This window comes from Neopsephotus bourkii, unplaced genomic scaffold, assembly GCF_033783945.1.
Source record: "Neopsephotus bourkii isolate Nb327-2 ecotype Australia unplaced genomic scaffold, CSIRO-AGI_Nbou_v1 NB_1648, whole genome shotgun sequence".
NCBI lineage: Eukaryota > Metazoa > Chordata > Aves > Psittaciformes > Psittacidae > Neopsephotus > Neopsephotus bourkii.
The window spans coordinates 1-122,159 of record NW_026902122.1 but is presented as its reverse complement, the minus strand read 5'-3'; the positions used below and the strand labels follow the sequence as shown (position 1 = coordinate 122,159).

General features: G+C 40.3%; 1 protein-coding gene and 1 pseudogene across 1 annotated transcript; one reads left to right on the top strand and one right to left on the bottom strand.

Annotated features, from left to right (window-relative positions):
• Positions 1 to 5,958: 5,958 nt before the first annotated feature.
• LOC133223716 (T-cell immunomodulatory protein-like) lies at positions 5,959 to 27,971 on the bottom strand. Its single transcript, XM_061374672.1, has 8 exons — positions 27,758 to 27,971; positions 24,008 to 24,080; positions 22,492 to 22,637; positions 21,126 to 21,183; positions 20,468 to 20,542; positions 17,483 to 17,577; positions 8,412 to 8,473; positions 5,959 to 6,091 (listed from the first exon to the last, which is right to left on the bottom strand). The coding sequence occupies exons 1-8, from the start codon at positions 27,969 to 27,971 to the stop codon at positions 5,978 to 5,980; spliced, it is 837 nt and encodes a 278-aa protein (XP_061230656.1). The 3' UTR covers positions 5,959 to 5,977.
• Positions 27,972 to 28,177: 206 nt separating this feature from the next.
• Positions 28,178 to 84,858, top strand: LOC133223715 (phosphorylase b kinase regulatory subunit beta-like; annotated as a pseudogene).
• The last annotated feature ends 37,301 nt before the right edge of the window (positions 84,859 to 122,159 follow it).

Sequence of the window (122,159 nt, the reverse complement as noted above, 5' to 3'; positions counted from 1 at the left end):
GCATAAGCAGGTGGCACATGCACCACTCCTAATTTTAGTACCGGAAAGAAAGCAAAGTAATTCTTAATGTACCAGCCCCTTTGACAAAAATTAACATTAAAAGACATCAACTATTTTATTTTTTTCCTTCCCCCAGGAGATGTTAGCTTTTGTCACCAACATATGAAAGAACTTGGCAAAATAATGGGAAATAGATTTCCCCTCAGAAATAAGACACAGCTTTGGAACTACATTCAAAACTAAGCAGACAAAAATACCTCACTACATCCAAGCCATACTAAACACCTGGAGAGAAAGAAGTAACAGAATTAGTGTTTGTATTTTGGAGGGATTCAAGAACACACCTAAGATTACTTAAGAGTACTGAGTAACACATCATCTAAGGCTGCAACTACAGTCACTGTCAGCCCATCACACAGCACTCGCGGATAACAGAGAGACTCAGCAGCACCTATGAAAACAAATGGTGAGTAAAAGACAAAGAACTCAGGTGAAAATGGCTAAATGCTACCCTCAGAAAGTAAGAGCTGTGTTGTATTTATTCATGAGGACAATGTCAACAGTATGATCAAGACTGATTTTAAAAAGCTACTTTTATTCTTTTATTCTATATAAAATACAGACTGTAACAATCTTTTTGCTAAACTAAGCAAAATTAACGACTGCCTGATCAACCTTCTACATTCTTAGATCGGGTGTTATAGAGGATGATTTATCAATCTCCACTATTGAACTGAACCAATCATACCTGAATGGCAGTTATAACAAGAATTTCCTATAAAAATTAATTAATGGAATGGATAAACTTCACAATATTCTGTGCTAGTTGCTTAAAGGTGTATTTCATGGATCTTCAAAGTAACAAGAAAATAGCAGGTTCGTATGTTCAAAATATGGTTCACATTGTTCTTGTTACTAAAAAAAATTGGTTATTTTAAGAGCATCCCACTGAAATCCTTAAATTTTTTAACAAATATAAAATTTCCCACTGTTTCAAGTGACAACTATTAGAACTCTGTAATTGCAATTATTTACCAGGATTCTATCCAACATTTATGATTTCCTCTAAAGACAGTACAAGCAGATCTTATAAAAAGCCTCTGCTAGCATACTGATAACAACAATGGAGGATTAATCATTTTTGCTATAGCAACCACTGCACTGCAATTACCATAGTGACATGAGAAGAAAAGAAAAAGTAATAATGAAGAGCTCTAACTGTTTGGAGCAATGTGTCAGCCAAATAAGTGCAGAATTCTCTAGTGCCTGCCTCTGCTCACCTTAATTAACTGAAATGCCATTTGTAATAACTATACCATAAAGCATGTCTTATTTATTTTTAAAAGAGCAATACAAATATGTCAATTGTTCCCTGTCCTTTCATCAGGTAATGTGCAAATCATTACTATCATGTAACAGAGGGGAGTGCTACTTAGAATCACAGAATAGCTAGGGTTGGAAAGGACCTTAAGATCATCAAGTTCCAACCCCCCTGCCATGGGCAGGGACACCTCATACTAAACCATATCACCCAAGGCCTCGTCCAACCTGGCCTTGAACACTGCCAGGGATGGAGCATTCACAACCTCCCTGGGCAACCTATTCCAGTGCCTCACCACCCTAACAGGAAAGAATTTCTTCCTTATATCCAATGTAAACTTCCCGTTTAAGTTTTAACCCATTACCCCTTGTCCTACCACTACAGTCCCTAATGAAGAGTCCATCCCCAGCATCCCTATATGCCCCCTTCAGATACTGGAAGGCTGCTACGAGGTCTCCACGCAGCCTTCTCCAGGCTGAACAGCCCCAACTTTCTCAGCCGATCTTCATATGGGAGGTGCTCCAGTCCCCTGATCATTCTTGTGGCCCTCCTCTGGACTTGTTCCAACAGATCCATGTCCTTTTTATGTTGAGGACACCACAACTGCACACAATACTCCAGGTGAGGTCTCACTTGGAGTATTGTGTCCTTATTTTAGAGGTTCCAATTTAGAAAAAGTCTAAGGTCTAGTATTTATTATCATAAATCTATTGATACATACACCTACTTTTGCATATTTTTCCATTAAAATATACACGAACACATACACAGAAACGTAGTAGACCTCACAGATACAGCTGTACACAACTCACAGAGCTATATACAACTCACAGAGCTGTATACAAGCATACACTTGCATTTCTTCTTCATAAGAAAAATTATTTCAGTACTTCAGGAAGACTTGGTGCTAAGATTACTCTAACATCTGTGATGGTTTCTCATGAGTCACCTAATGTCTGCTTTTTTCCAATTCCACTTATCTAAGTAATTTCTACTTGATAGCTCTTGTTCAACCTGCTTAGTTTAAGATAACCTTGCCCCAAATTAATTAGTTGCTTTTGGAGGCTCTCAGTCAGGATCTTATTCAAATCTGCCCCCTTCTTTCAAACGACAGGTAAATACTTAAGGCTGGAAATGGTACTTCAAACAAAACTTTTGGAAGCAGGAAATAATGTTATACAAAGTCAACTCTTGAAACAATACATGGTTTGCTGAGATATAGGTGAGATCAATATATCAGAATCTTGGACTGCAGAAGTACACCACTGTACAAACAGGTGGGTGTAAACGAGAAGACAGCAGCACAGGTGGCAAAACGCTCAAGCTCATATCAGGACCTGACATCATTCCAGAGCCTAATTTGCACAAGGTTTACTAAATGAGAAGTCACAGAGAGTGAAAGCACAGAGAAATACAGAATACTCTGAGAGCTTTAGCAAATGGCAAGGCTGGCACATCAGCAATTAGGTATGGAAAATTCAAGGAAGGAGAAGAAAACAGAGGCAGGCAGCACAGAAGTAAGAATGTAGCAGGCTTGTGAGTGTATATTGAGCTTGTTTCTAGTCACAACAGCTGTATTCCAGAGCCATCAGTGAAAGTGCTTGCAGCATGCACAAAGCAACCTGAGTGGACTCTGTATGCTCTGCTCAGTACATCACACAGTTTGCCAAAACTTACTTAAGTAAAAGGTGGTACAACCTTCTAATGCCTTTTATTTTACATTTTCATTGTGGTATTTCGATGGGTAGTGCAATACAACATCTTTCAGGGTCCATTACAAGTAACCAAGCAGCAAACCATCATACCTTGACTTACTTTGACTTACGGCAATCATTATTTCATCATGTTTGAAATGGAAAACTGAAAAAAGATGTTCAAGTCTGACGAACTATTTCTAGCAAGGCATTTTCTTTAACCTCAGCTCACTACAAACAGAATCTAGACACTAAATACTTTCTGAAGTACCTAAACACATGCAGACATAGCACAGTGGGTAAAAGCAGCTACTCTCATAGCAGTATTCTAATAATGTGAGATTTTGCGTTATTGTTAGACTGGTGCAGAACAAAAAAAAAAAAAAAACACAAAAAAACCATGAGCAGAACTCAAGATCCTTTTTTGCACTCGAAATTTTTTTCCTCCTAACATGCACTATATAGCCACTCTTACACATTACTATTTAACTTTGTTAGGGTCTTTTTGATGGTTGTGGGATGTTATTTAACTTCCTTCAAATTCCATTTCATTGAGAACATGGCACTTAGAATTACATCCCTTCATTACTCATACATATTGTTTTAGTACCATATTTACTTTAATAGTCTCTAAAATTTCATTCAATGAGAAAATAACCTTTTTTTTTGTCCTGATTACTTTAAATTAATGCTGGGAAGATGAAAAAAAAATAAATCGATGCACTACTCTATTTCCTACCCACTGTTAGAAGAAAGATTAAAGTCATGATAGCGTTCCATAAATTTGGAAACAGAGTTATGAGTATTTCCGTAGTTGTCAGAATAAAGTTGTTTCTCTATCAACGCACACACCTACATATATAACAATCTTTTAACTTGCTTAGGAAAATTAATGGGCAGAAAGGCCATTAAAAATTAAAGTCCCCATCCTTTACCCTGGATGAACCCGAGTGATCTTGAATGCAGCTTAAGATGAGAGTGTGTATGCAGCTGTTCAGGAATTGGAAGCAAGACCCTCATACTGCAAGGTAGTCTCTCAGAGATGAAATGGCCGGGATCTTTCAGAACAACCAGGTCCGAAAAGTCAGTTCCTGAAAACCAGCATCTCTTCCCACAGATGATACTGATGGTTCCTTGCCTCTCCATCTGCTTTGTCATATATTCTGTCCCTTTACATTTATTTGCATGCACTTGTTAAGTCCCTGCATGCCTCCCATTGTATTCAACCTTACTAGAAAGATTGCTCCGTAACTGCTTCATGTTAGTGCTTTGCCTATTAATTTGATTGTAATTAGCAGAGCAGAGTATTAAACAGCTGGTGATGGAACTCCAAAATCGCAGAATCCCATAGCTAAACTAGCTATACCAGCTGCTGTCTTTCACAACCTTAGCTGTACCAAAACCACACAGTGCCCCACACTGCTCTAATCACTGTGCATTCAATTTATTCACATTTTCAAAATTTTAACTTTAATATTTGAACAGTTTGACTTCTCTTTGCAAAGATATTCCACAGTTTATTAAAATCCCATTAATTGTCATAAAGTTAAAAAATTATGATATGTCATTCAGGTTCATTAGCTACCTAACAGATAAAATTAGAGTACATGATTGCTTTCCACATTGCCCTTGTAAAAACAAAATAAATCTATTTTCTACTGATTTGTACTTAGCACCTATTAAGACACATTATTCAGAACATCAGCTTGGAAAATGGTTACCAAAACCCCAACACGTTAACACTTTTTTTTATAAACTGCAAAACCTGTATCATCAGAGATTATACACACAAGTGGTTATATCTATAGATCATCAGTAAAAGGTTCTAGAAAACATGTTAAACATTTCACAGAAGAACGTGAAGTGCAGCTTCTACCTTACTTCAGTTATTATAGATCCGTAAACCTATTTGTAGTCAATAGATGAGGATGTAAGGATAATTAACTACCCAGAAGAGGTGCCTCCTAGTTATATGTCAGTGAACTGCTTTGCTAGAACTCTTAAGAATACTTCTAAATGGCAGCATAGAGCAAGAAAACCAGACTCTGCGCCTAATATAGACTCTGGCTTTTGATTTAAACCACTGTAATTTTCTTTAAAACAGATTTTAAACCAACAAGTTTCCCACTTGACAACAGTTAAAGACAGGCTTAGTCTCACAATTAAAAAGTGTATCAAAAAATTAAGTTACTATATTTATACAATAAATTATTTACATTCAGTACTGTTAGCAGAATTGGGCCTGTAGCACTCTTCCTTGAGTTGCAAAATTCTTATTTAAGTGCACAGAAAAGAAAGGGTTTTTTTGACTACAAACACAAAATTTCCAGTTCTCCATAACATGACACACATAAGCCATAACTGACTGAAAATGTACATTCCAGTAGAAAAATACAGGCTTTTGCTAATCCCGACAAAAATAGCTTTATAAATAAATTCAGTTTTTCTTCGGTCCAAAAGCCTTCCAGAATTTTCAATTAAAACCACTGAAGTTTTACCATGTTTCAGCAATATCTACAAGTAGTTTTAAATTAATTTACATGTTGGCAATATTAGTTTGTACAACTGAAGAATTTATGAATATTTATTCAATAACTTCTGAACAAGATTACAGGGAAAAAAAATAGTAACTAACTACATCTGATAAAAGTGACTTTGGCATTGTACCATGGTTCAAAGCAACAGTCCTTATGTGTGGTATTCAAATGTAGACATATGCGATGCAGAATGTACTGCGATAGCAAAGTTGAACTGAGTTTCATTTATTAATAATTATTCCCAGATATTTCAAGATTTACAGACAAACAGATACAACAGTTCAAAGTAAAAAAAAAACCGAAACCAAACAAATAACCCCCCCCAAAAAAAACACCAAACCAAAACCAAACAAACCTTTTAGACCTACATATCTTTATTTGTTCTTTGATTTAGAGTATTTAATCAAAACATGCAAAAGAAACATTCAAGATAGTTTAGAAGAACAGAACTCACCAAAATCTGCAAACACGGACTGTCCAACAACTTTCACACCACTAGGTGTTTTCTGAATTTTTTCAGCTTTAGAGAAGTTCCCATCCTATCAAACAGGACAAAGATGGAAGAAAAACTTAACTGCAGACTAAGGGATAAGATTTGACTTTTGAAGCAAAAGGCAATAAAAAAGTGCTGAAGCAGATAAAGAGACATCTCAGCTATGGAAAAAAATGTGCTATTTGAAATTTGGGACTGAATTTTTGTATTTCTAATCCTTCATGGAAACTTACGGAAATCCAGTAATAGTAATATTCAGATACTAATTGTCCATATATTTTGCTGTACTATGCAGAACAGATCGGGTTATTTCAGCAACACAATCTAAACCATAATTAAGCGATTGTGCATACTAATGTGTATTTATGCATACTGATGTGATTTTATAGATATGGGCACACAAAAACCCCAAAGTTGCACACCTGTTAAAAATAACTTCTGATCCTTCTGATTAGGAAATAACTTGATTTTACATTACGTCTGGTTTAGATCTCATTTTATATGTCTATTATTAAAACCTAGGTCTGCAGAGAACAATATTCCAATACTTCATCACAACAACAAAAGAGGAGTGTTGGCTAGATCCTTGTTTATCATAGACCTGGATCACAACTGAAAGAAAACCATTTAAAATGTTAAGTTTTCATAGACATTTGAGATGATGTAAGGCCCACTTTTCTAGTCATTGCAATCAGCTCATATCAAGTTCTCTGCACACAGGTATACATGAAGCCACTGAGACAAATGACAGTTTTGTGGATTTTGTGTAATTATCCATATTGCTTATTCATGGCATACTCCGTCTGCAGACTTCAGTGCTGCTGAAGATGCAACTCTGGAAACTGTTAGTACATGAATGTTTGACTATTTATCTTTACCTTGACATATGTTTTACAGTAACTCTGATGAGGAGGGGAGAGAAGCTGCAAATCATCTCCAAACAGAAAAGATGACCACGCCCTGTGCTCAGTTGGCCAGAAAAGCGTATGTCATACAGGCAAATATTTTTCAGTTCATTTTATGGTGCATCAGTACAACGAAATACATTGCCTATGTTTGTAGAGCCATTTAACAGCTTTTAATGGATTAATTCATATATTTTAAGACTGATATATATGCACATATGTTTTATATGTATGACATGTTTACTGTGTTGAATGATTCCATAAAATAAAATTCCTTCTTTCTAAACACAGGAAAATCTATGCATGCAAATTTTATCATGTAGGATAATATTTACAATATGTGAGTTTGGAAAATCAAAAAAATTTAAGAAAATTTTGAAAAAAAACTAACCTACAGGAGACAGGTCAAAAGCTTGTGTAATTACTAACATTTAATTCCGTAAGAATGAAATTAATCAAAGTAAAAAACTGTTCATTTTTTAAGTCTATATAAAAGCTAGAAATATAGAATTCATGACCTACTGCTGGAAAAAAAATAATAAAATGTGTCTAGTACAGCTTTCACTACTTTTCATTACTTCTGCCTCTCTTTTTCTTTTCCTCCTTTCCTCCACTTCAGCAGTTCTGTTGTCTGCTCTACAGTGACTCACTGCCATATAATGGATAAATTTTCAGACAAATAAAGCCTAAAAAACTAATTCCTTAACTAATAAGAAACATGTGAAACACCTCCTATTATAACAAACAAGTAAACTTTTAACATACACATGCTATGATTCTTAATTATAGTCCTTTTGGATAACAGATTTAATATAAAGGATACATTTAGTTTCAAATCAACTGATTTCATTAACTGTTAATAACAATGAGGTTCTTCACTAATCCCCTGCCCAAGTCAAGCAATACAAAAGCAGAATCTCCATAAGTAAATGAAAACAACCCATTGACCTATTGCTTCCCAACCCTAAACTGCATTTGTGGTGTTTGGTTAATGTAGAACTTGGGATTTTCTCAACTCTGACTTGCATACATACTGTAACTGTGAACTTCTGTCCACAAAATCTTATCCAAGACATGAAGTCATAGCTCTAAGAAAGCTTAAAAAAAATCAGCTCTTCCAGATAGTAAATAAAAAGAAATCTGATCAGCTGCTTTGTCATAAATTACCACGCTAAGTATCAGTAACCCAGAAGAGCTGATGACACAGCAGGAGTCCAGCTAAGGTGAATGAAGGCAGTCTGATTGAATTACTTAACAGTCACGTTAAAAAAATCTGCAGAGGAGCTTATGCTGGGAAAAACATCTCCAGTGATATTCTGGAGTCTAAATGAAATAGTGCAGTTAGTGCCTCAACATCAGTTCCACTCATTCCTGAAGCAATAAATATCAGGTAACTTTTTTCTTTTTTTTTTTTTTAAGCTTCTCTGTATTTCAACAGAATGATTGAGTTTTCACTCTTACCTTATTTACCCATGTCTCAAACTGAATGTTTTCTGAATTTGGTGACGTAGTAAGGAACAAATCTGTAAGGAAAAAGGTAAGAGAAATAAAACATTTAACATTAGACTACACACGTAAATATTTGATCACTTAATAAAGATATATTTAAAATGTATTACCTATAAGTTATAAATATATTAAACCCCAGTGATATTTAGATGTATATATATTAAGCAAGAAAGATTAAACACAAAAAAACCCACCTATCCCCTCCTCCAAAAAAACTCCAACAAACAAAAACCCCAACAAACAAAAAAACCCCATGCCACAACACCAACTATTTTTATCACCAGATACTATTCTGTATAATCAATATACATTTGGCACTATTCTGTATTTTATAGTTTCTGCACAAATTATGCATTATGAGCTATTAAGTGCTGGATATTATACATGCACACCGAAGAACATTTCTTAATGGTAAAGAGAGACAGACCTCAAAACTAGAAAAAAGTATACATATTTTTTACTTACTAAGAATATGATTTTTTTTACTTACTAAAAAAATAAAATGCTACCAAACATGTTTATAATCTGTGGATGCTGAATTAAGCAACAGATATACTGTTGACAAGAGTAGAAAAGGAGATGGAGAACTATTTCAGGCTTAACCCTAGTTTTGAGACACAGCCATTATGACCTCACTCCAGTACTGGTGAATTACTCGTAACAGTATGGATGGTTACTGTATATCACACACACATACATTTTGTAAAAGCATGTAACAGATTTGCAATGGATTTTTCTTATGCATTTGAAAAAATAAAAAGTTTTTTTTCTATTCTTAGTCTGAAGCACATATTACATCAGGTTTTCTTTGCCTTCCTCATTTAATCTGAATTTGTAGTAAGTGTAGAGAAATATTGAGAAATATGGCTGCACAGGGAATTGAAATAATGCAGGAAGGTAAGAAATAAGAGGTATATAAAAACCCAGATGTTGGGACCAGAATCAAAAGTATCTTTAAAATAAACATTAAACTAAGTTAAAAAAAAAAGGGGCGATGTCACACAATAAAACCAAAGACTACATTTAGCTAGCTGCAGTGTAGGAGGAATAAGTAAGGATACGAAAATGCAAGTCAAACTACAGAGCTAATAGAAATATGGTAACTTAAAACATTTAAACTGTTTACAATGTTCAGTATGTGGAGGTGCTTACAGATTTAACATCTTTGTTCAGCTGCTGTACAAACCAGGCACCTTCATGTGAACATCTGTTCCGCATTTTGAGAGAAAATAGAGCTATGTTTTCAGATTCTTATTAGAACTACAGGAAAATAGCAACAAAACATAACTATATGGAATCTGCTCCATGTTCTCTTCTGATTATTCTTGTTATTTTCCTTCGCTTCTGAGTGTTATAAAAACTGCTACTATTTATAGATGGAGGGTTCATTTCACTAATGACTGATTTGACCTTTCTGTTTAATGTCAGAGGGCTTTATTTCAGAATTACACTCCTCAACATCTACGGTTGTCTTTAGAAGCCACCAGGGTATGAGCAACATTCTTAAGTTACAGCTTGATTTCACATTTACGTGTAGGGAAGTAGGGAAAAAACTACAACTAAGTAGGGAAAAAACCACAACCAACCAACCCTTTTTTTAAAGGCAATCAAAATGCACAAAGTATTACCCGGCTAGGACAGGCAGACATGTACACTCCAAACATGCCTAAACATTTTTTTTTTTAATTAATGTGGCAGAACAGGTGTGTGTGCATGCTTTTTAACCAGAAGTTACTTGTGGATATGAGCTCGCCTGCTTGTATGACTCAGTACACATAAATTACGTGCTGATGCAAAAATCTCTGCATTTTAGTGTGCTGACAGCATGGGAAAGGAAACAATTGTGTCAAAATCATTAAATGTCATAAATCCTAAGGTCAAATAAAAGGTAATCTTCCTCTACCTACATCACAGACTGACCCACCAGTAGGAAAAAAAGTATTTAAAAGCTAGATTAAAAATTTTATTTACAGTTGTTTCAGTTGTATGTATACAATTAATTGTGCAGTAATTTTAATACGCACAATTTTGTGCAAAAAAGTTAGTGTAGTCAGTTTTATTTCTCTACAAGGGATCAGAAAGCCAAACCTGACCAACAGAAGCACAAAACTATTTGGTTTTTTGAGCAGGTAGAAAAACTCTCTACCATATCATATTCAGATTGGTTTGCAAGTTGGCATTAGTACAGTAGTAGAGAAAATTAATATATGTACTGCCTACCTAAATCTATATACGATATAGATAAAGTACCAATGCTAATGAGTTTGCTGTTCACTTGTTATGAATTTTCGGTGCTAGTTACACCAAAACCTACTAGTGAAGGAACCACTCCTTCCAGTAACAACTTCCTCTGAAAAAATTAAACAAAACAAAAAGACTTTATATGTTCCAAACAAGCTAATTTGTGTTTGCAAATTTTTAAATGTGCTTATAATAAATGAGGTTGTGAATTTACCCTGTTTTTCAAATGGGTCTTTCATAATTTAGTAAGTGGTTACTGGAACTATTTAGTAAAGTTGATGATAATTATAGACAATATAGGCACTAAAATCCCTTTCCTTATTAAAAATTACTATAGAAAGAATCCATATGTATTAATTTTAAAACATCACAGGGAAAAAAACTGTATTTATACTGAATAGTTATGCTTCTGAACAGGCAGAGCAGGTGGACATATTCCTCCGGTTTTTAGCACTTCACACATGAGTTTTCTTACAGAAACTCCTGTTTATTTTCAGAATAAAGGCAACGATATTGTTTCAAGCAATAGAAGATGACCATTCAGTGTTAAAGTGTGCTTTCAGAATCCATTTTCACATTCATGCTTTCTCAACAAAATGCTGTTTGAGGCATATCCAATTTACTTCTTACAAATAGTAAGTTATGAATTCCCACAAAAATATCGTATTAGTACCTCCTGGTGTACATATCAGTAAAAATTTTCAAACAGAATAGCTTTTGAGACCCTTCATACTTCTTTTAATTTTAAAATTAAAACTGTCAAGCAGATAACAAGTTGTTTTAGAAAGAAGAAAAGAAACAACAGGTCACAAGTTGTTTTAGAAAGAATGAGGAAAAGTTAAGTTAAAATAGCTATTCCTTTTCCCTAGAAGTCTCTGCTTGTTCTTTAATTTAATTCTCTTTGTAAGGCAAGCAATGAATAACAAAAGTGGTATTGTCAAAGTAGACCAATCTCAGCAGCATGAGCAGATGCAGATAATTTGGCAATTCTGGTTTCATCTCTTGAGCAGGAACTTCCAGTGGTACTGAACACTGTGCAGGACTAAGTGGGAAATACAGGTAACAGGAGATCATGTCACACAGAGCATTTTTTAATTAGAGATAACAAATCTGTAAATTATGAAAATAAAAGCAATAAAAACCAAAGAAAATGTTATAGAGACAGAGTGAGATTCTCTAAAATACATCTTATGTATCTTTCATGATACATTTTTGTCTCCGTTATTTGCTGTAAATTTTCAGGTAAGCTCTCATAATAGAGCTTAGAACAGTTAAGAAATTAAAAAATGTACCTGTTCAAGAAATGAAATACTGCTGTGGCATTACTTAGTATTTGTTCTGGAGGAAAAAAAAAAAAAAAAAAGGTAGGTGGCAAAAGCAGAGAGAGCAATTTGACTTCAAATACATACACACAAAGTTTTAAAATGCCACTCAAGTTTTAAAAGGCCAGCTCATTTGTTTTCAAACATAATGAAAGTGGTTATTTTATTAGAGAATAAATGCAGATCTATTGCATTAAATAAGCTTTAATTATAATATAACATGCAGAGAGTCTACAAGCTTCCATCAAGAGGAAACTCATCAAAAATATAATCAGTGTATGACATCAAGCATTGCCATGTCTTCAAAATTCAGGTTTAAATGGTTACAACAGAAATATCACCCATGATTTGAATGACTGGTAGAGAAGAAAATTATCTACATTTATTTAACTTAGTAAGAATTAAAAAGAAAACACACTGTAAATGTTCTGGTATATTAGGTTTCTAGATTCCCAATGCAAAACACTGTAAGAAAATTAACTATCAGAAATAATTAAAGAGACTAGCAATTAGCTTATAGCAAGCTGTTTCTGATTAATGTTTTTTCCACTTAAGCTTTCCCAAAATCAAATTTATGATTTTTCCTTCATTTTATATAAACAGTTCCTGAGTTATCTGCAATTATACACACCATGTGCTAGTGCTCAACACAAGGCAGGTTGTAAAAGCAGTATTTCCAAAATTTGGAATCATGTAACCAAATAAGACGGATTTAATACATTAGCTATTTTTTTTAGCAAGGATACATTGCCCAATGTACAGTATGATGTTACAGTATGAGAGTCACAGTCCAAGCCAGTTTGTCTCACACATCTTATCTGCAGTGTCATGGCCTGAGTTTTTGTTAGGAGGCTTGTAACTTTGAATGCATACAAATTTATTGTTTGATAATAATTACTTAGGAAAAAAAGATTAAGTACTACAATTTTGGCTTAGAAAGACTGCATTACCCCTAAATGAACATCTGATATTTTAAGGTGTTTGAAATAGAAACAATCAAGTTAACTTATTCAAGTTAACTAATCAGAAAAAAACTTAGATGTAACAAAAATAATTGCTATCTTAAAGTTATATACTGTACTAATACTTAACTCATGCAATGTACATTTTTCAGTTTGAGGACATGATGTTTGTAAGAAAGACCTCTTGAAGAGGTTGCTTTGGAAATGCTCACCTGGAATTTCATGCCCTATAAAATACACCTGCTGTTAATCTGTTCAGACAAGCCTATTATTACTAGCTTAAAGATTGTTTTCTTAAGCTAGCTGTCAAAACCAGCTCATAACACATGTAAGTATTACTATCCTATCAAGAGCCACAACAGTATGTTCTTATTTTTCAGTCTCAGTTCACATACAGAAAGTCACATTGAAGGTAGGCAGGCTGACTACACCATTTCCAGACTTCCTTTCCAACCTCAGCCATTCTGTGAACTAGGTACTCCTCCCTGGAGCAACACGTTTAATATACATGCAGAAAACACTTGAAAATGTTTCATTTACTTCATCTTTACCTGTAAAGCACATATAAACCCTTTGGTAAAAATTTCATACTGAAAATTTTTGCACAGATTAAATAAAATTTCTGGCCTACTCAAAATTATTTACTGATTTAAAAATTTTAAAAGTCAAGATTTCTACATGAGGATGCTTTAAAAAAAAAACAAAAACAGCAGCATCATTATCATCTGAAACAGCCTAGGTTTTATCTCACCAAGAAAGATTAGTATTATCTTTGTTCTGTTTAGTGGATTTCTGCATTAGAAAGTCCTTACACAGTTAGGCTTTCATGAAGCACTGTTAGGGATTAAAAACATCTTTATGAACATGTTCTTATATAATAAAAACGTAACAATTCAACTTTATTTTTATCTGGAGAGAAGCATGCCAGTTAAAAGCTCTCTTTTGAGGGTTTAATACCAGCAGGTTGAAAATGGGTTAGACAATAAACCAGCAAAAAGATTCAGCCCTGAGAGGATTTTTTCTTTTTTGATGTCAAGCACTCTTTAAATCTCCCAAGCTTTTTATAATGATAGAGTTGCCAAAAATAGTCCAGCTAAAATCATGGAATTGGCTGCATCTATTACAGAAAACAAAGAGCTCCAAAACATTGCAGAATATTAGGAAAAGGTCTTAACAAAAAACCAACCCAGAAACCCAGCGACTAAAGATGGCATATTCTGGAGGTTTGATTTTCATCATGTAAGAAAAACAACAAAACAGTGTATCAATTTTAGGTATAACTATATTTTCATATTCATAAATAGTATCATTGCCTGTGAGCAAATACGCTGAATCTTTCAATCAAAACGTACCACAGCAGCATCAAATGGACAACAGGATTTCACCATGCAGACTGTTCCCCTGCATCCACATCAATGCCTGCCTCTTAATTAATATAATTAACCCATTCTTAGTCAAGTTTTGTTCCAACTCAAGAATGGTAGCGCAGGTGAATACCAAGACAAAGAATCCTCTTCTTTTCACTAGTTCTACCTGAACCAACCTGTAAGTAATAGACTCCTCTGAGAAATAACAGTATGATTCACACTCGTCTTTCCTTTTGTAGTTAGGCTGCACTGCCCCAGCTAAGCTGACAAGGAACAAAACTAAACAAAGATGAGGGCATTTAGCAATCTTCTGAAAAGTCTATACAGTCTGCAGAGCAAGACAGAACTAAGCATAGGCATACTAAAGTAATATCAGCACCTTATTTTGGCCCTGTTTGGCAGAGCACATTTAGAATCACAGCACTGCCAGTACTGTATAGATATTTATATACAAAGATGGGGGGTTGTTTTGCTTTGTTTTTTTAATTTACATCAACTGACTCCTTTTATGACTACTGCTATGAGTCACCTGCCCCACTCTGTACAAACACAAATTAAAGGAGACATGGAGAGAACATTAAACGGGTATTTTTTGGGAAAGGCACAATGAAACTCAAGGTACAATTTCATGCTTGGTTAAAGGCAGGCTACAGCTACTGCTACTGAAAGAGAAGTCAACCTTCTCTGTACTTACATTAGCTCTGGCAATCCTGAGGCTGCACAGGAAGCTAGATCAGCTTAGCTCCAGTGAAAATGAATTGCATTCCCTGCCAGCCATGGTTCTTGAGCAGTTACTATAGCTGATTTGAGGGAACTGCCATAAATGTGTGGACAGGACCAGATGACTAGTGGCTTATCTTCTTGAAAGCAGGTAGTTTTGCAATAACTTTTTGGTCATGAAATGTAAGATATCACTGATAAGCTATTATTTTTTAGCAACATGTGCCTTGTGTACAGTTGGTCCAATTTTCATAGGGAGAGCAAAAAAACCCAGCAATCTACCATTTCCATCTTGGAAGAAAAATATTATTTTAAAGAAAATTATTATTATGTTCTCAAGTTTTCTTCTCAGAATGACTTATTTTCATAGAAACTTTTATTCATATCTTGATATACGAATATAGATGGGAATCTATAAAAGCTCCTAGCATTCCCCACACAAAGATTCAGACTTTCTTTTCTGCTTCATAGAGGAACTTCCGTATGTAATTAGCACTCACTGGAACTCTCTGGACATTCTTTAGGCTGTTAGCTGCCATAAAAACCTGTGTACTCTTGCAAAAATTGCTCAATCTGTGATTGATCTTTGGAAGCAAATTTGAGTTCCTATCTTTACCTACCTACGAGTTTAGATTTAAATATATTTATCTTCAAATGCTACTTGGAATGTTCATCTATGCTGCCCATGCCACTAAAATAAAATTCCAAAGTGTTTTTAGAACTAGATGTGTTAGAATTGCTTATAACCTTACACTCATTAGGGTAAGCAGCTGTATATTTAATTTTCCAGTTGGAATTTCCACTTGACAGCTTCATGCAGCAGTGTGCCAGAACTAAATATTAAGGTTTATCTATGAGCTAAAGCAATTAATTTAATCCCCAACATTTATAAGCATCTTAATTAAAATTATGGACTCTTTCCTCTCTTGTTCCCATGCTACTAAATATGACAAAAAAATAAACTCTTTCCAAAATTACCATATATGAATTAACATACATTGCACATCTAGCAGAAGATAAAGCATTTCAGAACTGATTTACTGTGGGGAAAAAAAATGATTAACACAACAATTAAATGTGCTTGGAGGTCTGAACCAGATATTTAAGTGACAAATAGAATCATAGAATAGTTAGGGTTGGAAAGGACCTAAGATCATCAAGTTCCAACCCCCCTGCCATGGGCAGGGACACCTCACACTAAACCGTATCACCCAAGGCCTCGTCCAACCTGGCCTTGAACACTGCCAAGGATGGAGCATTCACAACCTCCCGGGGAAACCCATTCCAGTGCCTCACCACCCTAACAGGAAAGAATTTCCTCCTTATATCCTATCTAAACTTTTTTTTAACCCATTACCCCTTGTCCTATCACTACAGTCCCTAATGAAGAGTCCCTCCCCAGCATCCCTATAGGCCCCCTTCAGATACTGGAAGGCTGCTATGAGGTCTCCACACAGTTTTCTCCAGGCTGAAGAGCCCCAACTTTCTCAGCCGATCTTCATACGGGAGGTGCTCCAGTCCCCTGACCATCCTCGTGGCCCTCCTCTGAACTTGTTCCAACAGTTCCATGTCCTTTTTATGTTGAGGACACCAGAACTGCACACAATACTCTAGGTGAGGTCTCATGAGAGCAGAGTATAGATTCATTGTGTTAATTGAAGGCTAAATTGCATTGTGTATTTCCAAAAAGCCCCCATCCAAAATTAGAATAAAAATACCCAAACAAAAACCAAAGTAAAACCACAACCACCAAAGGAAGAATACAGTTTAACTGCAACAAGAATAGTTGTCTACAGTACTTGTTTTTGAACACTGAATTGTAAATAGCTTATTGGATTGCTTGTATACTAAAAGAAGAATAAAGACTGACATGTTATTTTCTTAGTGATAGAATTAACAACACAAAATAGAATGAAGTCATATTGAGATTTTCAAGAAACAAATTCTAAGTCCAGTCTTAAAAACATTCTTCTGAACAAACTACAAAACTATTTTCAGATTCAAGATGAAGAAAATGCAGACCTGCTTTCAATTCCAATTCCATTGCGAACTAAATTAGTACAGCATGAGGAAGCGGAAAATGCTTTAATGGCAAACACAAAACAATTCAGAGCAGTAACTGGAATACCAGCTCCAATTAAATTACCATCAAGAACTAGAAGATGTTACAGGTTCCTAATTTTGGTAGTTACTGTTTTAAAACCCAGAATTTTCAAACCACCGGTACTAAAATAAAATAATTTAAAATAAGAATTAAAAAATCAGAAGTAGTGAAGTCATATTCATTACAGCATTCCAGAAGTGACTTCTTACAACCATCATAAGATATTAGAAGGAAACTGATATACATTACATTGTATACTTAGTGATAAATATTTTTAAGGAATGTATTTAATGTTTTTAGGACTTACCAGCAGTGAAGTCATTATTTAAATCTATAAACGCATGAGAGTGTGGTATATACATTTTACTTTGAGTTTCCAATGCAGCATGCCATGATAAGTTCCTATAGACAAGAATAAAAAGCAATGCATTTCATCAGTGCTGAGGGATTGCTAATTGTAACAGACTTTTTTTTTTTTTTTAATTTGAAACTTTAAATAAAATTGAACAGAAACCATGTTCTCCTAATACTAAGCTAAAATTCCTACTTAGCTTACAGTATACTAAGTGAGTAGCATAATTGCTTGAAAGGTTCTGAGAAGGATGATTCATAGTTCAGGGGTTTCAGTTAGATTTTATTAATTTTCTAAAGGATTTTTTTTTTGTACAGAGAAAATTGTCACTTCCACAAAACGAAATTTAGTGCCTAGACTTCAACTGTAAATCTTGAGACAGTGATCACTATCCTCCCTAGTTTCCTGAAGCAGTTTTATTACCAGTACTTCTGAAATCAACTTTAGGATTAATAAAGATGAGCAAAAATGGACACAATCACATGCTGTTAGAGCAGCTCATTGCTGCATGTAATTGGACTTTATTTGCAATCACTTAAAAAAAATCAATACAAGAATTAAACTCTCACATTTTGATGACCTGCAGGCTAATTATGCCATTTCCCACATAGGCCATACATTTATTTATAAACATACTTGCCCTGATGGTTTATGCTCTAAAAATGACTGAACTTCTACCAAACCTTCCTATTAGCAGCACATTGGAATATAACAAATTGTCAAAAGTCACAGCGGTTGAATCATCAGATCAGTTACTTTCAGAGTCCTTAGCTAATACACTCAGAAAAATCTCAATACAGAATCATAGAATAGTTATGATTGGAAAGGACCTTGAGATTATCTAGCTCTAACCCCCCCTGCCATGGGCAGGGACACCTCACACTAAACCATGTCACCCAAGACTAAACCATGTCACCCACGAATATGCACTATACAGTAGCAGGACAGTGACAGGACTACAATCTAGAATCCTTTCTTTATTTCAGTGACATTGTATACATATTACTGATGTTCTAATGACTTTCAAAATGAGCTCGTGACTCATTTATGGTAAGAAATGAAAATGCTTCTGATTACCTCCCAGAGATCATAGAACTTAGTCTTGAAAATGCTTAAAAGAATCACTTAAAGAAATAACTAAATATTTTCTATAGGCTTTTCCATGCATTCCATTCTGAAGGTAGCCAAGAAAGTTACATAGCTCTATAAATTTTAAAATGTTTTAGATTAAAAATAGAAACATTCTAAGCAGATGACATAGAACTGTTGTCCAGATAACTGCTTATGCTGTTATCTATAACACTCAAGTCTTATTGAGCTGTAATAACTAACTTGTATCTCAATACTACTGAAAGGATTTCTTCAACAAAACAGAACAAATCTCTCAACTTTTTCCACATCTTCAAAAGTTCATAAAACTTTTCAATATATAATCATTGCAAGGTGTTCAGAAACACCCTTGTCAATTTGAAACCTGGGTTCCATAAGCAATCAATTAAAATAAGAGTAATGGTGATAAAATTCAAGGTGGGATTAAAGATCAAAACCATATTGCCAACACTGCTGTAGTTGCAATTTACACATCTAGATGTTGTTTACCCAATGCCACTTCTGAACCATCTTGATGGGAAGGAAAATAGCCAGCCAGGAACAAGTATAGATTAACGAAACACATTGATGGGTGTGGGGTGGTTAAAGCCTTATTTCAACATTTTTAAAGGGCCATGGAAATACACAGCAGAAAGCCGATACATTGTTGCCACAGAGACAGCACAGTCATCTTACTGATTGCTCCAGTAGTAACAGAATTCTTCTTGAAACAGTACCTAAAGGAAGCCACATAGGAATGCAAAGGTTTCTTAACACACCTTTGCTTTTAAAAGAAGTATTAAGTGTTGACTTTAAGCAAACCCAAAAAAGCTGTGCGGCCAAAGCCTGGATTTCTCCTGAAAGGCATGGAGCTGCAGGTTTCTGTTAAGGCTGCTAAGTAAAATCAAAACAACCTTAATAAGTTCCACTTAAAAGCTGCAAAATAGCAAGCCAGGAGATGCAAACTTCTTCAAACAACCATTTTAAAGGCCCAATCTTCTAAGAAAACAAGCCTAGTACCTAATTTTTCCAGTAACTCACTGGAAATTATCTGTTACCAGTCAAAAGCAAATAGTTCAAAAAGAAAATGTTGAGAGTAGTTTTCATATTCTTCATAAAGCTAAGAACAATGTGTTTATTTTGACATTTGCAATCCGACTCTCATCCTAAAAATTTCTGCTCTTTTGAGTACATTCTTTAACAACTAAGAGAAAAATCCTTAAATCAGGGAAAGAATTCTAGTTCAAGTATCCTCTCTTTAAGGCTTTTTTTCTTTTTGAAAGAACTCCCAACCCACAACACTATTAATCAAGTTCTTGCTTACAAAAGTCCAAGACTGAACATATGCAAAGTTCAGTTTGGCAACAGTCACAGAAGATGTACAAACCCAAATTTTTAGTTGTTAAGAAAAAAAAATTAAGGTCATCTGGTTCAATAATTAAGCTTTCACTAACTCAAGAGTCACACCAATTAGTGTTGTAATTGCTCTCAGAAGCCAAAGCTTTCTCTTCTTTTAATCAGATTACAAACTTTGAAAGCAGTATCAGGAAAACTGAATAGAATGTGAACTGTCCTGCCCTAGGGTCCAGTAGCGTGTTTACCAAATAACTTATAACTTCTTTCCAAAAGACAGATCTGAAGTTCTTCGGCATCTTGCTCAATATTAGAAATACTGCTTCAAAAATTAGATGCAGAGTGCCACAGAATGTTTAAAGATACACATGGAAATGAGAAAAGATTCATGCGTTTGCAGTTCCAGTTAAAACATGAGCTTTATGCCTCTAAGAACAGAAGTAAATGCACAATGTTTAACTTACAAAATTTATGTAAATAAACAAACACTTAGCTTACCCGCCTATCAGTATCTGTGGCTTACTTGAATCACTTGTCACACCAAAGACATCAGGAATCAAGTCTCCATTAAAGCTGAAAACGCAAAACTCTTTCAGTATCACTTTAGCCATTATAGGAGTTGAAATTAACTGTTCTTAAGTTAACTTGAACTTGTTTAGCTTTTTCCCTCCAAGTAATGATGACTTTCAGCTGTGTACCCTTTCCGAATTTTGGCTCTCGTCTGAGGGGCTGGTAGCTGTACGCTTCTTTCAGTACTTTACACTATGCAATACATTTGATTTTCCAGCTGTATTTTCCAACCCCCCTCTTCTGTCCAGCATTTAACAAAGAAGTAAGCGCACTGTGAAAGGGATTATTTGCTCAGTCTGATAAATCAGTAGGGGTTTCGCTTTACAAAACTCAACAAAAACTGAATGGCTATTTTTCTGCATAAAACAGAGTACTAAAATTAAAATCCAGTTACCATTGCCAGGATGATGTTATAGACAAGACTTATAAAGATGGCTTGTGTTTTGTCATCTTCTGTTACACCACTCGACATTACAAATACAATGCTACTCTTAAAGAGCATGTGTTCCTAGTTCCAGCATTAAAACATATTTAAGTTGCTCAGTCACCATTACAAATGCTTTCTAAAAAAGTAGGTCATACTTACTCCATTACTAGAGGCTCATCATGAAAAGTCTTATTTAACATAGTTTTATGGTTAAGATCTGAAAATAGAAAATATTACTTTGATTCAGTTACCACTATCCTATTACATTTGTGTTTTTAACTTAGATGTAATTCTTCTATCAATTCACAACTGCAACCACATAGGCAAATGAAACTGAAATAGTTGGGCTGAAGACAGTCTAAAATTTAACACAAGGCCTCTGTTTAACATTTTTTCACTGTAAAAGCCATACTTAAATCATATACACTGAGTGTCTGAAATAAGAATTAAAGGTAGACTGCCTAAATGGGAAGTGAAGATTTTAAGTCCTATTCAGGTTATAACACCTCTGGGTTCACTTTTACTTGTAATCCAAACTCCTTGCCACATCATCTGTGTTTCCTTCATCTCTCCATGTTTCTCTTCTCTCCAGTTTCCATATTTTAGGACAGTACCCTCTATTGACTTAGCTGTCATACTTCCATTACCCAAGCAGGCACCATATTCCTTCTCAGTAACCTCACTACATACCATTCACTGCCTGAATTTTTTACCTCTGACTCCTTTTCTAAGCACCATATGCTCATTTGTGCCTCTCACAATATTTGATTATCCAGAAGCAAGACAGTAGAAATTAATTCAAATCCTTCACAATCTTCCCAGTGCTACAGATAACTCCTATTTTCTTAATCCTTGAATCAGTGCACTTTCCCAGGGTGCTTTTTCCACCTCCGATTAAAGCCAGAAGCAACAGTATCTAATACCATCACTTGCCTGAGCTGTAAATATTTTATAACACAGTTGTTTATAATAGTTATTACTTAGTTTTTGTGGATTTAAGAGTATCTGCTTTTGCTTTCCATCCTCCTTGACACCCAGAACTCTTCCCAAAACCATTTCCTTGCAAAGTTGACAAAAAACAGATTTCAAGAGTTCACACAGGTCATGACTCTACCCAAAGACAGAATCAGCTATATCTATTTATTTAGGCATGATATTTTTGAAGTTCATGAACTAAACTTTACAGCAGGTTCTCAGCACATTTTAAATCCAAGATAAGAGATAATCTTTCTGAGGCTGACATGCTCTGTGGTGAAGCCACAGGAAGCAGCTCTTCAGTTAGTAGGTCACTGCCAAACTGTAATAGTTTGGATATGCCTTTTGCTCAATAGAGAAAGAATTTGGCTTTGTTTTCTTTCCTTAATTATTGAATACAGTTTAACAGCAAGACAACAGCAAGGTATGAATCCCTATTATAGCTGTTAAAACAACCACTACCCTGCAAAATGAGTTTTAACTTTCTGACAACACTTTGAATTATTAGGAAGTCTATTAATCTTATTAATAAGCAGTTTCAGCAACTCACCTAATGTTTGGTTGTGCCCCCAGAAAATAAACACCGAAAGTTCATCGCTGCCATGATTTTGTGCCCGGGTAGTCAGGAGGACATCCATTTGTGAATCACCATCATAATCTCCAGGAACTACGCTGGTTATGATAACACTGAGAGATCTAGAATTTAAAGCAAACAAAAAGCCCACATGCAAATGACTGAATGGTAATTGAAATTGTATTTGTGCGTTCAAAGGCTTGCTTTTTTATCCCAATTGTTATGAGGTGGTCCAGTACAATCTCAGTTTTCATAAAGGCTGTATCTATTGCAAAAGGAACTTTAAATCAATATTCTGCAGGCTGTCCTCCTCTAAGGAAGGAAGACGTTAGCTCTAAGCTTTGGCTAACAGGCATTCCTCAGCCATATATTGCTTGGTAATGCTGTATAGACTTCAGCAAACCTTCATTTGTTGTAGAACCAGTCTTCAAAAATGTGTTGTGGTTGCATTCCAAGAGCAAGACCATAACACAACGGGAGCCATTTAAACAGCAGGAGTCAGACAGGTAGCAGGATCTTTTTTAAGACAATGTCATCACCTCCTATCTTCTGCCATGTCCTGCCTCTCCTCCCTAAATTTATTTGTTCTTTCTATCTTTTTTTACTTGGTTACCCACTCAGACTGTTTTACACATGCAAACATTGATCATTCTGTTAAGAATTAGAAGCAGATAATTTGTAACTCACTAAACAAATTAGCTCCTTCCAAAATAGGAGGGAATAAATAAAAATATACAGAACTATAGAAGATGAAGCTGAGCTACACGAGCAGTTAAACTATTCATAGACAAAATACTATTACTAAGCATTATTCATAAGCGGTAACATATCCTGTAATATTCTTATGGTTAAACTTATACATATGTACATAAACACACAGACTGTTTCACATTTATTAAAAAACGATGCTTTTTTAAAAGCCGTATCTAAAGGTTAAAAGGGAAACACAGAAATACCAGAACACCATTCTCCCTATCTCTTTCTAAAGCAGATGACATCGCCTTGATTCTATTAGTAACTAGAGCAACTAAAAGAATTTCCCTGAAAACACATCTTGGAACAGAGACTAATACTATCTGACAAAAAGACCTAAACTGTGACATGGAATAATGGTTAGCTTTGCTAGGAAATAAAAGTACCAAAAAAACAGGTCAACTGCAAAAATATTCCAAGATATTGGTATTTTTAATAGTATTTAAAGGACCAAAAAAAGAAAGATAGAAATTCCATAAACTTAATATGAATGACAAACTTGTCTCCACAAATTCTGTCACCTGACCTACAAAATCCAAACAAATCAAGCCAAAAACCTATCAGGAAATTAATTAGGAAACTGGTCAAAGAAATGGAGCTCTAAAGGCAAGTTGAACAACACAGTCAAACAGATAACAGCAGCACAGACAATTCTAGTCATGTTCCCACTGACTGCAGATATGCATGTTCAAGAAAACCAGACACTTCCATTATTTCACCATTGCATATCAATACTTACTTCATTGGTAACCTAACACGGGGCTTGAAGTAGGGCTCCTTTTGGTCAGCCAAGAAGATAACCAACTCATTTCCTGCAAAAGTAAGCAAGACAATGAAAAAAAGAGGCCAACTCTTCTGTTCTTACATAAAAATCTCCACATTTAAAAAAGCTATGCCACAAATAGTCATTTTTTATATTTTATGACAAAAATAGTCATCAAAACCTTTAAAAGACTTCCTATATAACAATTTTCTCCTCATTCAAAAGGAAGCAAAAGGAACACTTCTTCAATACAACCTATAAATCTAACTGCATCTCAAAGGAATGCTATTATCAAGAATACGCATTGGGGCTTAGGGTTAGACCTTCCTCTCTGTTAAGTGTATAGCTTCCTGTAACAACTTAATAAACATTACCTGTGGAAAAGCAACACGCATTGGTTCTACGCAAATCATTAAAAACTAATTCAAATGAACTCTTTTAATATTGCCTCTGACATAAGAGCATCTGATACCCCTTTCCCAACTCAGCTGACAAAAGCGCTTTAAGTAAAACTCACAGAAGTAAATGTCCTGGGTTTAGCAGTAGCAGTCAAGGAAAAGGGGAGGGAGCGAGTGAACGAGCTGTCTGGCTGGGTTTAAATCACGACAGTAACCCAGTTTTCTGCAGCATTTCCTCAACTGGAGGCAAAGACAGAATCATAGAATCAGAATACTTAGGGTTGGAAAGGACCTGAAGATCATCAAGTTCCAACCCCCCTGCCATGGGCAGGGGCACCTCGCTCTAAACCATATCACCCAAGGCCTCATCCAACCTGGCCTTGAACACCACCAGGGATGGAGCATTCACAACTTCCCTGGGCAACCCATTCCAGTGCCTCACCACTCTTACAGTAAAGAATTTCTTCCTTATATCCAATCTAAACTTCCCCTGTTTAAGTTTTAGCTCATTACTCCTTGTCCTATCACTACAAGCCACTATCATTTAATAATTTCAGGAAGATCAAAGTAACAGCCCATCTTTTATACTGCACAAATAATTGTATTTCAGGAAAGGAAAAAAAAAAATTTGAACAACGAAATTATTTTCAGTCAGTAAATCACAATACGTCCGTGCTTGCTTCTGTAAGTAAAACAGTAATTCACAGCTAGAGAAAAAAAACAACAACCCAAAATCAAAAACACAACTTTTTTTTACTCATCCTTTACTGCATTTGTTTTCTGCATTTCCAAGAAACTCACCTGTAGCACCACAAAGTGCACAAACTAGGTTACCTAACCAAAAATGATTCTACACTCTGAACTTGAGCTACCCTAATATAAGAGCATCGAAGACAAGCTTCCTGGCTATGACAAAAAAAAAAAAAAGAAAGAAAAAAAAAGGGATAACTGCCATAAACATATTTGCCAAGGGGAATATGCCAACAAATGAGCAAATGAAAACAAACCCTTTCAAAATGGTTTGGGGCAACTACTGCAGTTCCATCTGGCAAGCTAATAAAACCTGGGTTACGCTACACATTCACAGATTATTGAAAAAGCTGGCACAAAGCAACATGAGGAAGCCTGCTGCTGGTTAAGCTTTTGATGGTAAAGCTATGGTTTGATTACTAAAACTCGTAATTCCGATTCTACACTACAGACTTTCACCTGCCTTTGTACCATCTCTGTAGTAATGATGATGATAAAGCAGCAAATGTGTTTTTACACATACCAGGTTCCAAGTCAATTATACCACTCCAAAATGATTTTTATGGTCACTAAAAACAGATTTATGAAAATGTCAGCTCAGTGCCCATCAGCAGTCAAAACAAACTGACCAGGGGAAATTATTAGATGAACAAAAAACAAAATTACTATGCTGCTACATCAGTTCACAGCGCACACAACCTAGATGCTGTTTGTAGTTCTTGCCCTTTCATCTTAAAAATAACACAGAACAAAGGAAAAAAAGTACACAGAAGGGTATGAAAAAAGGGATCAGTTTCCATGCAAAAAACAATAACATAGATTAAGTCTGAAAATCTGAGTGAGGATACCATAGAGGTTTTTAAAATTCCCCAGTGAAATGCAGAAGCTGAATAAGGGAACAATCTGTCCTGTACTATCAGAAGAGGCATCAAACACAACTGTAAGGTGGTAGGTTGAACAAGCAAACAACAAGAGTTTCTTCACTTATCCCCATTTTGTACATAGACTTGCAAAACAGGGAAGTGTATGTACATTTCTTCGCATACTTTTAGTTTTAAAAATTGATTAAACCCAGGGCTCAATGACAAGTTTGAATTGCTCTTCTAATAAGATACTTCTGGATCCAGATCACCTCTTATGTTGAACTAGTTTATCCTCTCCTACAAAACTCTGGGTGCAAACTGATTTTTCTTTCACCTATCAGAGCATATGGAACATTACTCTCATTCAAGCAAAGTAAGTCAAGATCAGAACAGTAACATAAATACAGCAAAAGGCCCAAAACATCACTGCTAATTCTTTATTAAGGGTTAGGATTATTAGGACTGGGCTTCTTTACCAGCCCATTACTACTCAAGGTCTAGCATTATTCCCAACACTCACTTCTTCAGCACTACTAAAAGAGTCAGCTATCATTTATTCTACTACTTAGAATTTCCTGTTACATTTTGTTTAAAAGGTATTCTGTATGTTCTTCAAGCTACTTTTTGACAAGACTTAAACGATGAAGAATAACGTCATCAAGTAGGTTATGCTGGTGTGCAGAAGCAAAGATGAAACCATGAGCTTTGTTTCTAAAACTTTTAAACACATTTCTATATGTGTTTTCTGAAAGATAAAAAAAAAAATAAATCTCTTATCACTGACATTCATTTTAAATCTAATCTTTTGCTGTGTTTTTGCACAGGAGCATTTTTAAGGAGACATGAATTTGAATATCTCAACTAAATGAATATTCACCCATGCTTTATTAAGCCTACATCAAGACCCATTTCTGAGATTGAAGGAATATAAAAAGGTAAATTTGAGAAGAAATTTCTTATCTTAATGTGTAACTTCAAGTTAGTAAAATAATCCAAAATTAGCATTTGCAGATAACACCGCTAATAAGTGGGATAACACAAATGATAACTGATTAGAAGCTCTGATTTGAAGCTATATCTGAAACTTTAACAGAAATTCCTGGCAGACAACAGCCGTGTAGAACAAATTTATTTAGCCTTCCACTTTGACACAATGCTTAAGGTAGAATAACATGCAATTTATCTTCTTCACAACTGTGAAATGTAGATCTTTTTCCAGAAATACTGTGAAAGGAGAAGACAAAAACTAATTTGTGGCCATTCAGCTCTGTAGGATAAAATCTTCAATTATTTCATTAAAATAAATTCAACTTAAAGAAAAATATTTCTTTCTTTAGATGAAACCGTATTTGAGTATAAACCGAAAACGTCTTTTTCCATACAGGAAATCTCATGCGTAAATCAAATGTCAATTTTAGTCTTGGATCGCTACACTTGCCCCCAGCCACACTGCGGACAGATTAAGCACTGAAGACGTGCTGCACTACAAGGCGAGAAGAACAACAGCCGGACATTTATGGAACCGAGGGTCACTTGCGCTGGAAGGGTTCCGTCAGGGTCTTCGAGCCCCGCTCCTCAGGGGACAGCTCCCGCCGGCAAAGTCCATGTTCACCCAGAACGCATTCGTCAAATAAACAACCGGAGCCTCCCCGCGAGCCCGGCCTTCCCCAGAACGACGCCGGTAACGCCGTCGGCCCCGCTCCCGCCCCACTCACCGCCTCTCAGCACAAACAGGTCCGTCTGCTTGTCTGAGTTAAAGTCGCCGAATGCCGCCAGAGTCCCGTAGGCCTCCGGTCCGAAGAGCTGGGCAGTGACGTTCTGCAGAGCCTCGCTGGGTCCTGCCAGGGCCAGCAACAGAGCTAGGCCCAGCCCAAAGCAGCAACAACAACAACAGCGGCAGCGGCCGCGGCCGCCGCCGGCGCTCGCCATCCTGCAGCACCCAAGCCCAAAGCCCCACTCCCTCCCGCCTCACTTACGGCAGCACGGGGGCGTGCCCGACACAACAGCGGCTCAGTTCCGGGACTGACCCGATGGCTTTGCGACAATAGTGTGACGGCCTCCGCTGGTTTCTTTACGGCTGTCGCCAGTAGGCACGCGGGGGCCGCTGTGTGGATAGGTCTGTGCGAGCGTGAGGCGGGAGCCTCTGTCCCGACGAGAGCTCAGTGGCAGGGGTGGCGGGTCCTCACCGGCATAGCGGCGACGGCGACGGCGGCAGCCCATATGGCTGACGTGAGCTGGAAGATGTTGGAGCTGCGCGCTCGCTCTAAACGTTCAGGTGTGACCTCTTTGCTTGCTTGCGAGGAGCTCCGGGTTCCCTCTTCTCGCCAGCTCCACCGCAGTTCTTCGCGCCCCAGGAGGTTTTGGCCGACTTCGTCCTTGTGGCTGTCGTGCCCGGCGCGGGGCGGGGGCGGTTTCGCGGGGTTGTCCCGGCGCTGCCATCCCCCCTAGGGCAGACGCTCGGACCGGCGGGGCCTCCTGCCGCCATGCCCGAAGGGCGGTCGGGCCTCCCGCGGTGGCGAGCTATAGGTGGCTCGCAGGCCGCTGTACAGGTGGCTAGCTCTTACAGCCGTTTTTCAGCTGTTTCTAAGGTTGCCGAACAGGTGAAGTATTTTAAAATTGCAGCCACGTACACCGAAGTGCCAGGTTTCCATTGGGTAAAGGCACTTATTTTTAACATGGGAATTTTTTGTTCTGAACTTCTGGACTGCGTGGCAGCTATATGCTGGTCTGAATGACAGGATGATGTTTACTGCGTTGTCTTGAATTTCCAAAGTTAAAAAACCTTTATTTTTTTATTTTTTTTTTTAATTAAACACAGCCTTAGTTGAGATTTTATTGTTAATACTCCAATGGAAACAGTTTTCTAAACTATCTCTGTGGTGTTTAGTATGTGCTTGTAAAGCTTAGTCGCGATTGCATTATTTGCAATTAGTTCTATTGTGGTAGTGACTGATCAGACGGTGAAGAAAACCTGGGGCTTTCTGAGGGCACTCATAAAGAGAATTGATTGATTGAAGACTGGTTTAATTCATATGGCTTTAAAGATTCTACTTATGTGTAGTATGAATTTGCAAAATACTGTGATTAAGACTATCCAGTAAATGAGTTATTGCTTTTGGCTAGTTCTGACTGCGTGGTATTGTTATCTGAAAATTGATTTACAAATGTAGTCCACAAAATAAAGTCTGGAACCTTCATGTTGGGTGTATGTGAACTCTGAGGCACAGGGCACCATGCCAACCTATGCAAATTAGACCTTGTGACTGCAGAAGGCATTTGGATGATTTTAAGTCCTTGAGTTTTCTTTTTTGTTAAATGAGTATGAAAAGGTATCCTATAAAAATGACAGGTTGTTATTGTAGTTCACTTTTTCTTCCTGTTTGTAGAGATTTTTGTCACTTAAACAGGAACTGAAGAAGTTTTTTTTTACTCAGGAAATAAAGATTATTTTAGTTGAAATGCTTTTCTGATAAAAGACTTGTTTTAAAATCAAATTTTGTACATAATCTTCCAGGTAACATTCTTGTCTAAAAATGCAAATCATGTTCTTGTTTCTCAAATTTACTCCTGCGTCTAAGTATGCTAAAATTGGTTTAACTTCAGAGCTTTTATACTTAACCTTCTGACACTATCAGAAAGTGGCATTATTGGTATAGTCATTGAAGGTGACTGAAACTCGCCCATAATGTTTTGAATTGGCTGGGATCTGTGCTCCAGAATCACAGTTTACAACCAGAGCGGTTTGGTTTGGTTGTTTTAGTATGATGCTTGGAGTAAGATATAATAAACATGGAATATCGACATGCATGCATGAAATGCATATGTTCATGTTTTGTAGTTGACAGCAAAGTATCTTTTAAAACTCTATCCTGTAGGAGGTAATCTGTATCTTCATGTTTATGTATTACATTTTTGCCAGTAAAATCAAATTTAATTGAGATTATTTTTTTTTTGCTACCTTGAGCAATAAAATACTGTTTCATTTGTTGCTGCTTTGATAATTGTTAGCAGCTCTAAGTATAAGTAGAATTTCAGCTCTCTTTATTATTGCTTAACACTTTTATATGCACTCATTAAATCGGTGTTTTTATTTTATCTTGAAATATATCGAATAGATTTTATTCAGCACCCTTTGACATCAGTGCAAATTTCCTGTTGAATAACAAAGTGACTGTCTCATGTCCATAAAATGGACTTTGTGCAGACTGACTTTGTCATTTTAGTCTGGCAAGTTTTATGGAAGTAAAAGCAAAATAAAACAAATTTTTAGGGTAGAGAGAGAAATGTGAAATGTAATGACACTATCCTATCCCTTTTGTTTTCACTCTGTCATATTAATAACTCCACTAACATTGCTTTAACTTAATGCTGGTTGCCTTTAACATGTACTAAACAGTTCTCAAAATCACTGTAGCTTAGCCTGAGACGTTTGTGATTAGCTGCACCAAATTGAAATGGCCAATTTGGATGATGACAGAACCGTCTCTGCACATGCTTTTTCAAAATTTGGTAAGTGTGCAATTGTGTGTTTCGGTTTTGTTTGTGGCTTTTTAGCTCAACAAAAAAGAATTGTGTTTTGTGTTTCATGCAGTGTTTTGTGCTAGCAGTTTTTAGAAGTGTACAGTAGAACCTAAAAATTTGAGCTCTTTCAGTGGAAATTTCTGAAAACTGGAATCTACTGAGGTTTGAGATCTACAGCTCAGCTCTCATTTTGTTTGTGGTTTTTGTTCTTGTAAGTGTCTCAGTGGAACAGTTTCTGAACTAAAGTTTCTCTTTTTAAAATGATTGTTGTTTGAAAGGTGCACCAAGAATGGTGTTTAGCATTAACTCCTAAAAACCTCCTATATGACTGGTTTGGTGGAAAGAAGTAAAACCTCCAGTAAGTCAGACACTGTTCCAAAGCTTGATTTTTGGAAACCAGGTGGAGGCAAAATAAAGCCTCCTGGTGCAGCTTCTCTTTAAATACAGCACAGGCTAGAATATATGATGTTATCAAGGCTGTTAACTGATTTACCTCTATATATATTGAAAAGAGTTTGACTGGAACAGATGCATCCACATGTGATACTGGCTGATCTGCGGAAAATGACATAGGACTCTTGTTTAGTCTGTGTTGAAACACAGGAGCAGTACAGGTGCTAGGGAGACTAGCCAGGTAAGGGGATTTCAGCTGTCTCTTGCTAGAACTGAGTCACTTTAGCTACCCTGCCCTGCCTGTGGCATTTCTGTTTTGCGTGTCTTAATGATACGGGACATGTGAAGTACTGACATTGTAACAAAAACAATTTACTCTTTCCTAATTGTTTTACTGGTACTTGATGTTTATTATGCAAAATTATCATTTTTAGTAGTTTGAAGAGCTATTGTTTTGAGTTCTCAGAAGTGGCAGTGACTGCCTTGAGTATCCGATACGGTTTCCTGTCTTGCTTGTAGCATTTACAGGCCTTGCTTTGCAGACTTTAGCATTTTGGTGTACTTTGATTATGAGAAGCTTCTGTGCACTGACATGATAGTCAATGTTTTATTTCTGGTGTTCATTAACTTCGATGTGTTGTTGGTTATGGTAAATCCTGAAATCAGTAATTTCTGTTAAGTGTAATGTACTGTAGAGAGAAATCACTTCATATGACTAGTAAAGGACAGAATCAATTGATACATATTTTTTCTTTTTCTGTGAAAGTCTAATTGAATTGTATGCACAGTCTAACACATTTTTCTTGATAAGTGGTAGTTGAAAACTTTTGTACTTTAATACTAGTTAAATGAAACTACTACAAGGTTTTACTCATTTTACCTGTGTTTTTATTATCACTCAACCTAGGTATACTTTGTACCTTGTGTTTACTCCTACTGTTTATTCAGATAGAGGAATACCTTAATACCTCTTTTTTCTTCCCTCAGCCCCTTTCAGGGAGTTTCTTTGTCATGTTTTCACTGAATTGTAGAACAGTTCAGCTTGGAAGCAATCTACTCTAAGCTCTTAGCTCAAAGCAGAGTCAGCTGTGAGATCGTAGTTTCCTCCTGTATGTAGTGATTAAAAATCCCCATCAGCAACAGCACAGTTGGTGCGCATTCGGTTCATGGACTCAGAGTTCACATATTTACATATGTGAGAAATGAACTTTCCTTCTAGTGGAAATGCTTCTGACAAATTATTTTCTGATATCGTCTTGCTCATGGGTTTGGACTTAAAAGCAGAGGTATTTCATGGCAGAAAACTATTAGAATCAATTGTATTATATCTCTCCAGTACTGTGTTAAGTCTGAGCTCAGGAGAGATTGAGAAGTCTAGAGGGAAAGGAAATGTGATGTTGGTAAGATTTGATTTATTCATGTGAAATCATTTCTTAAACTTTGCTGTATGAAGAAATAAAATCCTCTTTAGTCCCAGTGACTTTCTGGGTAATGAAATTAATTGTGGTCTGAAGTCCAGAACTTGTTCATGTCTCCTCTGTTGGCTTGCATCCAGAGCTAGTGTCAGATTTAAAGGGATATGGTCAGTTTGTTCATTTTTTGTTAGGGTTTTTGAGGGTCTGTGCTGATTTAATTATGCAAGTAACCATTTTCTTTTCATTCTAGAAATAAAATTCTTGTCATGTTGTTTCCATTTGTTTGTAAGCAAAATTCAGGGAGGTGTGTATTTGGTTGGTTGGTATTTTTTTATAAATTCTGTGCTTTGAAAAATTCGAATAATCAATTGTTGAAGTACACAAATTGTATCCATTGACTAGGCCCAGTACTCCATTCTGATCCATGTTTTTAATATCTGCAGTTGATGCCATCTTGAAGAATGTGTGGGTGTTCAAAGCTTCCATATATATAAGTATGGGAGAAGTGTTTCAAAATGTTTGCCATAGCTTTTAAATCTAAACATCTAGGCAGTTCGTAGCTAATCTCAAGTGTAACTGAAATAAAAATGAAATGAATGGGAAAGTACTGTAACCTCAAGGTAACATAATACTCTCAGCTCCAGAGGTTGTATGTGCATAAGTATTTACACTGCTAATAGTTTACCTCAAGAGAACTTCCCACTATACTATTTAGTCAGTGCAGTATTTAGAGGCAATTGGGGATTTCATTGGACGTATGGTAAAGATTTTGAGTGTTCTCATATAAGACGTTAAATATATTCATTAGGGACTGTAGTGGTAGGACAAGGGGTAATGGGTTAAAACTTAAACAGGGGAAGCTTAGATTGGGTATAAGGAGGAAATTCTTTCCTGTTAGGGTGGTGAGGCACTGGAATAGGTTGCCCAGGGAGGTTTGTGAATGCTCCATCCCTGGCAGTGTTCAAGGCCAGGCTGGTCGAGGCCTTGGGTAATATGGTTTAGTGTGAGGTGTCCCTGCCCATGGCAGGGGGGTTGGAACTTGATGATCTTAAGGTCCTTTCCAACCCCAACTATTCTATGATTCTATGATTCTATATTAATGCAAGAAGCAACACTTTTGATTTCCTATCTGTATGTTTTCTTCGTGATTTTTTTTTTTTTTGGTTGGTTGGGTTTGGGTTGGGTTTTTTTTGTTTTGGTATTTTTTTTTACAGACTTGCAGGAGTATACTTCTGTAGGGAATTAATGGGCATACTTCATTGTGGAAGGACCATGCACCCTATTTAAATTTTGTGTAGGGTTGTTACCTTGGGAAACAGCTGAAAAAGTAATTGAGTGAACAAAATATTTTTTTATGTTGTTTCCTAGCATATCTACTTACTTATCTACAATAAAACTGCACTGTATAGTTACAATGAAGTCAGATATTTATATAAAATAGTATTTGAAATTGATATCCTAGTTCTGTTTCTCAAGAACGCTTTTCAGGTACAAACTGAGAACTTGAGGGTACTATTAGCATGTTTCATTCTTTCATGTTTAAGTGTTGAGGTCTTGCTGCTGGTTTTTTTGTTGTTGTTGTTGTTGTTTTGTTTTTTTTTCCTCCCAGTTTGAAAACCTATTTTAAATATCTAATTGAAAATGGCTTTCTCTGGCAGGTTTTTATCTTGTTTAAATGAACTTTTAACTAGATGTTGGAAAAGAGCACAGATGGTCTTTTTTTAGCTATCCTAAAAATAGCTTCTGCTGGGTTATGGTCTCACTACAAGAACACATGGAAAGAACAGATAGCTTCATGTTTGTCCTGTCTGTTTCTTGAATTTGTTTGCATTGTAGTACAATGAAATATGATTTACCCAGAATTTTTCCAGCAGGGCATTCTAGACAACCCAGCAAAAAATGAACTATATAGATGCTAATGAGGAATTAATAAAGAGTATGTGGAAGCTTTTGATTTTGAGTATTCTTTTAACCACGTTTTCCTATCTGTAGGGGGAGTAATGTAACAGATACTTTCAAGGCATCAGATTTTTTTGGGGGGGTCAGTTTTCTTGAACCTTGAATTCTTTTCACCTTTATGTTTCAATAACAGTCTACTCTGGTGTTTTAATTTATTTCTTCTAGTAAAGTTTCAAGCATCTAAAAGAATATAATATGTACGTGGTACTTTGGCATTCTCATGCTCTTCATTCTGTTGATTTTTAAAGAGAATATACAAAAGCTGTGATATACTGTTTTTCTTTTCCACTATAGACCAACTTCATTTCTTTTAGCTTTGTTTCTATAGGCAACTCAAATAAATTGGGCTCTCTGTGCTTCCTTCTCTGGTCCTTTCCCTGTGTGCACATGTTATTTGTAACTTAGCCTCTCCCAGTGAGGAAACTAGAAGCTGTGGGTAAGCTCAGATGTGTTGGTAAATGTCACTGGAGAATCCAGGCACAACAGATCCACAGGAGTCTGCTCAAGGAAGGGTGGATTTTTGTTGTGTTTGTTTGTTTGTTTGTTTGTTTGTTTTATTTATTATTTTTAACCACTATAATTGCAAAGCAAAAGTGATACTAATTTGGAGGGCGAGGTTGAGTTCTTGAGAGGCAGGAAACATTTTCCAGTCTCCCCACCACAGGACTTGATTAATAAAGTTTGTGTCACCACTCCACATGCTTTCCTTTCATTTAGATGAGACCTTGTGTATGGACAATCTCCTGTCTAATGCTTGGGTATGTGCTGTGAGTGCGGAAGAGGCAGCTTGAATAGCAGCATGCTGTTGTGCTGCATCCTGCCAGACTGCTTTGTTGGTTGGGCTTCCCTAGCAGTTGATTTCTGAGCTTGTCAGAAGGGCATCATGCAGCCCAGAAAAGGGAAATTCTCATTCTTCCTGTTACCAGATGGCTCTGGGAGATCTTGCCATCCAGAAAACCAAATGAAGCTGAAGTGATTTATGGAAGCAGAGCAATACCTTACTCTTAAATTAGAAGTGTTTTACCCCTGTAATTTTTAAGAAACTGAATAGGTAGCTCAATTCAGCTACCAGGAAAACAGGCTTTTCAGGTGCAAATAGGAAAGCAGTCAATTTGTGGGATATTTAGAAGGAAATATGTAGATTAGATAGCATTGTATTTCTCTGGAATACAGGTAATTTAGGAGCTTTATGTGTTGAATAGGTTATTTAAGCTTTGGTAGTACATAAGAAAAAGATAACCCCTTTTTTGATTCAAGTCATGAAATTAGCTAAGGTTATTGCTAGGGTGGGTACAAATGAGGTTAGGATGGGTCAAATGTTAATGGTGTTGCACGCTTCACCATTTTAGAAGGCAGGTAGGGAAGTCATAGTTAAATTTGGGATACTTTTGGCCCTCTTCCGCTTTTCTACAAATCCTTAGGAATGCTGTATGTAGCATACTTGTAAGAAAATGTTTCTAGAAAATCTTTAATGTTTAATAGGCTGTCTTCAATAATTTATCTATTATCTTTACGTAGCATGTGCTAATTAAACTATGACATTTATGTAGCTAAATATCTACAAGGCATGAGAGAGCCAGATGGAGGTCTTGTTTTTTTTGGACAGGTCTTACAGAATAAATGTGTATAAAAATTATTCTCTGAGATTAGAAATATTGCAACTACTTTTGTTTGAATTTGAATTTGATGAGTTGTGCTTTTATATAACAAACATCAAAAAATCATATTACAGTAATTGTTAGCAGTAGTACAATTATTAAACTAATTCTGGTCTTGATTTTGTTTTCTCTTTTTTAGGTTCAATTTATGAGCCACTTAAAAGTATTAACCTTCCAAAACCAGAGGGGGGAAGTTTGTGGGATAAGTTGGATCATTATTATAGAATTGGTAAGTTAGCAATTGTTCATACCATAAAAGATTTCTAGTGTAAGTGACTACAATATTTACAGCTATGGTTATGACAGTAATTAGCTTTCTCTTAAAATAGTATCTGCAGCATATAATAGGGATTTTTATTTTCTGAGAGGTAAAGTATGACCTCGTGCTCACCAACAGGGAAGGGCTCGTTGGAAATGTGACGCTCCAGGGCAGCCTTGGTTGCAGTGATCACGAGATGGTTGAATTTGAGATCCTCAGGACAGTGAGAAGAGCGTGCAGCAAGCTCACAGCCCTGGACTCCAAGAGAGCAGACTTTGGCCTCTTCAGAAACCTCCTTAGGAAGGTTCCATGTGATATAGCCCTAGAGGGCAGGGGTGGCCAAGACTGTTGGTTGATATTCAAGGATCACCTGCTACAAGCTCAGGAGTGTTGCATCCCAACTAGAAGGAAGTGCAGCAGGAGGGCCAGGAGACCTCCTTGGATGGATAAGGAGCTGCTGAGGAAAATTCAAATGAAAAAAGAGGCTTATAAAAGGTGGAAGCAAGGAGAGGCGGCCTGGGAAGAGTACAGGGATGTTGTCTGGGAAGCTAGGGACCAGATTAGGAAAGCTAAGGCCCAGTTAGAATTAAACTTCACTAGGGATGTGAAAGATAACAGGAAGGGATTCTACAGGTACATAGCAAATAAAAAAAAGACTAGGGAGAACATAGGCCCCCTCAGGAAGCTCTTGGGAGAGCTAGCTACGCTGCATTTGGAGAAGGCTGAGGTTCTGTGTGACTTCTTCACCTCGGTCTTCACTGGCAAAGGCTCTGACCACAGCACCCAAGTCTCTGAAGGCAGACGCGGGGACTGTGAGAATGAAGACCTTGGGCCCACTGTAGGAGAGGATCTGGTTCGAGACCATCTTAAAAATCTGAACGTACACAAGTCCATGGGATCTGATGAAATCCATCTGCAGGTCCTGAAGGAGCTGGCGAATGAAGTTGCTAAGCCACTGGCCATCATATTTGAAAAATCATGGCAGTCAGGTAATGTTCCTGATGACTGGAAAAAGGTAAATATAATCCCCATTTTCAAGAAGGGGAAAACGGATGACCCAGGGAATTACAGCCCAGTCAGTCTCACCTCTGTGCTTGGCAAAATCTTGGAGCAGATTCTCCTGGAAGGCATGCTAAGGCACATGAAAAACAACAAGGTGCCTGGTGACAGCCAGTATGGCTTCACCAAGGGGAAATCCTGTCTGACCAATTCGATGGCCTTCTATGATGGGGCTACAGAACTGATGGACAGGGGTAGAGCAGTTGATGTCATCTGCTTGGACTTGTGTAAAGCGTTCGACACTGTCCCACACAATATGTCTCTAAATTGGAGAGACATCAATTTGATGGATGGACCACTTGGTGGATAAAGAATTGGCTGGATGGCCACACACGAAGAGTTGTGGTCAATGGCTCAGTGTCCAGCTGCAGACCAGTAACGGGTGGAGTTCCTCAGGGATCAGTTTTGGGACCAGTCTTGTTTAACCTTTTGCATCGCTGACATGGACAGTGGGATTGAGTGCGCCCTCAGCAAGTTTGCCGATGACACCAAGCTGTGGTTCAGTTGATATGCTGGAGGGAAGGAATGCCATCCAGAGGCACCTTGCCAGACCTGTGAGGTGGGCTGATGCCAGCCTCATGAAGTTTAACCATGCCAAGTGCAAGGTCTTACACCTGGGTCGGAGTAATCCCAAACACAGCTACAGGTTGGGCAGAGAAGAGATTCAGAGCAGCCCTGTGGAGAAGGACTTGGGGGTGTTGTTCGATGAGAAAATGAACATGAGCCGGCTTCAGTGTGCGCTTGCAGCCCAGAAAGCCAACCGTATCCTGGGCTCCATCAAAAGGAGCGTGACCAGCAGGTCGAAGGAGGTGATCCTGCCCCTCTATTCTGCCCTTGTGAGACCTCACCTGGAGCATTGTGTGCAGTTCTGGTGTCCTCAACAGAAAAAAGACATGGATCTGTTGGAACAAGTCCAGAGGAGGGCCATGAGGATGATCAGGGGACCAGAGCATCTCCCGTATGAAGATAGGCTGAGAAAGTTGGGACTGTTCAGGCAGGAGAAGAGAAGGCTGCGTGGAGACCTCATAGCAGCCTTCCAGTATCTGAAGGGGCCCTATTATTTCCCTTATCACTTGTATTATGGTGGTAGTAGCAGTTGTTTTGTATGGTACCTTAGTAGACTGTTCTTATCTCAACCCATGGGATTTACATTCTTTCAATTTTCCCCATGACACCTGTGTTCAAAATTATCATCTGCATTTTTTGAATAGTAGAGTAACTGCTATTGCACCTGATAATCTTGGATGGGGAGGGGTAAAGGTAATTTGCTGACAGTTTCTGATGCTTGAACTAACCCAATTACGAGTTAGAATTGATATTTACCTGTTAGGTGTCATTATTCCTACTTGAGGATAGTTTCCTAAGTTTCTGCTGTGTATTTGGAAGACACAAAAACTTGAGGGTTGAATTACACTTGCTGAAAATGAAAATGTATACTTGGAAATCCAGTCCAGGTGTAAGACAGAATTTAGAATTATTTTGGATAAAGTGGTAACTTAGTATTGTGGCTTTAGCCAGCTGCAGCTGAGGAAACTTTAAATGGATGGAAGTTTTCTTGTAGTACTTGTAACAGTTGGACAGGTGATTTGGGAGAAGTTAATTTCTGGTACTAATTTCAGTGCCACAATTTTGTTTGTTAGCTAACTTATTTTAAGCAAATTTTGGTTGTTTTCATTATGAGATCATTTTAAGCCAAAAACATAAGACGTTAAAGAAGTGATGGTATATTTTGACTGGGGGGATTGGGGGTTGTGTTGCATTTTTATTTTAAAGGTATTGAGTTAAATAATTGTAGTCAGCCATTCTCCTTACTTACTCCTTTAAAAAAAAAATCATGCAATCATTTGGCCTCAGTTAAAGATGTATTTTTCATAAATGTAGGATTCTTCGGAGTTTAACTGCTAAAATTTTATTTATTATTATTTTTTCATTAAAGGAAAGTTACTGGATTACATTGTAGAGATTCTGTATGGAGTGGATTGTATGAGAACAGAGTCATATAAATAGTTTTGAGTACTGGGGGGCTTTTGGGTGTTTATTTTTATAACAAAGGTCTAATTTGATTGAAAACCCAACATAACAAAAATTTGTGTATGTCCTTCTCCTTACCTTTCTCTGTTGTCTGTTTTATGTTGTGCATGCTCTAACAGATTGTTTACATCTTGATTTATTCCTGAAAATCTGTGTAGAAACTGAAAGAAATATAAGTGTTAATACTGTTTTTGGTTTGGTTATTTTTTCCCCTTTTTCCAGTTAAGTCAACGTTGCTGCTTCATCAAAGCCCAGCCACAGGTCTGTTTCCTACAAAGACGCATGGGGATAACCAAAAGGCAAAAGTACACGACAGTCTTTACTGTGCTGCATGTGCCTGGGCATTAGCCCTTGCTTACAGGTGAATAACTTCTAAACTCACATCTCTCACATTCTTTCTGTTACTCAGTTCCCAGGAATGCTTTTGCAGATGAAGCTTCAACAGGAAAGTTTTGTAAACTCATAATGTTTCCAAATCTCAATAAAAATTTATATGTAGCTACTAGTTAAAAAATGCCACTCTACTTTTGGTAAGTAAACATGTTTTCATATAATTTAATTGGTACCAGTATTCTGAAACAGAGGAAGTAATGCATGCTATTAAAAATAAAGGTTACTGAGGCAAACTGCATTCAAGGATTACTACTTATTTTAAATGTAGTAGAACAGTATGAAGCAGAAGCAGGTTTGTTCCAGGCAGTAACAATCTGAGTACTTGTAGCAGACTGAATCCTTGAATACTGAGAAAAGTGTATTTGGGAAATAATAGTGGCTATCTTCCTCTCTGGCTACAAAGGGTGGGCAGTCTCAGGTGTTAGCTCCTCTTATTTTCTGTTTCTTCCATTTCCACTGTTTACTCCTTTGAGAAGTAGGTTAGGAATTTGTGTGGTGGTGGAGTATGACCTTAAGAGCTATGGGAGATAATTTGTTCATAATGCCCTCTCCTTTAGGTCATATAATTATGGGAATTGCTTTCTGAGATGTAGTATTCCTTGATTCCAATCTTGGCACTCCAGCCACCCAGGAAAACACAGAGGTGATAACTCAAATGCAGTTTTGAGAAAAGATGATGGTGTGCAGATACTGGATAATTTCCTCTTTTTAGCAATCAACTTCTTGTACTGAGGTAGTGATCATATTTTTGGACAAAATTCTAGTATATTTTATAGAAGTAGGGCCAGAAATAATATGAGGAGCTACTGTTGAAATAAAGATAATCTGCTTAGCAGACAGAATTTTGAGTTTCTTTTTTGTCTCCATTTATTGCTTTAGATTCTGTATCTGACACCGCTCTGAAGGAAGTTATTAAAGTTGTCTTCTAGGAAATGTGACGAAATTATGCATTTTGAAATAGAAGATGCAGAGTTACTTCTGGAGATGCTGTGCCTGAAATCTAATAGGTTTCGATAAGCTAGCAAAAAATAAAAGGAAATTTATAGTCGGAATGTGTAATTGCGGCTTTATTTTGTTTTATTGAAATCTTTGCATCTTTCTTGTAATACTTTATTGTTGTTGAAATAAAAGCATTTGAAAACAAAATGGATAAAAGAAGGAAAAATAAAAGCGACAGGGGTGATTATTTTGAATTTTCAGCAGCTCATAGAAGAGACCATGGTATGATGTTACTCAAGTTATTCAGTCTTTCGTTTTGGTTGTGTACTGTTATAAAAGATGATACATGAAATTTGTTGCAGGTTGAAGAGTGGGCAAAGTAGTAAGACAAATAGTTTGTTACTCTCAGTTATGCTCAGAACAGCGCGCGGAACTTCAGATGCTGTGCAGTGAACTTTGGTTGGCAAAGGTTGATGGTTGAAATTAAGTGAATGGCTAAACAAGCAAAAATAAAAGGCTCATGTGGAAGGTTGTATTATCTACTACATGCAGATTACTGTGCTTGATTCATGCCAGTGCTGCTGTTGTGAATAGAGGAAAAATATTGTACCATGAGCTTTCACATGTGCTTCACTGGTCTGATAAAAGTGAGAATAAATCCTCCTGCTTAAAAAAAAAAATCTTAACCTATTAATTTTACATTTTCTGGTTTTATTAGTTATGGGGTTGTTTTTTCACTCGTCATTTCAAACTGAAAGCAAGTACATTTCTTGAATTTATTATTTAAATAGCATGAGTTCTGGATGTATATGTTTTTGAAGTTACCACTGCCTTCCTTATTTTCCGTGTAGTTAGTAGAACCACAGCATAAACTAATAAATGTTAAGTGTAGTGAAAAAGGATATGCTTTGCTTGCAGTATAGTTAGCATCCACTTACCTGTCATCAAATTAGTGACAGCTATAAAGTGGACTGAGAAGTAGCAGAGTGGATATTATGCGGGTTTGCATATTTGTAATCAGAGACATGTTGTTGTAACTTAACAGATGTGTTTTCCCTCTGAAAGGCTCAATCAAAAGTTGAGAACTTGAAAAGACAGAACACATGAATGCAATGGTGAAGGTTACAATACACACAACACAGTTAACAAAATTTGGATTTGGCATTTTTTTAAATATATGTTTAGTAATGTAGTGAGTGATTTATGGTATAAAAATGTTAAGGCATCTTGAAACTTTTCTGGACATTCAGAGTAGTGAACTTTTGAGACTCTTACATGTACAGCTATAGTTTATCAGCATCATAAGGAAAGTGACTGCTTGATTATGAATGGCAGATATTTTGTACAGTTAAAGAGAAGTTGCCTTGGTGTTTTGGATCTCTCAAGGGACACAGAATAGAGGCTTGCAATGTTAAAATATCAGGCCTCTTTTTATTTTTAAATTCTGAAATGTGAATGTGTAAGTTGCAACATAAACTAATTTTTAATTTTATTAAGGAAGGATAGGTAGGGCTGTAAATATGTTGATATGAGTATGGGCACCACTGTGGAACAGTGTTAGCTATATACTTAATAGTCCAAAGCACTAATGTGTCTTCTCACCCTCATCACATTTCCAATTTGTTTTACAAGTTATCTCTCTTGCCCAGGCGTATTGATGACGGCAAGGGAAGGACATATGAACTGGAGCATTCTGCTATTAAGTGTATGAGAGGAATTCTTTACTGCTACATGCATCAGGCTGATAAGGTAATACACTATAGTGTGGACACAAGCTCTTACTTAATTCTAAGGAATTAATTGAACTGAGAAAACTGATTTCTAAATATAGATAAATTTCAAAAGGGAAATGCAGTATTACTGTGTTGTCCAGCTAAGAACAGCTGCTTTGTTATTGTCAGGTTGCAGGACAGAGAAGAAGAGAGAAGCATTTTGCAATGTAAACTACAGGGTATATTTGAAACTTCTTTGGGTTCCTTTTTCAGTTATCTGTCCTGTTTAAACATAAAGCATTTGGGGGGTTTTAATGTCATTTTCATGCTTAAATGGAAAGACGTGGAATCCTTCTGGCTAAGGCGGGATACTGTTTACTTGGTTATTGTACTTGCAGTTGTTATCCACACCTACGTGATAATTTTGATTATATTACTTGGTTACTTTGGCAGCCACTTCTCAGTATTCTTTGAGTTTATGAGGTCTTCCTACAGTGTAGTAATAATCAGTCCCTAGTACCTAACAGACCTAAGTCAAACAGGACTTTATTCTGAGAGACTCTATGTGCTGGCCTCGTGTAGAAGGAAGATATTTTTTAGTAATATTTATTATATATGCCCAAAGCATGACTTGAATAGATGATACTGCTTGTGACAAAAATTTCAGATGTTACATTGTATTGCTAACAAATAAATGAGTTATGACCTAAAATATGTCAAAAGTGTTCATGGACTGGACATGAGAACTCCATAAGATGTTACTCACTTGCTTGCTTCTGGGGCATGTACTTACGTGCCATGTATGATTTGTTGGTACAGAAGAACATGTCATGAAGATATGTTCAATATTGAAAGTTTTGTTAAATGTGGACCAAGTACTTACAATGATGGTTAACTGTTTATTGGAGCACATACCGTAAGTTGAGGAAATATGGAGAAGGATCTTCTTTTGTTACCTTTGGGGTTTTTTTTTGGTTTTTTTTTTTGTGTGTGTGAATTTGATTTCCTTTCTGTGCCCTACGGGCAACTCCTCGAGAGTGCAAATTGTTTACTCACATGGTTTCCTGATGTCACAAAAATTCTATTTCGTGACAAAAAAAGGGAATCAAAACTATTTTAAAACCACTGTAGTTTTTGTTTCACTCCTTTACTGTTAACTTCTTGTATTAATAATTCGCTTACTGCATTCCATCTCTATTGTAAGAAATTCTGTATCATAGAGGCTCGTTCTGAGGTCCAGTAATAGTGTCCATGAATTAAAAAGTCATTTTAATCCGAGTTACTATTCTTCCTATCTGTAATCTTTTTGTTTTCTTTCTAAGCTATCAGCTTTGCCATCTAGTATCTGTAAACATTTCACTGAATATCTGAATGTCACAAACTGTGCTTCCATGTTTTCCAGTATTTTGCCACGTTCTCTTTTATACCAGATTCTTGGCTCTTATAGCTTTTCATTTGTTACATCGCCTGCCTGTGGTGATTTCTGAACACTTTGTACATCCATAGAATCATAGAATCATAGAATCATAGAATAGTTAGGGTTGGAAAGGACCTTAAGATCATCAAGTTCCAGCCCCCCTGCCATGGGAAGGGACACATTGCTCTAAACCATAATTACCCAAGGCCTCATCCAACCTGGCCTTGAACACAGCCAGGGATGAAGCATTCACAACCTCCCTGGACAACCTATTCCAGTGCCTCACCACCCTAACAGGAAAGAATTTCCTCCTTATATCCAATCTAAACTTCCCCTGTTTTAAGTTTTAACCCATTACCCCTTGTCCTACCACTGCAGTCCCTAATGAAGAGTCCATCCCCAGCATCCCTATATGCCCCTTTCAGATACTGGAAGGCTGCTATGAGGTCTCCACACAGCCTTCTCCAGGCTGAAGAACCCCAACTTTCTTAGCCGATCTTCATATGGGAGGTGCTCCAGTCCCCTGATCGTCCTCGTGGCCCTCCTCTGGTCTTATTCCAACAGATCCATGTCCCTTTTATGTTGAGGACACCAGAACTGTACATAATACTCCAAGTGAGGTCTCACAAGAGCAGAATAGAGGGGCAGGATCACCTCCTTCGACCTGCTGGTCACGCTCCTTTTGATGCAGCCCAGCGTACGGTTGGTTTTCTGGGCTGCAAGCGCACACTGAAGCCGGCTCATGTTCATTTTCTCATCAAACAACACCCCCAAGTCCTTCTCCACAGGGCTGCTCTGAATCTCTTCTCTGCCCAACCTGTAGCTGTGTTTGGGATTACTCCGACCCAGGTGTAAGACCTTGCACTTGGCATGGTTAAACTTCATGAGGCTGGCATCAGCCCACCTCACAGGTCTGGCAAGGTGCCTCTGGATGGCATTCCTTCCCTCCAGCATATCAACTGAACCACAGCTTGGTGTCATCGGCAAACTTGCTGAGGGCGCACTCAATCCCACTGTCCATGTCAGCGATGCAAAAGGTTAAACAAGACTGGTCCCAAAACCGATCCCTGAGGAACACCACCCGTTACTGGTCTGCAGCCGGACATTGAGCCATTGACCACAACTCTTCGTTTGCGGCTGGCCGTCCAGCCAGTTCTTTATCCCCCGAGTGGTCCATTCTTCAAATTGATGTCTCTCCAATTTGGAGACAAGAATGTCGTGTGGGACAGTGTCAGACGCTTTACACAAGTCCAGGTAGATGACATCAACTGCTTACCCCTTCCATCAGTTCTTTAGCCCCATCATAGAAGGCCACCAAATCGGTCAGGCAGGATTTCCCCTTGGTGAAGCCATACTGGCTGTCACCAAGCACCTTGTTGTTTTTCATGTGCCTTAGCATGCCTTCCAGGAGAATCTGCTCCAAGATGTTGCCAGGCACAGAGGTGAGACTGACTGGGCTGTAATTTCCCGGGTTATCCATTTTCCCCTTCTTGAAAATGGGGGTTATATTTCCCTTTTTCCAGTCGTTGGGAACTTCACCTGACTGCCATGATTTTTCAAATATGATGGCCAGTGGCTTAGCAACTTCATTTGCCAGCTCCTTCAGGACCCGCGGATGGATTTCATCAGGTCCCATGGACTTGTGTACGTTCAGATTTTTAAGATGGTCTTGAACCAGATCCTCTCCTACAGTGGGCCCAAGGTCTCCATTCTCACAGTCCCTGCGTCTGCCTTCCAGGACTTGGGTGGTGCGGTCAGAGCCTTTGCTAGAGAAGACCGAGGCAAAGAAGTCATTCAGAATCTCAGCCTTCTCCAAATCCTGTGTAACTAGTTCACCCGAGAGTTTCCTGAGGGGGCCTACGTTCTCTCTAATCTGTTTTTTATTTGCTATGTACCATAACCCAGAAGGCTTAAAAATTATTAGTATAATATTAATAGTTTAATTAATATAATAATATTTTTTGTTTTAAAACCTTTGTCACATTGTCAAGTTGTACAACAATAATTAGATTTTACTGATTGTAATTAACAAAAATTACTAAAATTCTTGTTGCTAACATAATTTTTTCACTCTGATAAGAGCTTTAAACTAGGAATGGTGAGGGGGCGAGAGACTGCTGAACAATCAAGTGGTGATGGGGTAGGCAAGCAAAGAGTTTAAGGCAATGTGAACAGAAGGCACACAACATTAACTCAACTGGAATTGTCCCAAGAGCAGATGTGAAAATAAGGAGGCACCTGTGGGACAGCATTATGGAATAGAAAGCTCTTGTACCCTTTCTGGGAAATCAGCATATTTGGGTGCCTCTCAGCAATGCCCTGCAGTAGTGCATGCAGCATGGGGAGTTAAAAGGAGAAATTAGAACTGTGTGTGCAGCTCCAGGGCTGTCATGGGATCACAGCTGTGTGGTAGAATAGCTCAGGTGACTGGAACACTCTGGATGGATAAGGATGGGGCAGGAAGATGAGAGGGGGAGGTGCCCCATATAAGAGAAAGTAGCTGGAATTCATGGTCCTCTGCTAGGGAAAGATGGTGAGCCAGCTGGGAGCTCATGGGTCAGAATTCGGTATGTACATTTCAGACCTGGGAATTCAAAGTAGGAATGATACGCTTTCTACTGAGATTTCAGCACCAGCAAAATAAGGTGGTGTTTGGCCAGAAGAACTAAGTGACTAAGCATCTGTGCCTATCTATTACAGATTAGATAGATGTGTTGAATATTGATATTCTTTATGTATACTTTAAGTATATATTCTGGTAAGTTTCTGTAACTGTTATAAATTTCATATAGTGGTCATAGCAATAAATTTTGAAGTACTTTAGCTACATAATGAATCTGTGGTTACCAAATATACTGAAATTATTGACTCTGATTTATGTTTTGCCTTTAAATTCGCCTTAGGTTCAGCACTTTAAGCAAGACCCCAAACCATCTGGATGTCTTCATTCTGTTTCCAGTGCACACACTGGAGACGAGGTCTTCTCCCATGAGGAGTACGGCCACCTTCATGTAAAATAGGCATGTGCATGTAAGTGAGTTTGGATGATTTTAAATAATGTTACTGTTGACTCCATTCTTTCACAATGCAGCTGTCTCTGTTTAGGTTTGTGTTAAATGTCTTGTACTTGATAAAACTGAAAAACCTTCTGCATCTTTTGGTGAAAAAGACTTTGAAATACAACTCAGTGGTATGTTTTGGTCAGAAGGTACTGAAACAGCTGCGGGATTTGTGGAGGTAGATGGTTGCTTATGAAGTTGCTATTTTTGAGAGCAACAGATGATTGTAAATAAAGAATCCTGGCACAGAAATGTTGAAGAAGTAAAGCAAAAGATTTAGTGTAATCTATTGAATATTATAACTTTTTATTAACTTTTTAAATGCTTTTTATTTTTTCCCTTAAGTCTTAGCAATTTTTATTCATAGTGAAGATTTAATGTATGATTAACAGCTTTGTCTGGTTACAAATAGTTGTTCACTGGTTTGTGTAGTGTTTCCTAGTCAGATTCACTGCATAATTGATTGTCTTAGTGGCTTTCAATTTCCAGAGTGTTGGTTTGCTCTTTTTTGTCTCCTTCTCTTTAACTTCAGACGCTTTTTTGCATTCATGACCTTGTTATTTTACATTCCATAACTCTGCATACTCCTTTTAGTTCAGAAATTGATAGTGAAATTATTCAGAAGTGACAGTAGGTTGATAATTATTTAATTCTATAGTGACATCACTTAAATAGTTTGTACTGTAAATGTACTGAGAAAAACAATTTGTGGGGTTATCCTAAGTTAGCATTTTGAACTTTAATGTAAAATTTCCTGAAAATACACATTTTCTGTCTGAAGGAGGGGACAATAATTTTGGGACCTGGGAGTACTGAGTAATAGTTCAAAGTCTCCTGTGTTTTGTGGCAGCTCAACCGTTCCCATAAATGTGTATGCATATTCCCTGCTTTCATCAGGAAATCTCAAAAAATAGAGCCATTTAAGCTTGGTGGAGACAACGGCAAACAGAGTAACTGAGGCAGTTCAGTTGGGAAGAATGAAATATATTACACAGTTGGCCTGCTGTTATTGCTGTACTTGGTGCTTTCCAAATTGTATGAAGAAATTGGACTCAGTGGTCTTTAAATCTTTTGGAATTTTTAGAATTTGGATTTTGTTCTTAATCTGCTGTGTTTCAGATGGGAATCCAGTTTTTTTTTCTAGATGTTTTCTCTGGATTTCATATGCTGAGATTGTGGTTTTACAGCTCAATGATGCAACTTGTTGTTATAAACTTACTTTTCCTACTGGACAAATTCTCAGTTATACTAGAATTCTGTGGGACAAAAGCAGTTGTCTTTGATTAATAAATCGATATTATGGTGCTCATCTGTACAGCTTCTAAAGGTGATTACTGTTAATAATAAATGCTGCATACAGCTACAAAAGAAACGTTTTCACAAATATAACCGTATTTGAATGTTGTAATTATACTTCTGTGAATTGATAATGCTAAAATTCCAGTTACGGATAAAGTTACTTGCTTTTTAAGGATCACAGAATCATGGAATGGTTAGGGTTGGATCAAATATGCTGTGTACTATTCAATATGCTACTTGCCTTCTTGGTGCTCTACTTGCTAATAAATTGTGAAACAGCTTGTGACTGAAGTGATTGCCTGTGAATCAAAGCAGCATGCCTAAGCACAAACATTTTACTATCATAGTTTCAAATAATTTAAAAAACTATACTGCAGCAGCAGTTTTATAGGACAGTGCCTGTTTGTGGGATTTCTTCCTGTTGATTGTTGCCACATCGTTACACCTACGATACTGGTAGAATGGAATAGTATTTTTGAAGAACCAGAACTGTGTTATAGTGGGTCCATTTCTGTTCATAGGTCGTGCCACATTTACCTTGCTTATGTGACCCCAGTAAACGTAAAGTTAATTATTGTTTCTTTTCTGTCTTTAATTACTTCAGATAAATGCTGTGTCATTATTTCTCCTCTATTTGGTTGAGATGATCTCTTCGGGGCTACAGGTCATCTACAACACAGATGAGGTATGAATAGATTTCTGATGCTAAAATGCATGCTGTATTTTTTTCTGTTTCTTGATTTTAACTGTAAAATAATTGTTCTGGACATACACTGCAGATACTCTCCCCTTTTTAATGGAAGTCAGAGCAGATGAAAGGAGCGAATGGATAGTGAAATAAATTAATAGCTAACAAAGTGTTAGATATGAAAAGAGTGAATGTAAAATGACATTGAAAACTTTTATAGTTCCCTGCTATGTCTGCAAGGTACAAGGTGAAGATTTAAAAGATCTGTTAGGATGGTTAAGTTCTAGTTATGTTTTTTTCATGTTTCTTCTTATTTCAGCCTGTCAGTGAGTGCTTTCTGTCCAGTGGAATTTCAATGTAATAAATAATAGGATTAATTTTCTGGAAAGCTGAAGCACTTTCTTCAAATACATATGAATCTTTGGGTGTGTTAAGAAGTTTCCTTGTATCTTTAATTTAAAATAATGCAATTTTATGTCTTGGTAAGAGATGTTTATAAGATTGTTAATTGTCCTGTAAATAAGATGATAATAGCCTTGGCTCAAGGACTAGTCATGTCAGGACAATCTGCTGTCGTGCTCTAAAATGAGGTATTGCTTTGAGGCAGGAACAGAGTGCAGGATTTTTGTTGTCTGTTTCCTTTCCCCTTCTGCTTCCCCTTCTGCTTCCCCTTCCCCACTGCTGCCACTTCCCCTTCCCCACTGCTGCCACTTCCCCTCTTCCTCTGTCCCCACTGTTTTCTTAATCTGAAGTTGTTTGAGTTTACTGTGGTCTGTTTAGTTGTCACTGCTTTATTGCCTTAAAAAGCTTAAATACACTTAAAGTACTAACATATTTAAAAACTGAGATTTTTCCAGTAGTAGTGTATTTGCATTATATTTTCTAAAATATACATTTTCATTAATGGTTTTTCTTTAGATAATGCCCTGGGTTTAGCTGTAACAGTTACTTTTCTCCTTCTTAGTAGCTCATGCAGTGCTGAGTTTTTGACTTCAGTCTGAGAACAGCGCTGATAACACACTGATGTTTCGAGTTGTTTCTAAGTAATGTTTACCCTGACCAAGGAATTTTCAGTCTCATGCGCAGCCAGTGAGGAGGGGCACAAGAAGCTGAGAGGAAGCAGAGACAGGACACCTGACCCAAAGTAGCCAAAAGGGTATTCCATATCACAGCACATCATGCCCACTATATAAACTGGGGGAGTTACCTGGGAGGCCCACATCACTGCTGGGGTCAGGCTGGGTATCGATTGGCAGGTGATGAGCAATTGTATTGTGCATCACTTGTGTTTATTGTTTTCTTTTCCTTTTCCCCTTTTAGTTTCATATTCTCTCCCCTTGTTATTTCCCTTATCATTATTATTGGTGGTAGTAGTAGTAGTGGTTTTGTATGGTACCTTAGTTACTGGACTGTTGTTATCTCAACCCATGGGGTTTACATTCTTCCAATTCTCCCCATCTCTCCAGAGGCAGGGGCGAAGAAGGAAAGGAGTGAGCTAGCAGCCGCATGGTTCTGAGTTACTGGCTGGGCTTAAACCACGACAGCTAAGGAGAAAACTAAATGATGCAACTTGTCTCCTTTCTCACTTAGTTAGATTATATGATAGGTCTATATTATTTTCCTTGAATTGCCTTTATGTCTGTGAGGAGGCAAATGTATATGATGATATTTTTACTTAGCTTGACTTTTAATTTATATTATCCTCCAGATGTTTGCATGTTATAATAGAATCTGTAGAAAAAGTGCATGTGCATTGACTCTCCAGTCAGTGGATATTCTCTACTTCACTGTCAGGATGTAGTTTTCATTGCAACTTCGGCCTCGAAATCTGTGGACTATGAAGGTTTACATTAAGATTATCTTACCCCAGACCTGTATATTCTGATAGTCTCTGTATAGCTTCAACAGTTCCATATATTCTCAGATCTCATTAGCACCACATAATTATGGTATTTCCAAGTTTTCCTGTGTGTCTAGATAATATGCAAGATTGTGGCATTGGCAGCCCCATGTCTGTGCCAACTTGCTACCCAAGCGTCAAGTTGGATGTTTTTAGTGTCTTTCTTTTTATAGAGAGGGTTTTGAACCAGAGCTAGTGAAGTGGAAGGTACTGGCAGATGGTTGATATTTGGCAGGCTGTCTACATGGGTATGTTTGCACACAGAATTCTTGGTTCCAAATGATGCAGTCATTGTATACCAGGTTCTTTGATGTCAGGCATGGCAGCTGTGAGTGTGTTAACATCTAGTTGCATGTGTTTGCAGTTGGAAATTGAATTTAATCTCATCTTTTCAGCCATAGCAATGAGAATAGTATTTGATTGTGCAAATGAATGAATTTAAGAGCAGTTAGCTATGCATAAAACAGAGTGGCACTAGTATTTGCAGTCATTCATGTTGTCTGTGTATTCTTTATTACACCCTGCTCTATACATGCTTGGTTTCTGGATAAATTAGCTTAACACACAGGATCCATAATTTCTGTAAGTGCTTTATCATTGACTTGGCTATAGTATTTTCATGCCACTGATACGAATAGTTGCCTTCTGCAGATTTTGGTTTGCAACCAGTTATCTGATGCATTTATTTTTTTTTCTGTAAATCTGCTGTTTGGAAGCCCTTAGTTAGTCTCATATCTGTAATTGGCCATTTTTTTTTCTTGTGTTCTGTACGTCATCACTGGTAGAAAGTCATTGGTAAGATTATGTGTTTCTGTGTAGTGGTCCTTGCTTCTTCATTTAGCTGATACATCTGAATTTCAGTTACTGATAGATACAGGAGAAGCCCCACTCTTAATCACTGTGTATTCTAGCTTCATTCAGAAAGAGTTCATGTCAGTGCAAGCAAGTGCTGAATTACAGGGATGAATAATAGTGGGCATCTTTAAAGACTGGAGCTGTTTCCTTGAAAATGCTAGCTGTGAAAAGATTTAGTGTACAGAATATTGCACATGAGCACCGCACAGTGAAATTTTAGCAGAGAGATGTAATAAGTAGAGACAAAAATAAGAACAGAATTACATGTATCACTGATGGATTGCTATTAGCATAAATAGTGTGTCTGAAATAGTAATATTTTAAGTTTTACAGAAAATTTGAGCGAAAAGGACAAAACAGGTAGGCATACAGGTAAATTAAGATTAAAACAAATAACTTCTAGTAAAAATTTTATTTTTATCTCATAGCCCATTAAAAAAAAATCAAGTAACGCTTGACTGGACTAAAGTGGTTTGTCCTCTGTAGATCATAGAATCATAAAACGGTTTGGGTTGCAAAGGACCTTAAGATCATCCAGTTCCACCCCTCTGCCATGGGCAGGGATGCCTTACACTAGACCATGTCACCCAAGGCCCTGTCCAGCCTGGCCTTGAACACTGCCAGTGGTGGAGCATTTACAATGTCTTTGGGCAGCCTGTGCCAGTGCCTCACCACCCTCACAGTAAATAACTTCTTCCTAATATATAACCTTAACTTCCCCTTATTAAGTTTAAGCGCATTACCCCTTGTCCTATCACTACAGTCCCTGATGAAATCCTTCTCCAGCATCCTTGTAGGCCCCCTTCAGATATTGGAAGGCTGCTGTGAGGTCTCCATGCAGATTTTCTTTAGGCTGAGCAGCTCCAACTTTTTTAGTTCGTACGGGAGGTGCTTTATGCCCCATTATCATTCTCATGGTCCTCTTCTGGATGATCTCCAGCAGCTCCATGTTCTTCTTATGTTGAGGGTGCCAGAGCTGCACATAGTGCTCCAAGTGGGGTCTCACAAGAGCAATATGACTGTGTTTATAGCCATTATAATATTCTCTTTTGCCACAGAAGTGTGGATGAACCAGTGTGTTGTGTTTGTGGTTAAATTTCCTGTAAGTTCTGTATAAAAATTAATCATCAGTTTAACCTTTCTACAATGAAGCAACTCCAAATGTCTCTTGCAACAGTGTAAATGCTTTCTTTTCCATAGGTTTCCTTCATTCAGAATCTTGTCTTTTGTGTGGAAAGAGCCTATCGTGTGCCAGATTTTGGTGTCTGGGAAAGAGGAAGTAAATACAACAATGGCAGTCCAGAGCTGCATTCGAGGTATGTGAGCAAATGTAGTTCTTTCAGTCAAAGCAAGAAAATGTGATTTGAACAAAAAGAATTTGTGGGGTGAGTTAAAAATAGTTACTCATTAAAATACCGCTTGAGATAAATTAAAGTTCTCTAAAGACTAAGAGATGTATTTTGGGAAACTGTGAAGCATAATTTCATCATCCTGTGCATGCTGAAATAACTACATAGATGCTTTCCTATTTGAATATTCAAACGCAATAATTATGTGCAGCTGCATGCGTATTATTGTGAAAATGGTATTCAGAACAGTTCAGATTCTTGAGGCGTGTGCAGTAGATTGTATACACAAAAATATTTAAAAATATCTTGGTTTAAGTGTTGAATTACGAGTCTAAATTTTCTCATCTCCTGCCATGCTGGGAGGAATATGCTGAACACTGGAGGATAGCCTTTTCTACAAGTTCTATTCCAGGTTCCTCAGATCCTACGAGTAACTGGGTGCTCTGACTCAGGTCCTGTGAGACATTTAGGAATGTTCTTAACATTTTAACATTAGAGTGGTCCAGTTCAGTTCAGTAGAATTGCTCACACATAGTCTATCTTGAAGGATCAAATCTGTAATCTGACAACTTATTACTATTGTTTTCTTCACACTTTGACTTCTGAGTTTTCATTATTCATAGAATGGCTATAGATTGCATATTGTAGGGTTTTTAAAATATTATTGGTCATCATAATATCACTGGCTTGCAAATAGTACACATGAATTTCTTACAATAGTTAGGGCTGGAAAGGACCTTAAGATCATCTAGTTCCAACCCCCATGCCATGGGCACGGACACCTCACACTAAACCACGTCGCCCAAGGCTCTGTCCACTCATAGCACAGAGGTGAGACTGACTGGTCTGTAATTCCCCGGGTCATCCATTTTCCCCTTCTTGAAAATGGGGGTTATATTTAGCTTCTTTCCAGTCATCGGGAACTTCACCTGAGTGCCATGATTTTTCAAATATGATGGCCAGTGGCTTAGCAACTTCATTTGCCAGCTCCTTCAGGACCCGCGGATGGATTTCATCAGGACCCATGGACTTGTGCACGTTCAGGTTTTTAAGATGGTCTCGAACCAGATCCTCTCCTACAGTGGGCCTAAGGTCTTCATTCTCACAGTCCCTGCATCTGCCTTCCAAGACTTGGGTGGTGTGGTCAGAGCCTTTGCCAGTGAAGACCGAGGCAAAGAAGTCATTCAGAACCTCAGCCTTCTCCAAATCCTGTGTAGCCAGTTCTCCCGATAGCTTCCGGAGGGGGCCTATGTTGTCCCTAGTCTGTTTTTTATTTGCTATGTACCTATAGAATCCCTTCCTGTTATCCTTAACATCCCTAGCCAAGTTTAATTCTAACTGGGCCTTAGCTTTCCTAACCTGGTCCCTAGCTTCCCGGACAACATCCCTGTACTCTTCCCAGGCTGCCTGTCCTTGCTTCCACCTTTTATAAGACTCTTTTTTCATTTGAAGTTTCCTCAGCAGCTCCTTATCCATCCAAGGAGGTCTCCTGGCCCTCCTGCTGCACTTCCTTCTAGTTGGGATGCAACACTCCTGAGCTTGTAGCAGGTGATCCTTGAATATCAACCAACAGTCTTGGGCCCCCCTGCCCTCTAGGGCTATATCCCATGGAACCTTACTAAGCAGGTTCCTGAAGAGGCCGAAGTCTGCTCTCTTGAAGTCCAGGGCAGTGAGCTTGCTGCACGCTCTTCTCACTGTCCTGAGGATCTCAAATTTGACCATCTCGTGATTGCTGTATCCAAGGCTGCCTTGGAGGATCACAGTTCCAACGAGCCCTTCCCTGTTGGTGAGCACAAGGTCAAGCATGGCACCTCTCCTTGTCGGCTCCTGTATTACTTGCAGAAGGAAGTTGTCTTCCACACAATCGAGGAACCTCCTGGATTGCTTGTGCTGGGCCGTACTGTTACTCCAGCAGATGTCAGGATGGGTGAAATCCCCTGTGAGGACAAGGGCCTGTGAGCGTGAGGCTGCTACTGTTTCTCTGTAGAGCACTTCATCCACAGAGTCGTGTAGATCAGGCGGTCTGTAACAGATCCCCACAGTAATGTCTCCCATCGCTGTTTTCCCTTTAACCCTGACCCACAAACTCTCTGTTCACTGATCACCCATCCCCAGATAGAGTTCCTGTCGTGGTTTAACACAACCAAACAGCTTGTTAACTCACTCCCCCCCTTCTTGCCCTCCCCCTACTCTCAGAGGGACGGAGAGGAAAATCAGGAAAAAAAAAAAAAATGCAACTCCCATGGGTTGAGATAAGAACAGTTTAGTAACTAAGGTATAACACAAATCACTACTGCTACCACCAATAATAGTCATCATGCCATCATCATCATGGCTTGACTTCGCGAACGAAGATTTGGGAAGGGCATTTACCCACGCTTACTACAAGCGCGCTGGTGACTAAGAAGGCCAATGTGGGATAGGCAAATCCGGCTACAAAAAGCACAGCAGAAGGTCTCCTTGGGTGGAACAGGTGGGACATGATTCTTCCTGCGTTGTCTTTTCTCCTCGAGACTAGTTCTTCGTGAGCTCTCAAAGGAGTCAGCGGCATTATGTATGGTGTGCCTCCAAGTCTCCCGATTGGAGGCCAAGGTGGACCACTGATGGTAGTCAATATGGCCAAGGCTAAGGTAACAGAAGATGCCCGTTGGCCGCGGCTAGCCAACCAGGTGGAGGGGGAGATGAGCTTTGGTTAGGCCACCTTTTCTAGGCCTCTCTCCATATGGAGCAAGCAGTGCTGTCCTTGAAAAAGGCTGCTTGGTCATTCAGGATGCTGCCGAACAAGACTGTCATCTCCTGGGTCAGACTTGAGCGACCAATGTCCTGAACCGCCTGCATGCAGGGTTGGGTCTGCGACTTCCAGTGCACCTTATCACCTGCCGTTTCGTCCCTCGCCTGTCGCTGCAGGGCTTTGCAAGTGTGGGTAAACCCTTCGGGCCTGCGCAGTGGATTTATTTTAGGTGAGGCACAGCGTGCGCAGGACTGGCCTCACCCTTTACACCTGAGGTTTATCTGCCAGGGCCTAGCAAGCTTGGACGGTGACAGCAAAGTCCTCAGGTCGTAGGTTTAATTAGAGTATCCTTCTCTTAGATGGATGGCCTTACAGGGCTACACGAGCTCCATCTGCCCGGGTTTGAAGTTGGGACCAATAATAGTAATGATAAAGGAAATAACAAGCGAAGAGAATAAAACACCCCATCACCAGGCGACCAATAACTTGCCCCCCCAGCCTGACCAAGCACCGACCGATACCTCCTCCAACCCTACCGTCCACTCTAGCCTTTCCGGCTGACTCCCAATTACCCCCTGGGCATGACGTGCTGTGGTATGGAATACCTCTTTGGTCAGTTTGGGTCAGGTGTCCTGTCTCTGCTTCCTCCCGGCTTCCCTCCTCCCTGGCAGAGCATGAGGCTCACAAAGGCCTTGGCCAAACCAAAACATCATTTTTATCAGCTTTGTTCCCAGCTGAAAGTCAAAACACAGCCCTGCACCAGCTACCAAGAAAGAGAAAAATGACTGCCACTGCTAAACCCAGGACAGTTCCATACTTTCCAGCCTAACCCTAACATAAATAACAACTCCCCCTCCCTGTCTGCCGGGCCTGTCCTTTCTAAAGGGCCTGTATCCTTCCATTCCAACACTCCAATCATAGGAGCCTATAACACCGTCTTTTTGTGGTAGTTATTATATCCCTGTAGATGTGCACACATCTCTTAATTCCTCTTGTTTGTTCTCCATGCTGTGGGCGTTTGTATAGAGGCATCTGACCCGAGGCTCCAAATGAAGCCAACTCATTGGTTGGAGTGACTGGAATACCTCTACATTGCTACATTCCAGTCATTGTTGCTATCAGCTGAATCTGTGTTCTCATTTTAGAATGAAATACTTTTTCCTAGTGCATATACAGGTATGCATTTTAACCTGCAGATACAGTTATGTCATTGCAGCAAAACAGTTAGTGACTATGGACACGATTTAGATGAGGGAATTGAGTGTACTATCAGCAAGTTTGCTGATGACACTAAGCTGGGAGGGGTGGCCGACACGCCAGAAGGCTGTGCTGCCATCCAGAGGGACCTGGACAGGCTGGAGAGTTGGGCGGGGAATAACTTGATGAAATATAACAAGGGAAAGTGTAGAGTCCTGCATCTGGGCAGGAACAACCCCAGGTTCCAGTATAGGCTGGGGAACGACCTGTTAGAGAGCAGTGTAGGGGAGAGGGACCTGGGGGTCCTGGTGGACGACAGGGTGACCATGAGCCGACACTGTGCCCTTGTGGCCAAGAAGGCCAATGGCATCCTGGGGTGTATTAGAAGGGGGGTGGTTAGTAGGTCGAGAGAGGTCCTCCTTCCCCTCTACTCTGCCCTGGTGAGACCTCATCTGGAATATTGTGTCCAGTTCTGGGCCCCTCAGTTTAAAAAGGACAGGGACCTGCTGGAGAGAGTCCAGCGCAGGGCAACTAAGATGATGAAGGGAGTGGAGCATCTCCCTTATGAGGAAAGACTGAGGGAGCTGGGTCTCTATAGTTTGGAGAAGAGGAGATTGAGGGGTGACCTTATTAGTGTATATAAATATATGAAGGGGGAGTGTCACGAGGATGAAGCCAGGCTCTTCTCAGTGGCAAACAATGAAAGGACAAGGGGTAATGGGTACAAATTGGAGCACAAGAGGTTCCACTTAAACCTGAGAAGAAACTTCTTCTCAGTGAGGGTGACGGAACACTGGAACAGGCTGCCCAGGGAGGTTGTGGAATCTCCTTCTTTGGAGACATTCAAAACCCGCCTGGACACGTTCCTGTGTAACCTTATCTAGGTGTTCCTGCTCCGGCAGGGGGATTGGACTAGATGATCTTTTGAGGTCCCTTCCAATCTCTAACATACTGTGATACTGTGACACCTCACACATGTCATAGACCATGTCTATGGTCTGGCAAAATCTTGGATCAGATTATCCTGGAAGCCATGCTAAGGCACATGAAGAACAAGGTGGTTGATGACCGCCAGCATGGCTTCACTAAGGGGAAATCCTGTCTGGCCAATTTGGTGGCTACAGAACTGATGGACAGGGGTAGAGCAGTTGGTGTCATCTACCTGGATTCATGCAAAGCATTTGACACTCTCCCGCATGGTATCAGTTTGATAGATGGAACCCTCTGTGGGTAAAGAACTGACTGGATGGCCTCACGCAAAGACTTGTGGTCAATGGCTCAATGTCCAGGGGGAGGCCAGTAACAAGAGGTGCCCCTGAGGGATCGGTGTTGGGACCAGTCTTGTTTAACATCTTTGTGGCTGACATGGACAGTGGGATTGAGTGCGCCTCAGCAAGTTTGCCGATGACACCACGCTGTGTGATTCAGTTGATACACTGGAGGGAAGGAATGGCATCCAGAGAGACCTTGACATGCTTGTGAGGTGAGCTGATGCCAACCTCATGAAGTTTAACCATGCCAAGTGTGGGTCCTACACCTGGGTGGGAGCAATCCCAGGCACAGCTGCAGGCTGGGCAGAGAAGAGATTCAGAGCAGCCCTGTGGAGAAGGACTTGGGGGTGCTGTTCGATGAGAAAATGAACATGAGCCAGCTTCAGTGTGCGCTTGCAGCCCAGAAAGCCAACCGTATCCTGGGCTGCATCAAAAGGAGCGTGACCAGCAGGTTGAACGAGGTGATCCTGTCCCTCTACTCTGCTCTTGTGAGACCTCACCTGGAGTATTGTATGCAGTTCTGGTGTCCTCAACATAAAAAAGACATGGAACTGTTGGAACAAGTCCAGAGGAGGGCCACAAGGATGATCAGGGGACTGGAGCATCTCCCATATGAAGATAGGCTGAGAAAGTTGGGACTGTTCAGCCTGGAGAAGAGAAGGCTGTGTGGAGACCTCATAGCAGCCTTCCAGTATCTGAAGGGGGCCTATAGGGATGCTGGGGATGGACTCTTCATTAGGGACTGTAGTGACAGGACAAGGGGTAATGGGTTCAAGCTTAAACAGGGGAAGTTTAGATTGGATATAAGGAATAAATTCTTTCCTGTTAGGATGATGAGGCACTGGAACGGTTTGCCTGTGGAAGTTGTGAATGCTGTATCCCTGGCAGTGTTCAAGGCCAGTTTGGACTAGGCCTTGGGTGACATGGTTTAGAGTGAGGTGTCCCTGCCCATGGCAGGGGGATTGGAACTAGATGATCTTAAGGTCCTTTCCAACCCTACTGTTCTATGCTTCTGTGTTACCCAAGGCCCCGTCCCACCTGGCCTTGAGCATTGCCACAGTGGAGTATTTAACCACTTCTTTGGGCAACCTGTGCCAGTGCCTCACCACCCTCACAGTAAAGAACTTCTACCTTATATCTAACACAAACTTCCCCAGTTTAAGTTTAAACCCATTACCCCTTATTCTGTCACTGCAGTCATCTCCAGGGACTACAGTTTCTGATGAAGAGCCCCTCTCTAGCACGCTTGTAGCTCCCCTTCAAATATTGGAAGTCTGCTATGAGGTCTCCACTCAGATTTTTTTCGGGCTGAGCAGCTCCCATTTTTTCAGCCTGTGTTTATATGGGAGGTGCTTTACACCCCTGTATCATCCTCATGGCCCTCCTGGACAATCTCCAACAGTTCCATGTCTTTCTTATCTTGGGGGTACTAGAACTGCACAGTGTACTCCAAGTGGCATCTAATGAGAGCAGAGTTGAGAGGCAGGGTCACCTTCTTCAACCTGCTGGCCATACTCCTTTTGATGCAGCCCAAGACATGGTTGGTTTCTGGGCTGTCAGTGCACACTGAAGCTGGCTCATGTTCAGTTTCTTGTGGACCAGCAACCCTAAGTCCTTCTCCTCAGGGTTGCTCTGGATCATTTCTCTGCCCAACCTGTATCTGTGTCTGGTATTTCCCCAACTTAGGTGTAGGACCTTGCACTTTGCTTTGTTGAACTTCATGAGGTTGGCACTGGCCTGCCTCTCAAGTATATCAGGGTCCCTCTGGATCCCTTCCCTTCCCTCCAGTGTATCAGCTGCACCACTCACCTTAGTGTGGTTGACAGACTTGCTGAGGATACATCAATACCTATTTCCATGTTGCTGACGAAGCTTTTGAACAGGATCTGTCCCTACACTGACCTATGAGGGACACCACTCGTCACGGTCGCCATATGGACGTTGAGCTCTTGACTGCAACTCTGTATGCAGCTTGTGTTTCCTGGTGTTTGCAGCTTTCTGGTTATTCGGTATGTGAATTTCCTCCAGCGGAAACTGAACATTTTTTAAGTAGATGGAAATGGGCATAGTTTTGTCTTAATATAGACTGACAATTACTGGTTGGGTTTTCTAAGAGTGAAGTATTATGAGGTGGACTGAGACAATATGACAGGTCATTGATCTGGCACAAAAGAAAGTCCTACGAAGTAGCCTGTGGTTATCAAAACCAGCTATTGCCCCTATTTATCTTTCCTTGTGTGCTAGTTGATACTCTGCTTCACTGTAGGAAGTCATCAGACAATTTCCCTTGTTACCATAAATCAGAAAAAAAAATCAAAGAGGGCCTCATCCATACAGTTTGTGAATGCTTTCAGGGATGGTGATTCCACCACTTCCCTGAACAGCCTGTTCCAGTAACTGACCACCCTTCTGATGAAGAAATTTTTCCTAATAACTGCGTCTGAACCTCCCATGGCACACTTTGAGGCTGTTTTGTCTTGTCCTAGCACTTCTCACTTGGGAGAAGAGACTGACCCCAACCTCACTACAACCTCCTTTTCAGGTAGACGTAGAGGATGATTAGGTCCCCCTAGAGCTTTCACTTCCCCAGACTAAACACGCCCAGTTTCCGCAGCCATTCCTGATAAGACTTACTCTCAGACCCTTCACCAGCTCTCTTACCCTTCTCTGGACCCACTCCAGCACCTCAACGTCTTTCTTGCAGTGAGGTGTCCAGAGCTGAACACAGTAGTCAGGGTGAAGCCCCAGCAGTGCCCAGTACAGAGGGACGATCACTTCCCTGGCTGTGCTGGCTGTGCTGTTTCTGATACAGGTTAGAATGCTGTTGGCCTTCTTGGCTGCCTGGGCACACTGCAGGCTCATGTTCAGCTCCATCAGTCAGCACCCCCTGGTCCTTTTTCGTGAGCAGCTTTCCAGTCACTCTTCCCCAAGCCTGTAGCATTGCATGGGGTTGTTGTGACCCAAATACAGGACCCAGCACTTTGCCTGATTGAACCTCACACCACTGGCCACTGACAATCGATCCAGCCTGTGCAGATCCCTCTGCAGAGCCTTTCTATTCTTCAGCAAATCAACAAATCCCAGCCAACTTGGTGTCATCTGCAGTTTTACTGAGGATGCACTAGATCCCCTCATCCAAATCATCAAAGAAGATATTACACAACACTGGCCCTAAAACTGAGCCCTGAGGGTCACCGCTAATGACCAGTCTTAAGCTACTTGTGATACCATTTACCACCACTCTTTGGATTTGCTCATCCAGCCAGTTTCGAAGCCAGTGAAGAATCCTATTCAGGGCATGAGCAGCCAGTTTTTCGAGTACAATGCTGTGGGAGACAGTGTCAAATACTTTACTTAAATCCAAATAGACAATGTCTACAGCCTTTACTTATCAACCAGGCTGGTCAGCTTATCATGGAAGATCAGGTTGGTCAAGCAGGACCTGCCCTTCATGAACCCATGCTGGCTGGGCCTGATTGCTCTGTTTTCCCACACATGCTTTATGATCTCACTTAGGATCAACTGCTCCATGACCTTCCTCGGCACTGAGGTCAGGCTGACAGGCCTATAATTCTCAGGGTCTTCCTTCCTGCCCTTTCTGTAGAGAGGTGTCACACTGGCCAACCTCCAATCCCCTTGGACCAGAGAGACCAGAACTGCTTATACATGATGGAGAGTGGCTTAGCAAACTTCTCTGCCAGCTCCTTCAGCACTCTTGGGTGTAACCCATCCAGCCGCATAGACGTACATATGTCTAAGTGAAGCAGGAAGTCTCTAACCATTTATTTCTGAACTATGGGGAGTTCAGTCAGCTCCCTGTGTCTGCCATCCAGCTCAGTGGACCGAATACCCTGAGAATGGCTGGTGTGGCTATTAAAGACTGAGGCAAAAGCACCATTAAGTACCTCAGTCTTTTCCTCATCCTCCATTACTAGGTTTCCCTTAGTACCCAGTAGAGGATCGAGGTTCTCCTTGGCCCTCCTTTTATTGCTAATATATTTGAAAAAGTACTTTTTATTATCTTTTATGGCAGTGGCCAGATTTAGTTTCATTTGTGCCTTTTCCTTTTTAACTTCATATAACATAACAACATCCTTACACATTTAGTGGGATGACTATCCCTTCTTCCACAGGTGATAAACTCTCTTTTCCTGAGTTCAAGGACTGTCTCCCTGTTCAGCCAGGCTGATGGTCTTCCCTGCTGGTTTGATTTTTGGCACATAGGGACCCCTTGCTCCTGCATCTTAAGGATTTAATTCTTGAAGAGTGCCCAGCCTACTTGGACCCTGTTGTTCTTCAATGTTTCCCAAGGAATTCTGACAGCATCCTCAACAAGCCAAAGTTAGACCTCCAGAAGTCTAAGGTGCAGGTTTTGCTCATCTTCTTCCTGACTTCTCCAAGGACTGAAAATTCAGTTATATTGTGTTGCCTGAGATGGCCACCAACCATTGCTTCACCCACCTGTCCTTCTCTGTTTGTGAACAGTGTATCTAGCCATGCACCTCCCCTAGTTTGCTCACTCACTAGTTGGGACGGGAAGTTACTTCCACACCCTCCAAGAACCTTCTGGACTGTTTCTTCTCTGCTGTGTTGTGCTTCCAGCAGACATCTGGTAGGTGGAAGTCCCGCATGAGAACAAGAGCAAGCGATTGTGAAATTTCTTCCAGTTGTTTGAAGAACACTTCATCTGTAGCTTCATCCTGGTTGGGTGGTCTGTAACAGACTTCTACCAGGATATTAGCTTGATCAGCCTCCCTCTTGATCTTCACCCACAAGCATTCAGCCTTCTCACAACACTGAGTTCAATGCAGTCTTCACTCTTCCTGACATACAACGCAGCCCCACCATCTCTTTTTCCTGGCCTGTCCCTTCTAAAGAGCCTGTAGCCATCTACTGTAGCACTCCAATCAGGTGAATCATCCCACCACGTTTTTGTGATGGCAATTATGTCTTGATGCCCTGCTGTACAGTGGCTTCCAGCTCCTCCTTGTTGCCCATGCTGCAGGCATTGGCGCAGGTGCATTTTAGTTACCCTGTGAACCTGGACTCCCAACAGCAGCAGCACAGTACCTGATGGCTTATGTCTAGTGAGCCTGGTGTTACCCCTTCCCCCTTCAAACATAGTCTAAAGCTCTCTCTATAAGCTCTGGTAGCTCCTGGGCTAGAATCCTTTTCCTGCTTTGGAACAGGCATAACCCATCTGCCACCAGCATGCCTGGTGCTGTATAAAACTGACCAGTGGTCAAAACCCCTGAATTCTGGCACTGACAGCAGTCATGGAGCCAGGAATTAATTAAATTTATTTTTCTGATGTAACCATTCCCATTATTTGCAACTGGCAGGAGGGATGACAGCACTGCTTGGGCCCCTGAACCAGTCACCCCAGTTCCCTGAAGTCCTTCTTGCATCCCCTCAGACTTCTTGATTTCCCACCTGGAAGATGAATAAAGGATAGTAGTCACAGGGCTGTACCAGACAAATGAGTTTTCTGTTGATATTTGTCACCTTAGCCTTGGAAGGCAGCAGCAGTGGACTGATGCCAACCTCATGAAGTTTAACCATGCCAAGTGCAAGGTCCTACACCTGGGTGGGAGCAATCCAAGACACAGCTACAGGCTGGGCAGAGAAGAGATTCAGAGCAGCCCTGTGGAGAAGGGACTTGGGGGTGCTGGTCGATGAGAAAATGAACATGAGCCGGCTTCGGTGTGCGCTTGCAGCCCAGAAAGCCAACTGCATCCTGGGCTGCATCAAAAGGAGCGTGACCAGCAGGTTGAACGAGGTGATCCTGTCCCTCTACTCTGCTCTTGTGAGACCTCTCCTGGAGTATCGTGTGCAGTTCTGGTGTCCTCAACATAAAAAGAGATGGATCTGTTGGAACAAGTCCAGAGGAGGGCTACGAGGATGATCAGGGAGCTGGAGCACCTCCCATATGAAGAATGGTGGGGAGGGACTCTTCATTAGGGACTGTAGTGATAGGACAAGGGGTAATGGATTAAAACTTAAACAGGGAAAGTTTAGGTTGGATATAAGGAGGAAATTCTTTCCTGTTAGGGTGGTGAGGCACTGGAATAGTTTGCCCAAGGAGGTTGAATGCTCCATGCCTGGCAGTGTCCTAGGCCAGGTTGGACAGAGCCTTGGGTGGCACGGTTTAGTGTGAGGTGTCCCTGCCAATGGCAGGGGGGTTGGAACTTGATGATCTTAAGGTCCTTTCCAGCTCTACCTATTCTATGACTCTATAGCATACTGCATTGAGTTTCCAAGAAGCAACCTACTGATAATATTTTTAAATGTTGTTGATTCTGTTTGAACAGTATTTCAGCTACAGGAATTTTTCTGAGTGTTTCAGGAAGTGTCAAAAAGTAGACAGATGCACTGTAAAACTACAGAATCTTACTAGGAAATGGGTCTTGCTAAGGAGTAGATGCTGATAACAGGTATTGCAGTAGCTGAAAAGCAGAACATTTTTATTTGCATTTTTCCAAAGCACTACCTCAGGTAAATATCCAATTATTTGTGTTCTAAGGGACTTGTAAGGAAATATCATCGCTATTTGGAACACTTCCTTCAGTCACAAGCAGGGACAAGTGTTTTGTGGGTTTTTTTTGTCCTTATACAGTAATTATTTTTCAGGAATTAATGGAAGAATTCATAGCTTTAATGAATCATATAATTCACAATCAGTAGTAGATAAAGCCATTGGATTCAGGTTTATTTAAATATGTTTGCACATATAAAATGTTTTCAATTTGATGTTGTGTTACATTTTCTGATTAAAATTACCTGTAGCCAGACTATTACAACATATCCTAAATAAAAGCAAAGAACCAGTTAGTTTCAACAGGAAATGATAACCTTTCTTCCCTTCCACTTAAATAAATTTGGTGTTCTGTTTACAGGGCTGCTCTTGGTCTGTTATATTTCTGGATTTTGATGCCCATAACCATAACAGGCAGACTCTGTTCATTGCTACCCCGCGAGTCAAGGTCTCATGTAAGTAATTACTAGAAATTCACCTTAACAGTGTGGAAAAAAAAAACATGGATACAAACATAATCCTTAGTTCTATGATGGCCATTAAGTTCTGCCTAGGACAAGGCATTTGCTTGGGAAGATGTTATATTTTTGCTTCCTAAATGTCACTGTGATGTAGGTGTTTCTCTGAAGTGAAACTAAAATGGCATTTTTTATTTTATGAATTTTTAAGTTAAAGTGGCAGCCTGTTGGTAGCTTTCTAAACAAATTTAAAATGAACCGCAGTAACTTAAGTAGGGGTTGCAGTCTTGGTGATTGTTTTTCTTTTGGTCTAGTTTCCATTATATAGTCACTTCCTGTTTTTTTTAATACCTTAATTTAGCATTAATTTGTTCTTTTGTCTAGAAAATACGCCTTTAAGGCTGGCTTATTATAAATTGCTGAATAAAGAAGATTTCTTCTTATTATAAGCTACTGCTACAAATAAGTATTTCCCCAGTGAGTAAATCTAAGTGACATAGACTAAAAATATCTTACTTAAGTACTCGCATGATAGGTAAATTTGTTCTTCGAAAACCAGTAATTTAAAATGAGTGATAATAAAGAATCATCGAATAGTTCGAGTTGGAAGGCACCTTCAAAGATCATCTGGTCCAACCCCCTCTATGGGCAGGGACACCTTCAACTAGGTCAGATAGCCCAGAGCCACGTTTAGCCTGGCCTTGAATGTCTGGAGGGATAGCATATCTACCACCTCTCTGGACAACCTGTGCCAGTGTTATACCCTCATTTCTTTATCACATCCAGCTCAGATCTCCTCTCGTTTAGTTTAAAACCATCACCCCTCATCACATTATAAGGATGTGTGGTGACTTGTACCCTGCTCTAAGGGGGCATTGACCTGCCTGTCTGGCTCCCCACAACACCCTTGGTCTTTTCCTTTCCTGCCTTGTTAGCTACTGATAGCACCAGGAGTTGTGATTTTTTTTGTTCATTCTGGCGTATAGTGACATTTTTATTCATGAAACAGACTATTAATCTTCAACATTAGTAGTTTACTTGTGTAGAAGAATTACAGCAGAGTTGTGATACTAGATAATTAAAATAAAAGGCACTGTCAACTACTTTTGTAGAGTCTACTGGTCTTTTAGAACTCTTGCTGTTTATTAGTTGCTGAAGACTTGAAATATTTAAAGAGAAGGTGGTTTCATAAATTATTCATGCTATGAAAGCAATCTTTGTGTCCTTATTTTTCCTTTTATGGGTTCTCATCAATAATATTGCCAAAAATGGGTATTTTAAATGGCTGAGTATTTTGGATGTATCAGCAGAAAGGAGTATCAGAACAGTGCATGATATATGAATTAAAATTACTTCTATTTGTATTTCTGTAAGCTTACTTGTACAGGTAATGCACTAGTTAGTAATCTGTGATTTTAATCATGGTAGCTGTACATGGTTCCTGAGAAATGCTGCTCATATTTTTTCTGGAAAACATTCCCGTATCACCTTAATTGTAAATCAAATGGGCTTGTTTGTTACAGCACCTGAAGAACATTCCTGAAAAAGCTTTTCAGAAATGATGGTTTAATCATAATTACTTCTCAGCATTGCACCTTTATAAAATGTGATTATTCTTGAGCATGGAATACCAAAATGTTTGTGTTGCCTCCAGGAATAACCTGGAGGATACTTTGTGTTTCTAAGCCCACAAAGTTCAGGAATGCATTGCCTTACTTGCTACAGATCATCAACTGTAAATCAGGTTAGATTCTGGGTCAGGTGAGATCTCCTTTAAAACATATATCTGAATATTGTGTTTGTCATTTATCCTTATACATCTTTAGTATGTTTTGTACTCTATTTTAATGTATTTGCTCTGCAATTTTGATAATGTTCCAAATGTATATTTCACTAGTAAGTTAAACAGGTTTTGTTTTATGCGTCAAAAAATTGTCAGAGATCTAATTGAATTTGTCATATGCTATTTCTCCCTCTCCTTGTACAGAATTCTGATGCAGCTCTTCTGCCCTGTCTTAGTTTTCCTGCATTTGCTTTGGATGATGAGGTTTTGTTCAGTCGAACACTAGATAAAATTATTAGAAAATTGAAAGGAAAATATGGGTTTAAAAGATTTCTGAGAGACGGGTATGGAACAGCACTGGAGGACAAAACGCGACGTTATTATAAACCAGCAGAAATTAAGGCAAAAGCATATGTGGCCTATGTAAGGACAAATTTTGATTTTCTCAAATGTTTAGTTGGTACTTAAAAAAACAAACAACAACAACAAAAAAAAAAACTCACACCAAAACAAAATCCCCTTCCCCATCATCCCCCCCCAAAAAGAAAAGAAATAGTAAACCAAACCAGACACACCCAACAGTATTTGCAGTTAGAATTGCACAGTGAAGCCTAATTGCTTCAAGTGAATGGAGGTGCATTTTGTAATTTGTCATGTGCAGTTTTGAGAGATTGCTAAGTCAGCAAGTTGGTCGTTAATTGTTTTGTAGTGAATGTGCTTCCATGTGCATTTAGGGTACAGCTGATTTCACATAAATCAGGAAGTTATTTCTTATTTTATTTAATTTCACGGCTGCCTACAGCCTGAGTGTATAGAAAACAATGCTGCTTTTGACCACAATATTTATCAGTAACGGTTATCTAAATGAAAATTTACGTTTCTTTCCTCCCCAGTAGTTTCTGGAAAAGAAAACATAGATTATATAAAAATATATAGATTATATAAAAATTCTGCTTGAGTATGAGGCAGAGGACAGTTAAAGTGCCCATGAATTCAGAAGCTGTAACCTAAATGAGAAGCTGATGTCTTTGAAAAATATTTTGTTGCCTTGTAATTTTTTTTTTGTTTGTATTTTGTTGCTTTGAAATTATTCAATGGGATACTCAAATATATTTCTAAAAAAAAACCAAAAAATTTCCATTCTGAAAGGAACAGAGGGCCCGATATGCAGAGTTGACCCTCATCATAGGGAAGTGTGTAGTCTGCCTGGAGCCCGAATCAGGGATATCACCAGGGCGCTCCCCAACCTGGTGCACCCGACAGACTACTACCCGCTGCTGGTCTTCCAGACAGGTGAGGGGGAAGCTGCTTCCCGCAGTCTGAGGGGGATGAAGAAAGACTACAGGGCCTTGGGGCAGATGGTGAAGGACTCTGGGGCTCAAGTGAGCTTCTCCTCACTCCTTCCATCTTCCATTGATGATGTGGGACGGAATGGGAAAACTCAGTCCATAAACAATTGGCTTCGAGGCTGGTGCTGCAGGCAGGGCTTTGGATTCTTTGATAACAGCTGGTTTTATAGGGCACCAGTCTGGACAGTGGCATGTAGGAAAGGTTTATCACACAGAGGCAAAAGGATGCTGGGGCAAGAATTAGCAGGGCTCATTTGGAGAGCTTTAAACTAGATTCGAAGGGGGATGGGTTTGTAGCTGGGCTTGCCCCAGTGGGACAGCACTCCGGAATTGATGAAGACTGGGAGGCCTCCTCTAATCCTAGGGTGAAATTGGTGTGCTCGGCTCTTTCCCTGAAATGTCTGTACACCAATGCGCGCGCAGCATGGGAAATAAGCAGGAGGAGCTAGAAACCTGTGTTGAGTCAGGAGATTATGAGCCGGTGGCAATTACAGAGACGTGGTGGGACAGCTCACATGACTGGAATGTAGTCATGGAGGGCTATGTCCTTTTCAGGAAAGACAGGCCAGCCAAGCAGGGTGGTGGGGTTGCTCTTTATGCGCGAGAGCAGCTACAATGCGTTGAGTTCTGTCCGGGGACAGATGATGAGCGAGTCGAGAGTCTGTGGGTGAGAATTAAGGGGCAGGCTGGCAGGGGCGATACTGTTGTGGGGGTCTGTTACAGGCCACCGGATCAGGGTGAGGAAGTTGACGAGGCCTTCTACAGGCAGCTGAGAGCGGCCTCACAGTCACAGGCCGTGGTCGTCGTGGGGGATTTTAACTTCCCTGATGTTTGCTGGAAGGACTACTCGGCAACCCAGCCGCAGTCCAGGAGGTTCCTCCAGTGTATGGATGATAACTTCCTCATGCAAATGGTGGATGAGCCAACCAGGAGAGGTGTGCTGCTGGATCTCATCCTCACTAACAAGGAGGGTCTGGTCGAAGCAGTGAAGGTTGAGAGCTGCCTTGGTTGCAGCGACCACGAGATGGTAGAATTCAGGATCTTGTGTGGTAGGGCCAGTAGAATAGCAAGTAGAATTGCAACCCTGGACTTTAGCAGGGCAAACTTTGGCCTCTTCAAGCAATTGCTAGGGGAAATTCCATGGACTAGGCTGCTTGAAGGTAGAGGGGCCCAAGACAGTTGGTTGACGTTGAAGGACTGCTTTTTCCGAGCTCAAGATCAGAGCATCCCAACACGTAGGATGTCAAGGAAGAGGGTGAGGAGACCTGCGTGGCTAAATAGGGAGTTGCTGGGTATACTGAAGTGGAAGAGGAGAGTTTACAGGTCATGGAAGGAAGGGCTGGGCACTTGGGAGGAATATAAGGCTGCTGCTAGAGGATGTAGGAAAGCTGCTAGGATGACTAAGGCCTCCTTGGAATTAAAGCTGGCAAGAGGAGTCAAGGACAGCAGAAAGAGCATTTTCAAATACATGGCAGATAAAACTAACACAAGAGGCAATGTAGGCCCGCTGATGAACGGGATGGGTGCCCTGGTGACAGAAGATACAGAGATGGCAGAGTTACTGAATGCCTTCTTTGTCTCTGTCTACTCTGCCGGAGGCAGTCCTGAAGAGCCCTGTACCGCTGAGACCTCAGATGAAGACAGGTCAACGGAGCGGTCTGCCTTAGTTGATGAGGAATGGGTTAGAGACCAGTTGAGCAATCTGGACACCCATAAATCCATGAGTCCAGATGGGATGCACCCGCGGGTGCTGAGGGAACTGGCTGAGGTCATTGCTAGACCGCTCTCCATCATCTTTACCAAGTCTTGGGAAACGGGAGAGGTGCCTGAGGACTGGAGGAAAGCAAATGTCACTCCCGTCTTCAAAAAGGGCAAGAAGGAGGACCCGGGTAACTATAGACCGGTCAGCCTCACCTCCATTCCTGGGAAAGTGATGGAACACCTTATCCTTGGTGCCATCTTAAGGCATATCAAGGATAAGAGGGTTATGAGGAGCAGTCAACATGGCTTCACCAAGGGGAAGTCGTGCTTGACCAATCTTGTAGCCTTTTATGAGGAAATAACACGGTGGATGGATGATGGTAGAGCGGTGGATGTGGTCTACCTCGACTTCAGCAAAGCGTTTGACACGGTCTCCCACAGTATCCTTGCGGCTAAATTGAGGAAGTGTGGTCTGGATGATCGGGTAGTGAGGTGGACTGTGAACTGGCTGAAGGAGAAAAGCCAGAGAGTTGTAGTCTATGGGGCGGAGTCTAGTTGGAGGCCTGTATCTAGTGGAGTGCCTCAAGGGTCGGTACTGGGACCAGTATTATTTAATATATTCATCAATGATTTAGATGAGGGAATTGAGTGTACTATCAGCAAGTTTGCTGATGACACTAAGCTGGGAGGAGTGGCCGACACGCCAGAAGGCTGTGCTGCCATTCAGCGAGACCTGGACAGGCTGGAGAGTTGGGCGGGGAATAACTTGATGAAATATAACAAGGGAAAGTGTAGAGTCCTGCATCTGGGCAGGAACAACCCCAGGTTCCAGTATAGGTTGGGGAACGACCTGTTACAGAGCAGTGTAGGGGAGAGGGACCTGGGGGTCTTGGTGGACGACAGGGTGACCATGAGCCGACACTGTGCCCTTGTGGCCAAGAAGGCCAATGGCATCCTGGGTTGTATTAGAAGGGGGGTGGTTAGTAGGTCGAGAGAGGTCCTCCTTCCCCTCTACTCTGCCCTGGTGAGACCCCATCTGGAATATTGTGTCCAGTTCTGGGCCCCTCAGTTTAAGAAGGACAGGGACCTGCTGGAGAGAGTCCAGCGCAAGGGCAACTAAGATGATTAAGGGAGTGGAGCATCTCCCTTATGACGAAAGACTGAGGGAGCTGGGTCTCTATAGTTCGGAGAAGAGGAGATTGAGGGGTGACCTTATTAGTGTATATAAATATATAAAGGGGGAGTGTAACGAGGATGGAGCCAGGCTCTTCTCAGTGGCAAACAATGATAGGACAAGGGGCAATGGGTACAAACTGGAACACAAGAGGTTCCACTTAAACTTGAGAAGAAACTTCTTCTCAGTGAGGGTGACAGAACACTGGAACAGGCTGCCCAGGGAAGTTGTGGAGTCTCCTTCTCTGGAGACATTCAAAACCCGCCTGGACACATTCCTGTGTAACCTTATCTAGGTGTTCCTGCTCCGGCAGGGGGATTGGACTAGATGATCTTTTGAGGTCCCTTCCAATCTCTAACATACTGTGATACTGTGAAAAAAAAAAAGAGATTAAATGTCTGATTGATTTTTCTTCTTTTCAGCTTTTTGATGGCATTGAGTGTGAATTCCCTCTGTTTTTTATTTTCATGATAATTGATGGTAAGTATAGCTTTACATTCTTGTTCTTTAAAGGCATTTGAGAGATGAGCCCTTAGTGGAAAGGTACAAAATGATTGTCCTGTCCTGCCAAAATAAATCATAATGCACTGGCACTAAATATCTCAGCGGTGTATTAAGTTACTGAATATCTAGGTAACTCCTGAGAACTGGATTTTGTTACATGTGTAATGGTGGGACAGTGCTTTGGTCAGTAAGGAAGGAAAGTGTCCTGTAAATTATAGTCCCTAATCCCTCGTTTTTTTAAGATCAGCAAAATGTCTTTCATCGTTTACTTTTTTAAAGATTAGCAGAGCGTGGTCAAGTAACTATATATGTACTTGCCTTTTCTCTTGTAAGTCAAACTAATTAGCCCATCAACTTTCCTGGTTTCTCAATGACAGCCTTTCAGGTTTTTTTAGACATGGAGAGTTAAAACAGTTCTGGTACTACAGTACTACAGTAATACCTACTACACTGGTAGTAGGTATTACTGAATTACTGAATTGATTATGCATTTTTTAGTAGTACTAAGCAGTAGTATTATATTAGTATTATGTAATTATATTTGTGTTGTTACTATATAGTAATATTATTATAATAGTATTGTTTTATTTTTCATGGATGATGATTGTTACTGTCCAACTTTTATCTAGATGATTCTTGATATCAAAGCAATTTTATATCACATAAGTGTATCTTATTATCCCCTATAGCATCTGCCAATAAGATTAAATTACAGATATTCAGAATATCGTCAGAAAACTTGAGCATGTTGTGGCTGTGCTCAAGTGTTTTGAAATATTTCAGCAGCATGTCACTTAACAGGCTTTTCTGTGTGCAAACGTTTACTGTGTTTGTTTCTTGTAACAAGTGATTTCATTTCCTATATATATATATATATATATATATATATACACACACTTGGGAATATTTTAAAATGTCATAAACAAAATTTGTGAAGCTTTGGTTTTTAGTAGAGCGTTGAAGACCTACGAAATGAAATCTGTATACAGTAGTCAAATTCCAGTTTTCTATTGCAGTCTGTCTTTTCAATAGAAATATTTGTTGGCTTTTCTTGACATAACAAATGATAATTTCTTGGTAATTGTATGTAACAATATACATATATGTAAAAACCCCACAAAAACGAACAAAATATCTCAAAACTTAAAAATGAACAACAAAGTTATCTAAACATCATATACATAAATGCATCTGTGCATATACAGATAAATATATATCAGACACACCTAAACTTATCTAACAAAAAACATATCTAAACTTTTTTTGTAATAAAGGTGGTCTGGTATATTTGTTCTCAGTGGGTTAGTTTCTTATTTTCTTTTGTCTTGTTTTTGTATTTCAGCATTCACCCACAAGAATTCAAAAAAACTGCTTTTTCCTCTTGGGTTTTTTTGGGGGAGTTTTTTTTCCCCTCGTTGGTATTTCTCTCCAAAGGAAATGATTAGGACTCTCTTGGTAGCAGCTATGCATTTATAGCTGTGGGAATGGATTAAACTAAATCAGTATGACTTTTTTTGATAAGACATATTTCAATAGCATTTTGGAAATTTCAGGTTGAATGTAGAGGATTATGGTAGCATTCTAGGATAAGGTACGGAGGGAAACTTAGCTATTTATAATAATATGGAAGAATATGGTAATTGCAAAGGAAAACTGTGGAAGGAAATGAAAGGTAGAATCATAGAATGGTGTGGGTTGGGATTGCAATGAAGAGGTTTCATCTAACTTGTTCCCCTTTCAGGGTTAATGTTCTATTTTAAAATGTCAGTGTGACTTGTCAGGTTCATCCATGTTTTGCTTGAACAGAAATGCTTTTGGTATTTTTCCTACATCTTTTCATAGAAGAACTTCTGATGAACTGAACACTGATCATGTTCATCAGATTTGTTTTGGAATCACTTAAGTTCTGGTAGAAAAACATTTAAGGTATTGGTACTGCCAAATATAACAGTTTCTTCCCCAAAACATTATCACAAAGACTTGTCTATTCTGTTCAATATATCAAGGTGTGTCAGCTGTTCTGAACCTCTATGATGTGAAGATAAAATAGCTATGTAGCTTATCAGTGTAAACACTCCATCTAAAAGTCTTTGGAGGGAAATTGTTCCATTTACTACTTCAGATCCCTTGTAGAATCATAGAATCAGAATAGTTAGGGTTGGAAAGGACCTTAAGATCAGCAAGTTCCAGCCCCCCTGCCATGGGCAGGAACACCTCACACTAAACCGTATCACCCAAGGCCTTGTCCAACCTGGCCTTGAACACTGCCAGGGATGGAGCATTCACAACCTCCCTGGGCAACCCATTCCAGTGCCTCACCATCCGCACTTCTAGCTAACCTGCACTTTCTCCGCTTCACTTTAAGCCCATCACCCCTTGTCCTATCGCTGCTGTCCCTAATCAAGAGTCCCTCTCCAGCATCCCTGTAGGCCCCCTTCAGATACTGGAAGGCTGCTATGAGGTCTCCATGCAGCCTTCTCTTCTCCTATCTGAACAGCCCCAACTTTCTCAGCCAGTCTTCATATGGGAGGTGCTCCGGTCCCCTAATCATTCTCGTGGCCCTCCTCTGGACTTGTTCCAACAGATCCATGTCCTTTTTATGTTGAGGACACCAGAACTGCGCACAGTACTCCAGGTGAGGTCTCACAAGAGCAGAATAAAGGGGCAGGATCACCTCCTTCGACCTGCTGGTCACTATCCTTTTGATGCAGCCCAGAATGCGGTTGGCTTTCTGGGCTGCAAGCGCACACTGCCAGCTTATGTTCATTTTCATATTCATTTTTGTATTTATTCGTGAGGATTTCTAGGCAGCTCACTTCTAGGTCAGTTTTCATCTCTGTCCTAAAGATTTAGAACCAGCCTGTTCGTCACCACACTGGCACACAAGCTCTGCTTCTTCATTCTGCTATAGTTAAGGAGGTTATTTGCAGCTAGTTGGGCTGGTTGTCTGTGTCCAGTTCCTGAGCCTCTGTAAGTTCACAGCTTTACTACCCCATGTAACTTGCCATCAATTTCAGTTTAAGGTAATAAAGAATGTGATCGACTCATGATCCTTGTGAGATTTAGCTATAGTAGTAAGTGAGGATCTACAGTTTAGTCTTTTAGTTCCCATGAATTACTTAGTGTGCAGGCACTACCCCATTGAAAAATAGACACAAGATTTTTCTTCTCTTATGAACATTAAGCCGATGGAAAAGTTCTTTCTTCCATTAAATCAGTTATTTCTTTCTGTTATTTTTAGGAGTTTTTAGAGGAAATCCTGCACAAGTAAAGGAGTAACAGGATCTTCTGGATCCTTTGCTTCAACATACATGTGAAGGTATTATCTGATAATCATTCTTCTGAAACACTGTAGCTTTTTATGAATCTTAAATTATTAAAATATTGAAATTTCTATTAATGGATACTACAGTCAGAGCAAAGGAGAAATGTTTCCTGATGATAAAAATACTAGCAGTGAAATAACCTCTTTCATGTAGGTACCTTGTATCATAAAGTGTGATAATAAAAGTAATGTTATAGGGGAAAATGCTTTTGATACATGTGAGATTGACATACATATTATGTACATTACATTATACAAATGCTTCTTATAAAATACAAGATTTACACTGTATCCCATTTTTCCTGCCCTCCTTCGCCTGTTCTTAATTATGTACAAAGTTCACTTTGACTTTGCAGGAAAAAGCTAACTACCAACAGTCAGATTGTTTCAGTGTTCCACCTGGATGCAGCTGAGAATTACTCGTGTCATTCATTGTCACTTAAATTCACAAGACTTAAAAATTAGTTTGCTGTGTGCATATGAAATTGTTTCTGGCTCAGAGCAGTGAAAGTGGCAATGTGTTAATTTTGATACAAACGTTCTCTTAAATTGTGCACTCCAGAATTTTGGTGGAACTGCAGACAAGGCTATTGGTGGCCTACAGGCACATCCATCCAAAATTCTGTTAAAATAAAAAAACAGAAACAAGAGAAAGGCCGTAAGTTTGAGTGGGAGGGGAAAAAAAATGTCCTTAGAACAGGACAAGCTTCAATATACCGACGATCCAGTTTTAGATCTCAGCATCTTTAGTCACTTGTTCTTGACATCTGTGCCACAGTTACAGAAGTAGATGCGGGATGTTTTAGTCTGACTTGTTCTTTAAACCTACACTGTCTTGAAGTGAACTCGTTTCTGTGATTTTGTTGCCAAATTTTTATTGCATAGGAAATACGCTGACATTGCTGATAGTTTCTTTTTTCTAATTATTAATGGATGTGTGAATTTCTATGGACACTAAATTAATCTTGTGGTTCCTCTTGTTGAATATCATCATGAGTATCTCATATCAGAATTTCTGGGTGTGTTTTGATACCTCACTCATTTGAATATTCCATCTCTGGGACCTTTCAGTTTTCAATTTTTTTCAGCTTCTTGACAGTTTGGGGTTTTTTTTTTGTCTAATCAAATAGACACTACAACATTCTCTTCATGATATGTTCTTTATCCAGATAAATTCAAAATTTTGCAAAAAGCATATTAATTTGTTTTTGTATTGCATATAATTAGGTCAGTCAATTGTAATTATATTCCAAAATTCGTAAGTCTTGTCCACTTAAAAAATGTTGAAGCAGAGGTTGTTGATCCACAATAATCAGTAATAGCTGTGGTGTAACTCTAGATGCAGGATACACTGCCTTCCAATGAAGAATTTACGCCATTTTGTTTCACGATGCTTCAAAACTAAAATCCTCATTTTAACTTGGTTTTCCGTACATCCAAAAAATTATAAATTTCATGTAATTAAATGGTTGACTACTTTTGGCCAAGATTTTAGCTTTAAAATTTATCTGATACTGAGCTGCTGTTAAGTGTGGGGAAAAACATCCTAACTGTTTCACCGTGATGCATTTTTCATTTGTTTCGGTTATGGTTTGTTACTTGTACTTCAGTTTGCTTTATTGTTTTTCTTCTTGCACGCTACACAGATAGCGTGTGCGTTCTGGAAAGGAATTATGTGGAAATGTTCAGTGAAAAAATAAGTAGTTTATTATTACTCTGGGTTTCCCATGGTGATTAAGGTTTTGCAAGATAACAGTGAGCGGCAGCAGTCACTTCTGTTCAGTCAGATTGTTGCTAGGATACGAATTTTCCTGGTTTTCAATCCACTTTAGCTTTATTATGGAACTACAAACAAATAATGAGAGAAGTGGAATTTATTTGCTTACTTTACTTATTTTAAAACTCCATAGGGTGTCCTGTTGTACCCAAGTATTACGATGTGCCAGCTGGTTTCGTTGAACTGGAGAAGAAGAACCCTGGCAGTCAGAAATGGTTTCCTAGTAACAGTGGATGTGATGGAAAATTTTTCTTGTGGGGACAGGCAGTTTACATCATTGCAAAACTCCTGGGTAAGAGGCTGAGGAAATTCTCTCAGGTTTTAACTCACCCCTAGATGAAGGGTATTTATTTTGTTGATGTTTTTCTTGAATCTGAACAAATATACATTGGCTTGAGTTTCGATTGGACTGTGGGTGGCATGGTTTTGGTACTCTGTTTTGGTGCGTATCTGACAGGCAAAAATTGCTTTTTATTCTTTATGTTAAAAGCACAGTATGCTGCATGCAGCATAGTGTGAAGCTTACTGGAATATTTCAGAATACTTAAATCTTCTAAACATGTTTCTTTTCTGCTGTTTCTTTTCCTGGCTTTCTCTCTTACTTCTTCTTCATGGCAAAATACATTGACACTGGATTAACTGTGTCAGCTGCCCCTGTACAGTGATGTTTGTAGATGACCTGTAGCATTTAATTAAAATATACTGTTTTAAGCAACACACGTTTAAATTTTGAATAACTTGTCCTTGTTACAGTCTCAGGAAAAGTTGATGTTATCTTCAGTCTGTGTTATTTTTACCTTTTGGAAGAAACTAGATGATCAGCATGTGAAAGTGCATTTCAGAGTTGGGCCATTGAAAACTGTTATAATGAATTTCAGTCACAAATGAACTTGTGATCTTTCTTGAGATAATTCAAAGGCTAATGCAAAAGCAGTTGTTAAGCTTAGAAAGTCTTCACAGTTAAGATTTTCCTCTTCTAAGTGTTTCTTTTAGGGAGAAAGATATATTCCTTTATTTTAATGTGGTCAACATTTACCTGGTAATCAGTAGATTGAGTTATAAAATTTTTTTTCTGTGAACACTATGAAGGGAAACAGGCTGTTGGTAGTAAAAATGAGGGACACTGAAGGGGACTTTAAAATGCAAGACTTGACAAGAGGTGTATCTTTAGGTATGGAGCTCTGGTCTGTTTGGTGCTCCACCTGTTTCGTTTCATTGTATTCCTTGCATAATTCCTTTTTTAGTCAACACTGTAAAGTAAATGCAGGGAGTCTCACCTTTAACTGAAAAAAAATTTAACCTTTTAGTATTAGCCAAGTAATCCTCAAATGTGTGTGCATATGTCAAATACTGTAGTAGTTCTGCTAGTATTCCTCTTTACAGTAACATTTGTGTAGTTCTGTGCCTGCAAAAGACTGGTTAAATAACTTGTATTGTTTGCTAAGTGCTGTTTGAGTAACATAACTTTCTTCTGGTTTGTTTCAATTCTTTCCTTTGTTGAACAATGTTGCACGCTTTGTCGTTGCACTAAATCTCTTTTTGAATTATTCTCATTATTAACTGTTTCCTTTATTGTTTAAAAACTTTCCCTCCACTGTATTCACTACCTCTTATTCCTCCCTTCCTTTTTTTCAAAATATTTTTTTTCTTTTGTCTTTGCACATAGGGTCTGGAAGCTTCATCACAGACCTAAATCTGTTTGCCAGTAATTCAGATAAACTTTGAATTACTGGCAAAATTTATCCATACTAATTTATAATTGGTGCATTTAACTTTGCGCTTTTCTGGGTGAAAACCTACCTCAGTGGCAATCTTGTCCTTAGTGAAAGACTTCATGTGTGTTGCTTTGCTTGTTGGTGCTTTCTAATTAAATGGAAGACTGACTTCAAACACTTTGATTTCTGGAGAAGTACTGGTTTCCCATTTAATCATCTATTTCAGAAACTGCTGTTGCCTCCAGGGAAATTATTAATTTGTTTTGCTCAGCCTCCTTACTTTTATTGGAGTACTTCTTGTTGTTGTTGTCCCTCTCTCCCTCCCTCCCTCCCTCTGAGCAGGTTAAAATAATGCAGTTCTAGAGTTGTGGGGGTTTTATTCTTCCATGTAGAAAACCTCTGTGTAGAAAGTGCTAGGTTTCAAAAATACTTAATTGGGTTTTTTTATATTTCTTCTTGAGATATCATATTGAGAGTTGTCTTTGATATCCCTTGTCCCATTCCACGTTGTTGTGAAACTGCTTTGAGATAAAAGGCTAACTGGTTTTCTTCAAAGCTAAACAATTTTTGATGGTAACCATTGAGTTTCATGTTAAAACTCCAGAATAATTCCACGGTTGTGGATTTGAGGGCTTTTTATGTGACTTGCATACTTTGGAGTCTGTTATCTACATATATTCTTTTAGCACATCTCTGTGAAAAAATAAAGGATTGTTTTTATTTACTACAGTATTAAAGTTAGCTGTAGTAAGAATGATGCTTAAGTAATTAGTCCTAAAATTAACATAATTTTTCACAATGTTCTTTTGATATGTAAATTAGTGATCTAAAACAAAGATTATAGCAGCAGAACTGACTATGTAAGATACATTTGTATGCTTCCTTCACAAAAGCTTCAGGGAAGTACATCATTCTGTATTTTTATTATAATTTCCTTTCAGCTGACAAATTAATAAGTCCTAAAGATATTGACCCTATTGGACGTTATGTAGCTCCACAAGATCAGCGGAATGTTAGCATGAGATTTTCAAATCAGGTAAGCATAAGCTTTAAATTAAAACATTTTTACTGAAAAAATGTGACCTTTGTGTTACACATGGTCTTCTAATGTAAAGTGCTAGGAAAATTTTAAATATATGTCTGTCGTAGTTGATGGAAGATCTATTGCTTTTAAAAGGAAGATTATAACTTTGCAGGTTTTGCCTTTAAATTAAGTGGTGCAATCAAAATGATACATAAAATTCAAGTTTAAGTAACTGCTAATAGATAACGTGTGTTTCTTTGGGTTAAGATATGTCAGGGAAGCAAGAATGAGCCTCATTTTTTGTTCTTTCAAATTACCACTTCAATGTATTAATATTTTTTTCATTTAAAGCTCCTAAGAGGTGCAAGGATGAGGTTCTTTTTTGGTGTGCATGGTGTGTAAAGATGCTTCTGATTTTGCCTTAAATGGGCAGTGAGTCTGAGTGCCCAAAGACCGGAAATGCTTGAAACAGTGTAATTCAAGTCTGCAGCAGATAGGTAACAATACAGAAACGTGGTCTATATGTGGGAACTTTTATTAAAAAGGTAAGAACTTTATGTACAGCAACATGTAGCTAAGAGATTTTTTCAGTCATTTATTTCTTGGTATAAGGAATATATATTTGCTCAGTTCATTGTTCAGCATTGTGAATATGTTATTGAAGTGTAAAATACTTACCCTAAGATTTATTCCAAGCATTTATCCTAAGATTTATTCCAAGATCAGAAATGAAGAATGTTTTTCATGTTTGATCCAAATGCTGCTTAAAATGCCTGCTTCAACACTATGTCCTGTCACCAAGGTGTCTCATTCATAATGAGACTTTCATTGTTCACAGTGCTCTCTTCTGCCATGTTATTATGAGGTAATGAAAGCTCAGTGACTTCATTCCTTCCCAGTTTCCTTCTTTGTTCTTACATCAAGGGATGATGAACACTACAGACCGTGAGAGGTGCTGCATTCACATGCCCTTTAAGGAGTGCCAGTAGAAGCCTGTAGCAAATCAGAGCTGTGTGCGTCACATCCAACTTCTTTGTTTTTTTCTTCTTTGATTCTTGAAACCAGTAATTCTTAATACACCACAGATGAACACTTTGAAGAAAATGCTGGCTTGTTTAAAGACACTTCATGACTTAATAGGAATTCTTATAGCAGAAAAGCATTTTTACTTTACTATTATTTTTTTTTACCTTTTTTGTTTTAATACTTTTACTGTTTTGAGGGATACCTGTTATATGATAGGGATTTTTCAGATCTTCAGAGAGAAATAGCCTCTGCCCTGGGAGCTTCCTGGAAGATATTATAAATAATACAATAATCATTTATTTTCTCATAATTTACTCCTTGGTGGCCACATTGTGGGTCAGTAAAGAACTTAGTAAAATGCAGTTACGTGATAAAATTCAGCAATACAATAGGGGCTTTAAAAGCTCAACGGTGTTGAAAGAATAAAAAATAACTTAAGCAGCTTTGTTTTGATGTTTTGCTTCATCTGCAAATGATGAAAAAAAAAAAAGCTTTGTCACTGTTAAAAGGGAGATCAGACTAGATGGTTTGTCACTGTCAAGTGGCTAGGTAGTCCTCACTTTTAAGTGCTCAACAATTGTCTAGAATTATTTCAAAGAGCAGTTGAGCTTTACTCAGACAGCTCGGCTGAGCTGTGGTTGTTAATCTTTACCTTTAAAGACTGCCTTAGCTGCTGAAATTTGCTCAAGCTTTGGCAGAAATTTTCATCTGTGGGACCACTGATATTTTTGTTGTTATCAGAATAGGGGAAAGAGAAAGACAGGGTGATCCTTGAGCGTACTCTGATGGGCAAGACTGAAGTTATATTTGAAAGCTAGAAATCAAGAAAGGATAAGTTTACTTTTCCTTTTTTTTTTTCTTCCTTTAAACCTAAAAATCTTCATAGAAATCTGACTTAGAGCAATTCGGCAATTCCTGTAGTTGTACATTTTCTTTTCTAAGCAAGAGGTGATGAGATGGATTGTCTGTTGTTCAGTAGCTTACAGGTAAATAAATGGAGAAGCTCTGGAATCACTTGAGTCTGCTTACACCTCTCTGATTCCAAGTGATGATACTTCTTTGCTATAGATGGCTGTGCTTTTCTTTGACGTGTAAATGATAAAACTATCCCAAGATACTGCATGTGCTTGTGATGTGGGTGAGAACAAAGAGAGGCATTTTGGAATCAGTGGGAATTCCAGCTAACTGTGGCATCAAGCCTTTGTGCCTGTAGCCTCTGAGCAGCAGTGTGGAACTTGTGTCAAGTGTGATTGGTGTCCCTGTGCTGCTAACCAGGTGGTTGTGGAATTTCACTGGGATTGTTGCTGCTGAAACAGGTGCTGGTCTATCTTGTGTGGTTTTATTATCACGTTAGGATCAGAGCAAAATACTTGTAGATACATATGTTTGTTCCAGTTTTGTCATCATTAAGACAAGATTAAAGAATGAAAGGTAGATGCACAGATATGTCAAGGTGAGGGAGTTGTGCTTTTTCAGCAAAAGACTTGCAGTTAAAGTCAGCAAATTGAAGTTTCAGCTGAAAGTGTTGACCTTGCCTTATTTTAATCCACATTTTAAATTTGTGGAAGCAGTTTGAATGTTTGATGATGCTGTTTTATCTAACTGAGCTAATTTATGCAGGATCAGTACTTAGTATTTGCCTTAAAGTGCTAGAAAAACGACTTAAATATGAAACCACATCTTAATTATGCTTTTGGAAATCAAAAGTAGTTTCTTCTCTTTAATGATGTCTTCTCTTTTTCATGCAGCTAAAGAAATACTTGATTAAGTTGAACAGAAAAGTATTTCCACTTTTAGTAAATTTCATTACTGTAAGGAATAAACAAGAGTGTGTAAGCATTTCAGATGCCTGTATATGAATTTTGTTGAGATGCACTGTTTTAGAAGGTGAGGTACCAAAAAGAAGGCTTTTTATATTTTTATTTGAAGCCTTGTGCTGAGGAAGTATTTCTTGAAGAAATGTATCTTCCATGAAGTCATATTTTCATATTTTGGTTGCATTGGGTATAATCCCTATAAACACTTACCATTGAAAGACATGATTTACTTGGTTTATTTGTGTCTACAATGTAACTACAAAATGTCTCTGATGCCCTCATAATGGCATAGATATATGTAAGCAATGGAAAATACTTTTAATATTCCAACCCTAGTTTTGTAGTTTTGAAGCAGTGGTGGAGAATATACTTCTCTGCTAAATTGTTGGGTTTTGGATCTTTTTTTTAGTATATAGCAAATGCTGCATATCATTATCATTACTGAAAAGGGCAGCATTTTCATGAGTATTATATCTGTTATTTTGATCTGTCTTTCTCTAGACAGCTACTTGTGATCCACCAGGCCTTGGCATGTTACATGACAATGAAAGTAACTTCCTGTGTAACGTTACAATCCTGCTGTTGCACAGAAATTATAGTTAATATCTTTCCAAATACTCTTACAAGTTTAGCTAGTTTTCACACAGATTTTGTGGTGTGCCCATTGTGCTGCACATGCATTTGCGTAGTTACAGTCCATGTTAGAACCACCACTTGCGGGCTGCTATGAACGAGTCATGTCACTGCTCTCTCTGGGTGTGAGAGACTTTGTGCTGGTATCTGAGAAGGACATGCCTCAGTGGAGGTGCAAATACACAGATTTATGTGCAGTTTACACCCTGCGGTTACACCATCCCACTCAGTACGTCATTAATCCAGTGGTAATTAACTTGCAGACCACTCCACAAGTTAGATCACAGGATGTCTGCTGGTCAGTCCAGTCTTGGAGGAGGCACTTGTGGGTTCTGGGGTGTTCTTTGCTTTCTGTCTTATAAACATAGTGCTCTGATTGTGGTAGAGAATTGCTTTGAGTTTGTATAAATGCAACTGGTGGCATGATTTCCTGATTATGAGACAGACCATCTTTTAATGTCACTTGAACTTATGACTTCTTTATTTGTTCTTTTTGTGCATGTACTTCTATCATAAATTTATTTCCTGTGGCAAAAACTTCAAAATTTTTAGTGGAAATGTAGGGCTGATAGACTTTTGAGAAAATGTTATCACAAATTTCTCCTGCAAATCTGTGAGGTGGCAGAGAAGAAATGAACAAGGAGTAACTCAGGCATCTAATTTTTTAGCTGGTGGTACATGCTGCCACTGAAAAGAAAAGTGATTAGCCATTTCCATACTCAGGGAGTCAGTTATTTCTCCCAACATGCTGAATTCATTCCTGTTAGCATGGTTTCCTGATGTAAAATACTAGCTAGTATTCATTTCAAACATGAAGTATGTGTATAACAGACAATGCAAGGAAATGCTGTTATCTCCTGTAAAATGTAATATACCTCTCATATACCTGTAAAGAGAGGTTGTCTGATCAAAATATTTCAGAATAAGGGGTTGAAATAATCAGTTCATTATTTTAAAGTGGGTATTATTGGTTACCCAGGTAGTTGAATTCTTTCACTCTTTCAAAAATGTGTATTGAAACACTGTCATATCAGGCATTTTTCTTAACGTGTCGGGGTGGTGTTTTTTAATTAAAAAAAGCCAAACAGGGAAAGTGATTACCAGAAACCTATTTATGATTAATTCTCCAAAATGCATCTTACAAAGTATTATTGACAGGACCAGTTTCCCATAATTTTGAGATGTACAGGTTTCACTCCCGTGTTGCTCTTCCAGTATGTTCGCATAGCAAGAAAAAACAATGCAGTCTGTCATACTAGTGAATTGTTGAAATAGACATTGTCCCTACTCATGCTATATCTAATTAAATTGATAGCTAGCAATGTTAATAAATACTTTTCATTATTTTCTAGGGTCCTTTAGAAAATGATTTGGTAGTACATGTGGCCTTGATAGCAGAAAGTCAGCGGTGTGTATTTACTTTCATTATGAATGTATGCATTAGGGAAGTGTTCAACAACAGACATCTTAAATTAGCTAAAGGTACTCCTGGAAGCATACAGCTACTTCTGTATCTGCTGCCAAGATAGTTGTTAAAACTATGCCTGTTCTGTGATTTGTCATTAAATCTATTACTTCATTTGTAGCCTACAGGTTTTTCTCAACACCTATGGAATCCAAACTCAGACTCCCCAGCAGGTGGAACCAATTCAGATATGGGCTCAGAAAGAACTTGTCAAAGTAAGAAATCTGTATTTAAAATTATTTCTCTGTCTATACATTTCTTTCATAACAATAGCAATTTATATCAAGCAATTAGGCTTGTATATCCTGAAGCACGTTGCTTACGGTTTTGTGTTACTTCTAACTCTCTTGTAAGACATGCTGACCCTGGTCAGTCATACATGCCTCTTTAGAGTCTCCATGAATCATGGATGTCCAGATTGTCTATATTATCTGAATAGCCTTACGACCTGAGCCACTTTCAACAAATAGGGAATAACTAATAGAATTTTATTAATAGCACAGTAGATGACGTGAATTGTGATGGGGAAATGAGTAAATGAGCAATAGTTAAAGAAATGCAATAAGGCAGTAGGCATAAAACATCAGATACTTTCATAGCGTAGATCCTGTAACAGGCATTTTACAGTCTTCTGTAACTGGTTTTTAGAAGTCCTTTGAGTTGACCATATCCAATAAGTTTGGTGTTTAGACCCTTTCTCAGCACATTTAAAGAACTCTGGTCAGAAATTACTTGGATGAAGGAAGTTTTCAGAATCTCCTTTGTCCTCTGCAAAGGCTGTGGGTTTTCCTTTCTCTATACAGGCAAGTGCCCTCCTACCAGAGTGCTGTACCCCTTCACTAGAAAGACAAGGGTACCAGGGCCAGCCTGTACTGGGCCTCACAGGTGATGCTGGCTTAGATGTATCCTCTCAGGTGACTATCAAGGCCAGGTGAAACCAGCAGGGGAAGATAAAGTCCTAGAAGGCAGCAGAGGCCAGAGAATTATGACTGATACTTGAGGACCACCTGTGGCAAGTGCAGGAGCGATGCATCCTGACAAAATGAAATGGGGCAAGAATGCCAGGAGGTCTTCATGGATGCACACGGTGCTCCTGAGCAAACTCAGAAGGAAGAAAGAAGGTTTATAGAAGGTGGAAGGGAGGACACGCCCTGGGAAGAATTACAGGAACATTGTCCAGGAAGCTAGGGATCAGGTCAGGAAAGCTTATGACCCAGTTAGAATTCAATCTGGCCACGGATGTCAAGGTTAACAGGAAGGGCTTCTAAAGGTATGTACCAGCAAAAGAAAGAGAAGGATAATGTGGATCCTCTCTGGAAAGAAATGAAAGACATGGCCACCCTGCATTTGGAGAAGGATGAGGTTCTTAGTGACTTCTTTGCCTCAGTCTTCCGCAGCAAGTGCTCTACCCATGTCACTCAAGTCATGGAAGACAAATGCAGGAACAGTAAGCACACTCTAGCAGAGGAACAGAGTCATGCTCTTCCATGGAACCAGAATGTGCACAAACCCATGGGACCTGATGAAATCCATCCATAGGTCCCAAAGGAGCTGGTAGATCAAGTTACTAAGCTACTGTCCATCATATTTGAAAAATCACAGCAGAGTTCCCAATGACTGGAAAAATGGAAATAAAACCCCCATTTTCAAGGGGAAAATGGAAGACCCTGGAAACCGCAGACCTGTCAGTCTCACAGCTGTGTGTGGCAAAATCATGGAGCAGATTCTCCTGGAAAGCATGCAAAAGCACATGAAAAAGAACAAGGTGGTTGATGACAGCCAGCATGGCTTCACCTAGGGGAAATCTTGTCTGAACAATTCGATGGCCTTCTATGATGGGGCTACAGAACTGATGGATAGGAGCAGAGGAGTTGACATCATCTACCTGGACTTGTGCAAAGTATTCAAAACTGTCCTGCATTACATCCTTGTCTGTAAATTGGAGAGACATAAATTTGTTGGATGGACCAATCAGTGGATAAAGAATTGGCTGGATGGCTGCAGACAGAGTTGTAGTCAATGGCTCAGTGTTGACGTGAAGACCAGTGACGAGTGGTGTCACTAGTCACTCAGGGACCATTGTTGGGACCGATCCTGTTCAACATCTTTGTTGGTGACATGGACAGTGGGATTGAGCGCACCATCAGCAAGTTTGCTGTTAACACTGACCTGCGTGGTGTGGTCAACATGCAGGAGGGAAGGAATCCAGAGGGACCTTGACACACTTGAAAGGTGGGCCAATGACAGCCTCATGAGGTTCAACAAAGCAAACTGTAAGGTCCTACACCTGGGTTAGGGCAGTGCCAGGCACAGCTAAAGGCTAGGTGAAGTGGGTGATTCAGAGCAGCCCTGAGGAGAAGGACTTGGGGGTGTTGGTCCACGAGAAACTGAACGTGAGCAGGCTTCAGAGTGCACTTGCAGCCCAGAAACCAACTGTGTGCTGGGCTGCATCAAAAGAAGAATGGCCAGCAGGTTGAAGGAGGTGATCCTGCCTCTCTGCTCTTGTGAGACCTCACTTGGAGTACACTGTGCAGTTCTAGTGTCCCCAACATAAGAAGGACATAAAACTGTTGGAGATCTTCCAGAGGAGGGCCGTGAGGATGATAAGGGGGCTTATCATCCACACATATGAAGGCCGGCTAAGAAAGTTGGGGCTGTTCAATCTGAAGAAGAGAAGGCTAAGTGGAGACCTTATAGCAGCCTTCCAGTATCTGAAGGGGCCCTACAAGGGTGCTGGAAAGAAACTCTTCATCAGGGACTGTAGTGGTAGGACAAGGGGTAATGGGTTTAAACATAAAACTGGGGAATTCAGGTTAGCTATTAGGAAGTTCTTTACTGTGAGGGTGGTGAGGCACTGGCACAGATTGCCCAAAGAAGTTGTGAATGCTCCATCACTGGCACTATTCAGGGCCAAGTTGGACAGAGCCTTGAGTGACATGGTCTAGTGTGAGGTGTCCATGCCCATAGCAGAAGGATTGGAACTAGATTATCTTAAGGTCCTTTTCAACCCAAACCATTTTATTATTCTATGAATGGCAGCTACAGGCTACTTCAGCATCCTCTTCTTGTTCAGTCTTATTCAGTGTTCTCTATATGAGAGCACTCTGCTACACTGAATAGGTGCTTCAAGCTGCCCACAAGTGTTTGTCCTGGAAATACATTTAAAAGACCATGACAGATGCTGCTCTAAACAATAAATGCATTGATCAACATTTGTAGGTAAACTTATCACAGGCCCTAATAAATATCTGTATGATTACTAGATTCTGGTTTACTTCTGTCTCTCATACACCTGTACCCTGCCTCTGAAAAATCCTTGAAAATAGTCCCTCTATGCACAAACAAGCCTCAATGAGGTGCAGGAAGCTGGCAAACCAGTAAGGTGGTGCAGGATCATGGGTGTGCACCTGATGTATTTCATGCTTCACCACCGAAGTTCCATTGTGAATCAGGTACATAAAGCTTCTGTCTAACTTGGAATTATGCAAATTCTCTCAAACAAGGGTGACAAATTCTGAATGTTTGGGGGCAGTATAATGAATGCGTTTAGCTTATCAAACCTGAAGTTCCAGACTCTCTGTGTTTCTCTTCCTCTGGTATCAGGATCTTATGGCTGATGCTATTACCCATATCAGAAATCTGTAGGACCCAGAAAAAAAAACAAAATCAAAACCAGAGAAGACAGCAACTTATTTCAGACTTTGTCAGTTTGTGAGGATAACTGATGTACCAAGACTTTGCTGGCTTCTTTAGAAAAGTGCTTCCCCCAAATACAGACTTCCACTAACCTCTGAGTGGTAGTTAAACAAAGAGAAAATAAACACTCTTGTATACATTCAGATGTCTTCATTTCTTGACCCGGTTTTGCTCATTAGTCTTCTTGATAATTATTTCAAAATGGATTCTCTGTCTTATTGTTCTGAAATTTTGTACCTGAAATTCTGGTTTAGCAAATAGATACTCCATAAATTTACTGTTGAAATATGTATTGCTTCTCTCAGTCATCCATCATTTCTTTGGTCTCCCTGACAGAAGAATGAGACCTGCATTAAGTTTTATTGTTATCAATGACATTCCTAGCTGTGACAACTTGTGTGTCAGGAATTGTTTTTCAAAAGCTGGTGAGACATAGAATCATAGAATCGTAGAATAGTTAGGGTTGGAAAGGACCTTAAGATCATCAAGTTCCAACTGCCCTGCCATGAGCTTGGACACCTTGCTCTAAACCTTATCACCCAAGGCCTCGTCCAACCTGGCCTTGAACACTGCCAGGGATTGAGCATTCACAACCTCCTTGGGCAACCTACTCCAGTGCCTCACCACCCTAACAGGAAAGAATTTCCTCCTTATATCCAATCTAAACTTCTCCTGTTTAAGTTTGAACCCAATGCAAAATATTACATACTTTTCTAACTTTCAAGTAAGATCTTTATAAAACTTGGCATGAGTCAGGTTATTAGAAATATTTTTATTCATTCCAGTCATTTTTTTGTTCCCAGAAGTAGTAAACACATTATTATAAAAATGGGAATAAATGTTAACTCCTAAGTACTTGCTAGAGTGAAACTATGTCTTAGCTTCAGCTGTAGCAGTTATTTTTCTTCCTCTTACTAGCTGATGCAGTGCTGTGTTTCAGCTTTAGCCTGAGAACACTGATAACAAACCAATGTTTTTAGTTGTTGCTAAGTGATGCTTACTCTGATCAAGGACTTTTTCAGTCTCATGCTCTGCCAGTGAGGAGGGGCACAAGAAGCCAGGAGGAAGCAGAGACAAGACACCTGACCCAAAGTAGCCAAAGGGGTATTCCATACCACAGCACATCATGCCCACTATATAAACTGAGGGGGATCACTCAAAATTCCAGATCACTGCTCAGGTCAGGCTGGATATTGGTTGGCAGGTGATGAGCAATTGTATTGTACATCACTTGTGTTTATTGTTTTCTTATCCCCTTTTAGTTTTATATTCTCTCACTTTGTTATTTCATTTATCATTATTATTATTGGTGGTAGCAGTAGTGGTTTTGTATTATACCTTAGTTACTGGACTGTTAGTATCTCAACCCATGGGATTTACAGGTTTTTGATTCTCCACCCCCTCCCTCTGGGAGCTGTGTGCAGCAAAGAAGGGGAGTGTGAGTGAGCGGCTGAGTGGTTCTGAGTTACCAGCTGGGCTATGACAGACTAACAAAAATTAAATGAGTTCCTCATCAGGAAAAAACCCCACCTTCTATTAGAAAGGAAATATTGGAATATGTGTGTGTCCAGTGCTAGAGAAATACTCTATACTGATTTTCTCAGAGATAAGCAGTAAAAATACTTTTCATAGCTATGCAGAAAGAAACATGATTGAGTATCCCAGAATGTTATTGAGCTTTTTTGTGTGAGTCTATTGAGTAAGTATTGATGTTTTTCTATAGGTTGTATTTGAATGTGGTTTTGTATGGATATATATATATATGAATTATTTTAAGAAATTATAAAAGTAATGCTATAGCTGTACTTCCTCTGTTAATGAAACATCTTTTATGATTTTACTGATTTTCATCAGTTAAAAAGGGTGATGTTTTAACATGCACTGAATGGATGTCACCCTGCATGAAACATATCTCATTTACTAACTTCCAAAGATATTTTTTCTTGTAGAAAATTAGTGTTTCCATTTCTGTGCTTGTTACTGTCAAAAATTATGATATTGTTCACTGGAAAATTGTTTTTGAAACTTTTGTTTTCAGATTACCTCCACCGTGTTTGTTTCAATTAAAAATTCAAGATGCCATGGCATAAGACAAATACCACTTATGCAGCTGATGTCAGATGTTAGAGGTAACTGAAATAAATTTGTTTTAGCTGTGTTGTGACTTCCCTGCCTTTCCCTTTCCAAAGGGAATTGTACTGGAGTCATGTTTTGTTGCTTCAGCCACTCTTGATAATGATCCTAATTAGAGTTGTGATAATTAGATAGAGCTAGTTTGCAGGTGGGGAGTACCAGGCTTCCTCTTCTCTAAATTGCTCTATGTGTCACGTGTTTCACAAAATAAAGAAACTGTATGGCCCTGACCAAAAGTCTGTTGATATATCTGAAAGACTCCACATGATTTCATGGGTATTTAGAATAGACCGTAAATTTCAGTATGGTTTTTGGTAGTAATATCTGCTTTTCATAATAGTGGATATTCAGAACTGTGTGAGAACACCATCCTGAGAAAAATGCTGTTCTAGGTGAGTTATGTTGATGTAAACTCCCTCTAGAACTCCTAATTGCACCCTTTCTCCCCTGCCACTCAGTCCTGAGGAAAACCTTTCTCCCTGCTCATTCTCATCTTTTCACAAGCTAGTAAAGAAATTCCTTGGTGCTCAATACAAAGGGATTACACAAAAATCTTCTTCAGCATAGTTTCCCATGGAAGTAGTTATATTTATTATGAATCTTTTAGATAATGAAATCAGTGATTTCATTTTAAGGGGGCTGCTTTGTGTAAAGGTCGTGACAGAATTACAGTGAGATGACGACTGGAAAAAGGGAAATATAACCCCCATTTTCAAGAAGGGGAAAATGGATGACCCGGGGAATTACAAACCAGTCAGTCTCACCTCTGTGCCTGGCAAAATCTTGGAGCAGATTCTCCTGGAAGGCATGCTAAGGCACATGAAAAACAACAAGGTGCTTGGTGACAGCCAGCATGGCTTCACTAAGGGGAAATCCTGCCTGACCAATTTGGTGGCCTTCTATGATGGGGCTACAGAACTGATGGACAGCGATAGAGCAGTTGATGTCATCTACCTGGATTTGTGTAAAGCGTTCAACACTGTCCCACACGACATTCTTGTCTCTAAATTGGAGAGACATCAATTTGATGAATGGACCACTCGATGGATAAAGAACTGGCTGGAGGGCCACACACAAAGAGTTGTGGTCAATGGCTCAATGTCCAGCTGGAGACCAGTAACGAGTGGTGTCCCTCAGGGATCAGTGTTGGGACCGGTCTTGTTTAACATCTTCGTCGCTGACATGGACAGTGGGATTGAGTGCGCCCTCAGCAAGTTTGCCGATGACACCAAGCTGTGTGGTTCGGTTGATACGCTGGAGGGAAGGAATGCCATCCAGAGGGACCTTGACACGCTTGTGAGGTGGGCTGATGCCAACCTCATGAAGTTTAACCATGCCAAGTGCAAGGTCCTACACCTGGGTCGGAGCAATCCCAGGCACAGCTACAGGCTGGGCAGAGAAGAGATTCAGAGCAGCCCTGTGGAGAAGGACTTGGGGGTGCTGGTCGATGAGAAAATGAACATGAGCCCGCTCAGTGTGCGCTTGCAGCCCAGAAAGCCAACCGTATCCTGGGCTGCATCAAAAGGAGTGTGACCAGCAGGTCGAAGGAGGTGATCCTGCCCCTCTATTCTGCTCTTGTGAGACCTCACTTGGAGTATTGTGTGCAGTTCTGGTGTCCTCAACATAAAAAGGACATGGAACTGTTGGAACAAGTCCAGAGGAGGGCCACGAGGATGATCAGGGGACTGGAGCACCTCCTGTATGAAGATCGGCTGAGAAAGTTGGGGATGTTCAGCCTGGAGAAGAGAAGGCTGCATGGAGACCTCATAGCAGCCTTCCAGTATCTGAAGGGGGCCTATAGGGATGCTGGGGATGGACTCTTCATTAGGGACTGTAGTGATAGGACAAGGGGTAATGGGTTAAAACTTAAACAGGGGAAGTTTAGATTGGATATAAGGAGGAAATTCTTTCCTGTTAGGGTGGTGAGGCACTGGAATAGGTTGCCCAGGGAGGTTGTGAATGCTCCATCCCTGGCAGTGTTCAAGGCCAGGTTGGATGAGGCCTTGGGTAATATGGTTTAGAGCGAGGTGTCCCTGCCCATGGCAGGGGGGTTGGAGCTTGATGATCTTGAGGTCCTTTCCAACCCTAACTATTCTATGATTCTATGATTCTAATATGTGAATCTGAACACCAGATCTCTCAATGCACCTTGCATTTCTTTGGGGGGAATAATGTGGTAATGACAAAACCTTTTGTAAGCAATGATGGGCACTACACAATTCTTAGCCATTTGGGTTCACTGTACTTACAACCTTTCAGTAAGGCTCTTGCCTTCACTCAGGTTATAAAACTTACCTCCAAAAACTTTCCCGTGCTTTTAACGTGCTTCTTTTAGCAACACAAGGTCTCTTACCACTGCGCTTGCCAGCTCTTACGATCTTCCATTTCCTTCAGCAACGCAGTTTTGACTTCTGCTTAATAAACCATTTTGATGTACATCTGAACTGTGTGTTATTGAATGTTACGTAGCAGTGAAACCAGAAAAGAAACTTGCTCATTCATACATTACACCCCCTGATTGTCTGCAAGATTCCCGCTACAGACCTTACATCAAGCATGGAGAACCTGGAAGCTTTTAGGCTGAAACGAACGAGCCTAGAAGTCATAATTAGAAAAGTAACCTAGTAGTGAGAGCACAATTCCAAAACTTGCGAAGCCATCCTTGAAAGAAATATTTACCTGTTTTGCCCTCTGTAAAATAGAGATCCATCCCTGGCGGTGCTCACGGCCAGGTTGGACAGAGCCTTGTGTGACATGGTTTAGTGTCAGGTGTCCCTGCCCACAGCAGGGGTGTTGGAACTAGATGATCTTAAGATCCTTTCCAAATCTAACTATTCCATGATTCTATGACATTCAGCTTTAAGGTGAACACTTCAATCCTTGTGAATCATTCATCTTTTCAGAAAACAGTGAGAACTATTTATAACCGTATGCGCAAGACTACATGCAAAATATTTAACTTCTTATCAAGAACAAGCTTTTGACAGTGTGACTGTTCAAGTGAACTTGTATGATATTTATGTTCTAGAGGTGTGTCATGGATAGCCCCAGCCAGTAACTAAGTATCACACAGCTGCTTGCTCACCTTTTCCCCTTACACCTACCCTCCCTGGGTGGGATGGGAAGGAGAATCAGAAGAACTTAAAACCTGCAGGTTGAGATGAGAGCAGTTTAATAACTAAAATAAAGTAAAATATTGTTATAATAGTAAGAATACCAACAATAACAATAATTAACAGGGAACAAGAAGAAATGAAAGCACAGAAAACACATGTGATGCCAATACAATTGCTCTCCACCTGCCAACCCATACCCAGCCTGATCCAAGCAGCAATCTGTTCCTTCTGGGTGACTCCCCCCCGTTTCTATACTGAGCATGATGTGCTGTGGTATGGAATATGCCTTTTGCTAGCTGGGGTCAGGTGTCCTGTCTCAGCTCCCTCCTGGTTTCCTATGCCCCTCCTCACTGGCAGAGCATGAGAGACTGAAAAGTCCTTCATCATACACACTACTGAGCAACAACTAGACATTGGTGTTTTACCAGCATTTTTCTCCGACTAAAGCCAAAACACTGTATAGCGACTAGGAAGAAAATTAATGGCTACAGCTGAAACCAGAACAGTGTGACACTTCTGTGGCTTACACTTGTTGCACAAGAGTCTTTCCTATGTAGGGCACAATAATGCTATATATGGAAGGGAATGCAATCATAGAATCATAGAAAAGTCAGGGCATTCATTCAGTACTTCAAATTCTGTGACAAAAAGAAAGATGGAAGCTAGCATCTTTGTATTTCACTGATCTGCGACAGGGAGCCTGAACGAATGGAATCCCACAGTCCCCATAACATAAAGAGAGCTCATCCACCAGACAGAAAATTGTTTGTCAACAGGGTAATTGTTTGAACAGTTATTCTCCAATCTCATGGCAAAACAGGATGCCTATATCTGATTTTTATTTTTCAGAATTAAAGTCCCCTTGGACAAATTGCTTTAGAACAAGCTTTCCTGGAGCCAAAAATTTCGCATCTTAGCGGGTTTTGATATTACAGAGTATAAAACCATGCTGGTTTGCTTTTTTTTTTTTTTTTTAAGTGAAGGCCTAACAGAATTTCTCCAGTATTGTCTCTAAGCCATAGAGGAAAATAGCTTCTCCAACAGCATTCCAAAGTCTCAAGATTTCATCTTTACTGTATTGGCCTATACTACAATTTAAAACTATTTCTGATAAATTCATAAAAAGTAATCGCTGTTTTACTGTCACTTGGGATCTTTGCAGTATGTTCATGCCTAGAAGATGGTAGCCATTCTCAGCACACAGTTGAGATCAGGTGGGACTACCTATCACCCTGCAGGAATCAAGAATGGTCTAATAAATGTAAACAACAGTACAAGTTAAAGATAATTCTAAACAAAAGGATTAATAGAAGTGCTAAAAAGATTTTCTGCCTTCCACGAAAATAACTTTCCCCAATATGGAAGATAATTGGTATAATACATCTATAGCAATGTGGTATATTCATACAGTGACTATCCGTGGTAAAAATTTGAAGATATCATGCATCACATGAGATTAAAATATACCACAGTAAGAGTGTATATAGTTAAGCAAACAAAAATGTTGCACTGTGTTATTTAGCTCCATGTACACACACACACAAAACAGTTAACTATTAGTAAAGGTCAAAACTAGATTAAGTAAAACATACTATTTTTAAAAATATTTCAGATATATCTATCACCACATATCCTAAACACTATATAATTTAAATGATCCATACATTAATGAACTTGGACCAGAAATCACTTTCATAAGGAAGGTACTACATTACCTTAATGTGCTGTCACAGTACCTCATATAGAGATGTCATGGTTCAAGTCCAGCTCATAACTCAGGACAATGTTGCATCTCCCTCACTCCCCACTTTCCCTCCCCTCCAGTTCCTGGAAGGGTGGGGAGGAGAATCAAAAGAAAGCAAATCCTACGGGTTGAGATAAGAACAGTCCAGTCATTAAGGTACCATACAAAACCACTGCTACTACCACTAATAATAATAATAAGGGAAATAACAAGTGGAAAGAACATAAAACTAAGAGGACAAAGGTAAAAAAAAAAATAAACACAAGTGATGCACAATGCAATTGCTCACCACCCACTGACTGATAGCCAGATGTGAGCAGTGATCTGGCCTTCAGGGTAACTGTCCCCAGTTTCTATACTGGGCATGACGTACTGTGGTATGGAATACCCCTTTGGTTAGTTTGGAGTACGTGTCCTGTCTCTGTTTTCTCCAGGCTCCTTGTGCCCCTCCTCACTGGCAGACCATGAGACTGGAAAGTCCTTGGTCAGGGTAAGCATTACTCAGCAACAACTAAAATTAGGCTCTCTAGGAAAGACAGGCCCACCGGCCAGGGAGGGGGAGTTGCCCTTTATGTTAGGGATAGGCTGGAGAGTATGGAACTGCCTGGGGACAGGGGAGCAGTTAACAGAGAGTTTGTGGGTCAGGGTTAAAGGGAAAACAGCGATGGGAGACATTACTGTGGGGATCTGTTACAGACCGCCTGACCAAGAGGAATCTGTGGATGAAGCACTCTATAGACAGATAGGAAAAGCCTCATGCTAACAAGCCCTCGTTCTCATGGGTGACTTCAACCACCCTGACATCTGTTGGAATGACGGTATGGCCCGGCACAAGCAATCCAGGAGGTTACTCAATTGTGTGGAAGACAACTTCCTTCTGCAAGTAATAGAGGAGCCGGCAAGGAGAGGTGCCATGCTTGACCTTGTGCTCACCAACAGGGAAGGGCTCGTTGGAAATATGACGCTCCAGGGCAGCCTTGGATGCAGTGATCACGAGATGGTCGAATTTGAGATCCTCAGGACAGTGAGAAGAGCATGCAGCAAGCTCACTGCCCTGGACTTCAAGAGAGCAGACTTTGGCCTCTTCAGGAACCTGCTTAGTAAGTTTTCATGGGACATAGCCATAGAGGGGAGGGGGGCCAAGACTCTTGGTTGATATTCAAGGATCACCTGCTACAAGCTCAAGAGTGTTTTGTCCTGACTAGAAGGAAGTGCATCAGGAGGGCCAGGAGACTTCCTTGGATGGATAGGAGCTGCTGAGGAAACTTAGAGGGAAAAAAAATGGCTTATAAAAGGTGGAAGCAAGGACAGGCAGCCTGGGAAGAATGCAGGGATTTTCTCCGGGAAGCTAGGGACCAGGTTAGGATAAACTTGGATAGGGTTGTGAAAGATAACAGGAAGGGATTCTATAGGTATGTAGCAAATACAAGACAGACTAGGAACAACATGGTCCCTCTCTGGAAGCTATAGGGGGAACTGGCTACCCAGCATTTGGAGAAGGCTGACATTCTCGATGACTTCTTTGCCTCGGCCTTCACTGGCAAATACTCTAACCACACCACCCAAGTCGTGGAAGGCAGACGCAGGGACTGGGAGAATGAAGACATTGGGCCCACTGTAGGAAAGGATCTGGTTCAAGACCATATTAAAAACCTGAACGTACACAAGTCCATGGGACCTGATGAAAGGGTTGGAACTTGATGATCTTAAGGTCCTTTCCAACCCTAACTATTCTATGATTCTACTATTCTATGATTCTATTTCACGAGAAGAATAAATGGACTGTATGTTTCCAACTTTCATCACAGAATTAGATATATCCAATAAACTAGTCAAGTGCAGGCTGGATGTTTTTTGTTCATAAGCTAGTTTGTTGTTTCATTTTTTTAGATATTTCTCTGTGCCAATTTCTCTCTTACTGGTTTGTCATCAGTTATACAGAATGACAAGTTAAGGAGATGTTTATATTGAAGTGCAAGAGCTATTTCATGTAATATTATTGCTACTAATAGTCTCAAGGCAACTTCTTCTGCTTTAAATGGTGTTCTTTTCAGGAAAAGTGCTTAGCACTGTGATGAAGGATTACTATGGAGAAAACACCATAAGTACGGTCGTAGTATTTTCCTACACCCCTTTTCCTAGTGATCTTCCCTCACTTACACCTCTCACACTCCCAAGGATTTAACAAAGGAGGCAAAGTGGCTGAAGCCTGTCCAGTTGAGCATTCAAAGTTGAGCACATACCAAAGAGAGCAGGTGTGACAGGGAGCCTGGAGAGGAACAGAGGAAATATTACCCAGTCTGAAACATTAATTGAAGATTTGATCAGAAAAATTAATGAGATTAGACCAGGAAGAATGGTCTCTGGCATCCACAGTTTGTCTTTTTAAAACACAGTTTAAAAAAAATAGATAAATCTGATTCTTGCTTATTTCATTTTATGCCCCTTGTTCATTAGTCATTGTTCTTGAGATGGAAACAGAGAAAACAGTTGAGAAGCAGTCAGAATTTATAGTTCTAAACAGTAATCTTTACAGGTTCTCAATAAAAAGTAGTTCAACAAATTGCCAACACTTTTCCTGATTAGAGGTTCATAATGCAACAGATAAGTGACATCGGGCTCAGCAAGTTGGTAATCAGCATCCAACACATAATGATCTTGGTAATTTGGTGTGCATCTATCTTCTGTGTCACATTGGTAATCAGTAGTCATCTCACTTCTGTTTGGTTCCTTGCCCTGCATCAAGACTTTTGAATGTAGAGAACACCTTCCAGGAAAACTAAGTGAACCAATCAGCACTCTACCACCTCCATTTTTGGCATGTGGGATTAAAAGTTGTAGTTGAGAATTTAAATTATATCTTAAAGCTTACATTTATAATTTTATATTTTAATGAACTATACTTGTTATCAGAAACTTCTGAATTATTATTCAAACTATGCATTTTGTGTTTGGCTGCTCTGACTAGTCAGAGTACACTCTCGCTACTGGAACTTCCTCACTTGGTTTTCCCCACTTTTCCTCATGTATGACAAAAGATTTTCTAGCCGTTTAGTACTGCCTTAGCAAGATTCTACTTTGAGGTATCATTTTGGAGGGGTTTTTTTTTTTGTGGGGTTTTTTGGAGGTTTATTAAAATAGCAGTGTGATCTTTTCATGTTGGAGGAACATAAACAGAACAAAGATGCATCTTCACGCAGATCTTGCTCTGCATATATTCAAATACTATCCCTTGATGTGGTGCTTGCTCTTTATGTAGAAAATCTTGGGTGGACATTTTGGGAAGTACTTCTACTGTCTAGCTGTTTAAGTTAGCCAGATAGTTTTCACAGACATGCTTCATAGCCAGTGTAGAAGACAGAGATGATTGGAATGGTGTTTAAGAACTAGATTTAGGCTCTGTGTGATCCTCTGTTTCCATGAATACTGCACGAGTTTAGCCAAATGAAGTGTCTAAATGGCATAATGGAGTATTTTCCTCTTGTACTGCATATAAGAACTGAAAGCATCTTAAAAACCTCACTTTGACTGTACAGATGGTCTCAGAGCTGCATATCAGTTCCCAGTGACGAAAGGAAGTAGAGGTATGGAATATGATGGCTGGCTGGGAATATAGCCTGTTGTTACTGAACTATGTGTCTCTTTCTTTTTTTTTTCTTTTGTCCCTGATGCAATTACGATTACTCTTCTGCATGCACATTGATGTTGTCTAGAATTGTTCCTCAACACTGAGTTGCATTCCACAATTTCTTATTTATGTATTAAATGTATTTTTTTCAGCTGTTGCCTTGAGACAGATTAATTTTTAGTTACTCTTTGTGTAAATATGCCCAGATTACAATGTCTGAAAATGCTGTAGTAAGTCATCAAGATGGCATTTTATAAACTAGTGTGTATTTCAGACCACATCATGCTATTCCTGTTACTTCAGCCTGTAGTTAAAAAAGCAAAACAACAACATAACTATTGAGAGAAATGTGTTAGTTAGTGCCACTTTTGTTTTGCAGCACTGGAAATTAAGATAGCTAAGTTTTGGCACCTCCTTTACAGAGTTTGTGTATCTGCATTTTAAAATGCTTGGGGAAGACTTGGTATAGAAAGCATTCTCTATATGCTTCAATTCCAGTGAAAGAGAAACTATAAAAAGCAGAAAAAGGAAAGTTACCATTGATAAATTACTAGAGATAGCTAAGAGCCAATAAATGGATCAAATAAATAAGATTTGCTGGTGAAAATAAGTGTTTACTTAGATAGGAAGAACAGCTAGATTACAAAGCAAGTCGTAAATATATTCAAATGTAACAGGACCAGATCACAAACACTTTGAAGTAGATAGAAGATGCTGGTTAAAGTTTTTAGACATAAGCATGTGGGGTTTTATCAATACAGTAATTAAAAAAAATTGAGTCCTATCGATATGAGACCATAAAATTACATAATCCTGAATCTTATTTACATTATGCTTCTACACTATTCAATTAAGATGAACACAAATACTGTGGAGTGATCTATTTGGAGGAGGGGAAGAAAGGAAGAATACAAAGTAGGAAATTCTATTGCTGATTGAGCACGTAGCACTCAGAGATGGATTTTCACCTTCTAGGTCAGACTGAATCACTTATCTGGGTTTTGTTAGCACATCTTGTTGGTGACCTGCTTCTTCCTTTTAGCAGGTATCTAGAATGCACTTTAAAAAATACAGGAGGTTTCATCTGCTCTTCTCACAGCAGACTTTATAACCCTGTCATCTACTTACATCTTCCAGAAAAAAGCAGTTGCCTGCAATCTTTCCTACTGTCAGTGCTGCCAGAGCTATTTGCTTAGGTTTCTTCTGCCCCGTAAGAAATAGGTGACACACATGTTGTGAAATTATCTCCCATTTTGTGTTTATTGCTATTTTAATCTATTTTCTGATCAAGGAAATGTAATGTTAAATGACTTTTGTTACCAAACAGATCCTGATTGCAATTTGCTTGGGGGGGGAGGGGGGGGGGAAGTATATGTGTTTAAATGTAGAATGCTTTTATAAGCAAATATAACCACAGTTTGTCAATATACAAAACCCATGAAGGACTTAGCATGCTAGGTTTAGCACCTTTTGCTTCTTTGAATCTATGTGACGTTGACACCCAACACCCGTTTGATATTATTCCAATATTTTTATCAGTTTCTACATAATCTTTCAATGACATTGATTTATAAAAATGTCAGTCATGTATTCTTTGTAGCACCATAAATGTTAAACTGATTCAATTTCAACTTCTTTGCTAGGCTTTCCACCTATCTGAAGAATTATTATAACCTACTTGTTTAGAAAATAGATCTTTATTTTAAGCACCTTGACAAACTTGGTAGTAATTTCTGGTGGTTCAGCCATATGGAACTATAATTTTGAACTCCCACAGATCTCATTTAGTTTTATGCTATGCTGGATTAAATGTCAAAATTGTCTTCATGCCATCTGGAAGAGTTCCTCCATTCTGAATCGTTATATTGTAGTTTTACTGTTGTGCTTGCTATCTAGAGATTCATTCTTTACATCAGTTGCCAGCATTTTATTAAAGGCCCTATACAGCTTAATTTTTCCCCTACTGTGTCTTGTAGCTCAGACTCTAGGGTTTCCCTGAAAAAAATCAAAGTGACTCTAAAGATGAGGTAACATGCATGTAAGTGCACGTGGTAAGAAGCAGGAATTTATTTTGTTTAGCTTCAGCACTTGAGAATGTTTTTCTTCCAGTCCCTTCCCTTCCATGTGTAACTGCTTGGCCTTTCCCACTAAAAATGTGTGACACTTAGATATATTGTTATGATGGCCATGTTGAAAGGGAGGAAATGTGAGGAGGAGGGAAAAAAAAGAATGAATAGTCTTAAATAAAAAGGTAACTGCTTTAAATGTTACTTTTGGGTACCAGAAGAGGATATTTTTCAGAGCCAAATAGGTGGCAGCTCTTGCTTTTGTAGCCCTCAGTTTTGCCCTTTTAGGACAGTCTTTTTTCTTTTACACAAATGCCCTGGGTCACCTGCTGGAGTGCCTCACTGACTGCAACCTGTCTGTGTTCGCTTGGCAAACTTATTATTGTGGTCAGAGGTTGGGGGAGGAATCTGGACTTCAGACTGGAAAGAGTTTTCTTCCCCATGGAACTGCTGCAGTCTATGCAATCATTTTGGAACACTTTGGGAAGACAAAAGTGGGAAAATCAAAACAAAATCTCAAATGGCTGTTTAGCAGCTGTTTTAATTCTTGAGTCATGGACAAGCTTTTCTGTCCTTCAAATGAACGTCTTCTATTTTCTTCCCACTGCACTGTCCTCTCTTCAAAGCTCCACTGGAAAAATTAAGCACATGAGCATACTAAGTGAGCAGTAAACTGCAGCACTAACATTAGAATTTGAGATCTTCCTAGTACTTTAGCTAATGGGTTTTTTGTTTGGGGTTTTGCGGGTTTTTTTGTTGTTTTTTTTTCTTTTCCATTTGCACTATTAAGCAAATTCTTGAAGGGTCTACATTTTTCTTAATGCTTTTACAGCATTTGATACTTTGTGTCTCATGAGAATTACTGTTCTTAGATGCAGTTATGATCTGAGAAATAAAATCTAGAATTTGGCCTGTATGGTATTTTATTATGGAGTGACCTTTATTGATACATGCTAATTCTAGGAGAAATAACGTCTACCTTGTGTTCTTCCTGAACATAAACTTTCTTTCAGAAGTGGCTGAGGGGTACCTCATCATTAAAATTTATACCTGTGCATTACATCTCCTACTGCTTACACCAATTATACAGGTTTCCTTTCTGCGTGATCTTGTATTTGAAAAGTCAGCTTATCCAACTTAAACTGTTATATACTCCGGCATTTTCTTTACCCCACCACAGTGGAGTCTGGTGTCAACTGTACCTTTAGTGTGGCTTTTGTGAAAACTTTCATTTTGTAGTAGCTTGCTGTGTTTTGGAGAGGTTAGACTAACAAAACAGACTGAGAAGGTAAGGCAGGCAGAATAATAAGGTCACTTGCAGAATTTGCACAAAACTATTTGGCTTTTTATACCTATATAACAACATTTTGTAATACTTAAGTCAGAGATACAAAACCTGAACTTTCTCTATTTAACTGTCTTTGTTTCTGTAAAAGGGAGAAACCAAAATTCTCATGGCCAGTTTCACTCTGAAATGAATGTATCCAAGTGAGTGGATACAGATACTGGTCTATTCTTCAGGTAGACGAAATATAAGATCCAGCTGCACAAATAAAAAAAAGTCATATATGGGATGTTTTAAACACTCTTGGGATACTGAGAGTGGGTCTAGCTTCTTCAGACTGACAAATACTGTGATTTGGTAGTTGCAGTTGACTGCAATTGGATACTTGATGTGCACTTGCTATAATTCATGGTGATGTTCATCATCATCAGTGCTTCTCAGTATCTATTCTGTTAGTTCCTATTTTATTTTAGTCTGAACTTTGAACAGTCCTTAGGGCTCTCCTTTGTGGTATCGTTGTTTCACCTACAGTTAAAATACATTTCATCTGCAATTGCATGCTTAAAACACTATCTCCAGTGAACAAAATTTATTAAGAAATTTGATCTTAAAATTCGATGCTTGGTTAGAAAAAAGAACTTAAAAATGCTTTACAAATGCTTACTTTATCTAGTCTTGAATTTATAGATCTAACACTTAGAAATTTCTACCTCACTGAAATAGCTTATCTCCTTTGTTTTGAACCCTTGTTAATGGGATGCTATCTATCTTGCTTCCCTTAACGTTAGCAACAAATAAGAGAAAACATTGTTTCCCTCTGCTCATTAGGCTTTTTATATTTTAGCAAGAGATTAATTTTTAATCTGATTCTTTGCTCTACAAGATCACTGTATCACGCAGGACTACGTTTTCCAGATGAATGGAAGTGTGTACGTGAGGAAGTTAACAGGAATTTCCCAAGAAATCTTGACCTTTGTTTGTCTACAGAACCAAGTAGGATCTGAGTCTGAGTGTGCCTGGAGAGCTGGCAGATGACATTGCAAGGCTGTTCTCTGTTAGATTTGCCAGGATGTGGATATTGGGAAGGTTGGAGACTGGGGTAGGTTTGAGGGAAAATATTGCCAAGAGAGGCTGTGGAATCTCCGTCTTGGGGAATTTCTCTAAGCCAACTACACACAAACCTAAGCAACCTGGTCAGTCAGTGCTTATCCCATTGCAATAAGGATTTTGGACTAAGGTCCCCTCTTACCTGCAGGATTCTAAAAGAATAGATTTGTAAAGATCTAAACTGTCTATGGAAAGGTGTGGATTTTTAAATTCCCTCCTGAGCTTTGAAAGAGAAGAATTACAGCTGTGGATTTGATAAAGAAGTACTCATAGAATCATAGAATAGTTAGGGTTGGAAAGGACCTCAAGATCATCAAGTTCCAACCCCCCTGCCATGGGCAGGGACACCTCGCTCTAAACCATATTACCCAAGGCCTCATCCAACCTGGCCTTGAACACTGCCAGCGATGAAGCATTCACAACCTCCCTGGACAACCTATTCCAGTGCTTCACCACCCTAACTGGAAAGAATTTCCTCCTTATATCCAATCTAAACTTCCCCTGTTTAAGTTTTAACCCATTACCCCTTGTCCTACCACTACAGTCCCTAATGAAGAGTCCATCCCCAGCATCCCTATAGGCCCCCTTCAGATACTGGAAGGCTGCTATGAGGTCTCCACGCAGCCTTCTCTTCTCCAGGCTGAACAGCCCCAACTTTCTCAGCCGATCTTCATATGGGAGGTGCTCCAGTCCCCTGATCATTTTCGTGGCCCTCCTCTGGACTTGTTCCAATAGGTCCATGTCCTTTTTATGTTGAGGACACCAGAACTGTACACAATACTCCAGGTGAGGTCTCACGAGAGCAGAGTAAAGGGTCAGGATCACCTCCTTCGACCTGCTGGTCATACTCTTTTTGATGCAGCCCAGGATACGGTTGGCTTTCTGGGCTGCAAGCGCACACTGAAGCTGGCTCATGCTCATTTTCTCATTGACCAGCACCCCCAAGTCCTTCTCTGCAGGGCTGCTCTGAATCTCTTCTCTGCCCAGCCTGTAGCTGTGTCTGGGATTGCTCTGACCCGGGTGTAGGACCTTGCACTTGGCATGGTTAAACTTCATGAGGTTGGCATCAGCCCACCTCACAAGCGTGTCAAGGTCCCTCTGGATGGCATTCCTTCCCTCCAGCGGATCAACCGAACCACACAGCTTGGTGTCATCGGCAAACTTGCTGAGGGCACACTCAATCCCACTGTCCATGTCAGCGACAAAGATGTTAAACAAGACCGGTCCCAACACTGATCCCTGAGGGACACCACTCGTTACTGGTCTCCAGCCGGACATTGAGCCATTGACCACAACTCTTTGTGTGCGGCCATCCAGGCAGTTCTTTATCCACCGAGTGGTCCATTCATCAAATTGATGTCTCTCCAATTTAGAGACAAGAATGTCGTGTGGGACAGTGTCGAATGCTTTACACAAGTCCAGGTAGATGACATCAACTGCTTTACCCCTGTCCATCAGTTCTGTAGCCCCATCATAGAAGGCCACCAAATTGGTCAGGCAGGATTTCCCCTTGGTGAAGCCATGCTGGCTGTCACCAAGCACCTTGTTGTTTTTCATGTGCCTTAGCATGCCTTCCAGGAGAATCTGCTCGAAGATTTTGCCAGGCACAGAGGTGAGTCTGACTGGGCTGTAATTGCCCTGGTCATCCGTTTTCCCCTTCTTGAAAATGGGGGTTATATTTCCCTTTTTCCAGTCATCGGGAACTTCACCTGACTTCCATGATTTTTCAAATATGATGGCCAGCAGCTTAGCAACTTCATTTGCCAGCTCCTTCAGGACCCGCGGATGGATTTCATCAGGAACTATGGGCTTGTGCACGTTCAGATTTTTAAGATGGTCTCCTCTCTTTGCTTTACAATTCAGGGCCAAGACACAATCCATCATCAGTCATCTGTTAAGAGAATTATGAAGACTGCAGTCTCAATGATTTCAATGTTCCACCATGGTGCAAGAGATGCTACCAGGTTTGTTGACTTTCAGAACAAAAACCCAAAGCAGAAGCCAGATGCTAACTAGGGATATAACAGGTACATCCAGGTATCATATATGTGTAAAAAAGTGGAATAAATGCATACATTCAGTGTATATATAGTTCTCACTGACTGATAATCCATAGAAATTTGCCCAATGCTATATATAAGCTATCAAGATTTCATATGTAAGGTATTGGAAGAAGGGAAACTTTAAGAACCTTGACTGAATAACATGCCCTCTGCTAATCTGGAGAATCTTTCTAATGTTTCCCTTCCACTGAACATAGATTGGATAGCTATTTCTAAACTCTCCAAAGCATTGGTGAAAAATATGCCTTATGTCTGCTTTGCCCTGGTGACTAAATGCATCACAGATTAGTAGCTGTCATTACTGTTCACTCTTATTTCCTCCTGTAATACAGACAGTTCCTATGCCTGTGCAATAATGAGTGACCTCAGGGGTTCCCTACCTTTCTGTATTTCATAAGTTTTCATTACATATTTTTGTGTATTTTCTTTGCTCTAAAAACTATATTTGCAGTATCTTTAAATCTTGTTTTGCTTCCTTTTAAAGGATTATCAGTGTTGCTTTTCAGAATCTTACCTGAAGCTGTAATTTGTATCTATTTACTAGCTCTTACAATAGTTCATATTTTTTCCCTCTGAACAAATACTTGATGCTTATTGCAGGACCAGGGAACTAGCCTATACATTGATCTATTTGAAAAGGAATGCCTGAAGAAGTGCAAATAATATTTCATGAGGTTGAAAGCCAGCTATGCAAAGGAATTCAGTGTCGCAGTTTACTCTTCAAGATTTCTGCACCATGAGATAGTGCAAAAGGCATTAAAAAGCAAAAGATAATTATTTCAAAGTGAATCTGCAATGATTTAAAATCATATTAAGAAATGGAGGAAATTTGGTTATGTGCATTCATATTGGAACAAAGAAAAACATCCATCGCCTTTTTTTAAAACAAAAAATTGAATGCTTAGTTTAAGTTTTACATTCATCTTGTCAGTTGCATGAATGTTGAATCTTTTATTATTGTGTGGAAAACCCAATGAAATTGCTGAAAGTTTATTGTATTGGAAGGGTGATTTTTAAGTAATGAGATGAAAAGCTGCTGAGGAGAGGGAATATTCATTACGTTGCAGTGTTGCCATTTATAGTAGAACACTGATACATACTAGATATGTGTATTCTTGCTCCCTAGGGAGTCACTAAATACCTTCAGGATACTTGCAACTTTCCCTTAGGGGTTTTTGGGTTTAGGGTTCTTTTCTGCTGTCCCATCATGCTGCCTTAGATGTTTGCCAATGAGTCTGCGAAGATGGCTAATTAATTGGAAGAGCAAAGAAGCATGGAGATTGTACCATGTATACCTCTACTTCTCCTTATTATTCTGTCAAACTTTCCTTCTTCTTTGCTTTTTGCTGCCAGAATCCTGATGAATGCCCCTAAAAATGTAGAGAACCAGGACATTTCTGCAGCAAAATCTGAAGAATTAACTGTTTTATTAAGTGAATAGTTTTAATGTGGAAAGGTTACAGAAATAATGATGCACTTACATGGAGTAATTGCTTGCATCATATGTACATTGAAGAAGTACAGATTCTTCTCCTTTCACACTGCTTCAAAACCATAGTCTTGTTTATAAAGTAGATAGTAGAGTTTTCTAATGGTTTAAGGTAAAGAGATATGAATGATAGAATTATAGAATCCAGCCCAGAACAGTCTCGGTTGGAAGGGACCTTAAAGATCATGTAGCTCCAACCCCCTGCCACAGGCAGGGACAGCTTCCACCAGAGCATGCTGCTTCAAGCCCTGTCCAACCTGACCTTCAAGACTGCCAAGGATGTGGCAGCCACAGCTTCCCTGGGCAACCTGTGCCGCTGTCTCTCATCACCTTCAGACTAAACAATTTTTTTCCTAGTATCTAATCTAAATTCACCCTCTTTCAGCTTAAAGCCATTCCCCCTTGTCCTGTCACTACATGCCCTTGTCAGAAGCCCCTCTCCAGGTTTCTTGTACCTCCTTTAGGCACTGCAAGCAGCTCTAAGATCTCCACAGAGCCTTCTCTTTTCCCAGGTCTTTCAGCCTGTCTCCACAGCAGAAATGCTCCAGCCCTCAGGACATCTCCATGGCCTCCTCTGGATTAACTACGATAGCTGCACATCCCTCTTGTATTGTTGCCCCAGAGCTGGATGCAGGACTGCAGGGGTGTTCTTACAAGAGCAGAGGGGGAGAGTGGTGCTGCTGGAGAAGCACTGCAGCTGTACCTTGTGGGCACATGCATAATGCTCCTATGGTGTAGAAGTGCAATAGATAAGAAGTCAGGCAAGTGGAAACATCTGCTGATAAGCACATGCCTGTGCCCTGGCTTCTGCATGAGGCAGAGCAGCCAAATGCTGCGGAAACCTCTGACACAAGGTACCATACAGGAAGTTTGCAGTTGCTGAGACATTTTCTGTTAGTGATGCAGTTGGAGTTTACTCATGAAATTGAGGGTGATAAATCCAAGAGTTTAAAGCACAGCAAAAGGATTTTGTTCCAGCACATGGCACCCTACCTGCAACAGAAAACTGTCTCTTGCAACCTCTACATATTACTGAGTTGTATGTCAGCTATGAAGATCTGTCTTTCCTGAACTAAGATGACATGTTATTAGTTTATCCCAGATCATTACACGCTTTAGCAAACCAAACCCTGCCACTTCCTAGTTTAGTGCAGTTGTCCATCACTGCGGATGTAACTGTGAGAGGTGTTTAGCTGTTCTGCAGCATTATTGTCTTAAGTTTTCTCTTCTTTTTGTCTCTGCGCCATCAGGGTTTTTGTTTCTCTCCTTCTCACTGCCATGAGGCTACAGGGGGATGGCAGTTAGCCGTAGCCTCGGATTGTGCAAACAGCTTCAAAATACCTTAAAGCTTCTTGTGAGTAGCTGAAGGGTGCTTCCAGGAGCTCTGAAATGTCATATGCTCCAAAGGTGACCATGGCATGCATTGCAACTTGAAAAATAGGGAGTGTTTACTCTGTTCAGCCACAGCTGCTGATTTCAGGAGGTCTGTCCTGAAGGAATTCCTGCATCTGCAGCCCCACAGCATTCTCTCATCTTGCTTGGGTTGTGATGCACTGATCTCTGGCTTTGCATTGCTCAGATTTTACAGCACAGAGTTTCCCTATATCTGTGTGTTTGGATGTAAAGCGGAGGTGTAGGGATGGCTACTGCAGCCAGAGGTTGGAGCTTGACGCTTTTTAGTAGAAGTCTTATTCCAGCAGTGGCACAGGCCCCACTTTGTGCACACACTACCATGAAGTACAGTCAGGGAAGGATGGGTTTCTGGGGTGTAGGTGACTAATTTAGGGACTAAGGGAGCTCCTTGGTGATTGTTACAGTTGTGAGGGGAAGAACTGAGGGCTGAAGATTGCTTCCTTCCTCCTTTGGGTACACAATATTCTGGAATTTTTGGTCTCCCATTGACAGAACTTGGAAACAACATCTCAAGCCTGTTTGGAGGTGGTGGCCCAACAGCAGGGAGGAGTCTCCCTCTCTGGAGACATTCAAAATCTGCCTGGACACGTTCCTGTGTAACCTTATCTAGGTGTTCCTGCTCCGGCAGGGGGATTGGACTAGACGATCTTTTGAGGTCCCTTCCAATCTCTAACATACTGTGATACTGTGTGATGGAGAGAACCTGACAGACTTGGTTCATGTGAGCTCCAGGGTGATTGCTAGTGGCAGGGGGACCATGGGTCTGCCTATGGCTGCTAAAGAGAGTTATTTGTGTAACCAGAACTAAAGGTGTCTGGCAACACAGCAAGAGTTTAAATATTTTCAGAAAGTGCTATATTCCTCTTGAGTTTCACGTAGCATCCATTTAAAGAAGCTTATGATCTTTTGCTGGCAAGTCCAGCAGGGGTGGACTGATGTTGCAGGACTTGTTTCTGGGGAAGTCTCTCATTTCTAGATTGTCCTGGTTCTCTATGGATAGGCTTCTGCCTGTCTATTGTCTCTGCAGGTGTGTAGCAGGCTCTTAGCTTTGTCACAGAGTCATGTCCTGCACTGAAGTGACTCTTAGTTAATACTGTAGCTCAGCACAGGCCCTCCCTAATGGCTGAAATTGCTGTGAGTGCTGTTTTTCATACATACGTGTTTTTTTTTTTTTTTTTTGCAGAGGAAAACATTCATTTTCTGTGAAACATTTTCATGACATTTCTATATTAAAGAAACGATCTTGTTTTCCCCTTTGCTTGTCTGTGGTGACCAGGAGGAAGAAGAATGCCTAGCAGAAACAGGTAAAGAAGAGCACAGGGAGAAACAAGACCAGAAAAGCAATGTGGAAAATGCTAGTGAAGAATAGGGAGAAAAGAAACAGCAGTTTTCAGGTCAGGCAGAAACGACCTCTCCCAGAGCAGAGTCCCAGAAAAACGAAGAAGGTGAGAAGTTGGAGTCTTGGGTGAGCATCAGATTGAAGGAAAGGGTCTTGGATTTTGGTGTCTTGAGAAGTTGAATTTCCTCAGGTGTGCTGCTCTTTTCCTGTTTGCCCCCTGTCCTGGAAGAAAGTTGGAAAATATGCAAATCTGTTCTTTTTCCTGAGAATGTACTTGTTCTGTAACAGGATCCTGAAGAAAATAGAGAAGCTGTGAAAGAGGAAGAACCATCCAAAGGTTCTGGTGGTAGCACAGTTACCAAACTGGAGGAAGAGAAAATCAAAGCAGCCAAGAAGCAGAAGCTTGTCCATGAGATTCCCCATGGAACTGGATGTAAATGATATGCTTCACCTGCTGAAAGATGAAGAGGCTGATGAAGAAAGGTGTTTGAAGTGCCTCTGCTGGGTTAAAGATCCAGATAAACAAAATGAGTTACTTTGAAATGGTGGTGGCTCATGTAGCACTGCTGTCATCAGAAACTGATGTGTATGATGTGCTGCTCAGCTAAAGGAACTTACTACCTTTGATTCCTGTTCTTTTTGCATGTTAGGCCCCAAGACTTGATGCTCAGAGGGCTAGAGAAACACAAAACAGAAAAATAAACCAATGGCTTGGAGTTACTCATATCTGAGACCCAGGTAAGAGGGACATAAAGAAATCAGAATTCCTGGGGAGCACGTAGAAGTGTCTTGTACGGCTTGGTTGATCTGAATGCAGGGGAGTTGTTCGGGCTGGGGAAAGATGATTTGAAGACCCCAGCTTTGTCTTGGTCATTTTTCTGCTGCCTTTAGACTTGGCAAGCCCATGTGGACTTGTTATAAAAGCAAGACTTTCCCCAAGCATGTCTTAACACGTTAAACTTCAGGGTCACAGTATCTCTTCTGTATTCTTACCTGTGTGTTTTCAAACAATTGTACTTAGTCTGTAAAGAAACTACAGCTTTTCAAGAACTGTTGTGCAGAAGAGGGAACTAATGTTAAGTGTGTGTGAAATTATGGTTGCTGCAGCTTTATGATCACATACCTGGTATGCATGTGTCTATACACCTGCTGTACTGCCATCATGCTCCTGTAATGCTGAGAGAAGGAGCTCAGATTTGGGAGGGTTGAGTGAAGAACTCCTGGTCAGAGCAGGCAGTGCCCCAGGAATCCACAGTCCAGCCCAGCTGCAAGAGGGTGACTAGGTGGTTTTATGCTTCCACACTCAGTGGTATTTGACAGGAAAGCCTGCTTTGTTCTTTGCAGGAGAAGCTTTACCAAGAGGAGCATCAGCTTGTCTCAACAAGGGAGCAGAGAGAAGAAATATTCAGAAAGCTTGGCAAGGCTTCCAGTTGGATGGAAGAGGAGGGCTCCGCAGCTGCAGCTAAGGTACTGCTGTTTGTATTCAGGATACCAGCTGCTGTTGCTGACATGGAGATTACCACATAGGCTGAGAAATGGATCCACCTCCGTCCTTTGTAATCTGGCTTTTGCAAGGGTCCTGCTTCCCCAGCACATCACACACATAATAAAACACAGAATTCTTGCAGCCATGGACGAACAGCTTCAGCAGTAACTGCTGAAGTAACTCCTTGTCCTGCTGCACATGCTTCTCCTGATGTGCATCCCAGGCTTTACTCCAGCCTCTGTCCTGCTGCCTTTCAGTTTATCCTGCCTCCCTGTCCATTTTCTAATCTCTCTGTATCACCTTGTCTTGCTCCTTGTCTCTTCCTTCTGCCCCAATGCTTCTCTCCACCTCTGTCCTGCTTACTGTCCCTCTGTCCTTCCTGTGCTCATTACTTCTGTCTTTCTTTGCCTGTTGCCTGTTGTTGCTATGCATCGATGTCCTTGCCTATTCCTCGCTATGTCTCTCCATCCAGCCGGCTCTCCCTTTTTCCCTTTCTCTCCTCCTCTGTCCTGCTCCCTGGCCCTTTTTTCTCTTTCTCTGTCCTCTGGCCCATTTCTGCTTTTAGGATCTTTTTTGTTCTTGGACTCTTAAAGATCTGACCCTTTCTTTGTTTCTCTTTGTTCTCTCTCTCCTTTTTCTCTCTCTGTCTGCATGTCCTGTGCCCTGCCACTGTCCTTGTCTCTCCTTTCTTCCTCCTCTCATTTCCCCCACCACTTTATGTCCTGGTCCTGTGCTCTACGTTTTCTTGCTATTTCTCTTTCAGTAACTGTAGCAAAGGTGGTCCAAAATACCTTTTCCTCTGCCTAGTTGTAGCCTTCACAAAAAAAAAAAAAAAAAAAAATGGGAAGCTTTAGGCTCCCACCCAGCTTGATGGTAAAGAATTTGGTTTGGGGGTATTTTTTCCTTCTCCCAGCTGGATGTCAACTGCCACCATTTAATCATGATCACCCTTTGTTTTGCCATGGAAGGACAAAACAGAGGGAAGACTCCATCATGGTCTGCAATACAAGGTATGTCTGTGATGTGTGTATGCATTTTTCTTAAGGTACTTGTAGTACAGATTTTAAAGATGACATAAAGAATGTGCCCACTCTCCTCTGTTTTTTTCTATGAAATATTTAAAGACAAGCACTCAATATAAGGTCCGTTGTGGAGCATGTTATGCTTCTGTAAAGCTTCTTTTAATTTTCTGTTCATGAATGAAGTGTCTGTGTGGTAACTGTTAAATGATGAGAAAATAACTATAAAAGAGGGCTGTACTGGGCTAAACTGGTCTGGAGAGGTCTGAAGTGGGCTAAAATGTGCTGCAGTGGGCTAAACTGTTCTTGGGTGGGCTTAATTGCACTGGACTGAGCTAAACTGGGCTGGCCTGGTCTGAATTGGGCCAAAGTAGGCTTAACTGGGGTACACGAGGCTGAGCTATACTGGGCTAAACTGGGCTTAGGGCTAAACTGGGCTGAACTGGGCTAAACTGGGCTGGACTGGGCTGAACTGGGTAGGACTGGGCTGAAGTGGGCCAAACTGGTCTAAACTCTCCTGAAGTGGGCCAAACTGGGTTAAACTGCACTGAACTGGGCTGGAGTGGCTGTACTGGGCTGAAGTGGGCCTCACTGGGTTGGACAGATCTGAGCTTGTCTAAATGGGGTTGGACTGGGATGAATTGGATTACATTTTGCTGGGCTGGCCTGAACTGGGTTATACTGGGTTTGAAGTGGCTGATCAGGTCCTGTGGGCTTGGCTGAGCTAAACCAGGCTGAATCGTGCTAAATTGGACTCAACTTGTCTGGGCTGAGCTGTAGTGGGCTGGGCTGTAAACTGGGTTGAACTGTGTTAAACTAGGCTGGGATAAGACGGACTGGGCTAAACTGGGCTGGACTGAACTGGCCTAAATTGTACTACATTAGGCTGGGAAGGGCTAAAGTGGGCTGAACTGTGCTGGGCTGGGCTGTGTTGGGCTAAACTGGGCTGGACTGGGCTAAATTTGGCTTAACTGTGCTTGAAACTGATGTGGCCTATTGTGTACAGGGGAGTTGTACAAGGGGGTTAGACAAAATGTACAGGGGGGGTACTGCTTAAATCATAGCTGGCTTAACGAGCTCAGCAGATGTCTTATCAGGCAGTACCAGGACAGAACCTCCTAATGAGGACAATAGGGGGGCTTGTACAAGGAGTACTGCTTAAGTCATAGCTGTCTTGACAAGCTCAGCAGGTGCCTTATCAGGCAGTACTAAGATAAAACTTCCTAATGAAGGGAATAGCTCATTAAACCAGTTGGACATAGACCAGACCCATCCAGCTCCTAAAGAGCATGCGTGAGGACCAGAGGTAAAAAGTTCAAGCCTGAGGCAGACTCGTTTACTTCATCTTGAAGACCCCTACCCACAAGAGGAAGACTACTTACTTCATCTGAAGACCCCTGCCCAAGACCACCAGGAGGCACTGCGCATGCGTGGAGAGCCTTTTTGCTCATTATAATACGAAGCGGGGATAGAATATGAATATGTATAGGCATATTGTGTGACCTAATACATATGTTTGACTTTACAGGATAAATGTAAAAGGAAAATGGCACTGAGGCACACATGCCTTTTGGAGGACCAATCCCCCGTGCGTCTTCAGCTGAATAAAGCATACCTACTTTACAACTTTAACCAAGTTGTGGAGTCTATTTCGCTATCAGTGCTAAAGTGGTCTGGACAGATGTGAATTGGGCTAAACTAGGCTGAACTGGTCTAAACTGTGCTGTGCTGGGCTAAACTGGACTGAAGTGGGCTAAAGTGGGCTCAAGAGGGCTAAGATGTGCTGGACTGGTCTGAATTGGGCTAAAGCATGCTGAACTGTGCTAAATTGTTCTGGACAGCTCTGAAGTGGGCTAAACTGGGCTGAAGTGGGCTAAACTGGGCTGGGATAAGTTGGTTTGGCCAGGGATAAACTGGGCTTAATTGGGCTAAACTGGGCGGGGCTGGGCTAAACTGGAGCAGACTGTGCTAAAGTTGGCAGTGCTGGGCTAAAGTGGGTTAAACTGGCTGGGGTGAGCTGGAATGGGCTGGGCTAAAGTGGGCTGGGCTGAACTGGGGTGAAGTGTCTGAAGTGAGATAAACTAGGCTGGACTGGTGTGCACTCGGCTAAACTGGGCTGGGCTAAACTGGGTTGAACTGGGCTAAACTGGAGTATACTGGGCTAAACTGGTTCAAACTGTGCTGTGTTGGGCTATATTGATCTGAACTGGACTAAGCCGAATGTAACTGTGCTAAACCAGCCTTAATTGGGCTAAACTGGTCTGAACTGGGCTGAACTGGGCTAAACTGGTCTGAACTGAGGTAAGCCACTCTGAACTGGGCTAAATTTGTCTGAACTGGAATGAACTGGTTTGGGGCAGGCTAAACTGGTCTGAACTGTGTTAAACAATGCTGTGCTTGGCTGGGCTAAACTGGGTTTTTCCCAGGTGGCAGGAGGATATTCTTTGAAACTCATTTGCCAGAACAGAATTCCCTTGTTCAGGAATTCCAAGTTAGAATTCCAGGTGGGCTGAACTGTGGCGGGCTGGGCTGCATTGGGCTGCATTGGGATGCTCTAAAATGTGCTGTGCTGGGCTAAATTGGGCTGAAGTGGGTTAAAGTGGGCTCAAGATGGTTAAGGTGTGATGGACTGGCCTGAATTGGGCTAAACCCTGCTGACTGTGCTAATTTGGTCTGGACAGGTCTGAATTGAGCTGAACTAGAGTGGACTGGGCTGGGCTGGGCTGGGCTAAGTTGGTCTGGACAGGGCTAAACTGGGATGAACTTGGCTGAAGTGGGCTGGACTGGGGTAAACTGGAATTGACTGGTGCTGGGCCTCTTCTGCAGACAATGAGCTTTGCAACAGTGCCACCCACATTGATGTCGCTCGCTTTCCCACCTCAAAGTCCATTTGAAACCAAACTCTACAGCACCCAATCTTGGCTGTCCTGCAGAATAGTGGATAGAGCAAGAACATCTGGCCTCTGTTCCCACAGCCGAAGAGCCAGGAGGGAAATCTGGTGCTGGGCCTCTTTCGCAGACAGTGACCTTTGGGGGCAGAAGGGGGGCGGAGTGAGAAGAGACCGAAAGAGGGGAGGTGCTCGGAGTGATTGACGGGCGCCTCAGCCAATGGGGGCAGAGGGGGGGGAGTGGTCAGAAGAGACCGAAAGAGGGGCGGTGCTCGAAGTGATTGACGGGAGCCTCAGCCAATAGGAGCAGAGGGGGGGCGTGGTCAGAAGAGACCGGAAGAGGGTCGGTGCTCCGGGTGATTGACGGGCTCCTCAGCCAATGGTAGCACAGGGGACGTGGTCAGAAGAGACTGGAAGAGGGTCGGTGCTCCGGGTGATTGACGGGCTCCTCAGCCAATGGTAGCACAGGGGACGTGGTCAGAAGAGACCGGAAAGGGGGCGGTGCTAGGGTGATTGACGGACGCCTCATCCAATGGAGGCAGAGGGGGGCGGAGTCGAAAGAGACCGAAAGAGGGTCGGTGCTCCGGGTGGTTGACGGGCGCCTCAGCCAATAGGGGCAGAGGGGGGCGTGGTCAGAAGAGGCCGGGAGAGAGGCGGTGCTTGGGGTGATTGACGAGTGCCTCACCCAATGGGGGTAAAGAGAGGGCGTGGTCGAAAGAGACCGGAAAGGGGGCGCTGCTCGGAGTGATTGACGGGCGCCTCAGCCAATGGGGGCAGAGGGGGAGGCGTGGCCAGAAGAGACCGGAAGAGGGGCGGAGCTCGGGGTGATTGACGGGCTGCTCAGCCACTGGGGTCCGCGGGTTGCATGCAAGCTGTTTCCAGTGCCACTGCAGCTCCGCCTCCTGCAGTACCGGCTTTCGGCAAGAGGATGGCAGCAGCTAACGTTCCACTGAGCCACTCGTTTGCCCCGCCCCATCTCCGCTGCCTGCAGTACCGAATTTAGAGTCACAATGGCAGCAGCGAACCGTGCCCCGCGCCACGCCATGTCCCCCCCCCCATACCTACAGCACCTGCAGTACCGACCTCTTGGTACGTGGTGGCAGCACACGGTCGCTTTTCGGTCATCATCATGGCTTGACTTCCCGAACGAAGATTTGGGAAGGGCATTTACCCACACTTACTACAAGCGCGCTGATGACTAAGAAGGCCAATGTGGGACAGGCAAATCTGGCTACAAAAAGTACAGCAGAAGGTCTCCTTGGGTGGAACAGGTGGGGTGCGATTCTTTCTGCGTTGTGTTTTCTCCTCCAGACTAGTTCTTCGTGAACTCTCAAAGGAGTCAACAGCATTATGTATGGTGTGCCTCCAAGTCTCCCGATTGGAGGCCAAGGAGGACCACTGATGGTAGTCAATTTGGCCAAGGCTAAGGTATTGTTTCAGGGAGTCCTTGTATCTCTTCTTTGGGGCACCTCTCTTGCGGCTACCGGTGGCAAGTTCACCGTAAAACACGATCTTGGGGAGGCGGTGATCCTTCATTCTAGAGACGTGCCCTGCCCAGCGCAGCTGCAATTTCAGCAATGTGGCCTCGATGCTGGTGACCCCTGCCTGTTCGAGGACAGTGACATTAGACACATAGTCAGTCCAATGGATGTTTAGATTGTCGGAGGCAGTGCTGATGAAAGCGTTCCAGGAGTCGCAGGTGATGACGGTAGATGACCCATGATTCAGACCCATATAAAAGAGTAGACAATACAATGGCTCTGTAGACACTGATCTTTGTACTTTTCTTCAGGTGTTTATTACACCAGACTCTTTTATGGAGTTTTCCGAAGGCTCTATATGCCTTTGCTATTCTGTTGTCTATCTCTTTGTCGATCGTGGCATCCGAGGAAATGATGCTTCCCAGATAGCTGAACTGCCTTAAGCTCTGACTCGCCGATGGTAATATGGGGATGGCAAAGGGCTGAGAGCAACGGCCGCTCCCAGCCCACTTTACATCCCCCGGGGACATCAACTGCCGACTGGGGACCTGAAGTCTCTGCAATACCGGGGCTGGGCTAAGTTGCTAAGGGAACTTTTATTAGAGATTCTTTCAGGCTTGTTCACTTTTATCCCTCTGTGCTTGCGTTGCAGCAGTTTACAATCACATTCTGCTCTTGCGCTCTTTATTCTCTTTATGCGTTTGTATGGATTTGGAGTTTTTTTTCAGCTGTCCCTGCTTTTTAGTCTCCTTTAGTAACTCTTTTTATGAGCGTCCCATACCTAAAATGACATGAGAAACGGGCAAAAATGGTTTAAAGCAGATTACAAATGGTCAAAAATGGAATAGAAATGGCCCAAAATGGATTAAAATAGGTAAAAAGTGGGTAGAAAAGAGAAAAAATGGCTTAAAACGGGTTAGAATCGGGCAAAAATGGGACAAAAATGGCCATGAATTGTTCAGAAATAGCCAAAAAAAGCTTTACATGCGTTAGAAATGGGAAAGTTGGGTTTAAAATAGCCAAAAATAGCTTAAAACCGGTAAGAAAAGGGCAAAAAAATGGGATAGAAATGGCCCTAAATAGTTTAGAAATAAATAAAAAAGCTTAAAATAGGTTAGAAATGGGGAAAAATGGGTAACAAGGAAAATGGCTTAAAACGGGTGAGAAATGGGCAAAAATGTGTTGGAAGTGGCAAAAAATTGCTTCAAAATGAAGAAAAATGGTTTAGAAAGGGCCAAACTGGCTTAAAACAGGTTAGAATGGGACATAAAAAAGCTTCTAGCCACAAATGGCTAAAAATGGCATAAATCATGTTAGAAGTGGCCAAAAATAGGTTAGAAATGGTCAAAACCAGCTTAAAACTGGGGACAAATGGGCAAAAATGGGTTAGAACAAGAAAAAAGTGGATTAAACCGAGTTAGAAATGGGCCAAAATGAGGTGGAAATTGAAAAAAAATTGCTTTAAACGCGTTACAAGTGGCCAAAAATGGCTCAGAAACGGCAAAAAGAGTTTAGAAATAGCAAGTAAAAGCTTAAAACGGTTTATAAGTGGCCATAAATGCATTAGGAATAGCCAAAAGAGGCTTAAAATGGGTCAGAATTCAGCAAAAATGGGTTGGAAACAGCCAAAACCAGTTTAGAAATACAAAAAAAAATAAAAATAATGGCTTAAAATGGGTTAAAAATTACCAAAAATGGCTTAAACCAGGTTAGAAAAGATCAAAAAATGGTTAGAAGTGGGAAAAAAAAAATGCGTATAATGGGTTAGAAGTGGCCAAAATTGAGTTAGAAATGGCCAAAACCGGTTTAGAAATGGGGAAATAGATGTAAAACGGGTTGCAAATAGCAAAAAAAAAGGCTTAAACTTGTCAGAAATGGGCAAAACCCGGATAGAAATGACCATAAATGGCTCCTTCTTTCCCTCCCTCCTTCAATCCTTCCTTTTTTCCCCTCCCTCCTTGCTTCCCTGTCTCCTTTTTCCCTCCCACCTTCCTGCAGAATGAGAGTGCATACAAGAGCAGAGGTTCTGAGACAATCGAATGGAAGAGAAGGCAAGAGTACAACTGAATATGGGGAAGAGAATAGAAGGGAACAGAATCCAAGAGATTACTGGAGAAGAGCATCTAGGGGAAAAGAGTATCAGGGAACGTGAGAGATCTAATAGAATCTAAGATTAAGATTAGAGAATTGAAGAGCATCTAAGAAGAGAATATAGGGGGAGAGAATATCATGGAATAGAAGAGAATCTAAGATTAGAAGAGTAGAGAATCTAAGAGAAGACAAGAGAGAAAAATTGAAGAGCATACAGGAAAAGGGAAATTTAGAGAATCTAAGAAAAGGAAACGGAAGAGACTATAAGGGTATACAAGCAAATAAAGGAAGAAGGGAATCTAAGAGAAGAATACGTAAGCAAATATAGAAGAGAGACGGGAATAAGCGAAAACACTACATAGGATAAGACAACGTAAGAGAAAATAAGAAAATGTAAGACTACAGAAAAAGGGAAGAGACTCTAAGAGAGCATAAGGGAAAATAATGTAAGAGGAATATACGAGGAGAGACTATAACAGCATCTAAGATAAGGGAAGAGAACGTAAGAGAATCTAAAAGAGAAGGGAATGTAAGAGAATATTAGAGAACATAAGGGAAGGGAAGAGACTAAGAGACTATAGGACAACTGAAGACAGTAAAGAGAAGGGAAGAGAAGAAAATGCAAAAGGAGAGAAGAGAAGGGAGTGGAAGAGAACAGAGATTAGAAAAGACTAGGAGAACATATGGAAAGAGAATATAAAAGAATCTAAGAAAACAGAACCGGAAGGGCAGAGACTGTAAGGAAATGGAAGAGACTAAGAGGATACAGGAGAGAAGTACAAGAGGAACCAGGAAGGGAAGAGAGACAGACGGGAAGGGAAGAGACTTAGTAAGAGAGTATTAGAGAGGACAAAAGGCAAGTGCTCCTGGCCTGATGACATCTATTTTTTCAGGGCAACTATTTAATTGCATTAAAAGCAGGAATCATTAAATATACATAGTCTTGTCTGTCACGGAGCTTCATCAAGCCGTGAGAGGCAGCTGCACAAAGGGAATCCTTTCTCTAAGGGAAGCGGCTGAGCAGTGATCTGTTATAGCCACCCATCTATGTGAGCTGTGCTGCGACACTAATGCCACCGACAGAGCAGACAGGCTCTGGCAGCAGGCACCGAACAGGAGGGGATGCTGCTGCGTGCACGGAAGGCAGAGGCACATGCCCACAGCGCTTGCTGCCTGTGCCCTAAGCACAGAGTTTTCCATTCACATCCCCAGTGGCCTTACCTCTTCCTCCCGTGCCACTTTGCCATGCTTCATGGCAGCATCCACGGACCTTATCCCTGTACGGCTGGGTTCATCATCACACTGCCTGCTGGGCAGCATGCATCACCTGCAGGGCTCTGTGATCACCAGGGTGCGGCAAAGGCAGCAGCAAAGAGGGGTCCCTTGGAAATGTGCTGTCTGCCTGCAGGCACCGCTCCGTTACGGCGTCTTCTTGACATCAGGGGCTAAATACCCATCTCTGTCCCTGCGAGCGTGTGGTGCCCGGGGCTGCCGGGAAAGCCAATCTCTGGAACAGGCTGTGTGTGTTCTGGTCTGTAAGCCCCCCCCCCCCACCCCATCAGCTATGGTACAGACGAAGCCTTGTCACTGTCAAATGTTTAGCAGGTAATACCCTTTAGTGAACTAGAAACCTGCACTGACGCCGCACGCCTGGCAGGCTAGGAAAGGTAGATGCATTTGGGGTTATGCACACGAAAGCTCTACATCCTCCTGCGGTTCAAGTGCCATTGTTCTCGTAGGTAAATGGAAAAGCAGCCTCAGGCCTCCTGCTGGGATCAGGGGTCCTTCAGCTGCACCAGAGGAGCTTTGCTTTCAAGATGCGATACTTGCTATGCTGGTACGTGACCAGCTCAAATAGGTTGAAATAAAAGTGAATTTGCCCAGAGCTGGGTGTTACTTGCATTGGTACTGTTACTTGTGGTAGCAAACATTTATTGTGAACCACATGCTGAACAGACCTCAGGATTTCAAATAAGCCAGTTTGCCCTCCCTGGCTGCACTAAAATATGTTCCCCCAGATGAATTTAACCTCGTGTCAGCAAAGCACTTTAGCTCTAGGTACCAAAGACGAGCTTCAGCAAGGGCACAATCCCACCAGACACACCAAAGAGCGTGAGGATGAGAAGCCCTTGCGTAAGAAAGAAGGGTAATTGTGGCTTTGGGGTATTAAAGAGACCCTCAGCAGCTGTAGGGAAACGCCTGCATTCCCTAGGGTTCTCATCACAGGATCACGGAATGGTTCTGGTTGAGAGGAACCTCTAAAGGTCATCTAGTCCAACGTCCCCTGCAATGAGCAGGGACATCTTCAACTAGATCAGGGTGCTCAGAACCACATCCAGCCTGGCCTTGAACGTCTCCACGGCTGGTGCATCCTCCACCCCTCTGCGCAACCTGGGCCAGTGCTTTACCACCCTCAGTACAGAAAAAGAATGGGGCTGACCTACAGCTCCTGGTTCTCCCTCCCTTTCTCCATTGCAATGATCTCAAATCAGGAAAGCAAATCAATCTGAGATTTCCTGTGACAATGTTTTCAATCACATGAATGTAACTGACTGGAAGGGAAAAAACTTCTTGAATTAAGCACGTAAACAAGTTGAACAAAGTAATTTCTTCCTTGTTCAAGCAGAGGATGTGCTTTTGCTCTGATTTACTGGCCCCAGGTATTTCTATAGCAGGATCTAGATCTGTCCAGCTGTTAAAAAAGTGTCACTCTGCATTTACGCCAATGTTAAGAGGAAACAAAGGCCTGCATCCCGATCTTGAGCCCCAACTCAAGAGGGATGTGGAGCTGCTCGAGTGAGCCAGAGGAAACTACGGTGACGCTGCAAGGGCTGGAGCAGCTCTGCTCTGGAGACAGGCTGAGAGAGCTGGGCTTGTTCAGCCTGAAGAAGAGAAGGCTCCTTAAGGGGAAACCTTAGAGCAGCTCCAGTGCCTAAAGGGGCTACAAGAAACCTGGAGAGGGGCTTTGGACAAGGACCCGTAGGGACAGGGCAAAAGGGGACGGCTGCAACCTGACAGAGGGGGGACTGAGACAAGCTCTCAGGCAGAAGCTCTTCCCTGTGAGGGTGCTGAGGCGCTGGCACAGGGTGCCCAGAGGAGCTGTGGCTGCCCCTTCCCTGGCAGCGTTCAAGGCCAGGCTGGATACAGGGGCTTGGAGCAACCTGCTCTAGTGTGATGTGTCCCTGCCCGCCCCTGGCAGGGGTTGGAACTGGATGAGCTTTAAAGTCCCTTTCAACATGAACCATTCCATGATTCTATAAAAAAATGCAGAAATGGGGAGGAGAACTACAGGCCAATTACAGACCAGTTGGGGAAAGCAGAGGGTAAATGCATTTCCTATCCTGGCAAGGCCAGAGGAGTATGTGCTACAATTACCAGACATACCTCCGCTCTCCTCTGTTGCTTCCCATTAGCAGAAACCTTTCTTTCCTTTTCGGTCTTGCAGCTGAAAGAAAGAGGTTAAAAAAAACTTCTGGAGCTCCTGAAAGGGTCTGTTCTGGCACACACAATGTCCACACAAGTGCACGCTGCTCCAAAACAGAAGGGTTCTTGTATTTACCTAGGAGCAAGAACTGGGTTTTTCTTCAGTTCAAGCAACCACTGACATGAGTCCACAGCATCAATACTGATGAGGCTGATAGGCTGGTGTGTCTAATACCAGATATCACATCTTCCACAGGTC

Bases quoted from the DNA above. Each gene is read 5' to 3' on its own strand.
- LOC133223716 (XM_061374672.1), bottom strand. From the start codon at position 27,971: ATGGCGAGCGCCGGCGGCGGCCGCGGCCGCTGCCGCTGTTGTTGTTGT. The intron at 8,474-17,482 runs GTAAGTCCTAAA...TTTTCCTTACAG, and splicing joins AAATAATGACTTCACTGCTG to ATTTGTTCCTTACTACGTCA. The intron at 6,092-8,411 runs GTAAGAGTGAAA...CCTGTTTGATAG, and splicing joins TTGAGACATGGGTAAATAAG to GATGGGAACTTCTCTAAAGC.